Genomic DNA, 144,179 nt, shown 5'->3' with positions numbered 1-144,179 from the left:
CATGAGGTTGACTCCAGAATCCATGTTCTCCATTGTCACATGAAGATGACTTTCCATTATTGACAAATATGCCTGAAACTTTTATTGTTCTCAAGGCCCTTGATTCCAAAGGACAGAAACCTTCAGGTAAAGAAATGAAATATTTGGTGTGCAAGTGACATGTATAGAGGGGCACAACTGCCTTAATCATATCCGATCCCGTCACTCAGGACCCCCACAAGCAAGAATTTAGTGCATGTAACAGCTCTGTCTCATGCAGATTCTTTCAGAGAATTGCAACTAACATTTCGGAAAAAGAATTACTATGGGCCAGAGAATGTGCTGGAATTGCATTTTATCAACAACAGGGTGGGGCAGGCAGGAGTGAGCATTTTTAGAGGTTAGCAAATGGAAGCATCAGGTGGCTACATAATTCATTAAGTCACACAACTCCAAAACAGAGGTCCCAGTTCCATCTGAACCCAGTACTTCGTCTCTTTTTACTACACAAAATTGACTTAAAGGAAGGTCAAAGCTTCTGGTTTTTTGTGTTCTTTATTTTTGGTCCGAGCGTCAGTTTGGCAAATGGCAAAGTAAGAATAGAAGCTTCCATTTCCTCACCCGTGAGTCAGTTACTCCCCCAGATTTTCTCATCTTAGAACAGGCCACCACCCTCACCTCAGGTGCCGGGATCAATAACCCAGGACTTTGGCCTTTTATTTCTTCCTTTTGCCATCTCTGGTTTGCAATTTGCCAATTCCTCTCATTCTGCTTCCAAAATGCGTCATGGGGCTGGGGTTACAGGCACACACCACTGCACCCACCATAATACACATTTTTAAAAGCAGTGTCTAGACCTGTCTGATAGATTTTCCTAAATGGTTTTGGCCCTTTAAGATTTTTTTTTCCTATAAATTAGCAACAAGTACCTAAAATAGTTTGTCCTCCTTTTAATTTTCTAATCTCCTTACTAACAAGATAGGGAATAGCTTCCACAGACGTAAAAAGAAGAAGAGGAAAGATCATTGGGTCCAAAACCTGTGATCTGGATCATTAGATGGTGTCCCTTTAAGATATGCCTTTTCACAGAGAGGCAGGGGACAGCCACAGGTCTCCCACTCCATAGGGTTCAAGGCTGGACTCTTCTTCCACAAAAGGTGCCCTGATGTGTGCACAGAGATACCATCACAGCATCATTGCAATATTTCAAGGACAATGCCAGGGGCCTGGGTCACAACACCCAAAAACAGACATTTGATGGGAATATCATGATGCCATTAAAATAACAGTAGCAAAAAAAAAAAAAAAAATGTTAAAACCCAGGGAAACCAGGATGCTATAAGAGTAAGTGTATACAGACGGCCTCCAATTGACGTGCACTAGAATGTGACACCATATGTGCTGCCCTCTTGAAGCTTACCTTAGTTCAGGAATCATTCCTGATTGAGACAGACGAGAATCCTGGGACCAGACAGGACCTCTTTCTTGATCTATGGCACCATGCTATTGATCCATCCCTAAGCTCTTCTTCCTGATCTAACATCCTTTCTACAGGGTAGAAAGGACAGTGAAGTGAATCAATGAATTGGAAACACACCAAAATATTAATATCGTTTATCATTGCAGGATTTTTTTTTATTCCTCTTTGTTTTGTAAATATTCTAACATTTTTTTTAAATGAATACAGTTATGGCTGGGGATGTAGCTCAGTGACACAGTGCTTGTTTACCATGCCTGAATCCCTGCGTACAGCCCTCAATACTGAAAAGTAAAAAATCCAGAGTTCTTGGGCTGGAGATGTAACTCAGTGGTAGAGCATGTTAGGCCCTGGGTTTGCTCCCCAGCACCACCAAATCAAATAAAATAAATAAAACATAAAAACATAAACCCCACCATTATTCTTTTTTAAAGTTTCCCTGGGAACTTTAAAAAGACAGCGGCTGTGGGCCCACACCTTCCGCCCTGCCCTCGCAAAGGTGTAAATAAAGAACCACTCGGCGGGTGCCTTCCTTTTGTTGCTTGCTCAACTTTCCCTGTGGGACTATGCTCTGACCGGAAGTCTGTGGGTGGGGTGCTGCTCTGTTTTTTGTTGCTGTTGTAGCTTCTTTGGGCTGATAAACTAGCACTTAAATGTTTCCCTTTTCCAAACCCCCAAATGACAAGTGTCTTTGTGGTGAGGCGACAGCCCAACTGTCACTGCCAATACGAACAGTCCTGGGGACACTTATTTTTAGTTTACTGTCTAAGCAAGTCCTGGGCTGGGTAATGAGGACCTCAGGGTCCAAAGCCCCAGGATCCTGTGCAGGGAGCATTTAAGGAAAAGGAAAGGTGGAGTGACCAGAGCTCTTCTCCAGGTAGACCAGAAAGAAAACCAGAGACCAACAATCCTCCTTTTACGTGGCTTAATGTTATTGAACATGCTGTAAACAGAAACATGCTGAGATTATTTGAATAAACGTAAACCCAGGTAGCCTTGGGGAGCTAATTATAGCAACAAGGTTGAGGATAACTCCCAGGGACTGTGGCAGACAGCTGCTACTATGACCTGCTCAGCCACCTGTTTCCCCTTCAGCTAACAGAACCTTGGAATTCGCTGGAGAGCTGCTGATCTCTTGGCCTACATGGGCCTCTGAAGCAAGGCTCTCACCTTCTGCCAGTTAACATTTCCCAGGGAAGGGAATGCCACGCGAAGTGACACAAGAGAGCCTTACCCAGTGAGTGATCCGTTGGTGTCTCCTACCTAGGGGCCCTAAAGTCAGATCCTTTAGCTTTTTGTTTGATTCTGTGAGCTACCTTGTAGCCTTCTAATATGTATGTGTGTGGGGTATGATGTGTGTGTTTGGCGGGGGATGGGGTGTGTGAATTTAATTTAATTATTTATTTGCTTAAATTAGCTAATATTGTTTTCTTTTGCTTGAAACCAGAGAACTGTGCCTAAAATGAGACTCAAAACATACTTCATTACATATACAAATCTCTGACAGCTCTGGACAGAAGTGCTAGCCTCAGATATTTTCAACTAAGAGAAAATGGCATTTTCCTCCTCAAACAGGAACCATGACATGCTCGGTTTGATGAAAGTGGGTGATTTTTTTTTCCTTCCCTTTTCCATGAATGCAAGCTTCATAATATTTCTTAGCCAGAAGCAAATAAATAACTCCTGCCCAAGGGGAACCCCTCAGACAGAAGAGAGAGCCAAGAACTCCCCATCGTCTTAGTGGACAGAGTATGGGTCCTGACTTTTCTCATGGCTCTTGACTTGGAAACCAGGCTCCAGAATGACCCCTCGGACATCGACAACTCCTGACAGAAGAATCTGACTCCATGATGGAAGTATGAGGTGTCATAGAGCAACGTTTGCATTATCCCTGTGTTCTGTGAAATACAGCTCCCTAAGAGCTGGCTCCCACCCCACCCCCAGTCAACATGGCTCCTTATCCCAGTCACACACAGACAGCAGCGGTGTGAATGCGGAGAGGATGGCATTGGCACTACTGCCACCACGACCTTACTGCTGAGACTTAGGCAGTATGGACGCCATGTTTGTGTTCTCCCCAGATTCACATGGAAGAACTCTGTTCCCAAGGCAATGGTCCTAGGAGCCAGGGGGAGGTGATCAGTGCCATTATAAAAAAAAGGCCCCAGCACTGCCCTGTCCCATCTGCCACATGAAGACACAGTGAGAAGGAGCCATCTGTGAGAAGGCTGGCCCTCACCAGACACTGAATCTGTAGACACCTTGATCTGGGACTTTCCAGTCTCTAGGACCCAAGAGAAATACCTTTCTGTTGTTTGTAAGCCATTTGGTCTATGGTATTTGTTACAGCATCCCAAATATATTAAGGCAATGAATAATATCTCATGTGTCCATAATGCAAATTTATTTTTCAAGGACTCTCCTATTCCATTTGATGCATATCATAATCCAGCAATATTAAGGGCCAGTGACATTAGTCCCATTTATTGGTACAGAAACAGTACACTTCAGTATTAGAGTGTTAAGACTTGTAGTGTTATTACTGAAAATAACACTGGTCGTCATAGATTGAAATCATCATCAACAGATGAATGAATAAAGAAAATGTGGTATATATACACAATAGAATGTTACTCATCCTTAAAGAAGATTGAAATTATGGCATTTGCCGGTAAATGGATGGAGCTGGAGAATATCACACTAAGTAAAATAAGCTGATCCCAAAGAACCAAAGGCCCAATGTTTTCTTTGATATGCAGATGCTAATTCACAATAAGGGGGGTGGTGGTTAGGGAAAAATAGATTATCTAAATCTATTTAAAATAGATTATCTAAATACTTTGGATTAGACAGAGGATAGTGAAGAAAGGGGAGGGGGGTTTGGTGGTGGAAAGGACAGTGGAATGAATCAGACATTATTACCCTATGTGTATAAACAATTACATAACTGGTATAATTCTACATCATGTACAACCAGAAGAATGAGAAGTTATATTCCATTTATGTCTGATATCTCCAAATGCATTGTACTGTCATGTATGACTAATTAGGACAAATAAAAAATAAATAAATAAAAATGTGAAAAAAAAAAAGAAATTATCAGACATCTCCCCAAGAATCTCTTCAGAGAACAATAAAAGCAAAATACTTAATATTTATTGCATGTTCCCTTCAAATTATGTGCTTCAAATTTATTGAAGTAGATACAATTGCCCATATTTCAAAATTGAAGAAACTGAAGCTCAGAGATTAGGTACTCTGACCCTAAAGATCGGATACACTGGGCTTGTGAACTTGTCTTTGTTAACCCATTTTGAAGAAAGACTCCATCAGAGTAAGTCGACAAGACCCTTATTCCTTGTTCTGTTCTCACCTAATTCCCTTCTGGTAAATACTTCTTAATCTGAGGGTAACTATCTCTTATCCACTAGAAGTAAAACCAGCTCTTCACTAATATTTTCAGCTCAGAGTGAAAGGGTGGAAGAATTAAAAGAAAAGGGTGTCCAAAGTCCAGCTCATAGGCCCAGATGGTCTAAAGGACCTGGGTAAGCGCTCAGCCCTAAGATACTAACAAAGTGCCCCGACTTGACGGGTGATCTCACCAGGGTGTGCCAGGCCAACGGAAGCAGTAGTCTGGAAAATGTCGAGGGTCTGATAATTCAATTAATGCTAACCTCACACTTGACTTCCTTCTGCAGTGGGTATCTCTGATCTTAGCCTCCACAGCGCTGCAGGTACCCAGTCTAGGCTGCCAACTTATTTTCAAAGGAGGGCTGGGGTCTGGGGAGGGAAGGCAGATTGAAGATTGACATAAGATCAAAGGTTTGACAAAACTTGCCACCATTCAAATGAGACCCACAGACATTTCAAACGTGGTTTGTTCATGGGCAGCGTAAGGTGAAATGATGGATCCAAGGGCCATGGTCAAGGGCAGCCTCCACCTCTTTCAGCATATTCTTCCCTTGGAAAGTTCACTCACCACCCTCAACCATCCATCTCCAGAGCTGAGGCCCTGAAAGTGGCTCCCACAACTGTCTGGCCTGACCAAGTCTCTGGGTTGGCTTCATTTTATTAGAGAAGGTACTTTAAAGTATATTTTCCCCCCTAACTGTTCACTCCTTCTAAGTATTAGTAACTAAACTAAAATCAGTCAATTAATTCACAATTTATATACTATTTAGCAACAATGTCTTAATAACTTAAGACTCTCAGAGGACTTTTGCAATTTGCCCTAACATTTCTAATGGAATTTTTTTGGCCCTCTGGGAGGCTATTGAGTGTTTAATGCTTACTTTTATCCCATTCTCCTCTCCTCTTAGAAAGGTCACATGACTGTGGCCTGGGCATCACCTGCAAACCTTGGCATTTAACTGCCATTGAGTGACCCTCCAGTATGCTCCCCTCTATTTTGACAGGTGGAGTCATTTGTTGAAATGAAAGTGTCATAAGATTAAGAAACCTGGATCCCTGAGGTACCCTGTGAAGGGCAGGTGTCCTAGAGAATCATCCAGACCTACAAAGGGCTTTGGGTGAAATGGTAATAAAGTCCTTTGTGATAATCCACTAATGTGTTTGTGATTTTTTTTTTGTGTGTGTGTGTGTATAGAAACACAATCTGGCATATCTGATAGATACAGCTAGTAACTTTTGAACACCTGAAATCACAACCATAGTTTGATTCCTATCGACTGTTAAGAGAAACATGTGTGGCTTATTAGCTAAGTGACTTTGACCAGGTTGTTATACTCCCTGAGGATGAGTCTCAGTTTCCTCTGTAGGAAAAGGTCGTTGGTCTCCTTTGAGTATAATATCTACATAAGTGTCAATCCAAAATTGTAGGGGACCTACTCCCAAAGGTAACTATTGTATGCCAAGGCAAAGCAATTTGTCTTAAATCCAATGGGGATGTTGAACCTGAGCCACTTTTTACCTACTCATCTGTGAACAGAAACCTCAGTCTACTAAGCACAAGTTTTAGGAGGTTTTTTGTTTTGTTTTTGTTTTTTGATATTGGGGATTGAACCCAGGGGCGCTTAGCCACTGAGCCACATTCCCAGTCTTTTTCTTATATTTTATTTAGAGACAGTGCCTTGCTAAGTTGCTTAGTGCCTCGATAAGTTATTGAGGCTGGCTTTGAACTCCTGATCCTACTGCCTCAGCCTCCTGAGCTGCTGGGATTACAGGCATGGGCCACCACACCCTGCTAGGAGGTTTGAAATTGTACTCAGGACTCATAACATCTCATTATCCTCCAGAATTGGTCATTCAAGCACTTCTCAGTTATCAATATTTATCAAACACAGCTGCTTGATGTGAGAATCAGGCAGATTTTCTGTTATTGTTTGTTTGCTTTCTCTTTGGGAAAATTCCCATTTAACGTATGAAGAAGATAAAGCCACATCATCCAAAACAGTGGCTTGCAGGCCTTTTCACTTGAGAACATCTCTTCAAAGCAAAAACAGCCCCTGGATCTGTGTGTGTCTGGTGTGTGTGTGTGTGTGTGTGTGTGTGTGTGTTTACACTATCAGTGCCCACCGATCTAAAAATTCACCTATAAAAAACTGTTTCAGTGATTGTCATTCATAATATTTAGACATATTATGCATTCGGGTTTCAGGCAACGCTGGGCATGGATGTATATTTGCAGACCTCTTGCAGTAACTCCAAGGTTCCTAGGAGCTACTCATACTCACAGGCTAGAAATGTGAACTGAAGGAATCTAGAAGCACACTGAAACCTCTAATGGGTTCTTGTCCCCCCCACCCCCCACCTTGCTGCCTGGGAAGCAGATGCTTAAACAGAATTAGCAGTACATAAAGTTTGGGGGAAAGAAACACCTGTGGAAAAAAATGGGAGGAAGGAGCAGGACTGTGTATGGGGGAGCTGTGCAATGAGGACACAGTCTTTGATGGCCCAACAGGGTTGCGTGTGGGAGCTGAATGCTCATCAGACAGAGGTGGTAAAGGTCCCTATTCCATGGCCGTGCTCAGTCATTGACTGGGACCATTCTGAGCAGAGTGTGTGGGGTCTGGAATTGTTAACAGGGGTAGACCAACAGCTGAGCAGGGGGTACTTTATTGAAGGGGGATCTGAGCCATGTATCTCATCGGCCACACCCCGCTTTTTCTCTTAATTCTACATGGTAAGCTTTGCCCTTAATGTTATTCGCTGGGATCACATAACCCTGTTAGTGGCAATGTGAAGTGCCCTTGGGAAATAGGCCACCTCTTAACCAGATAGAAAACCATGACCACATGGAAACATAGTTGCAACTGTCTAAGGGGAAAGGTACCCCTAGGGCATGGGTTGCATTTAATTTAAGCAGAGTCTCCTTCTGTAGAGGGAACTAATAGCAAATCTGAAATAAGATTAGAGAAATGGTTGCCACAGGAGTCTGGTTATGATCTGAAATACACACAGTCATGAGCATTGACCATTCTCGGTGGGAAAGCAAACGGTGCTGAAGAAAATGAAGCAGGAGATGACTTCCCCAGGAGGAGGAAGGAGTCTCTTCTAAGTGTCAGGCCTGAGCAGCTACAGCTCCTTCTGGTAGCCTGGGCTGTGAGGCTGTGTTCAGCACATGGCTTGAAGAAGAGGCAGGAGGGACCCAGCTAGTGGGAAACATCTATAAGACCTAATCTAAGAAGGGAGTTTGGTCTGGTTTCAAGCATTGAATCTGTTAATCTCCAAAAAAATGCATCGTTTGGAGCTACCATAGTGGTTTTCAAACAGGAGTTCATACTGACCAAGGGGGGCTGAGCAGAGAAAGGGGGACCTAGAGGGCTGGCCCGTCCCCTACCCCCAGCATCCAGCCCTCCTGCAAAGGAGCAGCCCATCTTCACTTCTTTTCAGGTTAGTATTTAGTGTACAGTTACCCTGAAGAAAAGATTATTTAGTGAAAATAAATTGGTGAGATAACTACAGTTTCTTAGCTCTCCCTTGCAAACCTGCTGGAGGGGGCAGAGACTCTATCCGGACTGTGCACTTCTAAAGAAGCTGCTCAGTGTACCTCCTGAGAGAAGGATGGTTAGAGAAGTGACAGATGTAGTGGAGGGAGGGAGAGGGAAGGACAGACGGGAACAGAGAGAATGGCTAGATAATATACATTTGCCAATATACTAATATGTGATGCATATTGTAACATATATGCAAAGATAGAAAATTTGAAAGGATGAGCCAAAAAATTAAATTGAACAAAGGCTCTAATACTTTCTCTGGTATCCAAAGGATCATCTTGATTTCCCTGTCTGTAGACACTCCTCCATTGCAGAATTCTCATAGTTTTGTTTATGATGAAAGTGTGGAGGATGAGGGAATATCCTACCATTTCTTACAGAAGTAGACCCATCCCACTATTTTTCAGAGGTGTCAGAGCCTCTGAGATAGTTGGTGCTCCCCAATCCTAGCCTAGTTCTTCCTCTCTCCCAGGGCTGGGGGCTAGGATAGAATGGATAGTTATTTCAGTTGATTGCTAAGCTGGGAAGAGAGTTCCTATCTGTTTCCAAGTCAGACAGATTCTTCTCCTTTCCCTTGAAGCACAAATGAAATCCAATTTAAGCACAGGTGAGATTTTTGAAGATGATCCCTAATCAAATAGTTAATGGAAGGCCCTGGACCTCAACTCCACAAGTCCATCATAAAACAAAGTCACTGATATCTGGGAGATTAAATGATAAACGTCCCTTCTGAGAACATTGGACAGAGAAGAGACTTCAAGGTCTGAGCAAGCAAAGGCAAACATCACCAACACCCCCGGGGGATAAGGAGGTATAAGACAGAAACCAGAGATGTTTGTGTCACCTCTGTGACTCAGCTTTTATTTTAGCTACTGACAAATAAAGGACCATTTCCAGGTATGCTATGTTTGGTTAAACCCTAAACTTGGACATTAAGTATAACTCTAAGGTTACCAAAACTGCATTGCTCTAAGCCACAATTATTTCACACATGTTGAATTGAAAAAAAAAATTAAAATTAGAAGCAAAAAAATAAAATAAAATGAACGACTGTGAATTTCCCACACAATCTGCAAATCTCCCTTCTCTATCAATGTGACACGAGAGTTCTGCTTCTGTTTTGACAGCTCTTTTTGCCTTGGAGACCCACTTTCAGAACTGTTTCCCCAATGTGTTTCCCCACCTTTCCTTCATTCACATCTCACCCCCACACACACTCCTTTCTTCTGAATTCCCATCTGCCAATCTGTCTTTCCAACCCCACCCCCAGATGCACGTACAGGCTTTGCCCCGAAGCCTCCCCAGTGAGCAATATCTTTTTCTGGGGATCGTAAGCCCTGACTCATTGCCTCCTTCCTACCACAGTTTCCAAAACACAGTCCTATTTCGCGCCTGTCTCTATGCAGATCTCAGTCTGAGCCACCATGTATGTAAACAGACTCTCAGTGAGGGGATCCCTCCTCATCTTCCCAATGCTCTCTCACTCTCTATCTTCCAATGCCCACCTTCCAAAACTCCTGAAGGAAGCAGAGCATAAGGCATGTGAAACTTCCAGATCTGTTCTTCTCTGCATCTCAAACTTTTGGTCCACAAAGGAAAAAAACACTTCTGCTATTAAAATGAAACTTTAAGACCCGAGGACAAATGGCATTGAAAAAGCAGACAATAGTGCAGTCCATTCTATCTTATCTTCTCCATTCAGGCAGGAAAAAGACATCGTCAAGAGGAGCCAAGACATTCTTTGACTCAGGCAGCTGAGTGAATTCTATCCCTGTCCTCCCAGCCTCCTTAAAAAGCAGTAAGAGAGTTAAATACGGGCACGGAAGGAGTGGAGTAGCTTATAACCTTGAATAGGAAGTACATGAAGACTCAAAATATTATGTTAAATGTAAGTATATTTATTCCCCTACCAGATTTCTGCAAGGCAGCGTCTTTAAACATGGCAAATTAAGAGTCATTAATTGGAGTGTGGTGTGTTACAAACAAGAAAGATGCAGTTCAGCAAATCGATCAGATTGCCATCTGAACTGTCCCTAAATTCCTATCTCTGGTTGCTCTAATCGTATCTTCCGACCTCCAGATACTCTCCTTTCTCTGGATTGATTGTTAGATCCTTCCCCTTCTGGAACATCAGTCTCCTGGTGACTCAGGTGAGCCTGCAGCGCTCCCTCACACCCCTGCCTTTCTGATCAAGACCCGCCTGTTCCATACTGATTCCTAACAATGACCCCAGCATGCTCCCAGCTTTCATCCCTACCAAGATGTGCATGGCCTTTGGACCCAGAGCAGAGGGAAGTACCTGGAGCAGCCTTTGCTCTCACAGAGGTGATGTGTAGGAATGCATCAGCTTTCATGAAGGATTACGTTGAGAAATCCTTTAGTCCATCACATCCTCACTTTCCAGAGGAGGAAATACCTTCCTGTCTTCTGACACTTCACTATATCTTGGCTTAGAATTTAGAGAAAATTTTAGCTACGGAATTTATGAAAGAATTCACATTTATGCCTTTCAGAAGACCACTGAAATAAAATCAACCAAACAAGAGGGTGCCTGAAGCAATGCTGTGAATGGAATGGAGACGTTTCACCTAAAACAATGCTGTGGGTCTACGGTTGGGACAGGGCCCCTGGAGACAGCTTGCTTATCCAAACACCAGGTCTCACAGAAGGACTTGCATTCCACGTGGCTTCCACATGATTTCTAGAAGGTGTTCTGCAGATCATCTAAGGGCCTTTCTCAACATGACCAATCATGTTAGGGCATTAGCTCTGACTCTGGGGAGTACAGAGCCTGTTTCACATAGACCCATATCTATTACCTAAGCTCAGTGTTAGACAACCACAGAGGTCAAATAACAGAGGCAAATCAACCCCTCTTCCAGAACATTGAAGGAAGCAGAGCTTCAAGGGTCAGACCCTGCAGGATTCAATGTCTTTTGCATTTCAAGACAGTTATCACATAAAGAAAGAGTGATTTTGTTAAATAAGATTCTCAGGCTCTTACTTAAGTGGCATCTAGAAAAGACCTAGAGAAATACATGCCATCACTTCCAACATATGTTCTTCACCCTGGCAGGACACTCAAAGATGAGTCAAGTTTTGTCTAAAGAAACATTTCATTCATTTATTCAATTAACATTATTTATGTGTTCACGCAGATCTAAAGAGACAGTCATTGATATTTCCAACTCCTCTCATCTCCTTAGAGAGCATGGATCATAACAAGCACTTTTCCACTTTTCCAACACATTTTTCCCCCAAAAAAGATTACTTAAGTGTACCATTGAGAATTCTAGTGTCCAACTAGCACAACTTTGGAGAGAGTTAATTTACCTCATCTACATGGTATGTCCCAGAGTGTTTAAGCACAAATCACAAAAATCAACTGTAGGTTAACTACAGCAGAAAATAAATTTATTGGAAAATTTTAGGGAGATTCACAGAATAAACACTAAGGCAGAAGAGTGAAGATGAGAAAATGAAAAAACAACAACAACAAAAACAGAACATCTCCAGATATGTGAGGAACAACATGCATGAACAAGATCACTTCTTAAAGCCAGACGGGTGGCGCATGCCTGCAATCCCAGCTGCTCAGGGGGCTGAGGCAGGAGGACTCTGAGTTTGAGGCCAACCTGAGCAAAATAGCCAACTCTTTCTCAAAATAAAATTTAAAAGGGGCAGGAGGAACTGGAGATATCGCTCATAATAGAACACTTGAGGATGAGCAGAGCCCTGGGTTTGATCATCAGAGTCAGGAAAAAAAAAATCATCATTTCTTGGGAAAAACTTGTTTAAGATATGCTATGGAAGCTGCCATTGCTGTAGATATCACCTCCTGCTGCTGTCACCACGATGACTGCTGAATCATTACTACTGCAATGTCCTATTTCTATGTGCACCTCCATCCTTGTGTCACATTCAAGATCCCAACACTCACATGAGAGCATCCAACTGGGTAAGTATAGCATCATCCCATATTTCCATCTTGCCCCCCAAGCCAGCTCTATGCTCCATTCCTTATATAGCTCTAACTCCCTCCCTCTTGTAAAGACATGGACTTGTGCATAAGTGAAACCCTTAGCTTGCGGGACCCAGTTTTGAGCTGTATGGTCCTTACTTCTCACAGTATTTGATCTTCTTTAGAAAATTCGGTCATCGTAAAAATGTGGTTTGCGCTCACATCTCTTTTTACCCAGATAATAGGAACATTTGTCAATTCATTCCAAGAAGGATTTGAAGCAGCTCACAGAATTTAATACACTCTAAAACACTCCAATGCAAAATGAAAGCAGAACAGTTTGGGCCCCTGAGAAACACACTGGAGCTCTATGTGATGGCCCCTCCTCTTAGGATTCCTGGGCTGGGGAGGCAGACCAAGAAGGTGGGTCAACCTAGGTTCTTGGATACTGTCCATGGGCCAAGGGGGTGTTTTGCTGACAGAGGAGTATGTATGTATGTATGTGTTTATTTATTTATTTATATTTTGGTACCAGGGATTGAACCAGGGGCGCTTAATTATTGAACCACATCCTCAGTCCCCTTTTTATATTTTATGTAGAGACAAGGTCTCGCTGAGCTGCTTAGGGCCTTATTAAGCTGCTGAGACTGGCTCTGAACTCGCGATCCTCCTGCTCCAGCCTCCCCAGCTGCTGGGATTACAGGTGTGCACCACCATGCCCGGCGACAGGGGAGATTTTAGGAAATCAGTTGATGGCTTTGCTGGATCTACAGGTGATGAGCATGGCTTGTATGTTTCACGACAGGTAAAAATTGGCCAGTAAAGGGCTCTGGAGTCAAAGTAGGGATTGACCAGGTGGTCTGACTGGTGGATGACCGGTAGTCTGCAAGTCACAGATGACACCAAAGAAACCCAAAGGATAGAAGTGTAAGGGCTGCACTGTGGGCAGAGGAAAAGACTGGGGTTTTATTAGACATCTGAGTGGTGCTGGCTTCTCTGGGAAGGGAAGCAGGAAATGGTCCTTCTAAGGTTTCATAGAACCCAGAATACCAGAATGGCAGTTCTGGATTTTCATCTAAAAATCACTCTTTAATCAGAAAAAAAAAAATCAAACATTATTTTGAAATGAGCCTTCCAGACAATGAGGGATGGTAGAAGGAGGCCCAATTTTTGTTTGAAGCCCTCTGTTCTTTAACTAGCTGTGTGACGACGGGCGAGCCAGCTTCCCAGGGCCTCTCCCTCCTTCCATGAAATGAGAAGATTGGGCCAAGTGTTGCCTGAAGGTTTTGCACTGCAGAAATGACTGGACCATCTCTAGCTCCTCTGTGCATGCGCTAGTCACACATGAAGCAGGATGGACACTGCGAGACTGTTCCAGGGAGAAAGCCACAGAGCGCTGTCCTCGCTGTGCCTCTCCTTTGCCTGAAGCTGGCTCTGGGAGAGGAAAACTTCCTCAAAAGAAAAAAAAAAATACACACACAGCTGTTGAAACGGCCCAAAGAGAGTTATACTTGATTCCTGTTTCTTAACATCCTGAATGTGGAGCCCAGCCGAACTGATAATGGGGGCACTTCCCGCAAATGACAACCACAAACTGAAATGGGGAAAACCAGGCTACCGAAGGGCTTATCCAGTAGTGGGTAACTATGAGCAGAAATAACAGGCCTGCCCTGGGACCAACCTGGTCACAGCTCAAGAAGGCACGGTGGCAGACCAAGGAGGATTTCCTTTTTTTTTTCTTTTTTTCCAAGACAAACCACACTGACTGATGAAACACCCGGTTATGCCCCAATTTCCCTCTTTCTTCATATCGTTCTCCCCCAGACTGCATTCCATCATTGGCTGTTTGTTATTTGTAAATCTTGGAAATTATTCAGCCATTCTAAGTGACGTGCCATCGTCAGCCTCCTCATGGAGCAACTTATTGAGCAGTTAGGCTGAAAGCTGTGTTCCACATGTCAGGGACCCTGCAGTGAGCGAGACAGGCGAGATCATGCCTATCTGGAGATGGATGGGGGTAAAAGGAAGCATATTTGGAGAGCATGATTAGAAAATGTCTCCCCATGAAAGTGGCACTAAAGCTGAGACCTGAAGAATATTAAGGAGCCGGTTTTGTGAAGGGAGGCGGGTGGAACAGGGTGTGTGTGCGCGCGCCTGTGTGCAGAGTGGGACAGGTAAATTTCGTGACAGAGGGAAGAATAAGTTGATGGAAATTCCAGCTGATTTCAGGGATGAAAGAAGTCTCAGCTGAGTGAAGCCAAGGAGAAAATGATATGAGTTGAGTGGTGAATCTGGCAAAGACTGTGAAAATCTGATAATTTTTCCATAAGTTTTTTTCCTAACTCCAATAGGAAAGCATTAAGATATTTTAGACAGAGGAATAGCAGAATCTTTTTTCCATATTCCATCTGTTTTATGTACAATAAAAAAGTAGGAATAAAATCAAAAGCAAGAAGACCAGAGAGTAGACTATGGTTGTGGTTTTAAGGCAAGAAATTCTGAGAGCTGGGGTTTTAAGGGAGTGGTGCTCGATCCCCCAGGGACACTTGACAATGCCTGGAAACAGTTTTGATGGTTACATCTAGTGAATGCTGCTTGCATCCCCTGAGCAGAGGCAAGGGATACTGGTAAGCAACAAAGAATTACCCAGCCCCCAATGTCAGTAGTGCTAAGGTTGAAAAACTTTGGATTCGATGATGGCAGGAGAAATGGAAAGAAGTAATTGAACTCAAGGTGCATTGTGAAGCTGAAATGAACAGGCATTCCAAAGACATTAAATGTGGACAGTGAGGGAAAGAAAAGACCCAAAGATCACTTTCAGATTTCTGTCTGAAGAAATACGCCATGAGCACATGTTGGATGGTATTTGAAATTTCCATCTAGGAGACAGAATCAACTGCAGTTTCAAATTCCACATCTGCCCTTGACCAGTTGTGGTTTCCAAGCCACACAACCATGCTGGGAGTCAGTGTCCCTGTCTACAAAAGGGAGATGACAATGTACCACCATGATGAGGTTCAGTTCCTCAGCCATGTGAAGTGCTTCAGGTTGGCCTGGCATGTGGCGTGTTGGTTACTTTTTGTGGTTTCCTCTTCTTAGTACAGTGGGGTCAAAAGAACTGTCAGGGTTGGACATATAAATCTGGGAGCCATCAGCATTCAGTTGGTACATCAATAGCATCTAGAGCTTGGAGATGAGGGTATAGACAGAGGAGAGAAAATGTGCAGGACTGAATCTTGGGCACTCTACTGTTAGGGTATAGAGGAAATGAGAACCAACCACCAAAGAGACTGAGAAGAACCAGTCAGTGAGGTAAGAGGAAACCGACCAAATGGAAGCATTTTAAGGAGGAGTGCTTAGCTGGGTTGACTTAGAAGAGGATGAAAAGTATCTCCTGAATTCCAAAGTCGTTGGTAACTTTGTCAAAAGCAATGTCAGTTAAGAGATGGAGATGGAAGCCCATCTGGAAGGAGTTGAAGATTAAATGCGAGAAGAGATGGAAACCGAAATGAAAACTTCTTCATTTTGGCTGAGAAGGGCAGAATGGATAGAGGACTGTTAATGAGGCAGAATGGGTAGAGGACTGTTAATTTCTTTTTGTTTTGTGTTTTAAGATAAATATTACATAGTATTTACATATTGATGAGAATATTATGGTAGAAAGAGAAAAAAATAGTTACATAGGAGGGAAGGGAGATGGGTAAATTCCTGTAATCTTTCACAGGAAATGAGGAGAGAGGAGAGACTGGCTGGCCATTGGTTGGAGGAGAGACACTTTGTGCTTTGAAACAGGAAGCAAGAGATGGGGCCTGCTGTGTAGAGAGGTCTGTCGTTTTTGTGTTGGGGAAATGCAAGCAGTGATAAGTCTTTCCTCCTTTATCTTCTTAGTGAAGTAAGCAGGGAGGGACCCTCAGAGGTAAGTACAGGAAGACAGTAGTGTTTTGAGTAGAGACAGTCGCCTTGGAAAGTGGGAAGCAGAGCATGTTAGTCGGATTTTTGTCATTGTGAAAGATACCTGAGGAAAATGATTAAAGGAGGAAAGATTTATTGTGGCTCATAGTTCCAGAGGTTTTAGTCTGTGATCGGCTGTGTTGATTGCTCTGGGCGTGAGGTGAGGCAGAACATCAAGGTGGAGGCTGTAGCAGAGGAAAGCCTCGCGGCTCAGGGGTAGAGCACTCGCCTAGCACATGCGAGGCCCTGGGTTCGATCCTCAGCACCACATATAAAATAATAATAATAATAATAATAAAGGTATTGTATCCAACTACAGTTAAAAAATAAATATTAAAAAAAGAAGGGATCAGGGACAAGATACAGTTCCCAAGGGCACATCCCCCAAGAACCCAGTCATGAGGTCAGAGCCCTCATGACCCAATCACTTCCCAAGAGCCCACCTCTGAACATTGCTGCATTGCAGATCAACACATGTTTTGGGGGAACACTTCATATCCAAACCATGACACATAGATTTCTAGAGAAAAATGGTGGAATTGTTGATCATCTTTTGAGACTTGGAGTCATAAATTTTAAGTGAAACCAGTGAACTTCATTTTTATCTATCTATCTATTTATTTTTTGGTACTGGGGATTGAACTCAAGGGCACTTGGCCACTGAATCATATCCCTAACCCCATTTTGTGTTTTGTTTAGAGAGAGGGTCTCAATGAGTTGCTTAGTGCCTCACTTTTGCTGAGGCTGGCTTTGAACTTGCAATCCTCCTGTCTCAGCCTCCGGAGCTGCTGGGATTATGGGCAAGTGACACCATGCCTGGCTCTATATTTTAATTCACATTTAGTAATTATACATACTTCTAGGGCACAGTAGGACATTTTGATTTGTGTATACAATGTGTAATGAACAGATCTGGGCAACTGGCATTTTCTTCCAATGTCCAGCTATTCAGAGTAGAGGATAGAGACTTCTCATTGGATTCATTGAAGAGCTGGAATTTGGCCATGTCAACAGGACACGGGCTGAGCCAAGGAGGTTGAGGGTATTTGCAAGAGTATGGTAATAACAGTAGGCCATAAAAATCTAAGATGGGATGTAAATAAAGAAGAGCCCATATGTGGGAGAAAAAGGCAGAGAAATCACAGAATTGGTCGTGAGTTAAAGCAGAATGAAAGAGGTGAGTTGGGTGGTAGGGAGCCTGGGTCAAAAAGGGGCATTGTAATCTAGATTTCAAAGGTGGAGTAACGTCCTGAGATGGAATGTCCAGAATATGAACTGAAGTGTGGGTGGCTGTGGAGGTGTGGAGTGGGACGAGTGTCCATGAGGGAACCAGGGGACCAAGGAACTAGGGTGCTAGCCACTGACTGTCCACTTGGAAGTGGAGTCACTGAGCAGGACAGTAGGATCTCGCCTAGAGAGGAAGATAGGCTTAAGTGCTCAGAGAATGAGGTGTGGCCTCGCTAGGGACTGAGGATGGAAAGGAGAGGAAGGTTGGTAAGGGAACAAGCACCCAAAGGGACAGTAGGGGGAGAGATGAAAGACGGTGCTTCCACACCCTGACCCTGAAGTATGTGGACTGTGAGAAAATGAAGAGCATCGGACTGGGAGACCTCTAGGTGAACGGTAGACCTACGGTTACCAGGTCCCTGTTAGGGCAGCAAGGTGCAGTTCTGAGAAAAGGTCACACCATCTCCGACCCCCACTGGCTCAGCAGTCAGTCACACACTGCAAAACGTGAGCCTGTTTGGAACCTCTTTTGCTCCTATTCCCTTGGATCCCTTCACCATCCCTACTTCCAGTGAAAAGCAAGGATTATCCGATGTTTGCAGACTAAAAATAACCACAGGGCAAGCTAATTAAGTGGTTTAAATAAAAGCCCACACTTAGGTCAAAGTGGATTAGGTGGAGGCTGTTTTTAATGTAATCCACATTGTTCTGAGAGCATCCCCCCTGGCATTCAGGTTCAAAACATACAAGCTTTGTTTTAAATACTTTAGACTCAAAAGGTCCTCTATGTATTATTAGAAAAAGCGAAGTTGCCCAATTAATGCAAAGTTCACTATGGCATTTTAAATCCCATCCTCAGCCTTACATAATACAGACACTCCAAAGCTGTTTATGGCAAGAGTCTAAGATCAGGAGCATCCCTGTCATAACAGTTAATATTTATTAAGAGCTGACTGTGTCTCAGACCTTTCTGTAAGCAACATTCCCACATTATTGCATTTAATACTCACGAAGCCCATGTGGGTTTTTATTCCACTTTACAAATTGAAAAAAATAAATCATTGAAGAGTTCAGTGACTTTTCCAAAATCACTAACCACAAGGGGTAGACATCGGATCACCTGAAGAGCTTGCACTTTTATCAGTGGTCATTCTATTGTACATGTAGTATGTGTACCTTTACTCTCCCTTCTTCATCCAGAGCAGACAACACTAGTCTATCACAGAGCAATCCTACCAAGCTTAATCACTAATCCATTGCTCTGGGAGCACCTCCCAGTTGATGAGTGCTGGCACTAGAAGTCACTCTGCCATTCCTACCCAGCCCTCCTCCCTTGCTTGCTTTTAACTTCCCTCAAATCTTGTGTCTGTTCAAATCCAGAGACTGGTTCTACTTTGAGTCTGGCCCTCTGCACATGGCCTAGAGTCTTGACCTCCAAATTTGACCTAGGCTGACTTTGCTCCAGGCCCTCTTGCCCTTGTCCTGGTCTCCTTCTAGTCCATCCATCCCATCTTTATCATGAACCGACTCTGTGTTCAGTGTTGACAAGGACCTCAGGCACAGAGGTAAAGTCATGGCAACGGGCAGGACAGAGAAAGAAGGCTCAGTAGCAATTTCACCCTCAGAGTCCTGAGCTTTGAGCCATCTATAAAAATTTCTGTGTGAACAGCATAGGTAGAGAACTATAGAGGTGATAGCACCTTCTCACACAGTTGGAAACATACCACTGAATGAGGCTGACATCTTTTAAAATGAAAGAAAAGGGGCTAGGGTGGTGGCTCAGCAGTAGAGCACTTGCTTAGCCCATGCGAGGCCCTGGGTTCGATCCTCAGCACCACATAAAAATAAGTAAAAAAAATAAATAAATAAAGGCATTGTGTCCAACTACAAATAAAAATAAGCAAATAAATAAATAACAATAAAATGAAAGAAAAAAGGCACCTCAATTTTAATCAACTGAATCATCATTATAACAATAATCCTGGAGGAATGATTTAGATATTTGCTGTGAAACACAGATGGTAGGTTAGAGATTAAAAAGTGGTGACTTCTGAGTAGCTGTGTAAGTCTGGAGAGTCACTGAGCCACTCTGAGCTGTGGTTGGTGTGTAAAACTTTATCAATTAATCCAGGAGCTCAGGCCCCCGGCAGTCCCAGCATGCTGGGTTGAGGTAACTCACATTTCAGAAGCTGAACCTCTGTCTGATTTCCCATCTGGAAGTCCCCAGGGGTGCCCATGGGCATTCGTGGGGTCTTTTCAGTTTCCACAGGTCATGTAGAAAATTTATATTTTAAGTCATCCTATCTCTTATCTCATCTCTCTGACCCTGCCCCCTGTTTTGCCCACTGCTATTGTTTATGGGGTCCCCTGGAAGCAGGTTCCGTAGGGTCTGATGTCCATCACCCATTGCCACAACCACAGCCAGGGGGCACTAACGTCCTCGAAGTGCCCAAGCTCTTTCAGGATTGTACACTGTGGTGTTGGAACCCAAAGCTGGGCTGCCAAACTCTACTGCTCTCGGCAGAACCTGAGGCCACTTGCTCAGAGGCTTGTTAAGTTGCCATGAAAACTTTCAGAGTATCCACTCAAATTCTCAACGTTAGTCCCTTCTCTATTTCCACAAAGAGCCATGTGAGCTGGCTGAACACCTGAGACCCACAAAATACAGGACTGATCTAATCTGTCCCTGGAAACCATTGAGACAAACCCATTATCTGAGAAGCCAGGACAAGTTATAATTAGAAGCCGATGAGTCACAGCTCATGGGAGTTAGCTTAGAGGTTCTCACTCATAAAGTGAAGCACCAGTTTGACGTCTGCTGAGATTCGTCTGGGCGTCAGGATTCAGCCTTTTACGAGGACAAAGGGAATCTGTTAGGAGGAGGAGCACAGGATGGGCCCAGCCACACCGTGAAGATAGCTCCATCTGACACAGGAAGTCCAGACAAAGCGATAAAATTTTGTACTAGAAAAAAAAAATTCCCTTCACCACAAACAATTTCTCTTTAATTTTTCTTAAGGTGGTGCAATTGCTAATTTAAGCTCTTCATATACTTTCCCAGCAGCGACGCGAATTTATGATTTGACTGCACATCCTCCCAGGCCCGGTGGGTTGAGAAGGAGCATGGGTTTTCACATCTCAGCACCACTACCTACCAACTGTGACCAAGAGCAAGCCTGTCAACCTGTTAAAAGCTGAATTCCTTTATTTATAAACTGGAGGATTCAAAAATAGTAATATATATATACAACGTCCTGGTGCTGGATCCCATACATGACTGGTGAGCAGCACCCATGAGCCTTCCTAGAAGGCATCAGAGGAGACTAACTCCAGGTTTTCTATCAGACACTGAACACACCTTTCAAAGTGCTAAGGCTGTTTCAGCTGGGCAGACACCTCATCTCAGAAAAGCCATTAGAAACCCCCAAAGTACTATATTTTTCTCCTGGTAAGTACAGTAGCTTACCTCCCACAATTTCTCATCACTTTGCATTAAGTGAGCCCAACAAATGAATCATGCAACTTACAGAAGCAAATTTGGGAGCCACACCCAAACAGAGGACCCTTGGTTCCTCCAGAGAAGCTGTCAGTACCACCACAAAAAGAAAAAAAAAAAAGAATGAAAGACTTACAGGACCCAGAGTTTGAGAACCAAGCTCCCAAGCTACCTCCAGAGTCACATGCAAACCAGAGAGGTGACTTCATTTGTTTTTTCAGTGAATTTCTATCCATAGCATTCAATGACAGCCAAGAGTCACTGCTTGGCCGTTTAGAAGGCAAATATTTATTTTTAGAAAATGTCTATTATGGCATTTAAATGATGACTATGATCTTCATGAAAAATTTCAAGAATTTGTCCATTCTATAAAAATAGACATACCTTTCTTTAGATCAGCCCTTTTTTGGCCACAGGCAGAAAGGGAGAAAGTTCTTGGGGTTACAATCATAAGACCAGTATTTACACACTAGTTTTGTCACTTACTTATGGTATGATATAGGGCAAGTTTCTGAGCCTCAGAGTTCTCTATCATACGGACAGAATACTTACTCTACATGACATGTCTATTCTGAAATAATAAAATATATGATAGCATGTGGGAAAGCATAATGCAATATAAAAATGTTGGATCGTTTTAGAAAACAATTATTAATCCTTTACATTTGCCCGATAGTCCAGGTACTAATTCCTGGAATTAATTTTGTTGGTCTATCTCTGCAGCCTTCTAAATCAATGTATGTCTTTAAAAGCTATAGCCTTTCGGAGTAAATGGGGAACTCTATGTTTTAGTCAGATTTTTCACTGCTGCATTGAAAAGACCTGACTGGAACAATTTTAGGGAAAAAAAGTTTCTTTGGGGCTCACAGTTTCAGAGATATCAAAGTCCATTCATAGACAGTGGCTCCATTCCTCAGGGCTCGAGGTGAGGCAGACCGTCATGGCAAAAAAGTGTGGCAGAGGGGAGCAGCTCATATGATGATCAGAAAGCAGAGATCCACTCACCAGATATCAAATATATACACCAAAGACATGGCCCCAATGCCCACCTCCTCCAGCCACACCCCACCTGCCTTCAGTTACTACTCAGTTAATCCCTATTAGGGGATTAAATTACTGATTGGGTTAACTCAATTATTTCATCTCTAAGCCTTCCTGCATTCTCTTACACATGAGCTTTTAGGGAACACCTCCTAGCCTAACCATAACACTCTACATTCAAGATTGAATGAAGATTGTTAAATAGTATTTAATAATTTCATATCTAAAGTTATAAATGGCATGGGATATAAATGTCAATTATAGAAAATTTTAGACATATTAGCCAGCAAAAATAAGAATATATATAAAAATTGCTGGTGGTATTATTGCCCTCCAGAAGTACTTATGATTCACTTTTTGACGTATATTCCTTAGATATATTTCATATGCATGTATATATACATACATAGATATGTATTTTGTTCATACTATGTATACATGTGTGCATTTATATTTTTGTATATGTGATACACACACATACAATAAAATCTGTTCTGCAAAAGAGATCTATTTTCTTTTTTTTCATATTATACATATAAAGCACAATTTTTCATATCTCTGGTTATACATAAATTACAGTCACATCCTTTGTGTCTTTTTACATGTACTTAGGGTAATGATGACCATCGCATTCCACCACCTTTCCTACCCCTATGCACCCTCCCTTCTGCTCCCTCCCCTTTTCCCCTTTGCCCTATCTAGAGTTCATTTAATTCTTCCATCACTTCCCCCCACACAGCATATTATGAATCAGCATCCTTAAATCAGAGAAATCATAAGCATTTGGTTTTTTGGGATTGGCTAATTTCACTTAGCAATATATTCTCCAGCTTCATCCATTTACCTGCGAATGCCATGATTTTATTCTCTTTTAATGCTGAATAATATTCCATTGTTTAGCTATACCATATTTTCTTTATTCATTCATTTACTGAAGGGCATCTAGGTTGGTTCTACAGTTTAGCTATTGTGAATTGTGCTGCTATGAACATTGATGTGGCTGTGTCCCTGTAGTATGCTGTTTTTAGGTCCTTTGGGTATAGACGGGACATAGTGGGACAGTTGGGTCAAATGGTGGCTCCATTACCAGTTTTCCAAGGAATGTCCATACTGCTTTCCAGATTGGTTGCACCAATTTGCAGTCCCACCAGCAGTGTATGAGTGTACCTTTCCCCCCACATCCTCACCAAGACTTATTGTTGTTTGTATTCTTGATAGCTGCCATTCTGACTGGAGTAAGATGAAATCTTAGAGTAGTTTTGATTTGCATTTCTCTAATTGCTAGATGTTTGACATTTTTTCATATATTGTAGATTGATTGTATATCCTCTTCTGAGAAGTGTCTGATGAGTTCCTTGGCCCATTTATTGACTGGGTTATTTGGGAATCAACTTAACAAAAGAGGTGAAAGACCTCTACAATGAAAACTACAGGAACTTAAATAAAAAAATCAAAGAAGACCTTAGAAGATGGAAAGATCTACCTTGTTTTTGGATAGGCAGAATTAATATTGTCAAAATGACTATACTACCAAAAACACTATAAGATTTAATGCAATTCCAATCAACATCCCAATGACATTCCTCATACAAATAGAAAAAGGAATGTCCATACATTATGTCCATACATATTCATCTGGAAAAATAAGAGACCAGAATAGCTAAAGCAATCCTTAGCAAGAAGAGTGAAGCAGGTGGCATCACTATACCAGACCTTAAACTATACTACAGAACAATAGTAACAAAAACAGCATGGTATTGGCACCAAAATAGACTTGTAGACCAATGGTACAGAATAGAAGACACAGAGACAAACTCACATAATTACAATTATATTATATCTGACAAAGGCACCAAAAATGTACATTGGAGAAAAGATAGCCTCTTCAACAAATGGTGCTGGGAAAATTGGAAATCCATATGCAACAAAATGAAATCAAACTCCTATCCCTCACCATGCACAAAACTCAACTCAACGTGGATCAAGGACCTAGGAATTAAACCAGAGATACTGCATCTATTAGAAGAAAAAGTAGGCCCAAATCTTTGTTATGTGGGATTAGGCCCCAACTTCCTCAATAAGACTCCTATGGTGCAAGAATTAATATCAAAAATCAATAAGTGGGATGGATTCAAAATAAAAAGTTTCTTCTCAGCCAAAAAAACAATCAGTGAGGTGAATAGAGAGCCTATTAATTGGGAACCAATTCTTACCACACGTACATCAGATGGAGCACCAATCTCTAGAATATATGAAGAACTCAAGAAATCTATTTTCAAAGTGAAAAAACATCAGATTCTTACCTGTCTGCACTGTCCTTGTCATCCTATTTTTTGTAGTCCCAGTAATGTGATGTTACCTGTATTTATGCTGACATTCCACACAGATGCAAAGATAATATCACCAATGAGAATGGTTATTCAGGGGCAGAGACCAGAGACAGGGGTACTCTGTGGGACACTGTACACAGGAAGCCTGCTTTATCCCCAGAATTTCTCTATGGATATTTTCAAACAGTAACTTTGAAATAACTTCATAATACTCACCACCCACTTCCTGCTATTAAGATTTTATTATGTTTATTTTATCCATACTTCTCTCCATCCAATACACCTTATTTTAAAAATTCATTTCAGAGTAAATTGCAGATGTCAATACATATCACTCTAAACATCCCAGCATGTTTATTGTCAAATTGTGCTAATATTTAAGTTTTTTCTTTCATGATAAGGTTTAGTACAACGAAATACACAAATCTTAAGTGTACATTCATTGAGATTGGACAAATGCATACCACAGTTTAACCCAACCCCCATCAAGCTATAGTACACTGCCATCACTCCAGAAAGTTCCCTGCTACATCCTCCAATCACTCTGCCCAGAGGCAACAACTGTTCCGATTTTTGTGCACCATAGATCAGTTTTGCCTTCTGTAGGATTTCATTTAAATGGAACCATGCTTTCCCTAGCATCCCTCTCATTCATGAGCTTAGGTAGAAGAGTGTAGGGACAATTTACTCCCTTCTGGAATTCTCCTGGTGGAACACCTACTAGATGCTGCTGCCACCTTTGCTGGCCACTTGATGCAGCAGCTAGTTATCTGTGGGTCTTTGACGAAAATGCCAGCTGCCATTGAATACAGTCAGAGGGAAATGGAAATTGGAATCAGATCTTTACAGAATATGACAAAGAAATAGGACAGAGAAACTGATGAGTTCTACTGTACCACATATAGAGAATTGTCTGAATAGTTTTACACATGATTTGTATGGTATAAATTTACAACTATTTGTCTATTTTACTGTTCAACAGCACTCTTATTTTACAACAAATCCTTTAGGCAACAATGAACCAAAACAAATTAACTATATTAAAAGTGTATGTCTAGTGAAAAATTAAATATGAAACTTCAGTATCTCAAAACAACTAAGAATATATATATATATATGTGTTGCCATCCAGTAGCTAAATATGAGAGGTGTTACAGTGGCATCACTGATCACAAAAACTAGAAGGTACAAATTTGCTGCAGAGAAAACCTCCGGATCTATTTAAAACTTGGGGAGTATTTAAAGAAGAATGTGCCCATAGGCAACGACTGCAGATAACGAATGTGCATTTACATGCCACTTTATAAAGCAACACGTTTCATTGAGATCGCTGGAATTTTCTCTTAAGTTAATTTTGCTTGTTTTCAAGTTCAAGTTCATTGCACATATTCAGAAAGGGAAGTGGACCCACCTTACCTCTACTACCCCAAGCCAGAGGTTCTGTGTGCACCCACCATCCGGCAAGATGCTGTGTAAGCAGAGTTGACATGGGCAGGGTGGCCAGGGTCAGGCGTGGGCTGCTGCTTGTGGCGCTGCCCAAACCCGTCAGATTTATTCAAATCAAAACACCGTGATAACACTTTCCAGTAACTCCTCCCAGAGTACCTCAGCTGCCCCAGTCCAGATAAAATCACCACCAAGGCAGGTGGCTGTGCCCTGCGGTCAACAGTTTCCATGAGACTTTATTTCCCTTGTGCATCTCTACTATGAGGCCAAGAAGCATCTCCACTTCCCCACTTTCAAACCCAATTCAAATGGCATCTACAAATCCAGCGAGGTAAGGGAAAAACAGGGCTTCATCAAATCTTCTAATTCCACCCCTTATTTTACCAAAGCAGAAAATGTTGAGAATCCTAAATGTGATTGTTTTGAAGAAGACGTGAATGGTTTGACTGGAAGATGAGTGCCAATATTAAATCCAGAGTTTCCTGTAGAATATCCAATATTAGTTTAGAAATAATTTCCTTAAATGTGGCTTAAGAAATATGGACACTTAAAACTCTACCTTGAAACTAAAATTTACCTCATCTAGAGATAAAGGGTGGGATGTGGAATGGAGATTCAGTTTTCATTTGGTTCATTGAATCTATAAGGTCATAAAACAGTAATCTAAAAGGCTTCTATGATTCTACTTATACATAAATTAGAAGGGATTAGTCCTGCTTCTGCAGTACTAATTTAATGCTAATATACTCTACTCTAGATAACATTTTATATTTTCATTTATCACTGTTCTCTTGGGAACTGGAGTCTCTCTGAGACATTGGATTTGACATTGCATTTGATTTTTTATGTCACAATTGACATGTTCCAGGGCAATGATGGATTGGAATCTATTCCAAATCCAAGAATAATGACTAACTCTTGCTTGTCTACATATAAAGTTCAACAACAGACATTTTCCAGTTCCTATTCCCACTCAACGAGAGTGTTCGATTTATTGAGCTCAACTGATTTTAAAGAGAATTGCATTAACTTTAATTTTAAAATGAAGAGTTTTATTTCTTCGTTTGTTGAATATTTTTTAAAGTTAAAAAAAAAAAACTGCTTTGAAGGCAAAGTTGGTAAATCTTAAAATAAAAAAAGACCAATACAATATATAAAGGAGCCACAACTATAAATCAAGGACTTGAAAAGTGGCCTGGAACCTAACTTGCATTAAATTTACAAAAACCTGTATGCATTTTGTAAATATATTTTTAATAAAAATGTTATAAATCAGAATAACCTTATTTAGAATATTTTGTTAAAAGTCAGTGTTTTTATATAGTCAGAACCTGGTCCCAAGCCTCCTGTGAGCTTGGTTCTGGAAAGTAAATCGTTTACAAATGCCTTGAGACTCAGGAACCTATTAAAAAAAAAAAAAATCAGCTTTCCCTGAAGTCTTTTGCTGGCATGGCCACACATGGATGCTGAGATGTTCAAGTGTCTGATACAGCTGCAGTGGTCCTGATACTCTGAGAAATTTTCCCATCTTTAGAAATCTTTCATAAAACACACTGGTTCAGCACACCTGAAACTCCATGTGTTTAAATGAACACTCCCTGTGCTTCACACCTGAGTGCTGCACATCTATTCCACATGTGTATCATGTTTGTATATGTATGCTCTGATTTATAGTAAATTCTCATGTTATGGAATTGATATTTACTGAAAAAAATTGTAAATAAAAAGTGATAAATAGCTAAGAATTCTAAAAAACAGTGAAAGCAGTAGTTATTAGCCAATTGGCTTTATTACTAAAAGTTACAGTTAAATAAATGCCAGTGTATGTATGTACCACAGCTACTTGGTTCCTAAAATAGAAAATCAGTTTAGTTATTTTCTGAAATTGGATTACTGTATTGCAGTTCTTAGACCCAAGAAAAGCCTCAGGATTTCATCCTATCCTTGACTTTATTCTGAATGCTGTCACACATTCAATTAAAATGTTTAACAATAATGATAAACTTATTTGCATTTGCATTGATAATGTAAATAAATATTTTGGTGAAGCACACATCAAGTAAAAACAATGCTCTTTCTGAGAGAAAATAGCCTATGGAGTATACTCAGAATTGGTTAGGTACACACAAAAGCCATCACATACAAAAACGCTACTATCGTCTCCAGTAAAAATAGAAGCTATAGTTGTCAAATTTTGAGAGAGGAGAGAGAGAGAGAGAGAGAGAGAGAGAGAGAGAGAGAGAGAGAACACCCCCCTAAACTACCAAACATTTTTGAAAAGGCTAATGCTGAATTTTGTAAAATCTTGGCATGGTGATGAGGTTTATATCTTTATTTTCCATAATCAATCCAATATTAAAACATTTTAAACTTTCAAATTGCTTTCAATAAACCTAAGTGTCTTACAATGAATTGAATGTTTACTTATTTACTCATTTAGAGAAAAGTGTTCTATAATTGATGGATTTTAATTTAAAATCAGTTGGAAATCTTTAAGGTAGTTTACAATACATGGCAATCTCTAATGGGCAGCTTCTGAAGCTTTTGGAGAAATGCCACCAGTTAAAAAAAAAAATTAAACAAACAAAAAAAAAGCTTACAAATAAGCAGATGTTGAAGTATATCAAAGCGAAGGTGAACCTAAACAAATAAAGGAATGATAACTCAAACAGTAAACAGTATAGGAGATTTGATCTGGAAACTTGGTAATTGAGCTTGGAGTATCAACATCTAGGAAAGCTGTTTGGATGGGAATTCTATTTGTAATCATTCTTTGCTGGAATGACATATAATTCAGAAGACCTATAATTTTTCAGCGTCTAAATTTGGCAAAGTTAAACAGAATAACAGAAAATATTTCTGGTAAATTTTATTTTTAAAAAACACTTGTCCAAAAGATTTACTCTGAATGGAAGCTGAAAATAGTATTCATGAATTAGTTATTTAATTTAAAAATAGAACTGAAAATATCCTTCATCTAACATAAATTGCTTTGGATTTTACCATTACCACAGTATTGTAAAACAGGATATTTTCTCAGTATTTTTTTTGAGATTTTAAATATTTTAAAATATATATTTTTTTTGTCCAAAGAAAAGTCAATCCATGTCAAGAATTTCACATTAATTAACCATAAATTATAACTTTTTAAAAGTCTTAGGAATTTTATAAAAAGGACACAAAATAATTAAAATACACTGGACAATAATATTCTTCAGAAATATTAGTGCCATAGTATTAGAGTTTAAAATGGCTGAGAATGAACAGGCAGAGCACAGAGAATTTTGAGGCAGTGAAACTGCTTTCTTTGAGTAGATACAAGTCATGGCGGATATGTGTCATTATTCATTCGTCCACACCCATAGAATGCACAACGCCAAGAGAACCCTCGGGTGCATTCTGGACTTGGGTGAAATGACACTCAATGCACATATATCAATTGCAACAAACCCACCACTCTGAGATGGGATGTTGATAATGGAGAAGGCTGTGCAGAGGTCAGAGGCGGGAGCATGTGGGAAAATCTCTGTCCCTGACACTCTATCTTGCTGTGAACCTAAAAATGCACTAAAAAAAAAAAAAAAAAACTACTAAAAATATTAAAGCACAAAAACAAAGTTGTTGAAGGTACAATGACCTAATAAATTTACTTGCAGAAATGCAAGCCAGAAAATTTTTATGATCAGTCAAGATATCACATTAATAAAACATTATCATTTAAAAATAATTTTTTAAGTTGTAGTTGGACACAATACCTTTATTTTATTTATTTATTTTTATGCGGTGCTGAGGATAAATCTGGTGCCTCATCATGTGCTAGGTGAGCGCTCTACCGTTGAGCCCCAGCCCCAGCCGCTCATTTCTTATATAAAATTCTGACACCAAATTAATTTTCTAAGCTTGCTTTGCTACTTTTGTATCACAATTTCACATATTATGTTTTACAAGCAGTGAAATACTTTTAAATGAAGAAAATACTTTTGTATCACAATTTCACATATTATGTTTTACAAGCAATAAAATACTTTCAAATGAAGAAATGCCTAAGAAACTAAAGAACAAGAGAAGTTATTCTGATTGCTATTTTTAATAGTCATACTATCAGTATATAAACATTATAATTTTTTGCACCAATATACAAGGATACGTGTTGAGTTTATTAGAAATAATTTTTAGAAATATTTTAAAAGAATAATAGCTTTTAGTACTCCACCAATATAATAAAACCTTTTTTGGTCAACAGATATTTCAGAAACATATAACAAATTATTTTATCACTCTTTTCTCCTCTCAGAAGTGTGCTGTTAACCTATTTTTTTAAAGAATAGTTAAAAGAATCCCATGTGTCCTGAAAACAGTGTAAAAAAGGGGTCACACCATGTTTTGAGCATGGAAATTTTTTTGTGTTGTGCTGGGGATCAAGCCCAGGGCCTCAGCATGCTAAGCACATGCTCTACCACTAAGCTACACCCTTGACCCCAGTCATGCAATTTCCAAAGGGAGACGCTTGAACAGAGGCATCTCATTTAGAGTACCCAGCATGTGAAAAAGTCAACTCTACTGACCCAGTTCCTTTGTCTGTAAAAGGAAAGTTTGCTCTAAAGTGGATACCACACAGCAGTCTGTGGAAATCACCTGGGAGCTTTTAACACTGAACCCAAATTTCTGAGTGAAACCCAGAGTCCTTATTTTGAAAGGCTCCCCAGAAGATTGATGGGGAACCCATGAGCCTACTGAACCAGGTGACTGCTAAACTCTGTTGGAGACTTTCTGACTCCACAAGCTCAGCTCTCTGGTGTGCTTTAGAGCTGAGGTCCAGCTCTGCCGCAGCACCTTCTCTGTGTGAGACTGCAGGCTGTGCTCCCCTGTGTGGTGAGCAGAGATGGTTTTTGTGGATTTACCTGTAACCTTCTCTCCTTTCCTAATGAAGCTGCCACTCACCCAAGTCTTCCTTGGGGAGGAAAATGTGCCCAGATTCCTCTGCTGTAGAAGGTGGAGAACTGTCTGGGACCTCCTGCCCACCACGGTGACCTCACAGGAAGTCCTGAGTTTCTCATTTGCAAAGTGAGGATCGAAGCGTGAGACATTTCCATCACTAGGGACGGTCTGTTTGTAGCATGCAGATGTGTGTTCATTTTTCCCTCTTTCCCCAACCCTTAAACAGTTCTTGTACTTTTTCTTCCTGTTAAGCGAGGCTATATGGGCTTGATCTAGAAAAGTATGAAAACACAAAAAAGGATAAAAGAAAATTAACTAGAAATTATCTAAAACATCAACTTGAAGAGAAAGGGAAAATTAACAATTGAACACTTTGATATAACTCTTGTTTTTTTTTTTTTCTTAAAACAGAAGTGGAATTATATTGCATATACAGCTTTAATATCTTAAAAATTAATATTGTGAACCTGACCAAGGGGTGTTTCTTAAACTGTTCTATCTAGAACTACTTTTATTGGAGACTAAGATCTCAAAGTTGATTTTTTTTTTTTTTTTTTTTTTTTGGTCCTGATGGTTAAACCCAGGGGTACTTGACCACTAAGCTACAACCCCAGTCATTTTTATTTTTATTTATTTAGTTATTTAGTTTTGGTACCGGGGATTGAACTCAGGGGCACTCGACCACTGAACCATGTCCTCAGCCCTATTTTGTGTTTTATTTAGAGTCAGTGTCTCACTGAGTGGCTTAGTGCCTTAACATTGCTGAGGCTGGCTTTGAACTAGTGATCCTCCTGCTTCAGCCTCCCTAGTTGCTGGGATTACAGATGTGCACCACCATGCCCAGCTTGTTTTTGTTTTATTTTTACAGCAGAGGGAGAATTGAGATGTCTTATTAAAATTTGCTGACTCCCATCATATGCCTTATTTATATAAGCAGCTTCCCTAAAGTCAAGACTCCTTCTAACAGGACACAGACATTTGTGCCCCACAGCACATACATGGTTGAGATAAACATCTCTTTCTTCCTTCTGTGAGGCACACATGTCAAACTCTGGCTGAGATGTGTCAGCTGTCTTGAGGGGAAAGAAGAACAAATGAAGTTTCACTGATACATTTTCATGAACCCAGAATCAAAACAAAGAGCAACCTTCCGTGTCACATTGAACTTGGGAGGAAAGTGTAAATAAGATATACCCTGCTTTGAACAAAAGCTGGTTGGTTCTAGAAGACTCTTCTTGTAGCTAAGGATTGGCTTCAGGGTTCACTCAAAAACTGAATATCGGGTTTCCTAGGTTTGAGCATCTCCACTGCAACAACTCCAGCTCGAGAACACCAATATTATGTTGAAAAACAGTACACCTACAACCGGCATTGCACAAAAAACTAATGTCTTTTTCTAGTAGAGTGCCCTGCTGGCTAATCGAGCTCAGTCATTAAATTGCAAGTGAGACACTGGGGAGAATATTTCCGAGGGCCACATAGCAACAGAGCACAGAGAACTGCGTGACTTAATTATTTCTCACATTTCTTTTTCCTTTGTAGTTAACTAACAAACGTTGCTTTCTTCACCTTATCTCTTTGTTGAGGTCATATCAGCAATTATCTTCCCTCCAGTTTATGTAAAACTACCTGAATTATTCATCACAGGAAAACTTTATCACCTTTCTTCCATATCCTATCACCCAAGAATAATCAGCAATAAATTATTTCAAATACACAGAAAGAGAAGTCAACAAAACCACCCAGAATTCTCAAAGGTTAACCTTCTACCATATGTGCTTAGTTTATTTTTTAATAAAATACTTGAGTCATTACTGTGTATTCTTGTGTGTAGGTGTTTTATATATTTCTCTGAGGTGGTTGCATATCTGTCAGCTGTCTGGTCTTTATTGTTCCAATATGGCCCCCTCCACAGGAGGGCATGAGACCAAGGGCTGATGTGGCTGTAGCATGGCTTTGAAGCCACAGATCTGAGTTCTAATCCCTGCCTACCTCGTGGGAAAATGTGGGCAAGTGTCTGAGTCTAGTTTCTCACTTACAAAGCAGGGATAACAATACCTACCTTGTTGAGAGGCTGTGATCAAGCAGAGTAGACCTATCTCACACCTGGTGAGTGGTTTCTGTCAGAGCACGTGTCTGTCTTACATGCGGAACAGCCCTCATAAAGCTTGGGTCCATTTCCCTGCAAAACTGTATGTGCTGGGAGCCAGTCACTCACCATCCAGAAAATGAATGACTCCTTATTTGTGGATTTACCAGTACATGCCGTTTTTCATCTGTGAGGCCAGATTGAGTGCAGTGAAATGGCAGTCTGCTTTTTTTTTTTTTAAAACATCTGGAGGTGACCTTTCTTCATGTCTCAGATTCCAAAAACACGATAGAATTTTACAGTTTTATAGCACTTTATGTAAAGTCAAATGAACCCATGAGATAAGAGAGCAGCTGGTCTTCACCATGAAGCAAGCCCCTTGATGAACGTGGACATTATTCCGCTGCCTTCTTTTCTGTGAGCATCTTCTCTTCCTATCCTTATGTCCTATATTGTCATTAAAGCAAATTGCTTTTAAAAGATCACATTGCCTCAGAGGTTCTCAACAGAGTTGGGCTTCAAAACTCACCTGGGGTGTTGAACACACACACACACACACACACACGGTCCCATCCAGGACATTCTGAGACTCTCTGGGAGTGATGGAATGCACAGGATGAACGTGGGAGGGGTCGATGGAGAGGAGGTTATGGATCCAGGGTTGAGAAGCCTGCTGGGTGAGCCACTTGGAATGGTGTCTCCCCAAAAGACAGTTGAAGATTTTAGAATTAATCAGGAAGTCACTGGAAAATTTTTTTTTTTTTTTTTTTGCAGGCATGATGCTGCTATTCCAAGTTGTCTGCTGCAAATTATGTCTTCCATAGGAATGAAGCATAGGATGATCGGCTTAAGCACCTAGTAAATCAAAACACATGTCCATAGCTGGAACCACAGCATGAGGACCATCTGACTGGATTCCACTGGAATGAGTCGTGTGACACCATGCTGAAGTAACTGTAAATAATCACTCAAAGAAAGCTACATGAAGGATAGCCAAGAAACAAAAAACCATCGGATTGAACTCAGTTTTCTGAATAATAGTATAATGTGCACACTCCATAGTTTTGTGAACAAACAGCACCAAATGTTAGACACTGGACTCAGAGGACCTCAACACGAAGCCCACGCTTCCCTTGACCAGAGCTTCTGATTCTTTCCTTCCCTTCTTCATCCCCAGTAGCTATTTCCTCTTCAGGTGAGGGGCAGGGAGGAGCATTTTGACTGGTCTTGAAGCCACAATGCATCTAAAGCTGGAGACCTTTCAAAAATCTTGCTCCTCTTTATTTACTAGTTTCCATGGCAAGAGGAAAACAAAAGGCAACTGTGTTTAAAAGTAACAGCCATAAAAGGAGCCACAGAACTCAAAGCTGGGTCAAGTTACACCGCCCTGTGTGGACAATGCTGTGGACCTTTCCCCATCCGCGGGGTGGGGGGACTCTTAGCTCTGGCTCTGCCAAGAGCCAAACTAAGACCAAGAAGCTACTCTTAGAAGGTGCTAAATTTTGCATTTTCTTTTAGACTTATGCTGCCATTAATTAGTTAGTTTCTCTTTCAGTTGGCCTCCAGATATCAGACAGTGAAATCTATGGGGTTTTCTGAGCCACATAATTCAAAGTAATCAGGAACCAATGCAGGTCAGAATGCTGGCTAATGACTTCTTTACCAAACAGGAAACTGGAATTTGGGTCCCTGAGAGATTAAACCAGTTCTATCCCCGAGGACAGAGTCAGCAGACACAATGCCTTAGACCCTCTCTGGTGTCTGTGGCAGGCAACTTTGGAGCTGGGTCCCCCTCCCTCTGAGACATCAGGGACACCACCTTGAACTTCTAACATAGTCATGTACTTCCCCAGGGCAGCCTCGGTCCTTACTCTGCCCACCTGTGACTTACATTCCAGAGTATCTCGGCCCCTGTGGATCTAGCACTTTGCTTTCCTTTTTCTGTAGATGCTCCAAGTACAAAGTGCTCAGTCTCTACAACTGTCAAACCCCAAGACAGTATCTCCGGGATTAACCTCTAATGGCTCTCCTCAGAAGACAGCGAAGAAATGGAGATAGAAAGAAATTTGAAAGCAGTCGTTTCTGATATTTTTTTTTTCCTAAGAGAGGGGAATTCCCTCAGTGGATTTACTTTGAGCAAAAATGGTATCTGTGTTGGACTTGCCTCTGCTGGTATTTTTCATTTAACTTTTTATAGTAGGTAGGTTTCCCCTCTACCTAAAAACCAAGGGGGAAACCCCAGTTCTTTAGTTTGCTCACATCCCACCATGCTACTTTAGGCTTTCCATTTTCATATCAAGCCTCATCTTCAGCTACCACATCCTGGTTTGAAGGAAAGTGGGGACAGGTCGATTAGGAGGTGCCCTGACCTCAAGGCAGGAGAACTCCCAGGTGCCTTGTCCCTACAGCCATAGGCTGTTTGACATGGTGGAAGGAAACACCACTTCTTTCCCAATCTGTCTGGGCTCAGTGAAATATAAACAACAAATTGATTATTTCACAAAATCTGGTAACTCTCTGTACCCGAGAACCCAAGAGATAAGCAGTATGAGGTTATTTTCAACCTTTAGGGGCATGAAGAGACGTTCTTGATGTAACAAAAATAAAGGAATGAGGTTCCTGGTTCCACAAGAAAAGCTCAAACCTTTGGGATGGTTTTGTCCTAAGGATGATGTTTAGTTCTTTTCTTCTTGTCAGGGCAGTTCATATTGTGTCTTGTCCCAGCCTTTGCATTGAGGTTAAATGACACTTCAATGAACTTTGTCATTTAAGGAGGCACCACAACTGGGGAAGGAGGGAAAAAGAGCAAGCAATACACACCTGTAATCCCAGAGACTTGGGAGGCTGAGGCAGGAGGATGGCAAGTTTGAGGCCAGCTTCAGCAATTCTGCAAGGACCTGTCTCAAGACAAAAAAAGATAAAAGGGCTAAAGGATATAACTCAGTGATAAAGTACCCCTGGGTTCAATCTCTAGTACAAAAAAAAAAAAAAAAAAAAGCCATGATGCTTATTTTGGCTAATAAGAACGGTCATGATTTTGGGGAAGGGACGGCGGGAAGGGATTGTACAGATAATATGTGAGACACAACTATAAAATACAGGTATCACTTTATTGCCTGTATGGTGAAACCACCCAACTTCTTTACTCTACTGTCACACTGAATGTATATAAGCCTTTTATTTTATCTTTTTATTTTTACATTTTTTTAAGCTCCAGCTGATAAATCCATGCCCTGCTCCAAATCTCTCTCCCGTTCTTCCTAGGCAGCCTCCTTAAATCACTATCCACCTATCACCTACCACCAGAGTGAAGTTCTATGGCCCTTGAAATATGGGAGCTCTCATTGATTTGCTCTCTAAAATTTTGCCATCTGAGATTCTTCCCTTCTGAATTTATGCACTTAGAATTTGGTAAGATATAAACTACAAAGTCTTCTATTTTATGTCCAGCCAGAAAGCCAAGCAAACCAGACTAGTTAATCTAGAAAAAGGCCAATTTAGTTTGATCATCTCATCGCCCAGAGAACTATGGACCTCTTGGAAAAGTTGCCTCAAATGAGAGGGAGCCCAAGTGCTAGTCTTGCTCGCTTCCTAATAGCCATATGACTTTGAGAAAAGACTCTTTGCTCTGGACTTGAGTTTTCTTCTCTCCTGCATAAAAATATGAGAAGCTGGCTGGCTAGCTCATCAGCACTGTCTCTTCCAGCTACGTGCTCTACGCTGCAAAGTTAAAGATCCGAGAACTTGTACTTGCCAAAGGGGCTTAAAAATATTAGTACCTAACACTTAAGCACTTTATATGTATTAACTCATTTAATCCTCTTAATAACCCTATGAGGTAAAAATTATAATTGTGACCCCTATATTTTAAATGACAAAAAATAAGGCAGAGAGAGAGACCTGTGTCTTAGAGTATTGTGGAACTGAGGTGTGTGCTTTTAATCACCATGTGTATGGGAGGATAAGCAGATCGGAGGATTAAGCTCCCTTGACATTTGCATGCTTAGAAGGTAGAAAGGGAGTGTGAGAATCAGTTCATCTGTCAATCAACAGCATTTCAGAGAAGCAAAACCAGGGCTAGTGTGTGCCCTCTCTGCTTCTTGCTGGACTCTCTTGCATTATTTAGTTCTCAACATTACTTTAGAAAGACACATGAACTTCATGGAAATGGTATAAATTAGGGTGCTTCTGGCACCAAAGCCTAGACTCACTCAAAGACAAAACGATCAGCTTGGGATCTCTTTGCCACCTACTGACCCACCTGCCAATGTATTGAAGTGGGAAATATTAAAATGATATTGGATGAGAGAGTAGAGGCCAGGCAGACAGAGTGACTCTTGAGACAAACTTGGAGACATAGGCTATATTCAGGGGTCTTTAAAATAGCCACTGAGGTTCACTGCCTTATTCTGATCTCCAACATGAGACTCCTGGGAAGCAAGTGCCTTTCACTGAGCCTGACCGTAGCAGAGCAGGAGCTTTGCAGAAGGAAGGACAGCATGCTTAGGCATTTCAAAATGGGTGCACTAAGAACCCTCAAATCAAACAAGACTACTGGGAAAGTTACTCCTCAGTCTACTACTACAGAAAGGCAGAATTAGAACTCGTAGTTCTGTTCTAAGTTCATTGATTCCAAGTTCTCTTCCTGATTTTTACATTCCATAAAAAAGCTTTACAAAATTATTCAGTGTCATTTAGTTCTGTTCCTTTCAGTTTTTTTCCCCCATCAGTAATCCTTTGGGAGCAGGGTGGAGTTGCTGGGTACAATGTCATATAATTGGTCCTCATATGACCCGCATACCTACAAGTGAACACCACCTTTTGGGGGGAAAATCAACAAAATAGTACCTTTTGATAGGGTCTAGGCTGCTAGTGGTCACTGATACATACTACCTGAAACTTGGGAAAAAAATTCTATATATTGATACTCTTCACCAAATTGCTACCTGGCATATATACTATTGTGCTAAATGAAATATGTTTCTTTCCCTTGAGCTGAAAGCACCCCCTATTAAGCTGCAGATTTGTTACTACTGTGCCATTGATTTACCTACTGTACTTTGTAACCAAGGAGAGCTATGAATCATCTTCCCTAACCCTTCAGCTTGAAAAAACAAGATCATTTTTGATACAATCTCTTCTTTATCTAGATTTGTGTGTGCTAAATCCTGATACATTCTGAGGGCATTATTTCTTACTGAAGACAGCCTGCCCTCAGTGTTTGTTTAATGATAATTTTTCTTTTGAGCTCTTCCTGTCTGCTTGCTCCCTTTCAATGCTTTGTATTCATAGCGATCTCTGAGTCACATGCGGTCAGATTTCCAGCCTTCAGAAATCACAGGCAGAGGCATATTTTTCGGCCTTTCTCCTCTTCCATGGGTCACTAAACACTCTTAAAATTGATTTCTTTAAGAGTGGAGCTCAGAGATAATCTTCCCATCTTCTTATTCATTAATTTTCACGTCCAAGTAATGTCACAGATTTCATTCATACATATTTACTGTATGCTGGGGATCCGAGATGAAGAATCATGATGTGTTCTCAGAAGCTTACAGTATGGTGAATGAGATAAGAAAGGTCATGATTAAACAAAGTCGGAAGTGCTCTAAGGAAAAGTAAACAGGGCATTTGCAGACACGCAGAGCAGCGATTGACAGAATCTGGCAGATCCCAGAAAAACCCATTCAAGAGCCAAGAGGAGGTTATGCTTTGAGGTAGCAGTCATGGAGGGGGTGCACCAAAAAAATGGATGGTTGATGTGGATGTAGCAAAGGGGCATCATTAAAGGGGAGGCTGAGAAGGGTGATGGTCAGAGCATGAAGGGCTTTGTCCCTTGAGCAAAGAAATTTGAACTTTCTTAAAGTAGAAAGGTGTTACCAAGGGGAGAGACATCAGAATTGTAATATAGCACAATATAGCAGGACAAAAATCCCTGCTAAATTCATAAAAGTTAGTAAGATTTTGTGTGTTCGCTTCATCTGACATTGCTTCTTGGTCCCAGTGACAGCATTCTAGTACAGTAGCACAGGGAGACCAGTCCAGGCTTAGTGCCAAATCCCAGAGCCAGTCTACCTTTCCTGAAGCTGCAGTGATGACCTTCTTTAAGCTCTTACAGAGTTTCTGGTCTGCAGGAGGTCAGAGGTGAGTGATCAACCTGGAACAGGATCTGTGCACAGGGTCATGACGTGAGGGACCCAGAGAAAGAGAACAGTGCAAATGACCCTTAGGGAAGGTAACATGTGAGGAGGCGACACACAAGTCACATCCAGTAGAGGGAGCAAGGGGGAGGGGTGGGAGAGGAACAAGGGATCAGAAATGCCAGCGGTTCCCTTTGTTCCATGGAAACATTGTTGCACAGAATATTACTGCCATTTCCAAGTTGGAGAAACTAAGGAACAAAGAAACAAATTTAACTGAATAAGGGAGAAAGAGAAGAGGTGGCACATTAATGAAATAAACAACTCCTTTGTTTCCAATCTCTTTTCCATGCCCAAGAGCAGCCAGTCTTATCAAGTCACACATTCCTCCTTTGAAATCAGGCATTCTCTCAAGCAAGGTTTCAAATGGAAATGTCCTAAACCTCAAGTAATGCCCTAATCATCTCCTATTGTCACTGCGAACTGTAACATGGCTCATGTGAACCTAAGTACTTAGGTCTCATCCTAGGACTTGGAACCTGCTCAAGCAAACAATTGCATTCCTAGTGATCCCTGGAAAATTCTTCTTATTTGTTCCTCTGGTCCTTGACCTGTTCATTTTTCATTAGAAATTTGGGGTCAATAAATAAATATACTAGAATTTCCTGACTGCATGGTACCTTTGGTTTATCTGATTTCATGGCACATTTGCTTCCTGGTTTCTCAACAACCTATAATCTTTTCCCTCACAAAAACGTGTATGATGGACTTTTCAGGCAAGTTTAAAACTTTCACTTAAGCTAAGGTGCTTGAGTGACTTTTTATTGGTGACTTCACTGGCCAGGATATATTACAGGGATTACCAAAGCAGTTTCAAAATGACTGGCTCAGTCTTGTGTTGCCCAAGTGACTTTTAGCCCAGCCAAAAAAAGTCTTCATGTTGTTAACTGTCCTGAACACACTCTCATGCTAGTATATAACTCCTCAGTCCTTCCCTTTGGGTCACATTTCCTATTTTATAGTCGAAGCAAGTTGTGGATGCTATACAATTAATATAGATTTAATGTAATATGTACAATTCTGTAAACATGCACTAATGAGGATTTTGTAAGTACCATTTAAAATTATCTGAGGAGGATTTTCAAAGAAACTTTCTATGAATCTGTTTATAATGCAAAAACCCTTTGAAAAAAATAACATCTCTCCCTAAACCATGTGTAATAATATCATGTATTAATTTTACACAATTGTGGAGGTCACCATTCTTTTTTGTTCATTGAGCAAGCTCCACACCAACACAAGAGTCAACCATGCTTTCCCCTTAAGCTTTACTAAATAATATTTGAAAATGTGGGCCACTGAGACAGAAACTTCCCCCATGAGTCAGTAAATAAGCCCAGCAAAAGATCTCATGGTTCCAACTAACTAGACCACAGCCTTTTATATTCAGTTCTGCTTTCTCAGTAGTCTCTGTGTCTAATTTCTAGTTAGGAACTGAGAAATTGGGTTAATTTCTACTTCCGTAGGACTAGCTAAGACATCTCATGCTAACAATGGTAGAAAAGCCGCAGAATCCCAGGACCTGGGTACTCTTTCCCACTTTCTCTCCCCCACCCCCAGACTCCATGAGGTCCTAAGGGAGTAGAGAACAAGACCAGGCAAAGAAAGAGACACTGCTAATGGGATCTTACCTCAAACCCTGATGAAGTGGGCCCTGGTGAGCTGGCCTGGGCCAAAGCACTCCATTTGCTAGAGGAATTGTTCCTAAATCCGGTTGCACATCCCAACCTCCTGGGAGATTTGTGTTTCTTTTTGCACTAGAGTTACAAGTTTTACCCAGATTTATCTGCAGGGGTGGGCCCTGGATTCTGTTTTAAAAACATGGGGTATTAGCATATGTCATGGTGCCCACCAGCTGTCTCCCAGTCTTAGGGAACCTCCAATCTAAGTTAAAAAGTTGTGATTTGCTGCAGCTGAATAGTACCAGCTTGTGGAGCCAATGGTTAAATTTTCAGGAATTTTGCAAGTGAGTTGCTAAACATAGCCATTACTAAATGCTGAATTTTATAAGCTTGCAAATAAAAATTCTATCCAAAACAAATACCCAAAGCTCATCACTTCCTAATCATTTACTATTATCCATGTTCTTGAGATTTTTGTCTTTCGAATCTTAATGGTGGAAATGATATGCAATGATGCACTAATCTGCATCTTTTCCCAATTTCCCATTCAGTGACACCACATGGATGCTTCAAATCAGAACACTTTATAGCATGGAAACGAACCACCGTAACAAATCAGGGCTTGATATTGTGACTGTCTCTAGACTTACAAAACTGATGGAGAAAATATAATAAAATGTAAATAATAAGGATTAAATTTAAAATGTCATGTGTAAAAAAATTAAAAAAAAAACAAGAAGTCATGTCTATTGCTAGTACATTGTAAGCAGAACGAAATCTGAGGAAATATTCTCCTAGTATTTGAAAATTATCTGATTCAGTAAGACAGTACTTTCTTCATTGACAAGCAAGTAAAATTACATTTAAGTCCTTTTTGTTTCTGGTAGAAGAAAACATAACTTTCATGTTGGGAGCTACACTTATCAACTGCAACTCTGACTGAGCTACAGTAAAAGAGTCTGTAAAAATTAGACAGAGCATTCTGTGAGAATTACATACATAAATTTAAAATAAGGAATATTGCATATTCTAGTATTTATCAATTATGTATCTTATTAATTGTGAGTAAAGTTTATAGTAGACTTACATTTGGTTATACATACACATTTCTTCCTTGGAGAGCTGGTTGTTAAACATTTCCAGCACACCACTGACTAAACCAAGAACAGAAACAGTGTGCTTCCTCCTTGGCTTCTATTCTCCAGGTCTACACTCTTCAGTTTACCATTCTGTCAAGAAAAGTACAAAGGAGGGGTTGGGGGTTGTGGCTCAGTGTGAGAGCACTCACTTAGCACGTGTGAGGCACTGGGTTGGATCCTCAGTACCATATAAAAATAAATAAAATAAAGGAATTGTGTCCAATTAAAAAAAAAAGTACAAAGGATTATACAGTTACATCAAAAGGAAAAGAAATTGTCCTTAAGATCCAAAGCAGAGAATTTAATGGTCCTAATCAAGTCCTTGGTAAGACAGCTGCCTGACCATACCTGCCAAGTGGAGAAAAAGAGTGAATCCTAACAAAGGGCACTCTTGGAACCAGAGCCTGATAAGCACCTTCCCCCTTGAGGAGTCCACATCCACATCAGATGCTGGCTTCTAGGGGACAGGAGTTTGAATTTCCTGGCCAAATTTGGCACATAACAAAGAACATTTCTACCTTCCAGCAAATGAAGTACAGGTGAATACCACAGCTTCTTTCGCATTTATTTCAAAATCATCATCACTTGTGATTTGGAAATGTCTTCATAAAGGTGAAGTAAAACACAATTAGCAAAGTACAGGAATTTTCTAAAATCATGTTACCCAATAGTCTTGTTTGGTAACTTTAAGCAAATTACAATAACCAACATTAAGTATTAAATGAGTTTTCTTCAGTGTGGGGGTGGGGATGGGAGCAATGAAACCTGTTTTTTTTGTTTTTTTTTTTTTTAATGGCAAGTCCTGTATTTAATCAAATCAGGTCACTGACTGTCCATGTTATTCTTAAATCCTTGTCCATGTGACTATTCAATTTTTTACATTCAGTAAAAAATATAATTGTTTTTCCACATTTTTCATGACTATTTTTTTCCATTTTGTCTTATTCCACCCATCTTATCTTCTCCTTCATGATTTTTTTCCTTTAAGGTATGGGGGGAGGGAAGCAAAAGTCCACCAAGTATCTCTTGTCATTATCTGACATGAGGCAGAAACCTTTGCTGAAAGCTCACCCTCCAATAAAACGGGAGTGAAATATTTCTTTTATGTAAAAAAACACAACTGTTCCAAGAGACTCTTTACGTAAATTACTATTCACAGTTGCAAAAAGTCAACATGCAGAAAGACTTCTCTGGCCTCCACACTCAAGATGAGTCAATACCAGCACCTTAAAATGTTCACTATTGACCCCAAATAAAAGCGAAACTGGCTTTAGAACATTTTACAAAATGCATGTTATGGGGTAGACTTCAACATTAACAGTGCCTTTACTTAACTGTTTCTGAAAGCTAGGCACAGAACTGCTCCAAGGAGACTCCCTCAGTCCCTCTTAAAAAAAAAATAAAAAAAGGAATGTTTGGTGAAGGTTCAAGTGTCCCCGATGGGGTCCCCTGAGGAGAGAGGAGAAACCCAATCAGCCGGGCACCCTACAAAGTAGAAGCCTCGTGTCAACACTTAACCAACTAATACCTATGGTATGATAATACATCCTGGGAGGAGTGATATACTGGATATGAAAGCATATCCAAGAAACTTAAAATCAACTTGAGAACCTACTAAACTCTGGTATCTACATAGAAGAAACAAGTATTTTTTGTGGTTAAAGACGTTTCGTTTTAAAAAATTGTCAGACATTTCTTTTTCTGTAACTTATTATCCCAGAGGAAAATTTAAAAAACTCTTTGGTCATTACCCACTGGCTCTCTAAGTAAGATGCAGAGGTGGTGTTTTCCCATTTGACCCTTAATTATTAATCCACGTCAGCTTATCCCTTTCAGAAGGCTAAAGAAATACATCACTTATCAATATTAAAATCCAGAAGAAACTAAAATGTCAGATTTCTGTGTTTTCAGCCACAGATTTACTTCTATGATATGTGTAATAACTATAGAAGATGCTACTGGGAAGCTTATCAAGATATTTCCACTATACCAAAACAGCAGTGTGTCCCCAGCTAATGAGTCCTGTTAATGTGCTAAACTCTATAATTTTGTTTGATCTTGGACAAGGTTGTGACAAGGGCTTTTGACTTAATAACACATGCAGAGTATTTGCAACAATGCTTGGAACACAGTAAGCCAGCTATTAGAACTGTATTATTCTATTTTCATGGGTAGCATACGAAGTTTGAAGGTTTGTAGATACTAGTGAGAACTAAGTAATTGGGTAAGTGAAAAAATTATATAGAAGTCCTGTAATTTCCAAATAAAATGACATTTTTGACACTTTTGTTTTTGATGAATCCAAACTTACTTTACCAGTTTTTCCATTTTTAAGACTTTTTTTTTTTAAACAAAGCTATTCCTCTTGATATTTTCCAAAGTTGCAATGGTTCATTCTAGAGAAGAAAAAATATGCAAAACCCCTATACCCTATCCCTATTGAATATTGCACTTCCATTTTGCCCAAAATTCATAAGCTCCTATAGCAAAGAACATTTTCTGAGTAGTAAAATGCAAAGCTCTTTTTGTCCAAGCAACTCCCTATATGAGCACATTTCCTTCTAACTTAAAATTTCTTATTGTAGTGATATGTACATGTACTGAGTCAAGGTCTTGGAAATAAACTGGGAGCCCCAAAATTTGGTTACTGAAATCACAACAACAACAATAACAAAAATAGGATGGGAGTTGGTTTTAATAGCAATTTAAAAACATGGTTAAAAATGTTACCTTCTCTACATCTTGGGAGCAAATTTTTACCCCTTACACATCAGATAGAGCACTAATCTCTAGGGGATATAAAGAATTCAAAAAGCTAAACACTAGAAAAACAAATAATCCAATCAGTAAATGGGCCAAGGACATGAATAGACACTTCTCAAAAGAGGATATACAATCAATCAAGAAATATATGAAAAAATGTTCATCATATCTAGCAATTAGAGAAATGCAAATCAAAACTACTCCAAGATACCATCTCACTCCAGTCAGAATGGCAGCTATTATGAAGACAAACAATAGTGAGTGTTGGTGCGGATGTAGGGAAAAAGGTACAGTCACACATTGCTGGTGGGACTGCAAACTGGTGCAGCCAATATGGAAAGCAGTATAGAGATTCCTTGGAAAACTTGGAATGGAACCACCATTTAACCCAGCTATCCCTCTCCCAGCATACTACAGGGACACAGCCACATCAATGTTTATAGCAGCACAATTCACAATAGCTAAACTGTAGAACCAACCTAGTTGACTTTCAGTAAATGAATGGACAAAGAAACTGTGGTATATATACACAATGGAATATTATTCAGCAATAAAAGAGAATAAAATCATGGCATTTGCAGGTAAATGGATGCAGTTGGAGAAGATAATGCTAAGTGAAGTTAGCCAATCCCCCCAAAAAACAAATGGCATGTTTTCTGATATAAGGTGACTGACTCATAGTGGGGTAAGGAGAGGGAGTATAGGAAGAATAGAGGAACTCTAGATAGGGCATGGAGGGGGAGGAGAAGGGAGGGGCCGGGGGTTAGCAATGATGGTGGAATGTGATGGACATCATTATCCAAAGTACATGTATGAAGACACAAATTGGTGTGAACATACTTTATATACAGAGATATAAAAAATGTGTTCTATATGTGTAATAAGAATTGTGATGCATTCCGCTATCATGTATTTAAAAAATAAAAGGAATTGAAAAATGTCACCTCCTCTGTGAAGTCTATTGTTGAAATGTATTCAGGCACATAAATATCCTTTATCTAGTTTAGGCCAATTGCAGTTAAGGGCTCTTAGCTATGTATAATAGGTGTTCACAATTGTTGAATGAATATCTTTCAATATTTTATTTAAAAATAAATGTCTCTTCCAGCGAATCAGGTAATTTATTTGAAATGGAGTGACAATATTTTCTGAATACCTGTAACTGGACAGATTTCTACCCACAAAAGAGGTCTACCATGGTTTGCTATACAAAATGTCTTAACATTTCTTCTTATTCTAAATAATGAAATGTACACTTTACTTCCCATGTTCTCACAATCTCTTGTGCCAGTTATTAACTTAATTTCTTGAAGATTAAAAAATACCCTTTGAGGCCAGTTCTACTACAATAAAGACCATTTTAAAAAACATTTCTCCTTTACAGCAAGCACACTGTTCAGCTTCCTCAGTGGAAGACACTGATAGTTCTGCTCATGCATAGCTGGTCAGCAGCTGTAGAACACCTAGTGATGATCTGGCCCTACTTTGAGTACAGAATGGCAGCCTCAGTTGGTGTGAGGATCACCTTCCCATGTCCCTAACATAGACACCATGTGTTCCAGACTCCCACCCTCAGTGGCATCCAAATTCCAGTACACCAGCTGAGGGTTCCTTGTGTCCTGGAGACTGGCTCCCTGTTTGCTTGGTGATCATGGACAAATCTGGCCTAGGCAACCCAATGAACTTCTCTGCCATCACCCATTGGTCCTGATTGAGAGGATGCTGACAGTTAATAGAAGCCTGGAATCTCTGAAATAAAAGATAAGTTAACTTTTAGCTTTGAACTTGGACCAGATTCAAAACTATTTACAAAAGATAAAATGTTCTATATATTTATTCTTACAGGCATTATAACACTCATTTTTTTTTTAGCTTCTATTTTTCTAAGCCTTCCATTAAAAGTATAAGGGGCTGGGGTTGTGGCTCAGTGGTAGAGCACTTGCCTAGTATGTGTGAGGCACTGGGTTCGATTCCAGGCACTGCATGTAAAATAAAATAAAGGACCATCGACAACTTAAAAAAAAAATAGAAAAAAAAAGAGTGTGAGTCAAAGCACTTAACTTTAGCATTTCAGATTAATAGTAGTTGTTTATAATGAAAACAACAAAAACCCCTTAGTACTTCTTATATACTTTCATCAGAAAGAGAAAGAAAATATGAAGGTGTGGTCATGTAATAAACATACTAGTGTTATCACTGAAGAACAAGACCTTCAGTAGAACCATCTCACCTGCAGTATCACAGCTCAGAAAGAAACATTTTGCAGCATGGCAATTTGACCTTTTGTACCATAGAACTGAACTCAAACCCCAGTTGTGGAACCTGTGAGCTTTGGCCCATTTGTGTAACCTCCGAGTATGTGTGTGTAATCTCTGACATTCTATGAAGGAGGTGTATCATTGCAAAACAGAATATACTTCCCACATAGAATGGAGGCAATTAAACAGGATAAGCTACCAGTACAATGACTCTTCCTTGTATCTTCATTTTATAGGTCAAAATACAGAAATAAGTTTTTTTGCCAAGAGCACAGCAATTTATAGATAAAGCTGAAATTAAAATCCTCTTGATTTATGAGTATACAAACTTGGGAAGAAAAGAAAATCTTAAGATTTAAGTAAGTAGTTCTATTGGGAATGATGATAATTTATTACTATCCTGTATCTCCTGATACATAGCATTCCTTAGCAGGCTGATGATGAGGCAATGATATCAAGTATAATGTTAAACTTTATATAATCAAAGAAACAAAAAAAGCCGCTACTGAAAGAGGCTAATAGTTATATTTCAAAATGCATCTGTATACTATCTTATAATTTCAATTAAATGGTGTCTTCAATATTGTAATAGTAGACAAATCATACTTTCCCTCTAGCCCTGTTTCCATCTCCCAACACCATTAGACACTAGAAAAAAATTAAAAAACCCCCAACTATTTAAAATGACTTCATTGAAAAAAACGATTGCTTTTTCTAATGACAAAAAGTTTAAATGTCAACTGAAATATCATCTGCTATACGTAACTTATCAGCTTACTCTTTTTGATATTGGCAAATGTGAGCCAAGGGGGGCTGTGCTTTGGACAGGAAAGGACACCACTGCTGCTGTACTGTCTGATCAAATACACCCAGCCCATGTGTTCACAGCACACCACAGCATCCCTCTTTAAAGACACTGACCTATAGCAGATCTTAATCAGTGACTGCTTTCACTAGAGCAAAAACTTCTAGCAGATTCCTGCTGACTGGTGTCCTCTCCCCATTTTTACAAAAATTGCATATTAAGGCTGAATGAATCTTGAAAAATTTTTAACTCTGAATTGTTACTTCCTCCTTCAAAAATCCAAAGCTTCCCATTAAAAACATCGTGTTTAAATTAATGGCTAATTCTTACCCAGAGCACACTTGATTCTTTCATTTTGCTTTACCTGAGACAAAGCCCATCAGGATGCAATGTGTAATGAGGACACATTTTCCTTGGGAACTAAGATTTAAGTGCCATTTTAATTCTTCTTGCATATTCTCACTATAATATACATTAACTCACAGCACCACCTATCTGTCAATGAAATAGTAGAAAACAAGGTTTACTTTCCACATAATGGCCACATAGCTGGTCTATACAATTTATTGTGAAATTAAGTCCAAAGCTTAAAAAAGAAGATAATCTAAAAATAGAAGTTCCATTTGACATTTTATAAAATACCTTCTAATGGTACATACAAATGTCTTGGTCATGTTTTAAGTAAAAGTCTGGTCAGCAGGATTCATATGATTTTAATCTAGCACAAAACAATGAATAAAAAAATATTAACTAGAAATTGCAATTAGGGAGAAGCAGACTTATAAATCCCAATAATCATGGGTATTTTCATGCCTAAGTGTTAGCTGGAATGTGTGTGGCTTTTCCTTAGAAATATCTTAGTCATTTCCTGTTTAACTAGGAAACAAGGAAGACAGTTACAGCATTTCATTTTTCTATCTTTTCTGTGTTTTGCTTTTGTTTTTGCAGTGCCAGGGATTGAACCCAGGGCCTCATGGGTACTAAGCTAATGCTCTACCCCTGGGCTACATTCCCAGCCCTATCCTTGCTGTGTGATACCTATATTAGAACTAAATCAGACCAGCTGTGTTGTCCACAAAGAATTAAAATGTCTTCACCTGACACCACATGTGTGTGCAGTTCACAATAGTTCTACAAGACAGGTTGAGCTGGGCATCACCACCCATCTCAACTACAGGGAAATGATACACGCTGTTTATGGACATTAGTCCATGGAAAACAGAACTCCAAGTCAAAGATTATTTACGGCTGTTTCATGCTCTAATGCTCAAAACAACCAGGAAAAAAAAATAATCCCTCCAAATAATTTCCGCAAAACTGACTCTGGAGCTGGGTGCAGTGGCACATGCCTGTAATTCCATTGACTCAGGAGGCTGAGACAAAATGATTGCAAGGTCAAGGCCAGCCTCAGCAACTTGGCAAGACCTTGTCTCAACAAACAATCAGAAACACAAAAAGAGCTGGGGATGTGGCTCAGTGGTAAAGCACCCATAGGTCATATCCCCAGTACCAACAAAATGCCACACCAAACCAACGATGACAAAAAACTGACCTTGAAAATAATGTAATTTATAAAAGTTATTTTGAAAATTGCATTTGGTTACAAATTTCAGAAAGTTAATATGACAAAAGTTTCAAAGACTATTTTTAAAAATGGCTATTAAAATTGAGTAACTAAATTAGGGATTTTCTTAGCAATTGATACACTGAGGCACTAATTATTTTAGAAGACTCTTCTGTTAGGTCTTAATAGTTCATCATGTCATACCTAATGTAACTTGTACCATACAGTCTTTCTTCTGGTGATTTATGCCAGTAGATACTAGTGGGAGCCTTTCTGTGACTGGTGAATTAAATTACCATTCATTACCATCCAATTTAAATACAGTTATCTCACCAGCATAGCAGAGTTGCCAAACCAGAGAAGCTCTTCTAACATTGATAATGCATCTGTTCTTCTTGAATATTCTCTTCTACTCCTTCCAAAGTTTAACATTCCTTATCAGCTACTTTTCTAATATTATTCTATTTCAATTCCTCCTTTCCTCCTGTAGAGTTCCTTTTAATATGTTCCTGAGAACTTACTAGTCTACTTCAAGGTTTTACTTAGACTTCTGTCCTAATATTCAAAGTAAAATAGAAATTTTTATACTTTCTCACATTTTATTGCACAATACAAACTTGATTAAAATGTACTAAGAAACAATATTTATGTTTAAGTCAATATTAACTTAAAGTGTATGGTAGGAGACAACAATTTATTTAAATATATTTCAACTCAGCATGAAGGTGAGCATTTACTTATGAAAGTTTAAATGAAGAAAGGTCTTTCACTGAATCAACCAACTTTTTTAGTTTCTCTTTCTCCATTTTTGTGCCTTTTATCTTCTTAAAAGTTCACAGTGTTACAGAAGTGAAAAATAAGACTGATAGAAACATATATGGCTAAAACACTTACGGCTTTATATACATCAAAAATTTAATAATGTTGCCACAACCCCTGATACAGTGTGATCCTTATTTATTTACTACTATGCAGAATAAACTTCTGTACATATTAAATTGTTCAAGTATATCTACATCAGTGTTTTGTAAAAAAAGAGGTCCCACTGCTAACTCAGCAGAAATCTCTTTGAAGACTACTTCTAACTCCAACACAACTAAGGCAGAATGTTATTTTCGAATGTACAACATATTGTACATTCTAAAATATCCCAAAATGTTCAAATGAGCCAAACGTAAACTATGATTTTTACCTAGTTTAATACCCCTTCTGTACAGCACCAGAGGTTAAAAATGGATCTGGCTAAGTAATGTTCTTTTTTCTTTATTAGGAACAGTTTATCTCTACTTATTTCTACAACAATAAACCCAAATTGAAAATAAAGACAACTTGGATCAAATGCTTTCCCCTTAAATAAATAACATTTACGTTCTTTCATACTTAAATACTTAATTATTTTCTTGGTAAAAGCTATTCAATTAGCCTCTTGATTTAGAGGATTAGGCAAGCCGGATAGGATTCTCTAGGTTTGCTTTAAAACTTTCTAGAAACTTGGTAGCCAGTTCGTCATCGACCACTCGACTGTCACTTGACATTGTGACTGTTATGAGTTGGTGCTGCTGCAGTTTGGCATTCCCCTCTTCATCTTCAGTGAGCTTGAGGACAGGTCGGAATCTCCCAACAGCCAAAATGCAGGCCTGTGGAGGGTTGATCACTGCAGTGAATTCATCGATGCCGAACATCCCCAGGTTGGAAATACTAGAGAGGGAAAAGGCAACAGAAGGTGGTGCGAATGCAGCCAAAATGTTTTCCTTGAAGCATCTTTTTTTTATTTTACTAAAAAACAGTACCTGTGCTACTGAACCTTCTATCGAGCTATTCAAAGACCTAAAGGATATGTACTGGCATGCATGTGAACATTATATCTATTATCCAACATTTAGCATTGAACTGGAGGTCCTAGGCAGTGAAATATGGCAAGAAAAAGAAAAGGTATAAATACTAGAAAAAAAAAAAAAAAAAGGAATCGCTATAACTTGATTATGTACATGGAAAATTGAAGGTTCTAAAGATAAATTATTATTAAGTGAATTTAAGTCACTAGATAAAAACATAATTATATATGTTACAATGATTAGATCATGAAATTGAAAAAATTGCCATTTATAATGGTATTAAATACCAAATATCAAGAAATACATTTAATGAAATAACATGAGATCTCTACAAAGAAAATTATAAAATATAACTGAAAGGACTCAGAAAACTCAACAAGACTTAATACTTGGAAGATGATAATTTTCCTCCAGTCAGTCAAGAGTTAATGGAATCAAAATACGACCAGGGTGGGGAGTATGTACATGTGTGCTGTATGTATGTATAAAATATGTCAAATTGATTTTAAAATTTATTTGGAATATGAAAAGCTAGAAAAGACAATCTTAAGAGTAAAAACAAAATTGAAAAATTTTCCTGAACATATATCAAAGCTATTATAGTTTAGTTATAACAGAACAAGAGACAGAAAACACAATAATTAAGCATACCAATACATACATGGTCATGTTCTCAATGCTATGGAGGAGAAATTAAATTTCAATATATGTTGGGTTCAATTAATATCCATATGAGGGAGGTAAAGAAAACCCTGACTTCTTCTTCATTATCATGTAAAAATCCAATTTCAGATGACTATGATCTACATGTGAAAAGTAAAAATAGAGTGCTTCACAATGATCACATAGAAGAATTAACTTCATGACTATTGGTCAGGCAAAAAGTTCCCAACAAAATAAATAGTGCCAAACAAATGAACAAACAAAAAACTGATAAGTAGAAATCATTAAAATTCAGAACTTCTGTTCATTAAAAAAAAAAAAAAAATCACCAAGGAAGACAAAAGGCAAGCCACATGGGAAAAGGTATCTGAATTAGTACCTATCCTACAAAGGCCTGTGTATCTGGAAATAACAATAACTCCTACAAATAACTTTCAAATCTGGATGCAAGACTTCAACAGCACTTTATCTGATGAGTTACAAGATACCCAAATGGCTGAAAAATGCAAAAGTACTCAACCTTATTAACTGGCATTTCCCTGACAATAAAGAGCACCACTACACCCTGGAAGAATCATTAAAATTTAAAAGATAACATTAAAATGTTGGCAAGAATGTAGAGCACTGGGAATTCTGAAGTACTGCTGAAGGAAGTATAAATTTGTATAACCATTTTGGAAGATTATTTGGCAGTATCTATTAAAGCTTTTAATTCAAGAATTCTACCTTTGGGTCCATAGTGTCTATAAAGCAAAAATGTCATATAGTTACCATAATACACTAGTAAGAACACCCATTGTATCATTATTTTCAATAGTACCAATCTGGAAACATAATACCTATCAAGAGGAAAATGGACACTAGCACTTTTATACAACAGAATGCTATATTCTACAATAAGGAATAAATGGCTGCTTCACATAACAATCTGGTGAATCTCTCAGACATTAGTGATGAGTGAAAAAAAAAATAACATCAGGCAATAAAGAATACATAGCATTTACATAAAACCCAAAACCAGCACAGTGGTTACCTTTGTGGGGGGGGGGGGATGATAAAAGGAGGCTTCTAGGATATTAGTGATGTTTTCTATCTTTCTTTGGGTGATTACTCAAGTTTCTTTACTTTATAAAATATTCAAGGTATGCTCAGTGCATTTTACTGTATGAGACACTTAAAAATACAGCTGATAATAACTAACACAGAGATCATAAATAGAAAGAAAATAGCTGAGGTTTATAAATGTATTGTATTTATAAATTCATTTAAAATAAAAGTTCATTATTTAAAATAAGATTTTAAGAACCTGAATGTCATTTCGTGCTGGTCACTGTCCATTCAAAAGAATGCTTAGTTCAATGCTAATAGGTTCTTATAACTAATAGGTTCTTATAGCTAATAGGTTCTTATAACATGACTAGTCTAAAAAATATTTTTACATATTCTGTTATCTAAATAAATTATGTAATATTTTGCTTAAATTAAAAAAATTTTTCAGATAAATAAATAAAACAGGTTGACATGGACTTCATAAATTATATCTATTACTTTGATGCTACTGATAATTAAGAATTTAAATCTTACCTAAAAGATCCTCCTTGGTATTCTTCAGGTAACAATTTTCCATCTCTTGCTTTCTTTGATAATGCCTGAGAAAAACAAAAAGTGAAGCATGACAACACAAGAATGTTATATATTTAATCATGTCACTTGAAATATTTGTACAGGCTACACTCTTACCTTTACTCTCACAACTTTACAACTTGTTAGATATATATACTTTTCTTTAATACAATTTTAAGGACAAACAAGTTACAGATAACCCAAGGAGCTAAAGTTCAGCAAGTCCTTAATTTTTTTTCAAATAACCCTGTACATCAATAATATGCATAATGTTTCAGTATCTTCTATATACACAAAAATTTTCCTTGTAAGACAAAAATTCTAATCAATACATCCGCCAAAATTTACTTAATCATTTTCCTAGTGTTGTAATTTGGTTCACTGATTTCTTCTGAACTATTCCAGATAAATTTTCAGAAGTGGAATTATAGTACACCTCAGAGAATGGCTTTTTTTAAGTTCTGGAAACCATAGGTGAAACATTTCCTGAATGAACCAGTCACAAGGAATATAAAAATTACTAGTTTCACATCACACTTTTTATACTGATTTCTAAAAACTGAGGGAAATGCCAGATGACACAGGCATTTAGAAAACTAGTTAAAGTTTCCTCACACTTGCACTTGAAATTAACTGTAGTTCTGTCAACCTTTATTTCTCAATGCTTCAAAAGCAAAGGACAGAGGTTGAGTCATTATACACAAAAATTAATAATTAATTTATGAGGGGAAGGGTAGAAAAAAAAGTAAAGTCAGTCATTTGGGTAGATGAAATAAATTTGGGGCTTACTTAATACTTTGTATTACTTAGCCAACATTACAATTACAGTTGAGAACTATTTAATTTTAAACCATTAACAACTTTTAAGTCCAAAAGTGATCAACACATTATTGTGACTTACTGCTAACTGAAACAATTAGAAATTTGGATAGAGTTACTTATAATTCTACATGAATTTAAAGCGAAAATGAAGATAAGCTTTGACTTGTATAATGCTTGGAACATTAGAACAATTTACAAACATATTATCTTTGGCCTTTAAGCAATATAATTATGCACATGGTTTGAACAAACATGTATCACATGAACTTTGAAAGACTTTTTTTTTTTAAAGGCAGATGATCTCAACAGATTCTAGTGAATTATCAAGCAGGAATAAATAAATTCATTTATTTATTTATTTTTTCACGAGCTCTATTATTATTATTATTTTTTGCATTACAATTCTTAATACACCTTTATACCACAATTTATCATATCTCTGTATACAAGTCTCTGTAGATCATCTATCAGCAGGATATATCTGTCAATGAACTTTAATAAGAGACCAAAATATGTATAAAGTCTGCTGGTTCTGAAACTTTGTAATTCTAACTGGGATCTCCTGGGAATACCTGAAGAATCCAGCTGAAAGGAAAAGAGGCTAGCAAATATTTCTACAATAGTTCATAACCTTTGCTAATTCATTCAAAAAAATTCACTGGGTCCTTATGAGGTAAACTTTGTCTCTGCCTTTCAAAACTTTACAATTAATGAAGAATTAAACTTAGCATGGGATCTAGGGCTTTCTACTATGTTACTTTATTCATGGAATTACACAGTTGAACTTGGCTGGCACCTGCAGTTACTGATGGTCAAAAAGTGCACAGGTAGCACAGGTGTCTTTAATGAGGGATCCACAGATCTACAAACTCTTCAAAAATTATCAACAAAAGTTTTTATTGAAAAAAAAACTTAAATAAGTTCATTGAGAAACACCAAAGCACAGGAGAGTGCAATTATTACTGAAAGAAAAAATGCAGCTATACTTGGATACCCAGGCAGATGCTGTTTTCTGCAGAGCAGGACAGATCCATTATGATCTTGCTTGATTTGCATTGATCCCCAATCTTTATTGGATATGAAGGACACACACACACATACACTCACTCTCTCTCTCTTTTTAGGTTTCTAATATAAACTCTAGTTCATATATTAAAACAGACACATGCATATAGACACACACACACTCTTTCTCTTTCTCTCTCTCTAGGTTTCTAATATAAACTCTAATTCATATATTGAAAGAGACGCATTCACATGCACATGCATATAGTCACAAACATATGCTCAAGGTTTCTAATTGTTGCATAAATGCTTTTTAATGACTGCTATTTCACAGCAGCTAAATGAACATTATCCTTGTGAAAAAGACATTAAACACATAGTTTTGAAGCCATAGTTACAACAATACCACCCCAAACTTATTTATTTTTTAAAAAATCATGTTTATATCTTCTAAACCATTTCAGCAAGAAGCTAATTTTGGAAAAAATCAGGTCTCTCGCTCTGTACACTAAAGAACTGCTATGCTAATATACCAAGCATGGTGCCTGCTTCTCATGAAAAGCCTCAGGGTGTCTCCAAGCCGCCTTATTCCTGATTGGAACCAGGGGTGATTATATGGATAAAGTTTGTTATGCTTTGTTACCATGTGATCCATGGGCCTGGCATGAGACATGACCAGCAAAAGTGCTCCACACAAGAATGTATGGGGTAGACCAATCAAATCCAATTTTTGGCAACTAGGAGCAAGAGAAAGAAAAAGTGGTGCCAAACAAGGAGAATTGGGAAAGTAAATAAATAAAAACAAAGTAAACAGTAAGAAGGAAGAGAGAGGTAGTATGGTGTAGACGTGATTAAGGACGAGTTCTAGGATCAAACTGGCTAGGTTTAAATAAATCCTCACTGCTACCATTACATCACCCTGGGCTAATGGGATTAAATAAAATACTTAGCCCAGTGCCTGGCACATCAGAGGATCAAGGGAGGAATGTTGATCACAGACAGCAGGGTGGGAAAGAAGCAGGTAGAATGGAAAGCACAGAGGAGTACTCAAAGCTTAGCAAGCCTTAGAGGTGCCAAGTACCAGGAAATGCTCAAGGACTACCAGGGACCATTATATTCCAAAGGTTCTGACTGCCTTCCCACTGCAGTCAGGCCCCGCTGGAGGCTGCTCAGAGTGCCTCACTACCTCTAAAACAGGCTTTCAGACTCAAGGAAAGAGAATGCTGATATAACTGTTTTACATATTACAGTTGCTAAACTGCTACATTGCCCAGAAACAAAGAAACCATACACATGGTTCATTTTTAAAATCTAATGAAGGGCTGGGGATGTGGCTCAAGCGGTAGCACACTCGCCTAGCATGAGGGGGTCGCTGGTTTCGATCCTCAGCACCACATAAAAATAAAGATGTTGTGTTCACCGAAAACTAAAAAATAAATATTAAAAAATTCTCTCTCTCTCTCTGTTAAAAAAATAAATAAAATCTAATGAATATAAAAGTAAATCTCTAGGTCTATTGTTAAGGTCGATAACTAACATTTAGAAGTACCTTATACTTCACGTGTAATCAACACTTAATCTCATTTGAACTTCACAACAATACTGAAATGCATGTATTCTCAGTGCTGCTGAGAAACTTTGATGAATAAAAGGCATGTATACAGCCCCTGTATTTGCTGATTCACTTTCCACAGCTTCAGTTAGTTACCCATGGTCAACCTCAGTCTGCAAATATTAAATGGAAAATTTGAGACATAAACAGTAAGTTTTCAACTGTCTGCTGTTCTGAATAGCAGGATAAAATCTTGAACCAACCATCCTGCCCAGGGCATGAATCATCCCTTTGTCTAGTACATGTACACTACATATACGTACCTCCCCACCAGTCACTCAGCTTATCTTGGTACTAGATCAACTGTCCCAGTATCACAGTGCTTATATTCAAATAATTCTTATTTTACTGAAAAATGGAGGCCCTAGGGGCAAGAATAGTGATGCTGGCCATTTTATAATAATATACTATTGTAACTATTCTACTTCATTATTAGTTGTTAATCTCTTACCATGCCTAATTTATAAATTAAACTTTATCATGGGTATGTAGGTATAGGAAAAAAAAACCCCAGCATATTTAGGGTTGTTTCATGCATCCACTGGAATACATTCCCATGTGGGATAAAGGGAAATCACTGTACAATGTCTCAGTAAATCAATCTATTACTTTGACTCTTGACTTGGACAAATTAATATGACCCTTCAATTAAGAAAAAGTTGCATTTTCACCCATGCACACATACTCTGCAAATCTTCAAAAGAGGAAAAAACACCTTAAAATATCAACTACATTGAGTTTACCTTTAATTACATCTAAGTCTAAAATTCAAGTAAGCTCAACATTTAGGGGTATGCATTTAAAACCAAAATAACTTCCATCCACTTATTTATTTTGGTCAAAGAGTCTTACACATTTATACTGTCAGCTCAAATAAGTCTTATCTTCTTTTTATTCATCTTATAACTTGTTCTACCACTAAACATATAATAGGTCCTTACTAGATGGATAAAGAAAATAAATCAGCTACTCAAACGAATCTGAAGATTTCAATATAAACACTTCAAGACCTATGATACTTCAGCCAAGAGATACCCTTGCAAATTACTGAGGCTGGAAAGGCTGACCTACTGCCTGTATTCCTGCTTATTCAACAAGATTTTTAGTGGAATCAGATTCCTCCATATTGAAGCTAAAAAAGAAAACTGCTTTTCGAGATATAGGAAAAACAAAGTACCTTGCTTCTGGAATGCTAAGTACTTTTACTGGTCTCAATTTTAAAGAGGAAATGAATAAAATAAACTTTACGAATGGAATATTGTTAATACTTAGGTCTGGCTATGATTATTTCATAGAAATGTAGTTTCAGCTTTATTTCAACTTTAAATAACCTAATACTATCTTAAGCAGCATCTTTTTTTTTAAAATTTTTTATTGTGGGTTGTTCAAAACATTACAAATTTCTTGACATATCATATTCCACACTTTGATTCAAGTGGGTTATGAACTCCCACCTTCACCCCATACACAGATTGCAGATTCACATCAGTTACACATCCATTGATTTACAAATTGCCATACTAGTGTCTGTTGTGCTCCGCTGCCTTTCCCATCATCCACCCTCCCCCCTCCCCACCTCTCCCCTCCCCTCCCCTCCTCTCTCTCTACCCCCTCCACTGTATAACCCTGAGGGTCTCCTTCCATTACCGTGCAATTTCCCTTCTCTCTCCCTTTCCCTCCCACCTCTCATCCCTGTTAAATGTTAATCATCTTCTCCTGTTAAGCAGCATCTTTAGAATTGAATTCTGGATTCTGTGAAATAAAGCTTGTATCTGGAACTTTTTAATAAAGTAGCCTTCTTATTTATCTGTATTTTACTTCTGAGTTTTTGATTATTAAATTTTCTTAAATTGGGTCATATCTGAATAAAAACTTAAACGTTTATAATTCACAGATGAGAATCATTTGAAATATCCCCTCCCCCACAAATTACGGTGTAACCAGAATGTTAAGACTTTATTGGAAAGGAATTAAGTGAAAGGATCTGCTAACAATTTGAAAGCACAGTATTTGTAAGACATACCTTTACAGAGTCAGCAATTTCCTGTATACCTTTAGCAGCAGCATCTTTTATGATTGGTGTAATCAAACCTTTATCTGTTGCCACAGCCACTGAAATGTCAATAGAGGGCAGTTGCTTCGGGCCCTCTCCATCCCAGCTTACATTTACTCCTGGCATTTGCTGAAGTAGAAAAAAACATGTTATTAAAACTTTAGACTGAGGTGATTACAGAAAAATAATTAATGTTTTATCTATTTTCCAAAGTGAATATAGTTGGATAGAAGAAAATACATAACATGGTTCCAATCTCTATGTTGTTTATTATTTATGTTTAAGAAAAATAATTAAACACATATTTTTTGAAGTAAGCTTGAGGAAATCCTGATGGTGTATGTTCTGATCTTTTTACATCATGGCTAAAAAAGGGTTTCCTTTATTAAAACTAATTGCCAGAAGGCAGTTAATGATCATTATGCTTCCTACCTCATGATACGCAATATGACCTTGAGGAGGAGAGGGGAGCAGAAAGGGTTAGTGATATTCAACTACATTCCTTTGGCATAAAGGAAGCCTGACTTTTTAGCACAGCTCTGGAGTATATATTAGCAAACCCTCAATAAATGACTACCCAATTTAAAGAGGTTTCCTAAGCTTCATAAGATACATACTACATACGAGCACGTACACATTTAACATACAAACAACTATATTGAAAGATGGGGGGAAAAACAGATGGGATGAATATATGCATGGAAACAGTGCATTGTTGTCAAATATCACAAGATGAGAAATGAAAATAGACATAAAAAGCTAATTTCTCATCCCTGAAATTCTTTTTTTTAAATGTATTTTTAGTTGTCAACAGATTTTTATTTTAGTTATTTATATGTGGTGCTGAGAATCAAACCCAGGGCCCCATACATGTCAGTCAAGTGCTGTGCCAGTGAGCCACAACCCCAACACTCATCCCCAAAACTCTTTGCTTTCTACAGAATAAGATCCAAGCTGTTCACTATGTCATTTAAGCACGGCGGTGCACAATTTTGATTCCACTGTACTGATGTCACTTTACTTGTGTTGACTTCCCTAAGATGAATTCTCTCTTGGTCCAACCTCTCACTGCCATGCTGGGCTTGTGCACATTTCAGGATGGCCTTCACATCATTTCTTCATTGCTCTTTACATTTCTCCATCTTTTAAGGCTCAGATTATTCATTGATTCAACAATGAGATAATGTCAAAAGAATAAAAAATGAGGTTCAAACCCCTGTAAGATTTTTAAATTCTGACAACACTAAAGTAAAACTAAAACCCAAGCCAAATCAAAAACCCCTCACAAATGAAGACTATCTGGCAAATAAATTCAATTAGGAAATTATGTAATAAAAAACCATGGGACACGGTCTAAGTTGCAGTCAAAGCAAAATTTATTATAATCTTAAGCCTTGTTAATAAAAATAGAATTAAAATGAATTACACATTCAGTTTTCTAACCAAATATTTCTAACCAAAATGAGGCTAAGAAAATAAAGGAAAAAATGCAAAATAAAATAAACTGAAAACACAAAACATGCAATTATAGAAGCAATACAGAGTTTCAAATAGCTTTGGACAATGAGGACATTTAAATAATTATAAGAAATAAATTTAAATGATGCTAAGCTAATAAGTTTGAGAATATAGATGCAAAAGTTGATTTTTCTGGGAACATACAAGTTTTCGGCGGACACAACAATTTTTTGGTTTTTGGCAGACACAACATGGGAACATACAAGTTTTCATAATTGGTTTAAGATAAAATTAAAAATTAAAGAGATCAATAACTATAGGGGAAAAACATAGAAAAACAGCCAGGATGCCCTCCTCAAAATAGAACTAGGTTCAAAATTTCACTGGTGAGTTCTATAAAACTTTAAGAAATAAAAATCCTTATTGAAATGAGCACACAGAAAACAAATAAAAGAAAGACCTGACAAAGCTAGTATAAAATTTAAATCACAATTACTTATAGTTTCTGATATACAAAAGAAACATTAGCAAACAGCTAATGACCACTAGAGAGTCATTTTTAGGGAATATAAAAATAATTCGTGATTAGAAAAGTCATTACTATAGTTCAAAATATTTGGTTAAGAGAAAAGCCATATGACATTAAAAAAATGTTGAAAAGGCTTGCCTTCAAAGTTCTCCATTATTGTATTTTTTAAGAAATAAAAATGAATCCATTTTAAGTGCAATTCAAATACATTATTAAACAAGTAGCAACTTAGAAAACAGCCTCATTACAGAGAGAAGGCAGGATGGAAAATGGCATTGAGTGGGAAGGCAGGAAGCTGGGATCTAGATTACATCTCCAGCCAGCCACCTCCACTCCACCTGTCTTCCTGCTATCTACACTGCAACACCTATTAGGCTCCTCAAACTTAATACACCCAAAAGCAAACTAGAGACTCCCTACCTCAAACTTGCTTCTCTCCCCGTTTTCCCAGTCTTAGTAATGGAGTAAGTCTACCCCTCCCACTGCTTGAAAAGAACTCCTCATTTTTTCCTCCCATGTCCCATATCAAATCCATTAGTAAGTGCTGTTGCCTCTACTTCTGAAATGTAACCAAAACCTCCCTTCACTGCAGCTCCTGCTACCCCGAGTCGGAGCCACGGTCATCTTCTGCGGCCTCCTCACTGGCTACAGCCACACATGACCAGAGCGGCCCCCCACCTTTAAAAGTAAGTCTGATCACATTAGTCCTTTGCTTAAAACTTCCAAAAGCATCTTTCTCATTCATAATAAAAGCACTCGTCTTCACCACGGCTGAGAAGGCCTCAAGGAGGCCTTTGGTTTCCCTTTGAATCCTTCTTTTTTGCTTCTTTAAAAATCTCTCCACTCTGTCCACTCTTGACACACTACACCCTCAGTACACCCTCAGGGCCGTGACTCTGGATAACACAACCCAGTCCTCGGAGCCTCTGGGTTGCTGCTCCCTTGTCTGGAGTGCTCCTCCACCACATACCTATTTTGCTCACTCCCCCTCTTTTGTTGATTCCTGCCTCTGTTATCTGTAGCCTTGCCAGAGAGGCTTTCCTTAACTCTTAAAAAACAGCACCTAGTATTTTGGCTCTTTACCCTGCTTTCTTTTTCTCCTTAACATTTTCACCACCTGACATGTTTACTAGACCCCCTCTAGACTATCATACCCATGAGAGCAGAAACTACATAGGCTTTTGTTCATTACTCTCTAATGCTTAAATGCTTAAAATATATTTAGCATAAGATAGTGGTTCAATTAGTATTTGTTTTTTGATACTTGGGATTTAACCCAGGACCCTTTAACCACTGAGCCATATTTATTTTATTTTTATTTTGAGATAGGGTATCACTAAGTTTTTTAGGGCCTTGCTAAATTGCTGAGCCTGGCCTCGAACTTGTGATCCTCCTGCCTCAGCCTCCCAAGTAGCTGGGATTATAGGTGTGCACCACCATACCCGGTTCTTCAATTAGTATTTGTTGATTAAATGGTCTTTAAACTGCTAATATTAGTTTGTGAGCCCCTTTGATTTTCAATTTCTTCATCTGTAAAACAAGGGAGTGAGATTAAATTATAGGATATTTCTAGCAATAAAATCATAAAATTTTTATTAAAAATGAGTTTTATTCTTTTTTTTTTTTTATAAAAATCTCAAGACATGAGACTATTTTAGAAGCCAAAATTATTTTGGGGTTTGTCACTTACTTTAAGAGTAACAGCTGCTGCCTTGATGATAAAGTCATTTACTGACACTTTAATGTCATCTGAAAGAAAAATAAACATTAAAATTAGTATTCACATTAAAACTTCTACCACTGACCTTTACAATGTCAAACTTGTAAATTATGAACTGCTCTGACAAACAATGATAAAAAATATCATAGATGTTTATTTTCTGGTTTAGTTAATAAATTTCCCCTAATGAGAAAAACTTATGTTTATATGATTCCTAGATAAAGAATAAATGTAAAAGCTCACTTCTAGGGACTGAGGGTGTATCTTAGAGATAGATCAATATAGGCCTAGCATGCTCAAAACCTTTGATTCAATTCCCAGCACCCCCTCCCCCCAGGCCACACACACATATAACATCATTTCTGGATCTTTATTACAATTTTTAAAAAGTACTTGGATATTATGCACGAGAAGTTTAAGGATATATAACAACTATAATTAGAAAGAAAGGAACCAACTCCCATATCTCTAAAAAGACAAACGTTCTCTCTGTGTTGTTTGTAACCAGGAAGTTTACAAGATGATTCTTTTTTTTTCCTTTCTCTTCAAATGTCCTTATTCTGTGCATGCTTTGTAATATATTAACTATATAGAAGAGCAGTATATGTAAATGCTTTAGATAAACAATTATATGTATTTATAGGGTATGTTGAAAAATTACTTTTTACTAATGGGGGTAAAAAGAATTTAGGATGGCCACAATATTAAACAAGAGCTTCTTTTAAACTCAACACGACAGGATATGGCAAATGCCAAAGATGAAGCAATGTTGGCACAGGTCCTAGTGCAATGAATAAAATGAGGTTCTCTGTCTAGATTTATGGTGAATCCATTTGAATTTATTTCCTCCCAGTATACATAATGATTTTAAGATAAAGCTGGGGTCCCCTCCCTTTCCACAGAACTGATCAGAGCTAAAGTATTTGCTTTATACCTCTGCTTTTGCAATGGTATGAAGGTGTTGGAAAATATAAACCACACCCAATTCTTTCTTGCAAGAGATTCTAGAAAAAAATCTAGTCAATGGTATGTGGCAAGACACACATATCCTCTTAATATAGTATCATGGAATTTTATATGAACAATCGTTCTTTTTGGAAGTATGCTGGAGATTTTAGAAAGAGATTAACTGCCAGGAACTGAAATACTGACAAACTGTCATAGTAAATGTTGGCTCCACGAGAGTATAGCTCATCTAATTCAGATACCCAGAAACATACGAACATTCTGGTTTGTTTGTTTATAACCCCTCTAGGAGTAGAAATATAAATAAATTTTCAGTGTTCAGAGACTTTTAATAGTAACACCACACAAAAGATTTGGCCTGAAAAATTCAAAATACATGCACATGTTTTACGAGTTCATTCCACTTCCTTGCACACCTCTCCCAGTCTCTTTCTCACTTCACCTACTCTCTGTAAGCATAGAGTGAAACTCTATAGCCACCTAGCTGCTGCTGACTCCCAAATCTACTGGCTAAGCCCACAGTTCTCACCTGGAGTTCTGTCCTCACCATATTCCAACACTTACTTGTAAGCATTCTTGAGTTGATCAATTTCTTCACTTTGAAACACTTTCACTTACTACTTCCTGTGTCACCATTCTCTCATGGGTTTCTTCACTGTCTACTCACTCAGTCCCTCCTTTTAATGTTGGCATCACCCAAACAGAAACTTTTGGTTTCATGGTTTTGATACCATTTATATGATGCTGAATCCTCCAAATACTATTTCTATCCTAAGCTATTTGCATCTTCAGACTTGTACATCTAATGTCTCATGTGCTATTTCTACCTACATGGCTAACAGGCATCTGAATTCTAACATGTACAAAGGAGATTCTCCTCAAGTTCTTCTGTTTTTAACTTGTTGTTATTATAGAAATTTTGAACACTAATGACACTTACTGAATAGGAAACAGTTTGTAATGATGTACTAATAATGAAAAACAAATGTTTTCGTTGGCATATTGTTGTTAAAAAAGTAAAACAACGAACAAACTTTACAGATATTATAACCTTATATGAGAAAGAGGAATACAGATAATGTGGGTTCTCTGAAGACTCATGAGAAAATCCTTAATTTATCAAACTATGTAAAGATACTAAGTTAATCCGTACCTCCATTGAAATATTACTGCTTCTTGACTCAGGAAGAAAACAGGAAAATAATTTATGACTAAGAAAGTATGATTGGAGATATGAGGACTGCTTCCATAGTTAATTTTTTTGTTTTGTTTTGTTTTAATTGGTTACACATGACAGTACAATGATCTTGACATATCATACATTTGAATCAGATGGGATATAATTTCTCATTTTTCCAAGTGTACAGGTTGCAGAATTACATTGGTCAGATAGTCACGTATATACCCACAGCTTTTTCAAAAGGTATCCCTTTCTATCGAATGGCCTTCTGTTTGGTTCCTTAACCTTTAAACAGCAGTCAGTCTGTCTTCATATGAAATGCTGAAAGTCTGAATACAAACTGACTTATCTTATCACTCCTGCTTTTAGTCACAGTGTAGAAAGCTGCAAGAAAGTCATTCCCACCCTAACAGGGTGGAGAAAAAAGCAGGATAAATTACAAAACCCTAACTTTTCTGAGCCCTTTTTTTGGTCAACTTTTATAGACTAAACATAGCAGAGAAAAGAATCTGAATTTCAAGTTACATAAATAAAAATTATCCAAACCGAAGCATCTAACATGTTCAGATAATCCAGTCTAACACTATAACTTGAATCTCAAAGAGAAAACACACAAAGTAGAAGATACAGTTAATAATTCTGGAAATTTTCCAAAATTAGGGTTAAAGACAATAAACAAGAAGCCAAGAAAAATCCAAACAGGATAAATATAATCAAGTGGGGGAGAAATCCTAGGTATTTAATAGTCAAATAGCTAATAGAGAAAATCTTAAAGAAAACAAGAAGGGGTAAAAGCATACACCGGGGAACAAAGATTAATAATAGCAGCAGACATTTTGCAAGCCAGAGGACAGTGGATGATATCTTTAAAAGTTTTGAAACAAAAGACCCTTAACTCAAAAGTTTACACCTAGCAAAATTACGTTTCAAAAATTAAGGTGACATATCCACCAGGATATTCTTTTTTAATCTAAAAAATTACAAAATAACAAGCGTTGGTATGGATGGGAAGAAATTAGAACCCTCACACACACTGTTGACAGGAATGCAAAATGGTGAACCATACCTGGGCAACCAGGTTCTTCTGCAATTCTGCTACTGGGGACATTTCCAAAAGATTTAAAAGTAGGAATTCAGAGATATATGTGCATTCATGGCAGCCCCATTCACAACAACAAAAGGTAGAAAAACAATCCATGTATTTACCAACAGATGAGTGGATGAACAAAATATACTGTGTACACACAATGACTTAAAAAGGAAGGAAATTTGGATCTGTGCCAGTTCAAAATGAACCTTGAAAACATTACATTAAGTAAAATGATAAGCCAGTAAAACACCAAGTACTTTATGATTCCACTTCATGTGAGGTGCTTACAGTAATCAAATTCAGAAAGCAGGACCAGGCACAGCCACACCTATAATCTCAGCAGCTCCTGAGGCTGAGGCAGGAGGATTGTGAGTTCAAAAACCAGCCTCAGCAAAAGCGAGGTGCTAAGCGACTCAATGAGACCCTGTCTCTAAATAAAATACAAAATAGGGCTGGGGATATGACTCAGAGGTTAAGCATTACTGGGTCCAATCCTTGGTACCAAAAAAAAAAAAAAATCAGAAAGTACAATGGTGGTTGTCAGGGGTTAGGAGAAGAGAGGAATGGGGAGTTAGTGTTTAATATGAATGTACCTAATACCACTGAAATAACATTTAAACATGAAACAATCTAAAGAAAATTCTTTATAGAGAGGAAGAATGATAGCAGACAGCACTTTAGAGTTACACAAAGAAATGAAGACTGTCAGAAATGGAAAAACTATGCATATACAAAGAGACACCCCCCCCCCATTTTAAAACTCTTTTTTAAAGAGTTGATTTGCTATGGAAAAAAATCAATAAACATGTATCCTATGCTGGCACCACACAAAGAAACAAAGGATGACAATAACAGCACAAAATATAGGACAGAAAAAATGTAAGTAAATGGTTGTAAGGCTCTTATACATAAAATATTGTGATAAAAGTTGAAGGCAGACTGGGATAAGTTAAAGAATTAGATTATAAATTCTAAGGGAGCCATTTCAAAGAGAGGAAATGGGGGCGGGAATAAAATAGAAATAAAATACAATCATAAAAAAAAGGGACTCTAAAAGGAGATAAGAGGTGAAAAAAGGAAGAAGAGATAGAACTAAAAGTCAAAAGAACAAAATGGTAGATTTAAATCCAACCATTACATCAAATGTGAATGGTCTAAACACCTTAATTATAATAGAGATTGCAAAATTGCATAAAAAATGCAAGAACCAACCATATACTATCGCAAGAAACCTATTTAAATATAAGGACACAGATTAAAAGGTTATTCTATAAAAATACAAATCAAAGTATTCTTGAGTGGCTAGTAAAAGTAGAAGTCAATGAAATTAAAATCACAGAAACAACTGAGAAAGTTAATAAAATCAAAGAAAACTGATAAACCTCTATCTGACAAAGGCAAGAGAAGACTCAAATTACTAACATTGAAAACAAGTTATCACTTCAGATTATAGAGGTGTTATAATAAGATGTTATCATGAACAACTTTATGCCAATAAATTTGCTAACTCATATAAATGATAAAAATACAATCCCTAAAACACATATAATATAAAACGCTGAAAACAAAATCTCTGTATCTGGTTTTAAAAATTGAATTTGTAGTTAAAAGCTCTATCCAGAAAAAGATCCCAGGCCTAGACAGCTTCACAGCTTCTGCCCAACAATTAAAAAATACAAATCCTACCAAAACTCTTCCAGAAAATGAAGGAGGAGGAAACATTCCCCAACCTATCTAATAAATCTGATAACCCAGAAAAATAATCGCAAGGAAAGACAACTGCAAGCCAGTATTTCTCATAGGCAAGATTCTCAAGAAAATTTTAGAAAATGAAATCAAACGAATATGAGTAAGTTAATGACTGAATGGTTTCATATGTGGACTATCAATTCATTCCATGTGTGAAGTTCAGTCAACAATAACATCAGGGAAAAAGAAAGATTACATCAAAAGATGCACAGAAAACATCTAACAACATTCAACGTCTCTGGAAACGAGGAATAGGAATTTCCTCAATCTGATAAAAGAGCATCTACAAAACTTACTTTTAATGTTAAAGACTAAATGCTTTCCCCCACATCAAGAATTTCTGCTTTTACTACTTATATTCATTATTGCACCAAAAACCTCAACCACTGCAATAAGAAAACAAAACAAAAGGAAAAAGTTTGGAAAGAGAACTAAAACCATCACGCTAAAAATCATTGTCTCTAGGCAACTTCGTTATTAGTTGATTTTTTGGGAGGAGCATTACGAATTTAATAACCTAAAAAAGCATTTTGAAGAAATATAAAATTAAAATTTGTGAAAAAAGAATGACAGATATATTTACAATCAAAAATATTCTTTAAATCAGTTTTTAATTTTAATTTTAAGCTTGCTAAAAATGTTCTGCTCAGATGTCATTATCAAAAAGTATTCAAAATAAAAACAACCATCTAGCTTAAGCAAGTCATGCATGTGTCCTTACAAAAACATTAACCTATGTGTAAGTGAAAGCGTATTAAAAAATTAAGTCAATTTTTACAAACAAAACAAAACAAAAAACCCAACAACATACCCAACCCACCAAACCATAACACTATTTACAGGGCTAGAATGCGGCACAGAGCTGGACTCAACAACTGCATGCCAAATGAATGCACCTTATTGAAGTATCAAAACAGATTCTGTAATAAGCAACACAGAACAGAAATCCTTATTCTGCACAAAGGTAACACATCCGTGATTTATTCATAATAATGTAATATGTAATAAGCTATGGAAATAATTTATTACACATAAGGAAACATAATCAATTCTTTTCTCTAGTACTAAAATATACCTAGAGTGCAATTAGATTATGAAACTGAATTTAAAAGTTACATAAATGTGAATTTTAAAAATAAAGGATTCCATGATGATTAGGTTAGCACATGTATTTATTGCATTAAGTAAATTCAACTTAACTAACCTTTGACCAGATCTTGTCTAACTTTTAAAACTGCTCCAAGGTCACAATCAGCAGTAGCATATGCATGAGGTACAGTACTTTTAGATTCAGTTAACCTCTTGGCAATAACTCTTCGTATATTGCTAGCAGGAATTTCAGTGAATGTGCCCTGAAAACAAAAACAAATAAACAAAACCACAGGAATTTGTCCATTAAACCATAAGTAGAATAGAAAAATATAAAATGACTTTCCATCTGAAATCCAGTCTGTGACCCAATTAATGATACTGATCAAAGATTAATATAGAACTGGGAATGTAGCTCAGTTGATCGAGTGCCTGCACTGCATGCACAAGGCCATGGGTTCAATCCCCAGCACCACACACACACCCACACACACACACACACAGATAAATATAGGAAAAGTACTATTAATAACTCTTTGTATAAAGGAAAGGGGAATGTAATAAATCTAGAAGTTTTAGGCTTTAGTATACAACTTTAGGAAAAAGTTGTAAAATTCAAGTCTCAGTTGTAAATAGGATATCTTATGTTACTATGTTTAAGATAATTCAAAAACACATATCAAATGATTAATTCCCCACAGGTGCATGTGATGAGTAAATCTATACATATATATCAGATATTATACATGCATACTCTATACACACACACACATACACATACATATAGAAACATGTATGTGGATTGTAAGCAGCTTTTGTTACAAATTTCATTTAATAAAACTCAAAGCAGCCAATAAAACAACAATCCAACTACAGGAAATTCTTATAAAAAATGGCATAGAAAAGAAAAAGATAATCCAATATAATGGATAGTCTCTCAAATTATTTCTGTTTTGATTTGCAATTTGAAACAAAACCATGAGTATCTTATTCCTAGGAATTAAAAATATAAAGTATGAATAAGATAATAAAATCTTTCTATAACTTTACTATAACTTTTCCATTCTGTTCTTGAACCTCACACAAATGAATGATGGACTTCAAATTACATCTAATCCCTTCCTTTTCCCTTCACTCCATTCCAGGACAGAACTACAATCACCTTAGGATAATATAATGCAACCAAAAACACAGCTGATTTCTTTTTTTTATATATCATCTCTTATAAAATTAAACATCTATGTTAGCAAAGCATTTGACCAAGTAGAATAAAAGCTCTCTACATTATGTAAGTATCTGAAAGACTTATCTTTTTCATGTGAACAATCTGCTTTAAAAAAAAAAAAACTGGATTTAACTATGAACAAAGTTTTGCATATGCAGTCATGAATCATCAATGTACATTAAAAAATCTGTCTCATAAACTTGTACTGTTTTCATCTCTTTTCAAAAATTATAATGAAATGTATTTCTCCATAAGTAAGAACAGTACAGGTATTTATTCTTTTTATTTTTTTAAGTGCCTATTCAATTTTTAATCTAATTGTCCTGCATTTCTTTGACAGCAAGAGAAGGAATACAGAAAGGAAAAATCTGAAAACAAAACATATAGCTGTTCAACTGCATGTATCTGAGAAGGCAAGTATGATTAGTTATATGATTCAGTCTGCACAGTTTTTCATAGTGAGTTTATCAATTCTCTAGCCAAGAATTAAAACATATCCATAAAAGGAGCCAGGGTCAGCTACAAATTATTATTACATCCAAGAAAAAAAAAGAAAAGACATAGAGTATCATGATTGTAGAGCATACGTATGGTACTAAGGTTGTGGAACTTACAAATTTAAGCTGAATCATAGTTCTAAAGTTCTACATAGAAGTCGGCACAAATTCAGTTTGTGCTAGGAAATCTGCAAGAAAAGCACTGGGAGCATTTTTTTTTTCTTCATAACTTTAAACTATTACTAAAATGGATTGATAAAAATACTCATAAAACATAGCAATTGTCCTAGTTTTCCCTCCCACTTATCTACAAAATGAAAACCTTACTCAGAGTACATTACCACAGCATTGGGTTGTCCAGGAATTGATACTGCTGGGATCATTGGCCGGGGATAAGATGGTCCAGGTGTGGCTTTTGGGGGCAAAGGTGCTATGGGAGTGGTTGGAGGAGCTGGGGCTGGTCTGGATTCAGTAATCTTGCCCGTCTGTTTCAACTGGACCAGGTTGAGAGCATCTCTGGAGATAAGAAGAAATCAGATAACTGTGATTAGCAACAAGATATATAAGACAGTTTTTATAAAATAGAGGCAATATGTGAAAGGAAGTTACAGAAATATAAAGACTAAAATATAATGCAAATCAATTATTTGAGCTAGAAAAGTAAATTCATTTGCTACATATTCTACAGTTTATTATTATTTGTCCAATGGCTACATGTATATTTTCAAAAACCAAATAATAATTAGAATTTTATCAAAGTATCACCTTTAGATATTAATTTTTAAAAATCGAATTAGTCTTTCATTGGAAGGAATCACTTGGTAGATGACCAATTCACTAATTAAAACATGTCCTCATTCTTTATACTTGTGAAATAATTTTTACATAGTGTTCAGAAAATTTCAAGTTATTATATGTGTGGCTAAAATACTTACTAAATCATTATTATTCTAGTGTAAATAATATTGTTTATGGCCAGGAAATCATATTATTTCAAATTTGTTCAATAAGCACAATCTAGTGTAATAAATGTAACACAGCATCATTTAAAACAAAAAATAACTAGTTACAGATTCTGTTTGTATCACTCTGTAATACAAATTTGTTTTTAAAAGGATATAACTAGACTACTGAAAATGCCAAGACCTCAATTCAGTGTGTTAAGTTATAGCATGTAAAAAGTAATGTACAAAACCAATACCTTGTTTGAAAAATTTAATACCTGAATTAAGAAATATTTTTCCAATTTAAGTAAAACTGTTTTCCTTAATATAAAACAACTTCAGTATGACATGAATCTAAAGATTTGAGGGACACCCCTAACACACACCGGAACATTTGGCAGGAAAGAGGATCGTTCCATGCTTTACGTTAGATCCAGAAAGGGGTTCATAAACTTATCTTTAAGTGCAGCTAACTTCCTTATTTAAAAAAATTAAAGAACTAACTTTTTAAATGAGAGGTCATATTGACAAGGAAATCTAAATTGGTACATCGTCTTGGATTCCTAAAAATGGGGGTAAAAGTGGAAATATGAGTCTATAATGTGGGAGGTAAGTGCTTGTGTTATTAATCTTATACCAGTCTTGTGGAAAGGTGTTATTAATCCTCATTTACAGATGAGTAGACTCAAAAAGGTTAAACCCTATGTCTATGTCAGTATTTCTTAGGTACTTACAGAATTCTGGATGTTAGGGGATGCAATGCTAAGCAAGATACTTCCCATCAAGGAGCTTTATTCTATAGGGGTAGTCATACAATAATCACATAAATTAGAATGACAGTGATGAATCTAACATAAAGAAAACAAAGCTGAGCAATAAGTTAGAGAGTGATGGACAAGAAGAGGGGTTATTTTAAAACAGAATGATCAGGGAAGATCTGAACAGATAATATTTGTGCTGAATGATGCAAAGGACAAAGACTCAAGAGTTGGGAAAATTACATTTCTAGGCAGAAGGAAGAACAAGTATAAAGGCAGAAAAAATGTGCTTCTTTTACTAACAGAGGAGGGTTAGTAGTGAACAAAGGGTTAGTGGTGAACAAAGTAGAGGATTAAAAGATAAAGGATTAAAAGTCAGAGAGGGAGACAGCTAAGAGCTGCCAGGGCTGAGGTCGAACTAAGGTATGGCCAACTCTAAAGCCTACACATCTCCTACCATTTTTTCAGTATCTATGGATATATAGCACAAGTTAAACATAAACTAGGACAGAGTTTTCTCATAAGAATAGAGAAGCAGAGAAGTTAAGTGTATCTAAGTTCAACAGCAATCCTGGGATTGAATAAAGAAATGGAATCTATCTAATCTAAAGCTATAAGTAGGACTTCCAGGTATTTGCTTTCTTAAAGACAGTCACATGTAGAAGCGAAGTAAAGTTTATATGCTTTTATACAACATATATTTAGAGCAATATGTTTGCTTAAATGTTAAATTAAAACTGACACCTATGATCTTCTCCAAAATGCCATGGGCGACAGGCACTTCCTCAGCAGTTGTAACTAACCGTTGTATCCTACTTACACTTGCAGTAGACAAGGTATGGAAGAAAGACATCCTCACCATTTTTAGAAGGTGTGCTAAGATATTTTGAGGCAGCTTATGCCAAAGCCTGCAAGTTTTCAATCATTTACGATGACCTTTCTGTAGATGAAACCAGGCCAAAATTTTTGCCAAAGCTCACCTTAGGATTAAACTTAAAACACAGGTACTTTTAGTAGCATATAACACCAAAAATCCTCAATAATGCATGAAGAATCCATTTTTCTCCTGAAACTTTTTATAAATTTTGTATTTGGACAACCAAAGGTTGACTTCCATTTTTTTAAAAAAAAATATATATGTATATGTATTTTTTTTAGTTGTTGATGGAACTTTATTTTCTATACAGTGTTAAGAATCAAACTTAGTGCCTCATACATGCTAGGCAAGCGCTCTACCACTGAGCTACAACACCAGCCCAATTGACCTCCTTATGGTTAAGGAACAACTTGGGAAGAGAACTGAATAAAAAAACTGGCAAAAATATTAAAAGGATATTTCTTCAATATTGCTTTCTTAGGCTATTCAGAAGATAAAAGCATTTATGCTCCTCTTAGGAAATATGACGATAATGTTATGATTTTCAATGTAGGTTTAAAAAAAAATTTTAGGATATCTATACAAATTATATATATTAAGTATAGCTAGGAGAAAAAAGAAAAGAAGAAAACTTTATTTCTTTACTCCACTACTGTCACACTGCTGACCTGCTTCCCATAAGGTCAGCTAACCACCAAGTTCAAGGACCTTTTCTTAGATTCGACCCTTATTTTCATCTATATCCCAGAGGTCTCCCAATACAAGAATTTAGCCTTTTAAATAATTTAGCTCCTGATGATCTAAATGACAATTACTGCTTTATTATCTACCAAACCTACCTCTCTAATCCCAACCTATCTTCTTTGATATATCTTTATCCCACTGCTCCTAACTGGAAAGCTTCTAAGTGCTGACAATAAGCTTCAAATAATACTTACTTCACCAAGACAAAAGCTTTCCCAAACCCCTTACTTTCATTTCCAGAGCCAACATTTTCATCATCCACACCAGAATACCAAATCCACTCGTGGATTTGTTGCTGTCCTGGGCTGTGCGCCACATTCAGCCTTTCACAAAGGCTTCTGTACTCTACCCTCATGCTGTCTGCATCAGAGTTTCTTTTAATTCCTCTACCCACATGCAAGCACAATATTCATCATCTCTTACCTGGATTACCTATGAGCCAGCAAATCTCAACTTTCTCTTTACCTCATGTCTTTGCCCAAACTCAACTCACACAAACCTGCAGAACCAATCCTTTTAAAGCCATAATTATTTTGCATTTCACTAAATCTTTCAATGATTAATGAATTAAACATAATCTCTTCATCTAATCCCTTAAAATTATAGGCAAAGCAAGTCTATTTTGTTATGAAGATAGTTGTTTTATTCCATTTTTATGGGCAGATCTACTAAGCATAGATCTAAAGTTAAGATATTAATAGTATTTACTGAATGAAGGTTGATATGGGGAGAAAACCAGGCTTAAATGCTATCAGGATTCTTAATTTTAGTGTTTTATGGCTAAGTGAAACCTTCAAGTCCTTTAACTAAAAATTCCACAATCTAGGATGTTGCCATTCAGTAGGTTCTCAGGAAAGCTGATTTCCAACTCAGTGTATGTAATGGACCCATATACACATTTAGATAACATGAATCAGTAAGATCATAATATAGATAAATGAGAACACTTAAGAAATAAAGCCTTTCTATTTTCAATAAAAGAAACACTCAAAAGTAATCCAATATTCTAATGAATAGTAAACTAGTGAAAATAAGTCAAGTCACCTTGTTCAGCATTTATTTTATAACCTTTACTCTATTTCTACTTACAAAAATTTCGCCCAGAATTATTTATTAATATTAAAGATGGAATGAGCATATTGCTTTAAAACACTAACTCAATTTGAAATGTTTAATGTGACTGCCTAGACAAATGTGGCACATATCCACTACAGTGGTTTTACATTATTAGTTTCATAAACCTACTTGTTTATTCTTTGTCTTCTCAGAATGAGTCCCAACAGAAAAGGGGCCATCTATTTAAATAACTCTTGAAAGACTTACAAATTGAAACAAATGGAAAGACACACCAGTTTCTTGAGAAGATTCATCATCATAAAGATGCCAGCTCTTAATAAATTAATTTAGTACAATTACATAAAAATACCATAGCACCCCCACCCCACATGGAGCTAAAAGAGTTGTTTAAAATTCATGGGGGTGGGGTACTGGGATTGTGTCTCATGGTAAAGTGCTTGCCCAGTATGTGTGAAGCACTGGGTTCGATTCTCAGCATGTATATAAATAAATGAATACAACAAAGCCCATCAACAACTAAAAATATATATAAAAAAATTCACTTGGGAGAATAAAACAAGAACATACCAATAAAACCAGTTTATTGAAAAAGAAGACCAATGGAAAAAATATGATTTCTCTATCAGCTTTTAAGGCATAACTATAAAATCCTTTTAATTGTAAGTATGGTGCTAAAAATGTATGGTACCAACTTACGGAAAAACATCAATGGACTAGAAATGAAAATACAAAAGGAAAAATGCTTTGTAACCAATTAATAAATCTGAAATACATAAAAATCAAATTGTTTAAAAAATGTATTTCCACATTTTACAAGTTAATTGTGATTGGGTGACAGTTTAACACAAACTTGAAACAATATAGTTTTACTGTTCTACACTTAATTTTCTGCATTTATCATTACTTCTAAGAATCTGTTTAGTTGCTAAATTAGAACTGTTTTTCAGTTATGTTGCAATTATTCAGAAAACTATCCTTGTTCAGACCACAATTTAGTGACAAAAGCAATTAAAAGCACAAAAGAACAATGTACCTCCTTTTTAATGTTAACTCATTAAAAAGGCTTTTAAATTCTTTCAGAAAAAAAAAAGAAAAGATAAATAATGGACTTGATTATTATAGAAAGCACACACATACTCTTTAGTGAATATCCCCCGAGGGCCAGTAGCTGTACCCTGGCTAGCATTCAGTGCATGTTTCTCCAGAATATTTCGAGCAGCTGGACTTAAACGGAACCTAAGAAGACAATATGAAGATTAATTGAACTAATTAAGACTTATATTGTTTCAAATACATCTAAATGTCAACAGCTTTGCTGATAATTAGAAAAACAAAATCTTATACTAAAACTAAAATGACTCCCGTAGATGGACTTAGTCAGATAAATCTTTATCAATCTAGTTTATTTTATTATCAAACATTCTTGTAAAAATTTAGTTACTATTTCAAACTATTTATTTAATAAGAGTAAATAATCTAGTGAAAAGAGCTTCAATTCTGACTACGTTTCACATGGCTCCTGCCTTTTTTTTTTTTTTACTATAATAAACAATACATAAAACTTACCATCTTAAGCATTAGGTGTAAAGTTGAGTGGCATTAAGTACAATCCCACTGTTGGGGAACCATTATCAATCCCCAGAACTTTCTCAGCTGCCCAAATCAAAATTCTGTATATATTGAACAGTAACTGTTCATCTCTCCCTCCCCTCAAAACCCGACAACCACTGTTCTATTTCTCTCTACCAATCTGACTACTCTGAGCGTTTCTTCATTTAAGTGTAGTCACATAATATCTGTCTTTTAGTGATGGCTTATTTTATTCATCATAATGTCTTCAGAGTTCATCTATGTTGTATTATGTGTCAGAATGTTCTTCCTTTTCAGACTGAATAACATTTCAAGGTATGTACACAGCATTTTAGACACGAGTCATTGCTACCATTTTTCTACTGTGAATAATGATGCATAAACCTGGATATTCAAACACTGAGAGTCTGCTTTAAATTCTTTAGAGCATATACCCAGAAGTAGAACTGCTGAGTGATAAGGTAATCCTCTTTTTTTGAGGAAATGCCACATTGTTTTCTATAAGCAGCTGTGCCATTTTACATGCTCATCCGCATTGCATACAGTTTCAATTTTTTGCACATCCTCACCAACACTTGTTATATTCTGAGGTGGTTTTTTTGTTTGTTTGTTCTTGTTTTTTGGATATCAGCCATACTGATCAATGTGCTGTCTCATTCTGGTGGTTTCATTTTGCACTTCTCTAATGATTAGTGCAGTGAGCAACTTTTCATGTGCCTACTAGCCATTTGTTTATTTAAATTTCTGTGCCATTTTCAATTCTGGTTGTTTCATTGTTACTGAACTATATCCTTAATATAATTTTTAAAGTCCTTAGTATTACCTGAAAATGCTTCTATTTTTACATATACTCCAGAAGAATAAGAGAGGGGAAAAATAACTCATTGATTTCATGAGCTAGTAAGCCCATAGTCATATGACTAGTAAGCACCTACTTTTTAATTAAGGACTTTAAGCAAAGTAGCAAATGTAAATAACTACATAATCTCATGAAGAAAATGAGTAAAACAGGCTGGGTCTGAAAGTTTAAAACTGACAAATGGAGAACATTTTAATGTATTTGCTACTGTAAATACATCTACTTGATATGGGCCTACTGTCATCAAATTTTTAGATTTTTTCCAAGAGAAAGTGAAGTTTTAGATTATTGAATAAGATTAATCAGTAACCAATTAAAAAAAAATTTTTAAATCACTGCATGAACTAATAACACACAAGTTTATAGGCCATTTGGTGTTTAAGAGAATACATAGTGGGACTTCAGATTCATGAGTCTCTAATGAAGTTTGGTATATTGAGTGCCACTCTGGAATTCTAAAACCTAATTCAAATTCAATGTGAAAACAGACTTTTTGTTCTCTATTGGGCAAGCAGAGTCTTCAGAGCACCTGGAACGTAACAGGTATTCAGTATCTATTGCTGAATGAACAATGATGGTAAAATAAAATAACTTCCCTTATTTCTCAGTGTCCTCGAGAAATAAGGGAAGTTCAGTAACTTTCTACATAATGTACAAAGATGCTTTAAATAAGATAATAATTAAAACCATAAGAGGGCCATAACAATTTTTTTTAATTAACATTATCATTCAAATAAACATACTCACTGCGGTGTCCCTGCTGTGTGTTCCTTCTTAACAGGGAGAGAAATCTGTGGTTCTGATGAGGGGTGAGGCACTGATGGTTTTGAAACTGATGGTGGAGGACCTACATCTTTGGGAATTTCAACTTGTTTCCAATCTTGTCCTTCTTCAACCATCAAACCAATTAGTGAACCTAGTCGTATGTTTTTAATTCCCTCTTCAACCTGTATTTTAAAAACAAACAAACAAAAAAAGTAGAGATAGAAAGGCTCATCAATGTCAAGTAGTTTATGCCTTGATGGGTAATCAAGGAAAGATCTCTTAATTTGAACTGAGAGTCTCAACCTCCTACCTTCTTTCCCTTCTGCTTTCCACTCATGCCCTCCTTCACCAGTCTTCCTCTCCCATTTATTAATAATACTTCCTGAGATGAAGGAAAAATCTAGAATCTCTCATTTTCATGGCAGCCTTCAAATATGTGAGTTACCATTGGTTTACTGTTTTTGATGTCAACTAACACAAATCTAAAACAGGAGACTATGGTTACATATCTCAATTATTTTGTCTTTCTCAGACAATTTCTATACATTGTCTTTCTCAATTTTTACACATTTCAAGAGCTCATATGGGCTTAATCCCCCCATTAGTCCTATCTACTAAAATTAATTTAAAATAAAATCTTTTCAGTAAACTTAGTCTCTGTGGGAAGGCCAGGGAAGAATGTTCCATTGTATAGATAGTAATTGAACTACTGAACTATTGTATTGATAGTATTGAACTGGCTAACTATTCTGGTTAATGTTAAGAATATTTAACTTTAGTATTTAATTCTTCCCCTGAATATCTACTTATAGAATCTGAAAAATAAAATAAAATTATGAGTTTTTAAAAGTTTATCAATAACATTAAGGTGTCCTACTTAACCAGTTTTTCAGATAATATTTACCAACTAAAAACCTAAGATCAAAGATGATTTTTTTTAAATTAAGAAAAATAATTTTAAGCATATCAGCAGTATTAACTTATAAATGAAAGGCTGATTCTGATTTACTTATTAAATGAAGTCCCTAGAAAACCTGTAGATAACAATATTTGGAGGCTTAGTATTGGAAGAAAATGTCATTCCTTTAAAATTTTCTATTATTTCCTTTCAATTACTCTAAATAATGCTCATCACAGATGTATCTAATGAATAGCAGAATTATAGGCTGTAGGACATTCATTAATACAATAATTATAAGGAAAAGCATAATACCTAGCATGGGTTTGACATTTCAGAGTTACACTGATTCTGATGTATATTAGTATGTGCATTATTCTTAAAACAATAAAACATAAATTCTGAGAACTAGAAAGCCTTCTAAATTTACTAATTACCGATGGGGAATAAAAGGAACAATACTTTAATGAAGCACATGTATATATACACGTATACATTTATATACAGATAAATGGACATATGAAACTAATTAAGAATAAACAATGAATTATAAGCTGTGGGAAAAGACCAAACAATCCAAGAAAAATTTAGTTGCAAAAGTTTTACTTCTGCAAACTATTCATTTTTCATGTCAAAAGATGAGTTAAGATTATTATTAGGTTAACATTTTCTCCATCTAAAAGTGTTTAATTAGCTGTTTATGAGATGCCTACTAAAAATCACAAAGTAAACGAGTAATTCTTTAAAAACTCATAGAAATAAGAAGCATTAAATGATATGAAGTCCACTTGATAATTCCTTTCAAGACTGAATCAGCCGTAAGATCAGTATCCAAGTACAAAGAATATGATTCAAATGTAAACCATTCCCTTGTAGGGGAAAATTTTGTTTTAAAAATATCAATAGATTTCTGAAATGTGAGTCAGATACTGTACTAAATTTGAAACTGAAATCTCCTTTTCTAATTTACTGTAAATCATATATATGATTCCACATATATCCTACCAACATGACATTAACATTTTCAAAGAGGCAGTAACAAGTTTTTATTATCATTTCACTTTTTACTGTATCTAAATATCAAACAATATTTAAAGTACTCACATTTTTTCCCATGCTAGAGAGAGAGAGAGAGAGAGAGAGAGAGAAAGTGCACGAAACATAAATATTTAAAAGTGGGGTAGACTTAGTACATAGGAGTAAATTATACTTTGCAAAACTGTGTTTAGAAACCAAAGAGGCCTTTGGCACTGTTGTGTCTCCTCTGTCCAAATCAACACCATAAATGCATGCTGTTCTACCAAAGTACTGGAGCTTTAGGACACCTGAAACATACAGGGTACACCTTTGGCTTACTTGATCAAAGCCTTCTATTACTCTTGTGCCATTGACTTCTAAATATGAAATGAAAAAATTTTACACTTTGCCCTATAAACTTATAGCTTATTAATAGTAAAATTTTGAATTAAGTCCGTCATTCAAAGTACTAGCGTTCCTTCCCAGTTTTGTATAGACTTCCTGGGTTTCAATGCTGAAACTCCATTAATTACTAGTTATATGGTCTTAGGTTTGTCTATTTCACCATGCCGATTTCTTTAAAATAAAAACCAGTAACAACAGGTATGTGTGGTTGTTATGAGGAATAAATGAGTTACATGTGAGGCACTTAGAAGAACATGTCACTTACCATAAATATTAAAGATATTACTTTTAAATCAAGAAATACTATCAACAGGATCAAAATTGGAGTGCACCTTGATAAGGGCTGGAAATTCCTGCCTAATGGCCCAGCATGTGGCTGGTAGCACTAGAGGGCAAATAGCAACATATAAAAGGTGGTAAGGCCTGAGATAAATTCTTAATAACACTGATAGGCTAAATTTCATCCCTCTACCTGTACCAGAGATGTTCCCAAGCAGTGACATTAAACATCTGCAACTATACCAAATAGAGCTCACCTATGTTTATCAGTGTACCCAAAAGTATGGAATGCTGAAATCAAGGCACAAAGTAAAATTAAAGTGTGCTAAGTATTATTTTACATTTAAAATATAATTCAGATGCAAAACTAAAAGAGTATTTAGAAAGCCAAACTGTGAAGATAAAATACAAAACCTCTTAAATTTCTAAGAGTAAAATGTACTATGATTTCTAAGCCTTTCAAATATGTGTGCTCAAAATTGACATTAGAGTTGCAGTACTTATTTTCAGTGTTCAGTTTAATTTTATTATCATCCCTTGGCTTTTAATAAGCTCAATTATCCAACTCTTTGATTCCGAAAGCAGAAGTCTCTTAAATGTATTACTCCTGTAAAAATCATGTTATTTTGTTTGGAAAAATGAGAATTATTCCATAGCGAAAAAGATGGGTACAACTCTTGCTGGTGGTGATGGTGGTGAGGGTTGAAGCAGGAGAGAAGACAAAACCAAAAGGCACTAGTGAGCCCACCTTAATTTGTTCCCTCTGTGAAACTGTATAACATTGTGACATGAATATACTTCCACTACCATCGTCCAAAAAGCATGTAGAATAATAATAAAAATACAAAGCCCTAAAACACACAATCTTTTCTTTGGCAGGAATACCCTCCTAAACCTTTCAGAGCATTAGGGACCATATGAATAGGCACTCCTGACCCACTGACATAGTTAGCCATTTGAAATGCATTACTAAGCAGTTAAGTGGAAAATGCTATAAATTCTGAGAGACTTTTTCAGCCAAGCAATTCAGAACTAGGGCCAAAGGCACAGCCTGTCAAAAGCACACCCAATAAAATGCAAACTGGGTTTATTACATATGGCAATTTAAGCAATCTTTCTCTTCCTCAAAATACTACATAAATTAGTCAAATTATTTTTGGTAAGTATATTTTTTTATTTTCTCAGTTATAAAGGTAAACATTTTAATCTTCAATTCAGACTTCCTCTGAGGAAGTTAACTATATTTTAAACAACGTGCTTCAATCATAGACAGATGTTTGATATAATAAGATGTCAGGAATAAAGCAAGTGGTTAGAAAATATACACATAAAAGGCAGTGGCACATGCCTGTAATCCCAGCGGCTTGGGAGGCTGAGGTAGGAGAATCTGTAGTTCAGAGCCAGCCTCAGCAACAGCAAGGCACTAAGCAACTTATTGAGTTGCTAATAAAAAACAAAATAGGGCTGGGGATATGGCTTAGTGGTCGAGTGCCCCCAAGTTCAATTCCTGGTACCACCTCCAAAGGACCTTCTAGTAAGAAACACTAATTTAAAAGTTATAAGATCTATATCTAATTAGAGTATAACATTCCAAGGTATGGCCTTTGGACCAAATAGACAATGGAAGGTGTTATATCCATCCTAAATGCAGAGATGAGCTGGTGGCTCAGAACTAAAAACATATCGACAAGGGACTACCATTAGAGGTATGTCTTACCAGTACAAATCAAACTATAGAGGCATAAATGAATATTTATTGGTCAGTCACAAACAACTGATACAAATGCTTAGACTCATATAGAATGACATGGGAGTCATTTGTATATTTTCTCACTTAAATTTCCCTAATATCCCATGGTTTGTTATAATCTTCTCTACTTTATTATGAAGCAAAGGATAAAGAATTTGCTTCTCATTATGCAGTTATAACTGCAGAAGAAGACTTTAGCTACATGATTCAGGTGGCACTGTGACTCCCAGAAACCACAGTCTTAGCTGCTATTCTATACTATCTGGCAAATGTTCTGGAAATGAAGAAACAACACATTGATTGGCTACATCAGTAGAAAAGTATTTTACCATATGCAAATTTACGCATTTTATTTTACTTTTCTCATGAGTTTTAAAATTCCATCTAAAAATAACATATGCATTATAGAAAATTTAGAAAATACAAAAAACACAATTCGAATTAAAAATGTACTATGTAAAAGATAATACAACAATATAAATAAAGAGGTAACTTTCTTTCAAAAACTTTACATTTAAGAAATCTTCATCCTACCAATTAATGTCACATCATGTACAACCAGAAGAATGTGAATAATATATCAAAATACATTCTACTGTCATGTATTAAAAATAAAAAAAAAGAAATCTTCATCCTATAGAAGATAATCCAAATGAAAACTTACCACTATTTTGGCCAAGATGCCGTCATCACTTGCATCTAAGGTAACCACAGCTTTGTCAGTCTCAATTTCACATAATGCATCTCCAGCACTCACAGCTTCACCTACAAAACAACACTGGGTTTGTTTTGTTTTTTTAAAATATGAATATCTGTAGATGTGTGTAAAACATAATTAACAACAAAATACTCTATAGTTACTTCTGGGTTGTGAAATTATAAACAGTTCTAATCTCACGTGTGTGTGTTTGTGTGTGTGTGTGTATGCTTTGTTGTATTTTCTGAAAGCTTTATTAGGGGTATAATTATATTTGTTGTAATAAAAAGCTATTGCTAAGATTACTGAACAAATATTAAAAGTAAAATCACACTGAGACAATAGCAACAAATGAATATTCTCTCCAGGACAAATCAATTTCAGACCCCGTATCTCTTTTTCTTTTAACAGTGCTAAGGATCACACCCAGGGCCTCATCATGCTAGGAAAAAGCTCTATCCCTGAGTTAAACTCCCAACCCTATCTCCTGCTAATTTGACTATTACTCTATAGAGAGAAGTTTCATAATTAATAGTACTTTTTGGTTTACATCTTAGGGCAAGTTCAGAAATCCTATCTGTACCACACAGCATAAATGAATAAAGCATACACAGCATAAAAAAGAGAAAATCAACATGGCTGATGTCAAATTAAGGACCAGTTCTGTGCAATAGAAAAGATATGAAAACTTAAAAACCCGAGCAGGAACTGACATTACAGACATGCTGGTTTCTGGATCAAAAAGTAGGTTTGTGGTGGGGAGGAGAGAAGAGATAGATTTCCTTTAGGAAGTACAGGGAACTAAAAGTGGCCTTGTGGAGCCAGGGGACTCAAATCAGCTTTACCACTTGAAGCTAGGGCTAAGTCAGGCTGACGAAATGAGCCATCAAAACCTGACTGAGACTAAGGCTTTATTCAGAAACTGTGGGTGTAGGAGATGGGGGACAAAAATACTGCCCCAATATCAGAAACCAAGTCAAACAACCTTCTGGCTCCAGGACTGCATCTGTCAATATTCTCAGTATCCATAGCAAAATACAGGGGCTAAGGGTAAGATAAGGGATGGGCAAGAGGGAAGACATTTGAGAAAAACAGAAAAACCTTCCATTCAAAAGTAAACCATAAAACAAGGTCCTGAAACATTAAGAAACCTAATGCTAAGAAAGCAAGTCACAAAATCAATAACTGGAACAGAAACAGATTTGAGAAGCAATTCTTTAGTGCAATCTGCCAAAGATTTTAAAATAAGTATCTGGAGGATGTTAAAAATATAAGTGAAGATAAAACAGCCATCACAAGGACAATAATTTTTTTTAAAAAATGTACAGAAATGAAACAAAACAGCATCAAGTAGAAAGGAAAAAAGCTAATCAGAAATATTGGAAATAAAAAAATTAAGTCATCAAAATTTAAAAAAAAGGTATATATTCTAGAGTGGACATAGCAGAAGAGTGATATTGAAAGCTAGCACCAAGAAACTATCCAGTAGTTAACACATGCAGATAAAAAAATTTTTTTTTTAAATAGAAAGGAAAAGAAAAGAGGCAGCTAAATGACATAGACTGAGGCTGCAATGTTTGTCTTATGGACTTCCTGGGGAAGACTTGGGGGGCTGGTGGAGAAGCAATACCTGAAGAAATAATTGCCAAAATTTTTTCCAGAACTAGAGATGTATACCTTCATAATATTAAGAGTTTGAAATACCCATTGTTGACTGAGAGGGGGCACAAGAGAGCCTTGTGGCATGTGAGGAATGTCCTAAATCTTGTAGGTAGAGGTACATATAAATATTGAGATTACATTCTATGCAAGTTAAAACGGTGACAAAATTTTAACAGGAAAAAGAGTATTAGAGCATGTAAACATAATCCACATTAGATACACTGTAGAGAAACTGCACACTATCAACAATAAAAAACGTAATTTTAAAAGCTATCAGAGGAAAAAAAAAACATTACCTCAATGGAATGACAGACTGAGAGCACACTTCTCAGCAGCTGCAATAGAGGTCAGAAGACAATGAAGCAATATCTTCAAAAAGCTGAGGAAAAATAACTGTCTAGAATTTTACATGCAGCCAAACCATCAATTAAGAATGACAGAAAGTATTGTTTAGACATATCAAAGCTAGAAAATTTACCATTATTGGCAATCACTTCAAAGAGCTCATACAAGATTGTCATCAAGAAGAAAAGTAGACACAGAAAGGACCCACGAGACACAAGAAAAAAGTTACCACAAAAGCTGCTATAATGCTAACCATTTATCACTTAAAAGGCCATGTTTGAAGGTCAAAAAGTAAAAACTCAAAAACTAAAAATCAATAAGATGAATAAGGGAATGTTTAGGTGATGTGAACCATACTGAACTTTGATACAATTAGGAAAAAATACTGAATAACTACATTTTTTGACAAAATTTAAGAATTTAAAAATAGAAATATAATCTATATCAATTAAAAAATCAGCAAAATGATCACTTAACAGAAAGTATGCCCATGAAAAGAAAAGGAAGAGAATAAAAACAGAAATGCACAAAAAACAGCAAAAATAAATTCAAATGTATAAATAACCACAATAATTGTAAACGGATTAAAACTACATATAAAAGTAGTGGTTATGAAAATACAGAAATAAAATCTTGGTAAAAATAGCTTAGAAGAGACAGACCTAAACCCTAAATAGAAAAATAAAATAAAGGGATAGAAAATATAAGTCATACAAATACACCCCCATCTCTTCACATATACACCCAAATAGCTGAAATAGCAATATTTACAGGTGAATACAATGAGAAAATGTGAAAGAAAATCTAAAATACTAGTAAGTTAATAAGTGTGCTCTGAAAGTTTCCTTAGAATGAATCTCATCTGAGCCTGAGAAGATGAGGAGATAAATAAAGGATAATGATTCAGGCAGAAGGCGGCATACCCAGAGGCCTGGGAGCAAAGAAAACACGCCACTTTGGGGGAACTAGCAAACAGTACATGAGAGAAGCAATGAAAGATTAGGCTGGTGAGATATGCAGGAACAGACCAAAAAGGACCATTGTATGTCATACAGAGAATGTCCCAGTGTCATATTATACATTTTATCTTACGTACTTCTTTATACAGCAGATGTTTTAGTTAAAATAGATCATACTTCAAAAGGAAAAATAAAAAAGCACTATTCTGTTTCTGTAGTAACCATGGGAGAGATCACTGAATTATGCAACCTACCATAAAACCACTTCTTTGATGGCTGGAAAATAAATTCTGGCCTTAAGAAACCAAGTAAAATGAAACTATATCATTGTGCTCATCCAAGTTCAAATTTCAACCACTCTTTAAGAACTATCTATTCTTCTGCTTCAGCTATGTAACTTTCTCTTGGCACTTCAACTGACAAGTTTTTGTTTCTATTCCTGAATTCCTGTAACAGTTATAACTAATTTGAAAAGAACCACAAATTACAATATAAAATGTTATATTGCTATTACTAATTACTTTTTAAAAATTGTATTTTTCTCTACTTACTAGAAAATACTGTGAGCTTTTCCACAATAGAAACAGGGCACATTAGAGATGTTTTATATCACTCCCATTCCTCAGATCTCAGGCCAGTGCCCCATGTGTGATGCACTTCAGATTAAATGCTTTACAAAAAAACTGTAATAACTTAACATATCCTTATTTCCTTATGAGGTACACATCAAACTGTCCTTTGCGTGTCTTTTCATTCTCCCATTTGATTTGTAGAATGTTTCTAATTTTAAATAGACATGTAACCCCGTTTCTTATGTTCTTTAAACAATACCCACATCTTGCCACATAACATAGGCACATATGTCAGCTAAATAAGAATGCTGAGAGAAACAGACAAAAACTACTGTGTATAAAGAGCTTTGTCCATAAACTACAGTAACATTTAAAACATTATACTTTCATATAAAGAAGCATTACCCCTAACTTATTATGAAACTAGATTCTATCTATTGATAATCAAATACAATGTAAATGCCAAAAGAAAATTTTGAGACTAAATGCCACAAAGATGCAAGTCTGATAAGTTTCAGCTTTGATCAACAAGTTAGCACTATATTGAGAAAGACTGCTTGGCAGAGAAGTTAAAAGGAACCTCTCCCAAGTCAGACATGTCAGATATGAGTTTCATTTGAAGGCTGTACACTTAGTAGTGATCTAGTCACTTCATCTTAATCTCTTTGACTCTCAGGAAGAGATTATTAAAAAAAAAAAAATCACAGACTTGGAAGTCACTTCACTTACACCTTTACATAACACTTCACATCTTCAGATAGAACTAAAGACAAAATATTAGGTATAGCTAGTAACAACGATTAAAACTCAAGATCCATTATTCGCTCCTCTTCCAGTCTATTATTTCAAACAGATCATTCAACAAACATTAATGTATAAGACATTGTAGTAAGCACTGAGTACAAAAACAACAAGATATGGTTCTATTTGTAAAGAGTTTATAGTCTAGTGGAAAAGACTGAGCAGCCAGGACAGAGGCTCATGGACGATCTGAGGGACAGAAGGCTTCTCAGTTGTCACGTTGATGGCTGACTGGCTGCAGAAGATGGCAGCCCTGGAGTGTTCCTGAGCCATCTTCTTGAAGTCGGTGTCAGTGGCGTAGGTGGAGCGGGCCCGGAGCGAGAGTGCGGGCCCCAGGAGGGGCCAGACCAGAGGCCCGCCCGGGGGCCGCTCCCCAGCACCGACGCCAGCATCATATCCTGTTCCTTTGTCCAGATGAGCAGCTGTCAGAGCTGAGGATGGAAGTATACAGAGGCTTCCCTCTGTCTTAGTAAATTCTAGGCATGAAATAGTGTCTCAGTCAAACACGGTTTATATTATTAACCAAACACATCCTGTGGTTTTTACAAAATACTTTTGTCCTGCCAAAAATTTAAGACTAAGTATTTCCAAGGTGTATGATGGTAGAGGGCTACTTGTTGTCTGAAAGACCAAGTAAATCAGATCTACATAAACATGAAAGAGAAAAACCTCTTCTTATTGCTATGTTGAGAGATATTAATGTATTTGCTCAGCAAACATCTACAAGTTGCCCCTATATGAATGACACTGTATAAGACACCATGGTTAACAATAATAAGATAGAAATGCTACAAGAAGTTCCTAATCAGAACCAGCTGACAATGCCAATCCCACCCAATTAGTACACAACAGAATGGTAATAGAGAAGAGGGATCCCTAATCACAGTCTGTCAATGCTTATCACTTCATCATAATTAAAAGGATGATATTTGCATGGACCCATGACCTGAGGCAGCCTGGCTGCTAGGCCAGTCAAATCCTGCTGACAGCATGAGTGGTAGTTTGAGAAGGAGACTGTCACATCAGGTTAAATTCCCATACATCCCTCTGGTCTCTTCTTTACCTGATTAGTGGCTACTGTATTGAACAGTTTGGCAAAGTACATTTTTATTGCCACACAGAGTTCCATTGATTAATACTGTAATCTACAATTCATTCACCAATTTTACAATTTTGATCTAATATAAATGTTAGCAATAACTGTAAAAAAGCACAATGATAAAAGCAATTCAGCAACAAAAGTAACGAACTTGCTAATACTTGTTACAACATGGATGATCTCAACTATGCTAAATGAAAACTCTATATTATGATGACTATTTACATGAAATGTCTAGAAAAGGCAAAATTTTAGAGACAGAAACCAGATCAAAGTTGTCTAAAGCCAGGGATGGGAGACGAAAGCAACTGCAATCACGCAGCACAGAACATTTCGGGATGACAGAAGTGTTCTAAAAATGGACTATGGTAAGTTTACTAAAAATAATTGGATTGTGCACATAAAATTGGTGACTGTGTAAATTATATTTCAAAAAAGCTGTTAAAATAGTAGTATACCAAAAAAACACTGAGGCTATTTGTGAAATGTACTTTTCCCAAATTTTCCAGTTTAGCACCACAAACATATTCCCAGAAATAGAAACCAAAGCCTCTTCTACAGTAGAATCCAGAATCTTTGTGTAATTCTCCAATTGTACCTAGTGGTACAGGATAAAGTCCCCATCAGAACAGTTTTACTCTCAAACACTAAGTTTGAGACAGTCCGAATTACACAAAAGCTGTGTGGAATAGTCAAAATTCCCAGTTATACAACATAAGAAAGGCTCACTAAGAATGACAGCCCCTGGATTGAAGAATCACACCTAGAGCAGCAGAGGACATCACTTGCTAAGCACATGTCTGCTCCAGACACCATGTGCTAAGTATGTCACACAATTGTTCTAGTGTGGTTTTGTTTCATAGTGCTTCTTGGCAGAGCGCAAATCTAAAATATTAATCTCAAGGAAAAAAATATTTTTCATATGTGTAAATATTCTCTCATGAAAGGGGAACAAATATTTCTTTTTGTTGTTTTAACAGATTTGACTTTTCAACTGATGAAAAAATAAACTATGGCCACTTTAATAAACAGAAATTACCTGAAGTATACTTTCTTTACCACAACCCCACCCTCCTAAACACCTGTAATAAAGATGGAGAATTACAGTTCAACTTACCTTTCAAGATTATTTTGAAATTGTGTGTTATTTAGCACTTTCAAAATATTTTCTCTACTGTTTTATTTTATTAGCAGTACAGAAGACTGAACCCAGGGCCTTGTGCACACAAGATAAGTGCTCTACTATTAAGCTACATACCTAGGCCTTTTATTTTTATTTTTTGAGCCTAGGTCTTGCTAAATTCCTCAGGCTGGACTCCAACTTGTGATCCTTCTGCTTCAGCCTCTCAAGTAGCTGTGTGATTATAGTGTGCACCACCACACTCAGCTTCTACTAATTTTATGATGCATACTTTTAATTCAATCCTCAGACTAAATAAGCATCCTATTACTTATTATTAAACTAGTGTCCTAAGATTCATTAGCTCAAAAAGATGAAAATAATTTACATGCTATTATTGCACATAACTCAGAATATAAAAACAAATTATGATTGAATTTGAAGCTATGATATACCTCTTTTCTTTGTATTTTGTTTTAGTTGTAGTTGGACACAATATATTTTATTTTTATGGGGTGCTGAGGATTGAACCCAGCGCCCCACACATGCTAGGCAAGCACTCTACCACTAAGCCACAACCCCCAGCCTCTATGATATACCTTTGATTTTATCTAACTTGACTCACTCCAGGTAGTTCTCATGGCAACATAGAAACTCCAAAGGGCAAATCATGATTCTTTTATTGCACCCTTACCTCCCTAGCTTAAAACACGCATTAATAAAAGTAGCTGTGAATTAGAGTCTCAGATTTTCAAGAAACCTTAAAAGTTTATATAACCGAACTGCTATCCACAGGCTATTGGATCATTATCTAGTCTTTGCTTAAAAATAAATTAGATTGATAACTAGATACAACAGCACTCTTTTTCATTAAAAATTTTCAATATTCTTAATGTTTTAAATTCCATTAACCTTACATTAATAAAGATCTCAATATAAAAAAAGCATAGCTAATGAGAAGTATATAAAAAAGGGAATATGTTTTCAATAAATTTATAATCTAATAGTCCCTTTTTGAATGAGCCAAGTGTCACCATCAACATATCAAGCACCAAGCGTACCAAACTGCCGGGTCTGTTCCAATTACTGCATTAACCATAACAGGGACGCATTAACACATTTGGACACATTCCCTGCTATGGAAGAGAATTTAGTAATGCTTCCAATCACACAGGTCAATCCTAACCAGGCACAGTCATCTGGACAGCCTCACTGTGTTACATCTCCTAGGTTACTCCCTTATGGATACCTGCCTAATCCATAGGACCAAGCTTCTGCTCTGAGGCCCATTCTGTTATCTATCTTCTTGTTTTTCCTAGCACTCCAGAATCCCTCAAAGAATGGCAGCCTTGCCCCAAACTCCCAAGCTTATTTGGCAGATATTGTCAAATAAGTACTTGCCGGCCCTCTTCCCAAGCCCCATACGTGTCATCATTGGCAAAAGTTATACCACGAGTGGCTAGACCTCCGAGTGGCTAGACCTCCTGGAATAACAACAGAACTCTGCCACACTCTCAATTCTTACCTGTGACTTAAACTCTCCAGATGCTCTTTTATAATTACTTTCTGGATGACACAAGACCAGAATTTGCCTTAGCAAAATCTGTGCCTACTGAATCACAAATGGAAACCCCGGAAGTCCTTGCCAGGGCTAGCCACTTGCTTGGTTTTCGTTTTTTTGTACCAGGGAATGAACTCAGGGGTGCTTAACTATTGAGCCATATCCCCACCCCTTTTTATTTTTTTTATTTTGAGATAAAGTCTCATCAAGTTGCTCAGGACCTCGCTAAGTTGCTGAGGCTGGCTTTGAACTTGTGATCCTCCTACTGCCTCAGCTTCCTAAGTCACTGGGATTGTAGGAGTGTGCCACTGCACCGAGTACGCATTTATTTTTAATTGGTTCTTTCTAGATATATATGACAGTACAGTGTATTTGACAAATTACACATACATAGAGTATATACTAGTCTAAACAGGATCCCATTCTTGCAGTTCTTTTAAAACACCAACCCCACCATTTTAATTATATAGGCTTAATAATATGTTTCAATAACTAGAAGTCTACTGCCCTTCTCTACTGCTCTTCTTTTGAGGCTTTTCCTTATTATTCTTACTTATTTGCCCTCTTATAATCAACTTCCCTAGCTCCAGGAAAATAGGCAGTCACACAGTCATGATAGAGTTATAAACTAAGGGTTTTGATAAAAGCATGAGGTTGAAAGACTGAAAATTGAAAAAAAAAAAAAAAAAAAACCCTTAAAATATTTTAAAATTCAGTGCGTGTGGAAACACACAGGATGAACCCAGAAAACTTTGCTACATTAACATGGGAAATTTTTATTTAAACAAATCTATATTAGTAGCAAAGAAACACAGGTTACTTCATTTACATTATGTACTGTGTAATACAACTGATTAGAAAAAAGCCAAAATAACCAGGAAGAGTGATCAACAAAGCACAGTAGACACCAGTGATGTTCTTAACTCACCTTCCTTTTTCAGCCATTTGACAATGTTTCCCTCTTCCATTGTAGGTGACAGAGATGGCATTAGAACCTTAATAGGATCAACTGAAAGTGGAAAAAAAGAAAAGATTAGCCTCTCCCAAAAAAGTACTAACAAGGAATTAATATCAATTCAAATAAATTACTATCAAATTCTATGGAGAAAGAGGGTACTCCAAAGACAATTCCCAGATGACAAATAAAGTGTCTAGTAAATACTATGGAAACATAACATTCTCAACTGTGAATATTTTTATAAAACTTTTTTTTAAATACTTGACTACTTTCATAATTAGGTGCTTACAAGTTAAAAAAGAAAAATTGATTTAAGTTTCATCTCCTTTCCCTTTTGTCTCTGCAAAAAATATTTTAGGTACAATGATCACAAGAAAAGATAAGAAAAAATAACATCAAAACAGGATTCTGGGGGCTGGGGTTGGGGCTCACTGGTAGTGCACTTGCCTGGCACGTGTACGGCACTGGGTTTGGTTCTCAGCATCACATATAAATAAATAAAATAAAGGTCTTTCAACAACTAAAGAAAAAAAAAAGTTAACAACAACAAAAAAAACAGGACTCTAATGACCTGGAGCAGATTAATCAAGATCAGACTTTAAGAAATTGGTTGTTGTAATGCACCGCTAAACCTACACTACACAATATTCAAAGGTATAATATTATACTTTTCAATATTCAATATTCAAATAGTATATTATATTACTCAATATTCAACTGTAGGTGACAGAGATAGCATTTCAATTTTTTTAAGACTGAAAGGAAAAGTTTATCTAGTCAAGGTTGATCAGGCAAGAAACTAAGCAGTTGAACTGATCTCAGATTTTGTTCCCTACCACAATTAAACTGGGGATTCAAAAAGGCTGACCTTAAACCTGAGACACCTCTCACTGAAGCAAATTATTTTTTCCTTAGACACCAAAAAAGGAGACAGTATGTATCTGTCCTGCTCTACTTCCCAATAATTACCCACCGTCCAGGACTATATTCAAAGAGCACACAGCTTTTGATTAAAATTTATATAAAGGTTATACTAATAAACTACCGTAACAACAAATTACATTCCCTGAAGTCTTTCACAGAACCATTCTCTTCTCAGATATTCAACACTCAAGACTCAAACAAGCAAAATACTGCAGCACAGCTAACATATTTCAAATGTGGAAGAGGAGAGAACGGAGTTTACTCCCCATTAATGTATTAGGATTAACAGTAAGGAAATTTAGCACTCATGTTAAATGGGGTTAAATAAAATGAGGTTTCCTTAGGGAAATGGAACTAATTTTACAGTGACTTTTGGAGAATTCCGATGGCTTCATGTTAAAGGTACTTCCAAGAATATTAAGAAGAAAGGTTCTATCTGTTCTCTACTTCTTCACTCCTCTGTAAAGGACTGGGAAAAAGCATGTCTACCTGCCTCAGCTTTGTCCTCATTTTCTTTTAAGACCTTCCTGTCTATAGGGAACCTACATTTTCCTCTGAGCTCTTCCATGGCCCTGCATGGCCCTGCATGAATGAACCTGCCTTTGAAAGACAGATCCAGGGCTGGGGATGTGGCTCAAGCAGTAGCACGCTCGCCTGGCATGTGTGTGGCCCGCGTTCGATCCTCAGCACCACATACAAACAAAGATGTTGTGTCCGCTGAAAACTAAAAAATAAATATTAAAAAAAAAAATTCTCTCTCTCTCTAAAAAAAAAAAAAAAAAAAAAAAAAAAAAAAAAGAAAGGAAGACAGATCCATAGCCTCACCTCTCCCTGTTCCCATCATCAGGGCTCATTGGGTGTGAGGCGACAATCCATGTATGTTTGCTTTGTATACACAAACTCTCTCCCTCAAACAAAAAGCCAAACTTTAAATAAGGGGTTGTACTGGAAAGTCCAATTGTGGAAGGCCTCAGCTCTGCATCACATTCTCTAATCCAGCCTATCAGCATTAAGACTCCACCCACCCACTTGATCCTCATACCTGACTCCTTTCCTCTCTTACATCTGGTACAAATTCTAAGACAGCTAGAATTATCACTTCTAAAGGCCCCAAAATGATAGAGTCCAAACTAAATTCAAAGTGAGCATGATCATTTCACCAATATGAAGACCACAGTTCAGATTAAGGGAGCTGTCCGCTTAGCTCTCTCGGCTGTCCTTTATTAGACTGTGTTACTTTTTTCTCATGTTCCTTACAAATACTGATCATCAGTTGATTGCTGATTATTTATAGGGCTGGTGATGTAGCTCAGCTGTAATGCATTCTTAGGTTTAATCCCCAGCACACATACAGTTATTTTGGAAAGGACTGCAGAATACTGGCCATCAAACTCCTGTCACTTATGACTCTCAATAATTATTGTTGCAGGTTGCATTTAATTCCCAAGCTACCTCTAATTGAAAGACAAATTACAGAGTATAGCTTCCTAAATTTTTGCACTTTTTCTAGTAAAATAAGTCCATAAACAGGCACATTCAGACATTACTCAGGTAGAAAACAATGCAAACTACTATGCCCAACCTTAATGCATGGAATCTATAAAACAGTGAAATGCTAAATTTTTGAATGAAGTAAAATCAGGGAAGCACACTTGGGAAAAACACTCACACAGATCAAATCCAAATCACAACAATCCTACACTTGAAAATGAAAGAATTTTCAAGTGCTAAAGCTTAATACATTAAACATATTTGGAAATAATAAACTGAACTTTCTAATCTCCTAGATTATTTTGTCTGCTGCCTTGAGTCTCCTCCCTTTTTCTTTTTTTTTCACATGGCTCGATGGAAAAAACATTTGCCTAAAAAATGTAGAGCCAACTCAACCTTCAGCATTTGTTTTTTTAAGCTGGTAATGACAAACGTGCTTTTTGTTTAAAAAAAAAAAAAGCCAGACCAGTGGCTTTAATCATGCCTGTAATTCCAGTGGCTGAGGAGGAGGATCATGAGTTCAAAGCCAGCCTCAGCAATGGCAAGGTTCTTTTAGCCATTTAGTGAGACCCTGTCTCTAAATAAAATACAAAACACGGCTGGGGATGTGGCTCAGGGGTCTAGCGACCATGAGTTCAATCCCCAGTACTCAAAAAAAGGGCAAAACCCCTTAACTTCTAAACAGCATCATGGAAAGAAGCACAACTTAAAAAAAAAAGAATCCCAATGTGCTGACTCTATCAACAAGTTTAAGCCTGGCATTATGAGACTGAATACTTATATATATATATATATATATATATGAATATATGAATCCATCAAATAAAGTTCCACTTCGAGGCACAAAATAAATGGACCTCAATAATTCCACATTCAGATTCCAATTTATGACAAATACTAAATCAATTCTCTCAAAACAAAGTCTCTCTTCAATATTTTTATACTTTGGTTCAGTTGCCATGATAAAATTCATATTTATTTTATGATTCTATCTCCTATGATAATTTCTCACCTAGAGACCTTCATATTTGCATTATTCCTGACATTAAGGACTATTTTATGAAATGTCTGCATTAAGTATTTTTTCCAAAGCACAACATCAAGCACCTCAAACACTTTCATGTTTTAAAATTTTTTAAAAAAATCATTTTTCAGTCACCCTTCATGGATGAACTGAAATTGCTTCTCTGAATAATGATAATAAAATATAAAAATTCTATAATAGATCACTATCCTTATTCTGCAATGAAGGTGACATAAATGGAAGAAAGATTTTGACATCTCCATTATTCAGTACCATCTCTTGATTGATTATACTGGCTTATTATGGAATAAAAAGTGTAATATATTCTCTGACTACTGTAACCAATCAATCCTATGACTTTAACGGTAGAAAAAACATTTCAAAATAAAAGAATTAATTTATTAGTAAGAGTCCATATTTCATTCTAGTTCCTTCTTTGGACTGAAATATTACATACATTTTCCAAATGTATTTTTCTGATGGGAAAGTAATTATATAATATCAGCTTTGAGTGTCAAGGTTGCACATAATTAATATCTACCCTTTAGGTTGCTGTCAACTGTCTTAAGATAGTGGAGGCTTTTCTAGACTCCCTTGGAATAGAAATACCCTACACATACATTATTTAGTTTTCATTAGAAATTAATGACAGCCCCCTCTTCATTTCAGAAAGCAGTACATTCCACCATTATTCTGTTAAATTGCAGAAGCCTTGAAATGTGCACCCATTATATTTCCTACTAATACCAACTGGCACAACTACAGGTAAGAAAAAAGGAAATGTGATCTTTCTAAACTGGTTATACAGGTTTTTTTAAATTAGAACTTAAAAATACTTGAAAATTAGAATCTAACCCATTTGTAGTAATTTATTGTTCTGTTCCTTTCTACAAAACTATCAAATGATGCCTAATTTTCTTATAAAGTCTGCCATTCTGTAATAGTTATAAAACATTAAAAATTCATAAGATGACTCTGGTAATGTATATTTCCAGCAATTTAAATTCACATATACTGATTTTAAAAGCAAATATCTCACAAATCATTATAACTATCTTTATCTCTTAATGTTTTTTGCCTCAACAGAATGACACAATAAATTAAACAGCTTAGTTTACTGCTGCTTTCCCTGCCATATCAACCACATGATCAATCTATCAATCACTGAATTTTATAGAAGCTTCTCTAAGCAATTTTTGTTTCTTTGAATTTGTTCTTCCAATTTTTCTACAACATATATCTGACTTTGATTTGAAATACTGTACACTGACCTAATTCTAACTTATTAGTTCTTTTACACTAAAAATAAAACTCATATTCCAACAAAATCAATTATACTAAATATCTTAAGCCAATGATATACAAGAATTGTAAAAGGCGTCTGGATTAAAAAAGAATATATGCAAACTCTTAAAATATAAATGCAGAACAAATTGCTTTGTGGTTAATGGGAAGCAGATCTAAGCTCCATTACTTTGACTAAAGTAATTAAGGAAACTCAGCAGTTTACATACGGTACATTTTAGAGTCATGCTCTGGTCCATTTATGGGGCTATAACCTAAGCACACAAAAACTGTGAAATAGATAAGACCAAATGAAGAAGTAAATTACCCAGTAGTTTCTTAGTGTGGTTCCCTGTCCCTAACATTAATTTGCTTCTTCTTTAATAGGCAGAGAGATCACTCATTTAATTACTTCTCATTGCAATGCAAGAACTTACTGAATAAATTGAACCTTTAAAATTGCTGTTAAAATAAAACAATTCTGCCATCTGCAGGCTGAATGAAATAAAGCAGAATGAAGAGCAGGCAATTTAAAAATCAGCACCAGGGCACAGAATATTAAAAGTGGATCTTTGAATAAAGATAGCTGTGGCACTTTTTTTTTTTAATGAGTGCTTATCACTTAAGTTTTCTGTGTTCAACGTTATTTTGATGTGGGTAGTGATCTAAAAATAGACAAAATACCTATAGCACACAACAGAAATTAATGTACAACAGTTTGTGTGAAAATAGCATTTAGAGGTCTTGACTAGCATGCTAACAAACAGATAAAGGTAACCTACCAACTGTATATGAGACATAATCCAATTTCTATCTAGCCAGCTTGCACATACACAAAGATTAAAAGGACATACTCCAAAATGACAGCAGTAGTTACCTCTAGCTAATGGTATTATTTCAGTTATTTATATTTGTTTCTTTTAAACAAAGTTTATACAATTTCACTCCCTCCCCAAAACTTAACTCAATATAAAAGTGTGCTTTTAGTTTTTGTTATTTTTAAACAGAAACCATCAAGGACATGAAGTGAGAACAATGGCACAGAACTTTGAAAATAAAAAAGTAAACAGCTAAGTAGTAACTAACTAAAGGGATCCTAGAAAGCTGAATCCTATGCCAGAGAGGATTGGGTAAACACTGAGAAGCAGTTAGTGCCTCGGTACCTTGGTCCAGTGCTTAGGTAACAACTCTACCCTCATTCAATACAAGACTGGAGGTTGTTCTCTCTGGAAGACTAACAAGAAGACCTTCCTACAGAGGTTTAACCTACATAGCCGCAGACAAATAAAAACTACAAAATTAACTGAAAAATGAGCTGATATGACTAACATAACAGAAAATTCTCTGTAGATACTATTAGGTGGTATAAGATAGTTACACAGAAAACCAAACAATTTTAAAAGGCGATAATTACCACAGATAAAGACAAACCAAAAGCAACAAGCAAAATATGGGACAATATCAGACAATCCTCAGTAGTGCACAATATTTGTTTACTATTAATAATAAATACAAATTTAGCCAAGAATTACAAAATAACTACATGGATAAGGGAAAACAGGAAGGATAGCACTGACCAAACGTCGCCCACAGATAATGTCTGAAACACAGACGTGGGTAAATGCCAGAAGAAATTGAGACAGAGACTAACCATATGGTTATAAACCTTTTAGAATTAGTTCATTACTTAAATTCTATGCATGTATTACTGTGCTAATAAAATATTTAATAAACATTTAACCTTCCCAACCTAAACTTGAAACTGCCTTTTTATTCTCTCCTGTACCCAGCCTTGTCCTTATGGCTGATGTTCACTCACTCTTAATTTCTATTCTAACTGCATTTCATATTTGAAAAGCAAACTATCATTAGAATCACTAGCAAATATTCCACTTTAGATTCAGTTATACTATCCACAACCAGAGCTCAAAGCCAAAGTAAGCATTCGACAAATGTCTACAACATGTCTATTATCTTAGCCTAGACCTAGACATAATCAGTTTCAAAAGGATTATAATTTAGATGGGAAGATAAATACATAAGTACTTGACAGTATAAATAAAAGTGCTATGAGACCATAGAAGAATTAAGAGCTGAGATTCTAGCTTATCAAGAAACAAACAAAACCTGGACTAGTTCTACTTATTAATTATTAGGATGGGTACAGTAACAAAACAAAAACAGAGAATGAATGTTGGTGAGGACATAAAGAAATTAGAACCCTATGCACTGTTGGTGTAAATGTAAAATGGTGTACTCACTGTGGAAAATAATAGAGCAATTTCTCAAAAAAAAATTATACAAAGGATTATTATGTGATGCCGCAATTGTACTTCTAGGTATATACCCGTCCAAATTGAAATCACGGACTGGAACAGATACTTGCATACCCTTGTTCATAACAGTGTTACTCAAAAAGCCAAAAGATTGAAACAACTCTGATGTATACCAGAATAAAAATGTTGGCAATATGATTGACCCATAAAAATGAAATACCTGCCATTATAAAATGTCAGACGTGAAAGTTCAAATATTGTATGACCCCACATACAATATTTCTACAAGGTATGTAGAATAAGCAAACTCAGAGACAGAATAGCTGCTGCCACATACTGGAGAAGGGAACTGGGGATTATGGTTTAATGGACAGAGTTTCAGTACGAAATGATAAAAGAGCTCTGTGATGGCTGCACAATGATATAAACACCAGGGAAACGGTATACTTAAAAATGGTTAAAATGATGTAATTTATATTTTTTACCATGATATAAAATTACCTTTTAAAAAATCTGTGCTAGGTAAACAGAACAAGGGAAGAAGAAGAGCAGACATTCCAGGTAATAGAAGCATTTCTATGCAGAGAATTAGGTGGCAATTGTTGCTTAGCTTTGCTGAGGAATAGAATATAATAAAAATGAACAGTGAGCCATGTAAGGAAGACAAGAATGTTGCGACTACTTTACAGTCATCTGTAGTAAATTCTAACACACATGACCTTAAGGTATTCTATAAACCCAATTATTTTTGGTATTATTTAAATAGAAATGAGAAGCCAGGAAAAATTTTCTTGAGCAAGTTAACAACAAAAACTAGACTTATTTGCAATTCCATATATATGGTTAATATTCCCAAATTATAAACTACAAAAAAATACATATATACAAAAATATGTATATATAAGTGTATATATACATATACATACATATACATATATATATATGTATGTATGTATATATATATATATATACACACACACACACATAAAATTTAAACCCATTAAACCCTGCACATCATTCTGAGATGGTCACAATTATAAATCCTGCAGAGAAACTAAATTAACAAGCCTTCAGATTTTAAGTAAAAAATAAAGATACCCACAGATGTGCTGCCTGTTTTCACTCATGCAGGTCATTTGACCTGAGACTAAAAAGGCATGCATGTAGGGTCCACATATTAAGGTCTAACACATTTTGCCCCATCACCTCATAAATGGAACACCCATAAAATCTTAAACTGAGCAACAAAATATGCCACTTATGGTAACTCCAAAACAACTATTCTGCTTTCAAATGTCTTTTATGAAACTAGGTGAATAATTAGTATTTGAAAATATTTTTAAAATGTATTCTGAAAAAGTTGGAGTAGTGTTCTTTGAAGATGGTGAGAAGGGCCAAGATTCAAGCAATGCAGTTGGCTTCTGGAAGCTAGAAATGGCAAGGAAATATTCTCTCCCACAGAGCCTCTAAAAGGAATATTTCCCTACCAGGGTCTTAATTTTAGGTCTTCTGACCTCCACTACCATCAAAATATTAAACCTATGTTGTTTTCAGTCACTCAATTTGTAGTGCTTTATCACAGCTTCAACAGGAAAGTAATATACATGTCTTATGAAAAAATTATATTGCATTTTATCAGTTACCTATGATTAAAGCTGTAAGATAACTCAAAAAGCAATGTGTGTTATAGACTCTGTCCTCCTTGAAGCCTTATTGCCCAGTGTGACTGTATTTAAAAATGGGTTTTCTAAGGAATTGATTTTAAATGAGATCACATGAGGCCTGATGCAACAGGATTAATGTCCTTGTCAGAGTAGACAGTAGGCCACTCATGTTTATGCTCATGTGCACAGTGTTTCTCCTCTTCTCCCCTTCGCATAAAAGCACTGAGGAAAGGTCACGGGAGGACACAGAAGATGGCCATCTCTAAGCCAGGAGGATAGCCTTCACTGGAAATGAAATCAGCCAGAACTTTGGTCTTGGACTTAAAGCCTCCAGAACTGTGAATAAATAAATTTAGTTTAAACCAAAAAAAAAGATTATTGTGAAAATGGCAAACTTTGCTGTGAAAGTTATTTCTACTATATGTTCAACTGAACTATATGTTCAACTGAACAAAATAGTACATGTATGACTGACATGTAATATAAAAATGCATAAACAATTTTCTACAACTAGGAAGTCATTTTAAGAGAATGCACTGTAATTCAAATTACCGGTGGCGGAAAAGAGCTATTTATAGGATAACCTGTATTTTCATTCTTAACAATAATAAAGGATATATAAGTTCTAGATTATAATTTACAACTTATTTTAAAGTACCTGTAACAATTTTGTTGATCTATTCTCAGAACTGAAAACTTGGGACTAATGAGTTAAAGCCAGAAAGTAGCATCCTCTGATATACATTCTGGAAGATTATTTCATGACACAGGAGTAGAGTGGAGTAAAAAGGCTAATGATGAGATCTGCTTTTTCATTTATTCATTTATTTATTTAGCAAATATTTCTAATTAGCCAGAAGCTAATTAGGTATTCTTCTAGTGTTAAATACATCAAAGTGAATAGAAACAGACAAAAATCCCTATTTTCATGAAGCTTTCATTCTGAAGTAGAGGGAGAAGAAATAAAACTTCTGAATAGTGATATAAACTAAAAAATTAAATAATGGCATAGAGACAACACGACAGGGGAGGAACAATTTTGTTAGTTGATCATAGAAGTTCTCTTCAAAAGGGTGTGTTAGCTTCTCATCCTTATGACCAAAATACCTAAAAAGATCAACTTAGAGAAGTTTATTTTGGGCTCACAGTTTTCAGAGGTTCAGCCCATTATGGCAGAAGGGTATATAGCAGAGGAAAGTTGCTCAGTTCATGGCAGCCAGGAAGCAGAGAGTGAGGGAGCAAGCAAGGAGCCAGGGAAAAGACAGTCCAAGGCCACGTGCCCAGGGACCTACTTCCTCCAGTTACCACGTAGTCCATTCCAATTATTACAATCAAATGAATTCATCTACTTACAGCTCTCATAATTCAATCTCTTCACCTGTGAACATTACTACATTGCCTAATACACAAAATCTTTAGGGAATATTTTTAGATCCAAACCTTAAGGGTAAGCTGAGCTGGATGGGGGAAGCCATGCATATATCTAATGAAAAATCCTCTGAACGTGGATAACAGCAAGCACAAAGAATGAGGAGAAAGTGCTTGTCATGTCCAAAACATCCCAAGCAAGTCAGTCAGTCAGTTGCTGGAGTGGGAGTGAGTGAGGAGGGGCGAGGGAAAAGGTGAGATGGGGGGGGGGGGGCGCGGGGCGGGATTCAATTCCCTGGCCTTGTAAATCATGGTAAGGAATTCCAATTTTCTTCTGAGGAAAATGGGAAGCTCTTGGAAGGTATTCAGCAGAAAACTGACAAGATCTGACTTCCAATTTAATAGCAGCACTATGAAAGCTGTGTAGCTTGTGGGGAAGACCTCCCTGGGGAAGAATCTGTGTGCCCTGCAGTGAAGTATGCAGCCAGCCCCAGGTGACCCCACAGGAGGGAAAGAGTCCAGGAAGAAAGTCCTGACCAAATTCCTGTCTCCCTTCATTCTCCTTCCTGTGCTGCCCACTGACAGAACCCAAGTGAAAGCCATTTGAAAGAAAGCCAGGTGATATAGGCCACAAGGTAGTGTGGGGAAGGGCAAATGAAAACATCCATCCCTACCTGAATCATCCCCATCAGTCATGACACTTTGTTTCCACCTCAGTTTGAGCACTTAAACTGTCAGGCATTGTATTGTGTGTCTTTGTGGTAGACTATACTGGGGCAAAAATGGTAGTGAGGACACATACTGGACCGCTGCTTGCAATCTAGATTGGTGATGGCGACTGCATGGATCAATGGCTGATAGGAGCAGTATAGTTGGGAATGTTCAGATTACATTTAAAAGGTAAAACCAACGGAATTAATGATAGACCAGATGTGGAATATGAAAGTAAGGAGTAAAAAATGACTCTTGTTAGGAGCACAAGTGAAAAGAACAAAATGCAAAGTTAGATGTCATGGCTCCAAATGAAAAATATTTCTTCCTATAAAAATTGCCCAAAAAGCCTTGTAAACTACAAACTTACTTCTTATTCAACTATATAAATGAAAAACAAAACAAAACAAAAAATCATTAAAAGTCAGTCTAAAAGATTCTGAGGTAGAGTACCAAACTGGCACCCATCAGTCTCCAGCACCACAAAAAACCAAAGTAAAATAAAATAATAAAATATATCGTGCAAGTCACTAGCCTACAGGCACAATCCAGAGAAATGACTTGATTTTTCCAAATGTAGAAATTATACTTGATCTCTTCCCTTCTCTTAGCATGAGAACTACCTCCACACACTCACACACCCACACTACAGTGCTTGACAGTTTAAGTGCTCAAACTGAGGTAGAAACAAAGTATCTCGACTGATGGGAATGAGTCAGCTGGGGGTGGGTGGCTTCCATTTGCCCTTCCCCTCACTACTCTTGGGGGGTGGGTGGCTTCCATTTGCCCTTCCCCTCACTACTCTATCTCCTGGCTTCCTAGCATTCTGCTTTCAACTTGTGTTGCCAATGGGCATGGCAGGCAGAAGGAAGGGAGAGAGGAGTCTGGTTAGAGCACTTCTTCCCTGGCTCCCTTTCTCCTGTGGGGTCACTGGAGATGGCTGCAACCTCCATTGCAGGACACATAGCTTGCCTCCCCTTGGAGGGCCTCCTAGCAGGGTCACTCCTTTCCAGTTCTGGTGACTGTCCCCTTCCCATGTCCCTTGAAGTCTCCTGGTAGTGAAGATTGTACCTTCTTCCAAATAGACCCATAGTATAAGCACTGTCTTTACACCCTGCATTCACAAAACTGGTCACTTATTAAATTCTCCACAAATTAACATTTCGAGACTTTTTCCTGCCTAGACTCCCTGGATTTCATGGAAAGAATTGGGAGGGTGGCTGCTAAATGAGAAAGATGTCAAACCATAAGGAGGGTCAGTCCATTTAAAGGAACAGTACAAGCGTAAGAAAGAACAAAGAAGCACAGATGTTTTGGGAAAGGTGAATGGTCCTGATAAAGCCTAAATGCACAAGCAAAATTAACCCACATCCAGATCTGAAGAAAGAGTTCCATATTGCTGGTTTTGTTGTAGTCACATTTTACATGTATCCACTACTTATGTTGAAACCTCTATATTAAAACACAACTTCCTTGTTCTCAAATACATTAAATATTCTTGTAAAGTAGCACAACTAATGCCAGAATGTTTATGGATATAGGCTGGAAATGAGGTAGTATATTATGGCTAATTTATATGGGGGATATGAGTCCCTTGGAATCACATAAAAATCTGCATGTAAGCATTTTTCTGAGGAAGTGGTATAAGTTTTTGAAATCGGTTTTCAAGTAGATTTGTGCCTCTCTAAAAACCAGTGCTAGCAAACTGTCCTGAATGATACATCTGTCAATCCCAATTCTTCCCTAGAAATATTTCATATAATAAGAAAGGTCTTTATACAGTTAAAGAAATGTACCAAGTAGATCACTACCTACAGTAAATATACTGCCTACAAAAAAAAAAAAAAGAGAAAAAAAATGACCATACACATATTTTGTTAGAGACTGTTGAGATTATATATATATATATATACACACACATATATGTGTGTGTGTGTGTGTGTGTGTGTGTGTATATATATATATATATATATTTGTACATTTTCATGTTGTATTCACTGGCACATTTAAAAGGGGACTGACTGGAATTATTGCCAGTATATCACTAGTATGTATTTCCTCTGAGTGAAGAGGTTTCAGTTTGCAGAACAGGTCTTCTTGGTTCTAAACCATATTAAAATTACACATGAATTCCTGTTTATTTTGCAATTCTAGAACAAAGGCAAAAAGAAAGTATCACTCCATTTAATCTAGGAAAGATCTATGCAAATGTGATAATTGGGGGCATTGACACATTATAAAAAAATAAAGAAAGCTCATGATAATAAAAAGGCACATTAAGAGTATACCATCTTAGAAACTAAGACAGCAAGAAGTTACATATTTTTTTCTCTTACATAGTCCTGCTACCTTATACAGTCTAGAATTTTAGTACTTTAAATTGTGTTAAAACAAGAGCAGCATGACAACCATTACTGAAATACTATTTCACAATGTGGTTATTATTAAAAATACATCTCACTTCATAAAACAAAAAAGCAGAAATGTTCACTTGTAAAATATATATAGTCAATAAAACTCCAGCATGCTGACGCTGTTCTGCTGGCATCTATAACAAGTCACTTGATACTACAGCTGACTGTGTTTTAGGTAACAGGCTTTGGTGTCCAGCAGATGTGGTTGAAGCTGGAACTCTACCCCCAGAGCACAGCATTAGCTGTGAACAGAAAATGAGTTAATTCATGTAAAGTGCTTTGAGGGGTGCATGGTACAAAGTAAGTTCTCAAAACACACTATTTATTATTCCAAAACCCACTCCCTTCAACTTCTTTCTTGCTGCCAGAGGCCCACTTTTACTCAGCTATCTGTTTTTCTTGTGACCAAGTGCTCAAGGTTAGTGACTCCATCACCCAACTCCTACATTAACCAAAGCCAATCCATTTGTCCCATCAGTAAAGTCAAGTTAGCAATTGGCTTAGGAAAGAGAACATGATCTAATTCTAGTCTATACAATAAGGGAATTCTGTTGCCTTACCACATAAAGATACTTCCTAGTTTTGCAAAAGAGGGATCCAAGAAGAAAGACTCTATTCACTTCTACTAGGCATCATCAAGCACACAATTCCAAAGTAACCATCCATTTACATTCTATTTTTAGTCGAATTATTAAAACCTCTTTGAATCTCTACATACCACTACAATTTGATTAACCCTTTTAGTGTTCTTATGATTACAAGTAATGTAAATAAATGAAGCCTGACAAATAGTGAGTATCCTGTTTGTGACAGCTACTACTAATGCCCCACTTTCACAAACAATGAAATGTTCTAAAGCAAACACGAAGAAAGTATACTTAAGAATCCAGACCTTAGTTTCCCATGTTGCTACTTCTACTCATTTAACCTCCTTTACTCTTTGCCTACTTTCCTTGGAAGCCCATATATCACAACCACTGAGTGGCCTATAACTACTTTGTTTGGATGATTTTACTTGGTAGTAACTCAGCCTAAAATAAACAACTACTACATGGTGGTCTTGTTTTCATCAGACTGCAATAGCAGAGATGCCAGTCATTGATTCACAACTCATATTTCCTTCTTAAGATAGTGTCCAAACTTCAGCCTTTGAAAGAAAGCTCTTGAGTGTTCCATGCCACAACAAACCTATACTAGGTTGATCAGCCTCTTTTTTCAAAAAAAAAAAAAAAAAAAAAAAAATTGGAATCAGATCACAAAACTGAAAGAGCATGGAAAAAAAAGGACTGACTCAGCATTAAGGCAAGGTAAGATGACATCATAAAGGAAGAAAACTGAATAAGTAGACTGGCAAGACTGCAGAGAAAAGCAAAGTACCCAAGAGAAACAAACAAACAGTAGGAGCCCTAGAAGACATAGATGAAACTGTAATGGTTCCCCCCATGTGGTCTGCATCATTTCATATTTGTGGTGTTGTATCCCTTCAATAAATCCCACTTTCACTTCAGCTGTTCTGTTTTTGTTTCCACAGTTAAATGAAAATTTGAGAAAGACTATCAATCTCATCAGTATTAGTCCTAAAAGAGCATCCATGTTCTGGCAGAAATACCACACCAGCAACTTTGTTATCAAAGAAAAGATGTTGTCTCCTTGTTATAGAAGCTGCTGTCAAAAACAGGTGCCTAGAGTAAACAGGTAGGTGAGAGAAGGAGGCTGGCACCTTTAGGTTCTCTTCTTCTTCTTTAGACACGTTTATTTTCATATTAACTGGATAAAATTTTTCCTTCTTCAAAAACACATTCATTTGCTCTCTCCCATTTTTCTTGGATTACCTTTTATTTTCTGCGTTCCACAAAGATGAGAGTATGTCTTAGTCCATTTCTCTTACTATATCACAATACCTGAGACTTAGTAATTTATAAAGAACAGAGATTTATTTAGCTCAAGGTTTGGAGACTGGGAGTCCAAAAGCATAGTGCCAGTATCTGGTAAGTGCCTTCCTGTTCATTTATAACCCCCAAACAAAGCATTAAAACTTTGAATTACAAGCATCACATGGCAAGGCAGAATAAATATGCTGCATAAGCTTGGATTTATCTTTCTCTTCTTATAAAGCCACTAAGGCCATCATGGGTACCCCACCCTCACAACTTCACCTAATCCTCATTACCTCCCAAAGGCTCCACCCCTATTATATCATTAAATATGAATTTGGGGATTAAGTTTCCAAAACAAATCTGGAAGGGCATATTCAAATCATAGCAGGATACATGAAAAGAAAGACTAGAGGTGATGGTACATATCAAGGGACATTCAGCCTTGCTGACTAAGAGGTTATAGAGGAGGGTGGTAATGGTAAAGTAGGAAGACATTTTCTACAAAAACAAAACAAAACAAAAAAATCATTACTGAGTCTCCGGCAACTATCACCATTATATGGTCTAACCTGAAATTTACAAGAGAAGACAACAATCTAGATTTTTATGTAAAGTCTCCTAGTTGTAAAATGTTAATAAATTAATTTTCTTCTACAATAAAGTGGGTCAGTTCACTGGCTGTTGAATTACAATTCTATTGTAGACTTTAGCATCATTTAAAACTTCCTATATTTCTAGCTTCCCTAAAGTATGTTTAACATCTATAATATGAAAAGCCTTCGACTATGTATTAGGCAAATCACTATCAAAGTTGAACCTCATGTATTTTTCTAGGCACATGATTTAAAATTGAATGTTGTTCCTCAGCAACAACTTAAAACAAGTCTTAATTAACATTAAATGCCAAATCACACTACCTACTCTAACAGGACAGCAACACAAACTCTTCATAGTTCACTACCTAGAGTAGGTTGAAAAACCACTTGCATATGCTGTCAGTTCCTTAAATATCACACTGCGCCCTTCTTCCACAATATACAACTTCCTTATCATCCTGAACTTAACCCTCAGAACTCACTGCACACTACTGAAATCATGTCTTTATTGTTTTTCTCTCCAAGCAGACTATAAATACCTTAAGGATAAGGTCTAAATCCTTGGGACTGTATATCTGGAGCTAAATATAAAAAAAAAATGGACCATGTGGTAGAACACTGAAAGTATTGTTTAGTAGACCACCTTTGATCCAAGGAGGCTACCATGTACCAGGCACCTAACAGATGCTCATTCCTTTACTCAAATAATATTAGTGAAGTGGTGAATAACATAGATTCATCCTTCTCAATAAACATTTCAGTTAAAAGAATGAAATAAATGAGGGGGGATTTGCTAGACATAAATAAATGTACATATGTCCTCTAGTTCACTAACATTAAAGATGTACAGCTTAATGCAATTAATTTAGTATTTTTATCCAACCAAATAAGGACAATACCAAATTTACTAGGTTGTTGTGAAAAGTGAATAAAAGGCAGTCATAATTCATAAAAATGCTGCCAAAAAAAACATCTTTTAGGGAAACCAAAACTCTAAAAATACTTCCAAATGACAAATTTTTAAATCTCAGATGTGCGAAAGAGGAAACAGTTCAATAATTATTGCTTAATTTATACAGTTTACAGTTATCCAAATAGTTGTTTAGCTTTATAAATCATAGGGTTTTGTTTTGTTTTTAATCAAACTCTAAAAAACCCTGTCTATATATAAAGAAAAACACCATTGGAAATTCATGTTTGCTATGCAAGTATTCATCACAGCAAAACAAAAACTTGTAAATGTTAATATATTAGGAGATATATTTGGGCTCAGTGTTTGGAAAAAAAAAAAAAGTGTGCAAATTTTCCAAATAACAGACCAATCTAACAACACAACTTCAAATGTAGAATAAAACTCCCCTCCTCAGAATTAAGGTTGCTAATCAACTGACTTGAAAATGAAGAGATTATGGTGGCTTATCCAGGTAGGCCCTGGAAGAAGGAAAGCAGGAGGGAGTGGCAAGAGAGATGTAATGTGAAAAATAATGGACCAGCCATTGGTGACTTTGAAGATGGAGGAGAGCCATGAGTCAAAGAATCTGAAAGGCCTTAAGAAGCTGAAAAAAATCAAGGAAACAATTCTCTCCCAGAGCCTCCAGAAAAGAATAGACTCTGCCTGATGTTAGGCTTACTGAGATCCATTTTGCATTCTGACCTCCCAAACTATAAGATAATGATTTGTCTGTGGCAGTAGCAACAACAGGAAATTAATTCAGTTTGCCTTGGAATGTAGTACTCTTTCCCTTACAGATGATGTTAGACAACTCTGGTGTTGTTCATGGTGCACCTCTGTTGGGTGGGGGTAGGGGTAGGGGTAGGAGAGTGGTGAGTAGGTAAAACAGTGAAGATACATCAGATAAACACTGCCTAAGTGAAATTGTGAAAGCAGAAGGAATTAAATTGGTTCTAAGGAAAACGTCTAAAACTGCATGCACATTCATGTAAGTTCTTTTCTTTGTAGTCTGGAGCATTCAAAGATTTTAAAAAGGATTTTTTATAAGCAAGAGTAAGCACCTTTCTAGATTATTTCCAACAGGTGGCTTTTAACATTCCATGATTTTCTAAGGCAGTAAGTCTCAATCTGTAGACCATCTAACCCCCAAACAAAGCATTAAAACTCACTTAAGGTTGTTAGTAAAATGCAGAGTCCCAAACTCCACCTGAAACAGAATCTGAGAGCTGTAGGAAAGCTCAATTCTTTTAACAAACTGAGAGATGGGGGACAGAATAATATACACAATAAAAGAACCACTGCTCTAAGGAATGTTGTACAAAACATTAGAGATTGAAATAGATTGTTTCCATCACCCAATCTTTAAGAACCTCAGTCATTTTGCTGATTATTGTAAGTCGTTATTTTTTCTGAACCTCAGGCAGCCGAGGTAGACAATTCCACCTAATTTTTTAGATGAAAATTCATTCTGTAGAGTGCCAAGAACGATGACTAGTAGGTAATACTATCAAACTAAAAAAACGTTAAGTTTTATCTTCCAATACTTCACTCCAAACCCCTATTCCAGACTCCTGGTTTAAGAAAGAATAATGCCTGGCATGCATTTTACATACTGTCCTGCTAAATACTGGAAGAATTATGTTTTTGTGCCAATATCATTACTAGTCAATTTTCTATAATCCACTTAGTTTCCCGTCCTAAATTTTCATTTTTCAAGCGAATGTTTTACTTGAAACATTCTCCTAATCATCCCAAGTTAAATCTTATAAATTACGTATCATCAGGTGGGGCTGTAAGACAGGCAGCCAAGACCTCAAATCTCCTAAAAGGGACAGGCCCTGAGAATGAATAAGAACAGCTAGTAGCGGCCTTAAAATCTAAGCAACCTTACGCAGTTTTTCTCGGTCAGAGATTCTTGACAACAGTAAAGGTATCTGAGATGTGAATAGGAAGGGGTCCTAGAGAAGGACGTTTAAAGCAAACCTCTCTCGGTGCCTCACAAACAGACCAAATTCCAAAGCAAGGTCATAGAGAAACCATGCCAGCCAGGATGCGGGAGTCCAGCTCTCTCAGCTCCCAAGACATCCCTTTGCGGCACGCATTAGACCCAGCCAGCAGACCCCTCTCAGAAGGGGATAAGGCACCTTCATACCCAGACCGAGGCCTTGAAGCAAGAATGCGTTCAGGCCCATTGCTCAGCTCCAGAGAAAATGAGCGAGCCTCGGCCACTCACCCCGCAGCCAGTGACTGCTGTGAAACCATCTCCAGCTAGCTCCACGGCCGACAGACCACCCGGCAGCGGCCCCGGCCATCCCCATGCTTCGACGGCAGCCGAGGCCAAGAAGGTAACGAAGAAGCGGAGGGTCACAGCCCAGCTTCCAGGAGGCCGCCATCTTCCCGGCTTTCCCCCCGGCTGCCCGCAGCACAGCCTGATCGCCAGCCTCAGGGCCCTCCCAGGCCCCGCCTTCTCCCGCTGGTCACGCCCCCTCGACGCCCGCCTAGCGAGTGGATCTCGCTGGCTAGCCCTCTTAGCCCCGCCTCCAGCCTCGTTGGCCACGCCTCCCGGCCGGGCAGCAACACTAAAGCCTCTCCCAACCCGCGAGGCCCTCCCAGATTCCGCCTCCCTACTTGTACGCTCCGCCCCCGAGATGCCCCTGTCGCCGCCTGATTGCACTGTGGCCTGGCCGCGGTAGACCGGGCGGAGCGCTGGGTGCAGAACCGTGTGGAGGCTGGAAATCGTGGGTGCCCCTCGTCCGGACCATGTCTGGCTGCCACGGTCCGGAGGGAGACTGCTGCTCACGGCAATGCGTCGCGCAGGTAGGGGCGGGGCCGCCGGCGCCGCTCTTCCTAGGCGGCAGGGCGCTGGCGCGGGGTCGCGAGCCGCAGGGTCGTGGGCGGGGCTTCCGCGGGTGCGAGCGCGGCCCTGCGGCCTGGCTGCGCTCTTGACTGCGGGAGCTGGGCCGCAGACTGAAAAAGGAAGAGTGACAGTGAGGAACGCATTTGGGCCACTGTCGCATGCATATCGGGATGACAGACCTAAGGAGTCTTGAGGCACTGGAGTGGAACTGGAGCGAAAGCGGAGCTCCTCGAGCTTCTTTTCTGCGCCTGGCGACCAGCTCCACGATGCTGAACTGCAGCTGGGCCTCCGGAGCCTGCACCCTTTAGTAGAGTTGCTCCTTACTCACTGTTTAGATGAATAACGGGGTGATTCTGCCTAACGATTCTTCCTTGAGCAGAAGTCAGGCTGCAGGTTTATCATTCACTTATACACAACCAACAATCTTACTGGAAGCCTTAATGAACGCCTCTGAGTGTCCAGAGAGTGGTGAACATGACAGATGGCCCGGAGTCTAGAGGAGAACTAGACCAATTAACAAATTCAGTATAATGCATAAGAGGCAGGAAAAGCCCCCTAAGCTTAGTTCTCTGATCAAAGGGCTGAAGGTCTCACTGGGAAGATTTTATTACTAAGCATTTGTAAACCGTTATGTTGTTTTGAGTAAGTGACTTCTCCCAAATTAGCAAACACGACAGGTTAGAATGCTGGATAGACATGATTGTATGAGGAAGATGATGATCTTGGATACAGGACAGATCACTGGAGATCATTTTGAGACAGATGGGTTTGGAGAATAAGGAAAGTGAAAGCAGTCCATTAGAAGAAACATTGCTAAGACATTTTAGCACATGTGTACATGCCCCCAGTAATTAGATCTTTGGCAGTGTCTAAGAGAGCAGCATGTCTAAGCTTCAAAGAGCCTAAAACAAGAAAACTAAGAATAAACTAAGATTCTTAAACCAAAAATGGCCACAGGACAACATGTAGAACAGGCATCTTTTATTTGCTTCAGTCAGTGGTCATGAAAAATGTGAGCTACTTTTTCAGAGTCCAGAACAATCTTGGCTTCTATTGAAATTTAAGAGCATTTGGTGTGACTGGACCCTTATTTCTTCATGGGGTCTGGATTGAACTGACAAATAGTTACTTATTTAACCCAAGGCATGTGCTTCCACTCCTCAAACTAGATTTGCATGTACATTTAAATACATTAACCCCACTAAACATTTTTGTTTACCTTGTGTTACAAAAATAAATGAGAACAGCAATAAGAAAAGCTTTGAGGCATAAAATTTCAATGCAGTTTTAGAGGGTGCAACCGAAAGAGTTTATCCTTAAGGAAGAGGAGTGTTCAATTGTGATTGTTTCAGCAAATATTGAAGAGGGCCTACTATGTGCCAGACACTGTGAATTTAACATAATGCAAGTTACTTCTAATTTCTTCCCCCATAGAGAGTGCTGTGTAGTGGGAGAAACAGTAAAGAGACAGTATGACAATATAATAGCACCACTATGGGAAAGTTCGGGGTGCAGTAGGGTTTGAAAATGCCTCTGGAGGAAATAAAGGAATCAACTGAAGCCTAAAGGATCAGGAAGACCACAGTAAGAAATGAAGCTGAGTTTTCTAATTTCAGGCTTACCCTGGAGATATTTCAGGTTACATCACAATAAAGTCACACAAAAGCTGTAGTTTCCTAGTGCATATAAAAGTTATGTTTACACTATAGTCTATTAAGTGTACAATAGCATTATGTCTAGAAAATAAACACAATTTTAAAATATTTATTGCTAAAAAATGGTTATGATGATCTGAACTATTGGAAATAATGATACTACTGATAGGTTTACAAAGCTCAGGGTTGCCACAAACCCTCAATTCATAAAAAATGCAGTATCCAAAGTACAATGACATAAAGCACAGTAAAGGTAAGCCTGTAGAAAGAGTAGCATGCACAGAGTCTTAGAAAAAAGGGCATTGTGTGTTCTCATATCAAAAGAATCTTGGTGTTATGGGAACAAAGTAGGGGACAGGGACTTGGGAAAATGATGAAGCTAAAAAGATGAATACTAGGACCCAAACTAGAGGGCTCTTTAAGCCATCTTAGGAATACAGATTTTTATTTTAAGGGCAATGAGATAATAAGAAAGATGGCTGAAGGAAGCGTATGGGGTGACAGGCTGTGGTTGTAGCTCAGTGGTTGAGCGCTTGCCTCGCATGGGTAAGGCACTGGGTTTGATCCTCAGCACCACATAAAAAAAAAATAAATAAAACAAAGATATTTTTAAAAAAAGAAAGAAAGAAAATGTATGGGGTGCTGACTGGATTGGAATCTGGAGGCTTAGATACAAACCAGGAAGCTGTAGCAGTAACCCAGGCAAGAAATGCCAGTGCCCTCAGTGAGGGATTTAGGTGGTAAAGTCTAGAGGACGTGATGTTGATTCGATGGGGATGGTGAAAAAAGGTGCCAGGAATGACTTAGGTTTCTGAGGGAGTGATTGGGACCTGGTGAACTCTCAGAAAGAACACGGGAGGAAGAAACAGTTGATGATAAGCCCATCATAGACATAACAAATATGAGGTCCCTGGTTGGAGTGAGATATTAAAAGCTGGGTATTTGTGGCTCTCAAGCTCAAGAAAGAGAGCTGGATTAGAGATGAAGTTTTGGAAAACTTGGTCACCAAAGCCTTCCCTCTTGAATTAATTGATCTTTATTTGATGGACACCCTCTCCCTAAACCCCTATTAGATTAATTGCCTTCCTCTGTAGGCTTTTCAATAATATTATTTTATCATGCTTGCCTGTAACTTTTAAGTTGTTTGTTTCATGGACTAGTATTGCAAAGATTTCTCAGGCACTGAGTATATTATTTTCAGGATAGATTCAGCTTATTATACAAGTAATGTCTAGGCTGATTTTACAGTCCAAAAATTCAATCCCAAATGACCTCTGATACTTGGACTAAATTTTTCTAGTATCAAAAAGTCAAGGGGGTTGGGCTGGGGTTGTAGCTCAGTGGTAGAGTGTTTGTTTGCCTGTGTTAGATCCTCAGCACTACATAAAAATAAATTTAAAAAAATGTTGTGTCCATCTACGACTAAAAAATAAAAATTAAAAAAAAAAGTCAAGGGGTATTTCCCTACGAGAGAAAGTGTTTACTTAGAAACTGTGTATTAACAAAGTCCAGATTCTAAAAGTACTAACATGAATAAATCACTATTCTCTGTTCTTGGGAAATTAAGGCAGTTATAAATGCATACCAGTAACTAATATACTATATAACAGAATTGGGCAGTGGAAGGAAGAGGAGAAGACTAAATTCTTAAGGAATTTTTGCAAATGCAGAAAGAGGAAAGATAATTGGAAACAGCAATTCATGTAAGGCTTTATGGAGAATTTTGGATGGGCTCATGGTTCTAGAGGGACACGAAAAAGAAGTTCCTTAGGGTGACCATATGCCCTATTTTAAGAGTTCACAATACATAACTCTGACTTTTTTTTTGCTGGGGGAAAAAAATCTGTTGTTTTTTTGTTTTTGTTTTTTTTTAGGGAAACCAGAAACTGGGATTTTGTATGAAATCAATAATTTTCAAAATTTTAAAATGTCAACTCAGATTCTAAGCATTATACAGACCAAATTAATTACTTCCTGGAAGTCTGATGAAATCCACAAGTCAATTTGTGACTTCTATAATATATTCTTGAATGTAAGATATATGATCTTAATTCATCCAGTATTTATTAAGCCAAGCACTGCGGTAGGAGTAACTTAGAAAGAGCATGTTGCCTACCCTTTAGTGAGCTGGGCACAGTTGGGGAGAAAAAACAGGTAGGCACTGTTTTTACTTTTTTTGGAGGGGAGTTACCAGGGATTGAACTCAGGGGCACTTGACCACTGAGCTACATCACCAGCCCTATTTTGTATTTTATTTAGAGACAGGGTCTCACTAAGTTGCTTAGCAGCCTCACTTTTGCTGAGACTGGCTTTGAACTCACGATCCTCCTGTCTCAGCCTCCCCAGCTGCTGGGATTGCAGTCGTGCGTCACTCTGGTTTGTTTCTACTTTTTTTGTTGTTATTTGTTTATGTGTCATAGTGTTTCTGAACAAATATTTGTTCTTTGATATTTCTACAAAACAAGGCTATTTGTTTTCCTTGACCTCAACAGTTCCGTGGAAGCAACCCAGTCTCATGATCATAAACTCCCTGCCCAACTACTACCCCTTCACCACACAGATATTTGGGGTGAAGGAATTTTTCGTTCTGTGGTCCCTTCTGTGTGCCCTGTATCAGAGGATCCTCCACATTCTATCATAAATAGGTACCTTTATGGAAGGCCCCCCCCCACTAGGTCTGCTGAGAATGTTCCCAGGGAAGGGATGGAATCACTCACTGTACGAGATGATGTCTCTACAAATATCACGGGGTCTTACCACAGCTAGCCCACCTTCTTTGTTCCTTCACTAGCCCCTGAACATTCCTGAGGAATATTCCTCAACTGTGCTGTGTGGACTCACTTCAGACTCATGGTTTCAACCTCATACTTCCAGCAATGCTCCTGTGTCCTACAGTAGTGCCCACTCCCTAGTACCCTCTCCCCAGAGGACTGTTTTATACCTTTATTCTCTTGTTATGCCTCTCAGACCATCCCCACACTCTCAGCTGATGACTGCATTGATACTTAAGAAAACAAAAGTCACTAGATGTGAACTTCCTCACCTTCCCACCATAAAACCTACAGATATGCCTGAAAATGAACCCAGCTTCCTTTCATTTCATAAAATGGAAGCAGCCCAGTTCTTCCACCAGTCTCAGGTCTCCAGGCCTTTCACCTTCTGAAGTTATTTCTCTCCCTCTCCCTGTCTTACCATCAATCATTTCCTCCCTGGGAGGACTGTGCTCATCAGCAGGGCTTTCAGATCCCTACATGATCTGGTCCCTGCGGTCATTTTCCACCACTTTCAGCACTTTATCACCCTGCCCTAGCCAGCTGGTCTTCCTCGTGCCAAGGGTTTTCTCACTCCGGACCTTCACATCTGTCCTTTCCTCTGCCTGGAGTCACCTGCCTCTCCCCAGCACAAAACTACCTGTGCACACACACGAGTTTTTCACACACCAGTTTAAGATTAAGTGCCACTGTTTAAGCCTTACCAACCTGATTAAAGTTGATCCCTGCTATTTTTCTCCAAGTCCCTATTTGTTTCTTACCACTTATTACAATTTATTTATCCTTTCATTTTACTCTTTTAAAACTCTAGCCTGGGGTGTAAATTCTTTTAGGGAAAGACTTTGTCTTGTTTGTGGATGAATTTCCAGGGTCTAGAGAAGTGCTGTGCACATAGTAAGCCCTTAGTAAATGTTTATGGCTGACATCCCAGAGAACGGTATTCCTCCCCACCCAGCTGCTCTGCCAGCCAGAATGTGGAAGTGTTCTTCCCTTCAGTTTTCTCACCCAGAATTCTTTCTTTCTGTTTAACTTTCCAAATCCACTTCTGCCCTCACTACCTCACCAATTCATTTCCAAATCTCAGCAGTCTCTTAATGCTCTGGTCTTTATCTTAACCACCCTTCAGCCTCTTCTGTTCACTGACACGATAGAACATTTCACGGACAAAATCTGATCATCTTAGATTTAAACTCCTCAGTGGTTTTGAGTTTTCTATAAAATAAATCCCAAACTTCTGTGCACACCACGAAAGATCCTTTATATGCTGCTTCCCTCCCACCTCCACCCCACCAAACCACCAATTTGTAACCACTTCCAGCCACTGGGAGTTCTCTCCAATTTAAGTGTCCTTTCTCTTTAAATGACCAGTGTCCTCCACTGTGCTTCAAGACTGACTTTAGTCACAGTTCATTTGTGAAACGTTTCCCAGTTCCTGTTCCCTTCTATCAGTACCTTCTGATCCCATAGTGCCCTAGACTATCTTGCTGAGGAGCTCAACCTAGTAAAGAAATTGTTTTCATTTTATAGCAATTTCTTTACTAGGTTGAGCTCCTCAGTGGTAAGGATTTTTATCTTATATTTGTTTCTTCAGGGCTTGTCACAGAACCTAGCACTCAGTAAGGGTGCATTGAATGTGAGTATGTGATAAACACACAAGAAAAGTGAAGAGAACAAATGTCAAGGCACAGTATTGGAGGAAGAGTGACCACTTCCCACTGGGAGATGAGTGAAGGCATCATAAGTGAGCAGGGAGCCTGGTGTAAAGACTCTTAAGGAGGAGTTTGATGGAGTCATAGGAATTAGAGATTCAGCCTGAGCAGTTTAAGAGCCCAAAGAAAATTTAAAAATATGTATCCTTGGCTGGTAAGAAATCATGTCTTAGTTATTTATTGCTGCATAGCAGATGACCTTGTAGCTTGGTAACTGAAATCACAAAACAGTGATTGTGGCCCATAATTTGCAAGGATTAGGAACCCAAGAGCAGCTGTGCTCACATTCTGGCTCAGCATCTCATGAGATGGCGATTGGGCTGTCGGTGGGTTGACAGTCAACTCAGGGCTTGATTACAGCCGTAGGATCTGCTTCTAAGATCACTCAAGCGAGTTTGGCAGGCCTTAGTTTCTCATTGGCCATTGGCCTTGAACCTCAGTTCCTTGCCAAATGGCCATCTTCCTGGGCTTTCTGATTACTCTTATGCTTCAGCAGCTGTCTTTCCCACAAAGCCAATGATCTGCAGAGAGAAAGATCAATCAAGATAGAAGCTACACTCTTCCATGACCTAATCTCAGAACTGACATACTGTTGCCTCTGCCATAGTTTCTTGGTCACACAGATCAACTTGGGTAAAATGGAATGGGGTCATCAGGAGGAACGAGCGTGACTAGAACTGAGAGATTTGTATAAATACAGAAAGAACCTAGCAGACCAAGGAGCATTTGAGCATTAGATGATTTGAAGAATGGAGTTCGTGATCAGTATAGTATTAGTTTATGATTCATATTAGAGGATAAGCTGGAATAGAAGGAGGAATTGTAGCAAGGAGACCAAATAAAAGATTACCTCCATACTCCCAAATGTCAGTCCCTAAGAGAGTTTTTACTACAACTATATATAGCAAAGTAATAAAAATGAAGACAGTGAAACATGAATTTCACTAAATTTAATTGAATGCAATTTAAAAGACTAGTTTTTATTCTGAGGTTATCCTCCTATTCTTTTTATGTTAAAAATGTGCTTCTTTTTTGAAGAAGGTGATAGTGGATAGTTAAATGTAATTCATGTCATAACCTGACAATCTTAGGTCATTTCCTAAAATCAAAAGGAAAAAAATAGAAAAGTAAAACTGCTGTTGAAATTCACAAGTCTGGAAATCACTGATCCAGATTATTAATATGAGGAAACTGATACCAGAAAGTGTCACTGACTTGCCTTAGGGCACACAGCTAGTGGTGTCAAAGCTGAAACCAGATTCTTTGTCTTTAATTTCTATTCAACACTTAACTGAAATGCAGAGGAAAGAGAAGAATTTTTAGTGTGGCAAGAGGAAGAAGAGAGGGCTTCTGAGTGAAGGTGATATTGGAAAGCAAAGCAACATGCACAGAGAGGAGAATAGAATAAATGTGTAGAAAGACACAAAGACCAAGCACAGAGAGAAAATCTTGACAACTACTGCACAAATATATCAGTCCCTTCCTGAAGACAGTGTCAGAAAAAATTGTGAAAACTTTGAAATGAGTAAAATAAAATTACTAGGTGTTTTGGGATTATCTTTTAGCTATTTTATAAGTATGTAAATTACAGAATACTGACAGTAATGCACATGACTTGTTTATGACAATAAACTGTGTTCAATAGACATTCGATTTATAGTTACCCTATGGATATTGTCCAATTGTGCCTTCTTTGTGAATTCAGGATTCTTGATTACTTTTTTTTGGAGAGGTATATTTGGGATAAACCTGGGGGTGCTTTACCACTGAACTTCATCCCCAGTAGTTTTTTGTGTTGGTTTTTTTTTTTTTTTGGTATATTTTGTTTTATTTTATTGTATTTTTTTAATTTTGAGAGTGAGTTTCCCAAAGGAGGACCTGATCCTCCTGCCTCAGCCTCCTGAGCCACTGGGATTATAGGCATGTGCCACTGCCCAGTTAAGATTCCTGATTACTCCTATACAAGTATACTGAATTCTCCTTTGAATGGTTCTAACATCTTACGGTTTCCTTATTAATTAATGAGCTAAGTGTTATTTTTTATGTTATCATCATCATCATCATTTTTGGTGCTGAAGATTGAACCCAAGGCCTTGCACATGCTAGACATGCACTGTGCCACTGAACTATACCTCCATCCTGACAAATCTAAAATAATTTGTCTGAGTCTCCCAGGAAAATTATCTTTGAATAACAAGTGCCTGGATTTAATTTTTTTCTTATACCATGAATTGAACCTAGAGGCACTCAACCACTGAACCACATCCTCAGCCCTTTCTTATATATATTTTTTTTACAGATGGGATCTCACTAAATTGCTTAGGGTCTCGCTAAGTTGCTGAGGCTGACTTTGAACTTGAGATCCTCCTGCCTCAGCCTCCTGAGCTGCTGGGATAAGAGGTGTGTGCCACTGCACCAAACTGGAGCCTGGATTTTCTTAAATTGAAAGAAAATAATAAGTTGTTAAAAATTTTTTAAAAAGGAGAAATCGTTGGGAATTAGAGCCATTATTGGCTATGAATAGGTATCTCAGTAACAAGTCTGATTTCCTTAAAATAACTAGATTAATAATTTGAAAAAATAAAATACTGAATCAAAAAACATTCTAGGCTTTAGTATTTTTCATATATACTAAATACTGTTAAATGTGTTTCTGTCTCAAAATAGAACCTCTATTTTATTTTTTTCTTATTTTTATTGTTTTTTTAAATAAATGACAGCAGAATACATTACAATTTTTATTACACATAGAGAGCACAGTTTTTCATATCTCTGGTTGTATATAAAGTATGTTCACACCAATTTGTGTCTTCATACATGTACTTTGGATAATGATGTCCATCACATTCCACCATCATTGCTAACCCCCTGCCCCCTCACTTTCCCTCCCACCCCTCTGCTCTATCTAGAGTTCGTCTATTCCTCCCATGCTCCCCCTCCCTACCCCACTATGAGTCAGTCACCTTATATCAGAGAAACATTTGGCATTTGTTTTCTTTTGGGGATTGGCTAACTTCACTTAGCATTATATTCTCCAACTCCATCCATTTATCTGCAAATGCCATGATTTTATTTTCTTTTATTGCTGAGTAATATTCCATTGTGTATATATGCCACATTTTTTTTATCATTCATCTACTGAAGGGCATTTAGTTGGTTCCACAGCTTAGCTATTGTGAATTGTACTGCTGTATACATTGATGTGGCTGTGTCTCTGTAGTATGCTGTTTTTAAGTCCTTTGGGTATAGACCGAGGAGAGGGACAGCTGGGTCAAATGGTGGTTCCAGTCCCAATTTTCCAAGGAATCTCCATACTGCTTTCCATATTATTGGCTGCACCAATTTGCAGTCCCACCAGCAATATATGAGTGTGCCTTTTTTCCCACATCCTCACCAACACTTATTGTTGTATTCTTAATAGCTGCCATTCTGATTGGAGTGAGATGATATCTTAGAGTAGTTTTGATTTGCATTTCTCTAATTGCTAGAGATGATGAACATTTTAAATAGTTGATTATAATGAATATTTAGATACATATTTTAAATTTAATAATTGAATTGAAATCCAGATCTAACAACAGGAAAGTAATACTATTGACATTCAAAAGAGAACTAGATACTAACTAAACCTTTCTTTCTTGTTAATTCTTTTTAAAATATATATTCTGATTTTTAGTATCTTATCTGGACAGTTTTCTAGGACTGCATTTTTCACCAAATGTATCTCTGTCGGTGACTATTAACTGATCATGTTGCTTTAATTGAAATTTTACATGTCTGAATGACTGTATGAAAATGCACTAACAGCATCTGCCTGATTCTTATTCCTGTAAGCATGAAGCTTACTAATTGCTGTAATACCTAAGTATTGGAAAAGACAAAGAGAAGAGGGAGACCCATAATAACAGACCATTTTCAATAATGTTTGCAATTTGTTCTGCCAGTTTGCTTTTAAGGATTGGAAAACTGCAGGAGTCTTCCTGTTAACTCTACTTTAATATGTAATTAAAATATCATTTATGTTCCTAAAAAAGGAAATAGTGACTTATACAGGGCATGGATAATTTTGGCTAGATTTCTTAAGAACAGACAAGAAATATCTTTTATTTTAAGTAATAGTGAAATTAATTTTAATTCAAGAATTTTTAACTGTTTTAAAACAGGATTTAAATCACACATTGTGCCGGGTGCTTCATATGCGTTGCATCTCTCACAGCATGCTCATTCTGTGAATGAGTAAACTGAACCACAAAGTCACGTAAGCAGTGAGTGATGTAATGTGGATTTGACTTAATGCCTGCTAACTCATGAGCCCGTTGCATCAAAACTTTAAAAAAGTTTCTAGTTTCCCATATTCCTGATATTATATTTTGAAAGCTACTCCATCAGTATCATTCATAATACTTTCCTAAAATGAAATGTGTATATAAAACATTAGCAGGAAATTGGGGGAAACACCATAATTGCAGGTATCCAATTAAGTAGCTGAGACTTTAGACCATTATGTAATGGTTCTTCTTTTGACTCAAAGGTGTTTTTCTCCTTTACACAGGACCAAGATCAGTAAAGGCAAGCTTGCTTGCCTGTGCTCTTCTGCATAGTACGTCTGTTTCTTGTTTGCCCTTTCCTGAAGGGTACAGCCCCTTAGGTTCTCAAGCTTATATGGGGGATTTTAAGCAAGCCTTAGGTTGTACGTCATATTTCTAATGGTTTATATAGCCATCTGAATTGAAGCTCAGTGTCATCAGGTTTTTTCAAATACCTTCAGGAAAAATTCTGGCTTTAGGCTCCCAGGTTTCTAACCCAGATAGTCTCACTCTCATTTCTCTATGGCCCCTCTGAATCCTTACTTTCTTGACAGTGTGGCAACTTATTTTGAAATATTTGTAAAAATAATTTACTTAGCATTTTAGCTTGATTTCAAGGTAAGGATTGTATATCATACTTCATACTGCCAAAAATGAAATTCATTGTATTTCTATTTATTTTTGTTTTTAATAAATTGTTAAAAATTTTTAAAAAGGAGAAATCATTGGTATGTTTTTTTCTAAAGAAGTCATTATTGGACTTATAGGTAAGGTTTGATATTTATTTCAGCATTTATGCATATACTCATATAAACACCTATCTTCATAAAAATGGGTTTAGCAGGTTTTGTAATTGTTTCTGAGTGTTTTTAATACTCTTTGCTTGATTTAATTTTCCATAATGAGTATATATTACTTTATAATAATAATAAGAGAAACATTAAAATTATTTTGGAAAAAAAGAGGATAATTTTTAAGTAAAAACAAAACTGAACAGTCTGTGTTGAACATGTAGCTATCATGATATCTCATATATATCCTGCCTTAATTGAACAAGGTTTTTTTGTAATAATGTGTTTATAAATAAATGTTCTTGGCAGACAGAAGCATGTTCCTTTAAGCACCAGATTTTATTTCTTTCAGTCATTTCATTGGACCTTGTAATACATACTGGGCATCCTACCTTGTTCCTAAAGCCTGTTAGTGATGAACTGTACGGCCCCATACCGAATACTCCCAGATTGCCAAATAATATAGTAAATCTACTTCATGAACAAAATATGTTTGTAATAGTTTTCTTCCTCTCTGTCCTGTCTCTGTAGTAGATTTTCTTAAGTTTCCTTAAATGAGCTTCATATTAGAAATACCAGCTGGAATAGTTATTTGATAAAATAATGCCTACTTTAAAAATTATTATTTTCTTTTTAAGGACAATGAACATCCAAGATACCTGATTCCAGAACTTTGCAAGCAGTTTTACCATTTGGGTTGGGTCACTGGAACTGGAGGAGGAATTAGCTTGAAGCATGGGTAAGTTTCTGGCTGGCTCATCTCTGGGAATTTTCCATATGAGTAGAACACAGGGAGCCTAATGTGGTATGTCCAAAGAACAGCTAATGATAAGTTCTATGTGATAGTGAAGGTATTTCATTTCTAAATTATCAAATGGCTATTTGCATAACTAAATGGAGCTGGTGTGCAGAAATAGTTATAATAAATACCTAAGGATTTATGAACTGCAGTTTCTAATCAATTTTTTGTCCTCAATCCTTGGAGTACCAAAATTAGATTATGTTTTGCAAGTATGTTCATATGTCTGGAATTATAAAAAATACTTTCTAGGTAGACAAGATTTGTTTCATATGTTCAGATACTTATTTTTAAATCACTTAAATACAGATTATTAACCATTAAAATTCTAAAGGTTATGCTTTATTGAGTCAAAAGAAAGACCACATGCTAGTCTATGTATCATTATTAATGGAACATAGCACTTGCTGGTCTTTATTCCTCAAGAAGTATTGGACTTATCAAATATTGGGCAAAATAAGAGGTATTAGACTTACCAAAACAGAAAGAATAAATAGTTCATTAGATTGTTCATTAGATTTATTCAGTGTCTTTCCTCCAGAAAGATGAAGAATAAATACCTTACTAACAATGAAAATAAAGATTGTGGCACCTAATTTCTTTCACAGGTTTCTAAAATAGGATTAATATTTTCCTCTGAAATATTACTATCTGGAGACAAAATGCTAAGCTGAGTAATTTTTTATCCTAATTCACTTTCTTTAACAAAATTGGATTGTTAAAACATTGCTATGCTATTGAGTGAAGATAGATAGATGGATAGATAGATAGATAGATAGAAAGAAAGAAAGAAAGAAAGGAAGAAAAAGAAAGAAATGCCCCCCCCCCCCAAGGAGGCTGCATGGCATAATAAGAAACAAGATATAAAATAAATCAGAACATTTTGGACAAAAAGGATTTTATAGCATACCACAAGATGATGCCATTATAATTTCATCTTCTTCAAATTACCAAGTATAAAATATTAATATTAGTAATATCAATAGTATTAATTATTAATAATAATAATATTCAGAATGCACTCTTTTAGAGTCCAGTAAAACCATGTTCCACGTGGTAGCTCTGTATATCCATCTGTGCTGCCCTGTCACTATCACCCCAGTTGCTAATGTGTCAATTCAGCATTGTGCAAGATTTCAGATTATTTTGCCAAACTTTTAAGTTGTTCTGTTACAGCAGACTCAATGCTAACAACAATTTTTTCATCTCACTTATCCATTTAGAAGCTTAGTCACAGTAATTTGGTCTTCCCATCATACTATGTATAATAAATCATATTCTAAATGTTGCCTTTAATTAACTACTGTTTGCATGTGTGAAAAGTTTTTGTACACACAAAACAAAGCTGTCTCTCAAAATGAACTGAAATAACCATTTCTAATTGCCTCTTAAAAAATAGTAGAGCTAAAAATGAGGAGAATACAGAACTCAAGAGGGATTTATTTATTTTTTAAAATATTTATTTTTTGTGCGAGGCGAGTGCTCTATTGCTGAGCCACAACCGCAAGGCTAAGAGGGATTTATTTTAACCACGTCATAAAGACTTTTCTTTCTAGCAGAATTTTACTAATCCATGTAACTGTGGCTGTATGTGGCCACCATAAAACACTTATTGGCACATCTTTTAAAATTAAATAGCTTTCATAGCACTACAATCAATTTATAGGAAAGTTGCATCATGTGTAGAATACTTTTTCTGTAGATTCTTACTGGGTGAGGAGCTCCTCCTGGAGGTCACAGATAGAAAGAGCCACATCTTATGGCACTGTTTGGAACTGTAATACATTTCAGCCTTACAGACTGAAATAGGTATTTTGTGGTAAAAAGTTGAATTTTGCTTCTGATATTTAAACGACTTCATGAGCCCACATCACTTATTTTGTCAAGAATATCATTCTCATGTTGTCAGTGATAGTTGGTTTTCTTTTTCTGGCTCTTAGGGCAAATAAATTTGGAATGTGTTTTTAGAATAATACTGGCAATAAGCTCTTTGGGAATACAGAATTGTTGACTGATTATAAGGTTTGGCTAATGTTATTCCAGCTTACACCAATGGTGTGTGATATGAAAAGATGTATATAAGAGGTAGCCTAGGACAGACACAAGAGTTAAATGAGAAGGAAAAAATGGAGGACTAAGAAAACAACAGTAATGTGGGTAATCACAGGATACTCTTCCACTGTTGTGTTTAGATTGAGTCCTCACCATTCAAATTTAACATTTCCTATTTTCACAGTATAGTATTGATTGGTGTAAGACATACTAATCCTGTTGCTCACTAGTAGGATTGCAATTTATAAATCCACATCAGAGATGAGATCATTGAGTCATAGTAATATCTTAATGATTTTTTGTGAACAGAGAATAAATAAAAATAGAAGTAAGTGAGCATGATCTATTATGAATTCTTGGAGTTTGTTTCTCTGTTTATCATACAGTGAAAAATCAGGGAGTAGAGAGAAGTAAATTCCAAAACTTAATAACTTAAAATTCAAGATGCTTTTCATGTGTGGCTTATAGTACCAAGTAAACACTCACTGACTGTTTTGCGTGCTTCTCTTCTAAAATAAAAGTTCTGTCACCTTTGTATTTATCCAAATATCTCTTTCTTTGTAGATGTTAATATGTTTTTGTCTAAAACCTGTTTAGCTAATTGCCCAAAGTTGATCAAAGTCTATAAATTGATTTCCATTTTACAAAGGCAGTAGTAAAGACAGACTTAGCTTGACAAATCACTTAAATAAACAGAATAAATGCCCTGGGTTTTCCTATGTCATTGATGGATTTTGTTTACTAGCAGGCCATATTGTACTTTATTTTGGTCTGTTCCCAGGACTGCATAAAATTCTTCCTGCACCAAAGATCTATGAATCCACTTACCTGTGGACTCATCTCCTTACCTGTGCAAGGGAGTAGATGGCATATTACCCATGATTCTAGATTTCTTTTGTGTTACACAAAGACAAAGGTTTTAGATAACTGTTATTTGTAAAAGGCCCCTTTTAACAGTGATTCCGGAAGAGTGCCCTCTGTGTCATCCTGAGCAGCAGAGCTCTAGAACAGTAGCTGCTTCATGAAAGCTAATGCATATGTGCAGCTTACTGTGCATAGGACTTCACTCAGATTATCAGGCATTGATTTTCTAGACTTAAATTTACCAGTGGAGCCCTAATTTCACCGTACATTTTCGTTAGTTTCAAATCAACAGGTCATCATAGACCCTCATCCTCACTATGAAGCATTTAATATTCATTGAGTGTCCATATGTCTGTTCCTTAGTAGCAGAAGCATCAGGTGCTGGCATTTCTTTGGTTTGCATTTATGTGGCAGCTCATTAACACTCTCCAGCAGCAATTGAAACTGGCAAGTGAGCCAAAGAACTATTGTATAGTGTGGAAGGAATGTAAAGAAGATTTTGAAATTAATTTGCAAATCAAATTTGAGAGTTTCTTGTGGACATTCTCAAAGTCTAAATTGATTTCCATGCATGTGTGCAGCTTACTGCTACACTATCTATCCTTACCACCGCATCCTGTAGTAGAGATCTCTGCATGAAGCCATTCTTATATTTTTAACCTTTTGCATTTGTTTTAGCTTCATTACCAATTATTTTCCAAGATGCATGTGCTTTTCAAATAGAATACGGTTCTATCCAAGAAACTGTTATACTGTAATTTAATAACCTGCCCAGCAGAGGTCTCTGAACTTCATGGTTTGTAATAAGCATTTCAAGCAATAATATTAAACTTGCTTCTTTGCATGCAGAAATCTCCTGTTGAGTGTATTTTCCTCTGATTGTATTTTAAAATGACTGTATTTCACATATGATAGTATGAACTCTACTGACACCTTAAGATGTTGAAAACTTATATGTTCAGATTATTTCTTCCAACTAGATAAAAGCCTGGTCAACATTGATTTTACATCATAAAAAGAAATAAATGTATATGACAAAAAGCAAGTACTAGTCTTGGGTTAAGCTACCAGCATTACCAAGGCATTAAAGTAATTTGGTTATTCTTTCTATGCATCCTAAATCTTTAATTAAGCCAAGAAACTATAAAACTTAATTTATAAATAACATTAATGATTGTACTGCAAAGATATTTTTTGTACATAAAATTAAATAAATACCCAATTTCTATATTTCGTGTTCCCAGCAATGAAATCTACATTGCTCCTTCAGGAGTGCAAAAGGAACGAATTCAGGTATGGTAAATGGATCCTTCTTTAACCCAAATGTCTTATCTTTCATTCTTGACTATTGTTTTATGAAACGATTATGTTAGTTTTGAAGGGTAGTTATACTGTGATAATTTAAATAACAAATCAACAAACATTTGATGAGTAATAAATATTTATTGAATAATTTAATTTTTTTCAGGTGGTAAGTATCTTCCATGCAACCAATGTATGAATCTTATTAAGTAGGTAGAGGGAAAAAGTGAATAGTGCTACTGTAAATCATAATAAAAGTAGTTATAATTTTGTAGCCTTATCATGCTATCTCTATCAAGTTAGTTGGGGTAATCAGATTAATGGTCTCAGATGGCCCAAATGGATTCATATTTCATATTAGCGAAACTATTTCAATTTAAAGTTATTAAACTTTATTTTGAATTTTTGAGTTTTATTTTATATTAATACTAGAATAAAATCCAAAATCTAGTTAAGACAAACATGTAATACTTCAAAGGCAAAGGGAAAAAAAAGCTGCTTTATTAACAAAACATTTTTATTGTGGTTTATAAGCCCTGAGATACAAAAGTTACAGATCAGAAATACACATGCATTACTAAGAAAAGCCTGCAGATCTATATGCTTCCTTAAAACTTGAAGTACAAGCCAAGTATGGTGGCACACCCCATAATCTCAGCTGCTCAGGAGGCTGAAACAGGAGGATCCCAAGGCCAGCCTGGTCAACATAGCAAGATCTTGTCTCAAAATATTTTAAAAAGGGAACTGGAGTTGTAGCTCATGGTAGAGTGCTTGCCTAGCACACTGGAGGCCCTGGATTTGGTCTCCAATATTAAAAAACAAACAAAAAAACCCACACACTTTAAAAAATAATATTCCTTATTGAAATCAACCTTTCTGAATGCCAATTAAATTTCTCAGGAGATAGAGAATTTTTACTATAAAATTGTCCTCTGTGTGGGGAAAAAGCTACACTCATACATTGCTGGTGGGACTGCAAATTGGTGCAACCACTCTGGAAAGCAGAAAACTTGAAATGGAACAAAAATTTGACCCAGTTATCCCACTCCTCAGTATATACCCAAAGGACTTAAAATCAGCATAATAGTGACATAGCCACATCAATGTTTATAGCAGCTCAATTCACAATAGCTAAGCTATGGAACTAACCTAGGTGCTATTCAACAGATGAATGGATAAAGAAAATGTGGTATATATACATGATGGAATATTACTCAAGAATGACTTTATGACATTTGCCGGTAAATGGATGGAACTAGAGATTATCATACTAAGTGAAATAAGCCAATCCCCCAAATCAAAGATCATATATTCTCTCTGATATTTAAATGCTGACTCACAATAGGCAGGGGTGGGTTCACCAGATTGGACAGGATGAAGTAGGGAGAGGGAATGGGAATAGAAAATACAGTAGAATGATTCAGACATAACTTTTCTATGTTCATATAGGAATACAAGACCAGTATAACTCCACACCATGTATAACCACAAAAATGGGAAGATATATAAATATAATATGTCTAAATACATTTTACTGCCATGTATAATTAAAAAGAATAAATAAAAAATTTAAAATAAAAAGAAATAAAATTATCCTCTAAAATTTTCTTCTTATTTTATGAAATGTTAAAAAAAAAAATGGTAACACCTGTCTGGGAATGTTGTTTTCTTTATTTAGTCTTCCCAAAATATAGTTGTGAAATTACAGGGCCAAGTTAAGCTAAATGAATGAAATGATATCAGCATCATTACGTATGTCAATTTTCTTCTTCACATTCTATTTTTAAACTCTCAAGAATATTTTTTTAGTAGAGAACTTTTTTATATCTCAGTGGCATTTCTAATTGATATTTTGTAAGTCATCTTTTTTTCTTTCTTTCCTTCTCTAAGTAGCCAGAAGATATGTTTGTTTGTGATATAAATGAGCAGGATATAAGTGGACCTCCAGCATCTAAGAAGCTAAAAAAAAGCCAGTGCACTCCCCTTTTCATGAATGCGTACACAATGAGAGGTATGCTGGAAATGCCTTTGACACCAGGGATATTTGCAGAGCGCGCTCCCCTAAGTAATAATAGTTATTATTTTAGTTAACATTTCTTGCATATCTGTCATGCACAAGAATATTAATTCATTTGGTTCTCACATCAGGCTTTGAAGAATGTCCATTATTACCCCACTTACCCTCCTACCTATTTCATGTCAGAAAAAATAAGTCCATAGTTTGTCTGTGTGTGTGTGTGTGTGTGTGTGTGTGTGTGTGTGTGAAGCTATAATTTATCTTCACCAAGCATGAGACTTTATTCTTCCTCCTTCAGGAGCAGGCGCAGTGATTCATACCCACTCTAAAGCTGCTGTCATGGCTACTCTCCTCTTTCCAGGACGAGAATTTAAAATCACACATCAAGAGATGATCAAAGGAATAAGGAAATGTACCTCAGGAGGCTATTTTAGGTATTATTGCTGTCGTGTTTTTTTTTTCTTAAATAATTTGAAAGTATTTTTCCTTCTTTGATAAATAGGATACTGATCTTTTATGCGTATAATGAAATGCTGTGGGATCTATGCTGAATAACACCCCACTTAATCTTGCCCTTCCAGATCTATTCGCAATGACACAAATCCTCCTCCACTCTTCCTCAGCCAGGTCTTGGTAAAGCACTAGCAACATGAATAATGAAATGTTCATTAGAGTGAAATGAAAAAAAAAAATCTTGGCTGTGATTTCTATGGAGGTAGAAAAATTCTGTCCCTACATTGAAGCACCCAAACAGCAAGATCTACCCACCTTCACTTTGTGTGCAGGAGGCCTAAATCGCCACTAGAGTCTAGAATTCATGTTGATCCAGTTTAGTATTTCTAGAATATTGTCATTTTTTAAAAAAACGTTTTCTAATCATTTTAATTAAGAAGGACTCTATATTTTAGAATTTTTCAGTGTGGAAGCTGGCCTGGACTGTAAGTATAGAACAGTGACCTTCTAGATAGGTTTAAGTAAATCCTCCAGCCCACAAAAATGTCGTCATTATTCATAAATCTAGAATATTATGGCATGAAGAAGCATGTTCTTGGTGCCCAGGCACCAGCCACACCTTGCCTTTAAATTTAGTGGCATCTTCCTGGGATGTCACCCTTCTTAATTCCCTAAGGGCTTGATAGCTGTTTGTTTGGAGGAAGCAGTGCCAGTTTTACTGAAGTGTTCTTCCAGCAGTATCTTCTGTTACCGTGTGTAGTAGAAGGTACACTATTAAACTGGTGAATTGAGAACTTAATTTGATTTCAGTTAATATTTATTGTGTGCCTAAAGCATTCCTCAGCACCCTGAAAAACCTATTTACAAAAGTTAAATATTTAAATTATGAAAAGGGGACATATTGGAGAAAGGATAGCCTGTGTTGCCTTTTTTGTCTCTGGGGCTTAAAGGAGAAGCCATATGGGTGCTATCAGTTTCATATGCATTTGATTACTTTGTTGAACAAATAAAGTTAAGACAGAACAATGTGGGGAACTGTGAGTTAGAATCAAAGCATAATAGAGAGCCTTTCGAATTTTGTGGAGAAAAGAATGATATCAATGAAAAGATGCTATTTGTTATGTATAACATATATTTATATATATTTACAGTGTGTCAGAATTTAAAGAATAAAAATATGTGTGTGTGTGTGTGTATGTGTGTGTGTGTATTTGTTGCTAGGGGATTGAACCCAGGGCCTTGCATTGAGTTATACCCCCAGCCTAAAACTGTTTTAAGATGTAATTCTATTTTGGCTTTGTTGGGAAATGAGGTAGTGATATTTTATCTGAATTTAGGGAGAATCCTAAGCTGGGAGGAAGAGGAAAGAAAGAAGTTTTGACATTCTCTAGTCTTATTTTTATTGGAAGTCACCCTTAAAAAAAAAAAGGAACAGATTTAAAATACTTAGTTTTTACCAGAGGTAGTTAACATGTGTCAGTATAATTGTCCTCCCTGTTGGAAGCAACATGGCTGGTAAAGTGAAAAGAACACCTTGGTCAAAGGACTACCCAGCTGTCTCCTGTTTAACCTGTCTGTGAAATGGGGGGACTAGCTTGAATTAGCTTTCAAGTCTTATTTTGCTGTGAAATTATTTTGCACCTGGAAATATTTCTGATCAGTGTATACTAGAAGAAAATATAAGTTTGTGGTTCTCCTAGCCAGTGTTAGGAAAGATTTTGAACTAGCTACTCGTTCCTTCCATGTTACTTCTGTCTTCACTAATGTTAAACAACATTGGGCAACTCCAAATTATTAATGATAATTGTTCATCACGCAATTAATCACATGACAGGTACTTAATCTATACCTACCCTAAAGCAGTAATTTCTGGTACCAGTTTAGGTAGAACTTTTTTTGTTGATAAGTTACACACTACAGAGATGGGAAAAGGCAGATATTATATTAACAACATAACAGAAATTCATGTGAAAAGGAAAACTAGTCTGAGCTTTGTTTGTTTCTAAGTGACCTCAAAAATAGACTTAATTGAATTAGTAACTATATATTTTTTTTTTTTGGTTGAACATTGATCTCATCACATGTATTTACTGAGAATAAAGTGGAAATAAAAGAAGTTACAGATTTGAGAATATTCTGGAAGCATCATCATACCTTTAGTAGTTATCTCTAGAAAGTTCTTGCTTTCCTACCGCCACAAACCATACCTATATTTATCGATTTATCTGTCCAAGACATTTTGCAGTCCTACAGAGATAAAACACAATGATCTTAGATTATTGGGAAATTCCTACTTAATTCACTTTTTAATCCTATCAACACTTTTGATTCTAAGATTTCCCGTCTCTTATTAAAAATATTATGATTGTCTCTGCTTCAAGGAAATACTTGTGTGATCTTGATGATTTCTTTGTTAGATTTTGGGATACTATACAAATTTCTGCCACATATACTTAGGATTGTCTGCCAAATTCCCAAGGTGTCTTTTGATACAGATATTTATGCAAGATACACAGAGTAACATGCAACATCTTGTTCATAATTTGGAGTGGTTTGCAAATAAAAAGAGAATATTTAACTGGTTATTTGTCAAAATTACTATATATGTTTGTTTTAATAGAAAAAATGGCTCATTTTGTCTTTATAGATATGATGATATGTTAGTGGTACCTATTATTGAGAACACACCTGAAGAAAAAGACCTCAAAGAACGAATGGCCCGTGCAATGAATGAGTACCCTGACTCCTGTGCAGTCCTGGTCAGGCGCCATGGAGTGTACGTGTGGGGAGAAACATGGGAGAAGGCTAAAACCATGTAAGTGTAAAAACATTTGGGATAAGTCATCACACCCTGAATGTGAAAATGAACAAAAAATGTCTCATCAATTTAAAATGAAGGATGATTGTCATGTTTCATTAGTCAAATAGGCTTAAATTTAAAGGGTTTATCATTATATCCAGATATTTGATTTTTACTATGTATTGATTCATTGAGAACTCTTTATTGGATGAGCCATTATTTGGGAAGGCTCTGTGGACAGAAGAGGAAGGAGTCGCAGATCCTAAATATATTTTATTTCAAAAAATAGCACACAGTATAAATTTGTGTAAGTAGTATGTTTAAAAATCTCTTTTATTTCCTGAGAACTATATGACATGGTTGCCTGATTCAATATGATTCCTTTACATGTTTTTAAATTGTTGTTTTAAAATAGTTTTTTAAATGTTCTTATTTTGCCCTCAAACTGATAGGGAAAATATGCAGGTACTAGGAAGAAAGCAGAGTTAACTGGACAGAAAGGAGAGATGTGGTTATTTAGGTTTGGAGAACTCCATTTCAAGTAAACACCTTCATTTTTTCTTTTTTCTTTTTCTCTTACAGGTGTGAATGTTATGACTATTTATTTGATATTGCTGTATCAATGAAGAAAGTAGGACTTGATCCCACACAGCTCCCAGTTGGAGAAAATGGAATTGTATAAGCCAAACAAAAGTTTAATTATACAGAGATTAAACTAAACTTAATAATTATTTAAGTGAAACAATTATTTTTTAAATAAATTGAAATTTTCCAAAAACACCATTGATTTATCACTAAATGCTACAGATGATCGCATTTAATCTCTTCTGACATTGAATGATATTTGCTCATATTCTTGTAATTTAAATGACAGGACAGTGGAATAAAAAATTTTTACTCAGTATTTTTTATGTTTAAAATTTGTGACAGCAAAATATTTGTCTATAAATTAATGCCTTTTATATGCATTCAGAGAATTCCTTTTAATATTTAAAGCTGCTGGTGATATCAGAATTCATAGTAAATTTCCATTTAATTATGAAATGAGCATTTTCTTGATTTAATGTTGGTATATAAAATTTATGTGAAACATTAAGACCTAATATATCCCCCATATTTGATGTCAAGACAGTTTTATAGATCTCACCCATAAACTTGAGCATTTTACTATACAGGCTCAGCAGCCATAATCAGAAAATCCAAAATCCAAAACTTTTTGAGCACAGACATTTACCAGAGGTGAGAAGTTCTATAACTGATCTCCTGTGACTGGTCATGGTCTAAACACAGGTGCACTAAAAATACTAAAAACACTGTATAAAATTGCCTTCAGGACAAATTGTATATGAAACATAAATCAATTGTGTGTTTAAACTTGGGTCCCATCCCCAAGACATCTCATTATGTATATGCAAATATTCTAAAGTCCAAAATACTTCTGGTCCCAAGCATTTCAATTAAGGATAGTCAGCCTGTAATAGAATATAGGACACCCTTTTATATTAAGAACAATTATGAAATTCAAGTCAGATGACATTAAGTCCAGTTTTTTACCAAACAAACCCTGACAAAACCACAGATGCAATTAATCAGAAAATGCCCCCCCTTTTTTAATGGTGCCAGAAGGAATATTAACTTGATTATAAAGGTCTTATTTGGTTAATACTTTTTACATTTAAGGGAGAAATGTCGTATTCTCACTGCTCCCCATGATTATCTCCCACCCCTCAAAGATTGTTTACCCAGATCTTCCTAGCCAGCCGTTCTCTAACCTCACAGATGCCCAGTCCTTGCTTTTACCGTTTTTCATTACCCTTTACTCTTTTCATGTCCTTGCTTCCTTCCTTGTGAGGCACCCAGTATTCACACCACTTCACTGAGGACACTCCAAGCCCCTTGTATCCTGCTTCCTCAATCATATTCACCTGGAGAAGACCTCAGTCTTTGTTAAGCCACTTATTTAGCACCTGTACCCATGTAGCAAGGCCCGATGGGGGAAATTACATAACCATGATAACTGATTTCACATCAGATTCAAGACCACAGAGGGGGGCACTGGATACCATAAACTGTTGAGAGCCACAGGCGAAGGGGCCCCAGCAAACATCCAGCTGCCGGCTGATGATTGGCTCACAGCGGCCCCAGCAACATCTAGGTGATTGGCTCCTCTGTGGTGATGCTCATTGGGCTGTTTCCCTGCCCTTTCAGACCACGGAGCTGCTCACTGGGGGACTTTTTGGCTCCGCCCATGTGACCCAGCCAATCGGCCTCAAGAGCAGGAGGATTGGGGGAGGTGGAAAGAGGCTTGTGTTGGAGAGAGAGGCTTGTGGAAAGCCGGTGGTGGCAGTTGGGGCTCTGAGGGTTTTTCCTGAGAGGCTGTTTTGTTTGGCGTGTGTGGTTCTAAAAATAAAGTTAGTTTCTTTTGACAAGTGGCTCCTGATTGTGCCCAGCCAGACTGCGGCATTTGGTGGCTCGCACGGGGAGCGACTGAGGGTAAGTGATAAGGTAAACTGCTCGCCCCTGAGGGCAGGGCGAGAGGATGGGTAGCCATTTTAAGATTCCTCTTTTGTTTTGCTTCACTTTTGTTTTAAGTTGCCTGTCCCTGGAGATGTGTAAGACGGAAGAAAAACCGCTCACATCTGAGGAAAAACTATTTGCGTCTGAGGAACAGATAGGGAGAAAGGTTATAATGATTTTTTGTTGTTCCATTTTTATTTCATTCTGTCTCGGTTTTGTTTGGTGTTATCTTGTTGGGTTGTATTATAGTAGAAATATGGGATCAGAAATTAGTAAAAAACAAACCGAAAGAGTGTTAAGTAAATTGTTAGAGGAAGGAGGCATCCCAGTAAAATCAAGAGCAGTCAGGGCATATGTTGATACAATACAAAAATGTAGCCCATGGCTTTTTAAGGAGGAGTTGTTAAATATATCACAATGGAACCATCATGGTGAAGATTTAAAAAGAATAGAAAAGAAAAGCCCAGGGACTCTGCCAGTTGGCACATTGCCATTGTGGACGTTCGTATCTTGTTTGCTTAGTCCAAAGCCTTCAGTTCAGACAATGGTAGAGGAAGGAGAAGACATATTGATTCAAGTAAAAGAGAAGGTCTCTCAAGTTAGAGGAAAAGATTCAAGTAAAAGAGAAGGTCTCTCAAGTTAGAGGAAAAGATTCAAGTAAAAGAGAAGGTCTCTCGAGCTAGTCAGACAGAGGAAAAAATTCAAGTAAAAGAGAAGGCCTCTCAAGCTAGTCAGACAGAGAAAGAGTGTAAAAGAGAAAAAGCCATCAGGGGGAAAGTTACAACAGGAGACTGCTACTAACACCTTTCTATCACCAGAGGGTGTAAGTGTCCAACCAACAGCACCACCTCTACAGGAGACTGCTACTAACACCTTTCTATCACCAGAGGACGTAAGTGTCCAACTAACAAGGCCACCTCCATATGCTGGGAGGCCCCCAACCCCCACAGTTGATAGTTGGGATCCTGAGACAAGGTCTCAAATATTAACATGCCCTGTATTTGAGGCAGGAGGGCAGCGAGTTTACCATGTTTTAAATATCAAAACAGTGAAGCAGCTAAAAGAGGCTGTAACAACCTATGGTCCTCAAGCACCCTTCACTGTAAGCATGGTCGAATCCATTAACAACTTAAACATGACGCCAGCAGATTGGGCTAATATGTGTAAAGCTGTGCTAAATGGAGGACAATACCTGTTATGGAAGGTTGCCAATGAGGAATTTTGCAAGGAGACGGATAGGCGAAATGCAGCAGCTGGTTATCCTCAGAGAAATCTAGATATGTTGTTAGGAAAGGGACCTTATGAGGATCAGCAGCAACAAATTGCATATGATCCTGGTGTATATGCACAAATTGCTGTAGATGCAATTAAGGCATGGAAGACTTTACAAGGACATGGAGGTTTACAAGGTCAATTATCTAAGGTAATACAAGGAGCTAATGAACCTTATGCTGAATTTGTAGATAGGCTTATTCAAACAGCTACCAGAGTTTTGGGGAATACAGAACAAGCAATGCCATTACTAAAACAACTGGCTTATGAGCAAGCGAATCGTTGGTGCAGAGATATCATTAGACCATGGAAACATGAAGATTTAAACACATATATTAAATTATGTAGAGACATTAATGAACAAGAGCAAGTCGTGGCAGCTGCAGTAAAACAGGCTTTAGATGCCAGAGACATTAATGAACAAGGGCAAATTGTGGCAGCTGCAGTAAAACAGGCTTTAGATGCCAGGCCAAGAACATGCTACAATTGTGAACAAATAGGACATTTTAAAAGGAATTGCCCCATTGGAGGAGGGTTTAACAAAACTAGGTATCAAAGGAGTAGAATACCAGGTATTTGCCCACGATGCCGTAGAGGGAGACATTGGGCTAATGAATGCCGTTCTCAAACCACCATAGAGGGTACTCCATTATCAAAAAATGAACAAGGACCAGGTGTTTATCCACGATATCGTGGAGAAAGGCATCAGGCTCCATTGCCAAAAAATGGACAGGGGGGCCCAATGCTCCGGGGCCCAAAACCACAAATATACGGAGCACTGGAGGAACCCAGCAACTCCATCAGGGTAGTGCCCAGGACACATTGTCCATCAGATCCCTCATCAGACAAACCAGAGGGAGCGCAGGGTTGGACATCTGCGCCTCCGCCAGAGCAGTACTAACTCCAGAGATGGGAGTTCAAATCATTCCCACAGGGGTGAAAGGACCTCTTCCCAAAGGAACAGTAGGCTTATTATTGGGACGCAGCTCTTCTACTCTAAAAGGACTTATGATAAGTCCTGGGGTAATTGATCCCGATTATGAAGGTGAAATAAAAATTATAGCCAGTTCTCCAAAGGGTATATCAGTAATTTCACCAGGAGATAGAATAGCACAGTTACTATTAATACCCAGCCTACATGATAAATTTTCCAGTCGTACTGTAGAAAGAGGTTCCAAGGGATTAGGCTCCACAGGTGTAGATTGGGCTATGCTTTCTTTAAATTTAGATTCTCGCCCCATGCTAAAACTAAATATTCAAGGACATGAATTTAATGGGCTACTGGATACAGGTGCAGACCTTAGCATCATCTCTCGTCAAGAATGGCCAAAACATTGGCCATTACAACAAGCCACTCAAACGCTTCGAGGCCTAGGAGTGGCGACTAATCCCCATAGAAGTGCAATGGTATTAGATTGGAAGGATCCTGAAGGATGTGAAGGAACTATACAGCCATATGTATTGGATCATCTTCCCGTAAATTTACGGGGACGAGATGTCCTAGATCAATTAGGTTTGACATTAACAAATAACATCAACCAAAATGCACCCACTATTATGACTAGACAAGGTTTTAGGAAAGGAAAAAGATTAGAAAAACAAGAACAAGGTATAGCAGCACCAATACAAATAGATCAAGGAACAGACAGACATGGGTTGGATTTTCAGAAAGGGCCACTGAGACAATAAAAATTACTTGGAAACCAGAAAGACCAGTATGGGTTCCTCAGTGGCCCCTGACTAAAGAAAAGATACAAGCAGCCCATGACCTGGTCAAACAACAATTAGCAGAAGGACATATACAACCTTCTGTATCTCCCCATAATACTCCCATTTTTGTCATCAAAAAGAAATCTGGTAAATGGAGATTATTGCAAGATTTAAGAGCCATTTATAATGAGATGGTTATTATAGGACCTGCTCAATCGGGGATTCCTCAGTTGTCTGCTTTGCCAAAAACCTGGTATGCTTTAGTTATAGATATTAAAGATTGTTTTTTTTTTCAATTCCAATTCATCCTGAGGATAGTCCACGTTTTGCATTTACTATCCCTGCACTGAATCATGAAGGTCCTGATCAGAGATATGAATGGAAAGTACTCCCTCAAGGGATGGCTAACAGCCCAACTATGTGTCAAATTTATGTTAACAAAGTAATCCAGCCACTTAGAAATCAAAATCCTGAACTACAAATATTTCACTATATGGATGATGTATTATTAGCACACAAAGCTAAAAACACATTGCTAGAATGTTATGCCACACTTACAAACTTATTAAAAAATTATAATCTAGAGATAGCAATAGATAAAATACAATTAAATTTTCCAATTAATTATTTAGGAGTTCTATTATCCTCAACCATGGTCCGTCCACCAAAAATTCAAATACGAGTAGATCAACTCAAATCACTTAACGACTTTCAAAAGTTATTAGGAGACATAAATTGGATAAGGCCTTATCTAGGTATACCAACAGGAGAGTTGGGACCTTTATTTGATATCCTAAAAGGTCCATCAGATCCAAATTCACCCCGCATGTTAACGCCTGATGCAAGAAAGGCATTAAAAACCATTGAAACATATATGGAAAATATGCATTTGGATAGAATTGATATAAGTTTGCCTTTATTATTTATTGTACTACCAACAAAAAATATTCCTACAGGAGTATTTTGGCAAGAAGGTCCATTATTATGGATACATTTATCTTATTCTCCTAACACTATTCTTACTAGGTATCCTGAGGCTGTAGGACAATTAATACTCAAAGGAATAAAAGCAGCAAAGGGAGTGTTTGGAATTTCTCCCAATAAAATTATTACTCCATATACTATGAATCAAATTGATGAGTTAGCTAATGAGTTAAATACTTGGGCAATAATCATGTGCAAATCTAATGTTTCATTTGATAACCACTTACCATCTAATCCTTTATTGTCTTTTTGGTCATCGCATCCTGTAATTTTTCCAAAAATGACAAGAAAAACACCTATCATGAATGCTCCAAATATATTCACTGATGGATCAAATAATGGTACAGCAGCAGTAGTTACACCTGATCAAACTTTTACATTTTTAGTACCCAAACAATCAGCTCAAAAGGTAGAGCTTAATGCAGTATTACAAGCTTTTGTGATGTTTAAAGATTCTGTATTTAATTTATTTTCCGATAGTCAGTATATAGTTAATGCTATAGTATCCCTTGAAGATGCTGGTAGGATTTCCCCTTCCTCTACTGTTTTCTCTTTGTTTTCCACTATACAAAGTCTAATCTGGGACAGAAAAGAACCTCACCCCCCCGCTGGTACAAAGACCGCTCCACAGGTGTGGCTGTATACTGGACCGGTAGTCAGTGACGGGTAAGATCCAATTGCAATGGTACCAACCTAACGGGTAAGGACCATATGTATTATTGGACAACCTAAGGCAGGCACGGTCCCTAAGCCACATGCTTGTTGTTTAAACAGAGAGGGGGAGATGTTGAGAGCCACAGCCGAAGGGGCCCCAGCAAACTTCCAGCTGCCAGCAAACTTCCAGCTGCCAGCAAACTTCCAGCTGCAGGCTGATGATTGGCTCACAGCGGCCCCAGCAACATCTAGCTGATTGGCTCCTCTGCGGTGATGCTCATTAGGCTGTTTCCCTGCCCTTTCAGACCATGGAGCTGCTCATTGGGGGACTTTTTTGGCTCCGCCCATGTGACCCAGCCAATCGGCCTCAAGAGCAGGAGGATTGGGGGAGGTGGAAAGAGGCTTGTGTTGGAGAGAGAGGCTTGTGGAAAGCCGGTGGTGGCAGTTGGGGCTCTGAGGGTTTTTCCTGAGAGGCTGTTTTGTTTGGCGTGTGTGGTTCTAAAAATAAAGTTAGTTTCTTTTGACAAGTGGCTCCTGATTGTGCCCAGCCAGACTGCGGCAATAAACAAATCTACCACAATTCCCTACTGAATTCATTTGCCCAGTCTGTTGACTATTTGTCTTTACCTTTCCTTTTCTTTAGTCCAGTCTCCCAACATTCTCTCACACCAACTCTTAGGTGACAACTTCACCTTATATTTGAAGAGGTGAAATAGGTTCATTCCGAGGGAACTAACTCATTGCCCCACTTCACAGTTCTGCCACCCTTCCTGCCTGCAGCCACCATTGCCAATTTCCTTCCACAGGTTTGGTTCTAAGGTTCATTCTTCCACTTATGCCTTGGTCCCTTTGTCTTTAGATTTTTTTCAAGGGATTTGCTTCAGTCAAGATCTCTACATTTATCTCTATCTCTACATTATTCTCTTTTGTATTGTCAGGTATTTTCCCCCAACTGTGTCTTTTTTCAGTTTACATAAAAACTTGCTCTTAATGTCTTCCACTTTAAAATACATCCAAGTTTTGCCTTCTACCCCAGCAATTTTATTTTACAACAAAGTTTTTAAAAATAATGTTCCCTCCTACAAATTTGTTTGCCCCTACTTGGTCCTTGATCTTCTCCAAATAGGCCTCTAATCTCCACTGAAACAGCTCTTACGAAGAGAAACCAAATCTCCCACATTCTCATGTTTCCCCTAAAGACAGTTTCCCTTGAGGATGAAGTGGCTGTTTCCACTTCTTCCTTTACCACTGGGCCTGGGGCTGAGATGAATGAATTCTTTGAGTGCTAAATGTCTCCTTTCCCTTGTTCCACTGTACTCCACAAAACTCTCATTCATAGTTCCAGCTGTTTTCTGACTCCACACTTGGACATATGTATCTTGATGTATTGGCTGGGGGGAAAAAAACCTATGTTAATGTCAAGCGGATCTTAAATGCTGCCAGGGAATTTTACCTTACTGCCCTTGTCTAGTCTCATTCTCCATTTTTTTTTTAGGCAACTGTTTCTCGATTTTCAACTTGAAATACCTCCCTGCATACTCAATCTGGGCTGATGATCTTGACTGCTGTTTCACTTTCAAAAAAAAAAAGTCATCAGATGAGAACTTCTACAGGCTTCCCACCTCTGCATGTGCCATGCAGCACAGGTGAGCTGTCCTCGCTGCCCACTGAGGCCAGACTCCCCCTCTCCTGTTCAAAGACATCATTGCGGCAATTTCTTCCTCCTCACGTATCATCAGTTCTGTTCTCTCGATCTTGTTTTTCCTTTAGTGTATTAAGTATGTTGTCCTCCAAAGTCTCAAACCCACTTTCTAGATATGGCCTCATTTCTCTGCTTTTGTCTCCATAGTTTCTTGAAGGAGTCACTATAATATTGTGTCCTATTCTTCTATCCTACTCTTGAATTCACTCCAGTCAGACTTTTGCCTGAACCACTCTACTGTGACTGTCATCACGGCCTCTGACAATGATTACATTGCCTGATCCAGTGACAAGTTCTGTCCTCTACTTAACCTATCGGCATTTGGCCTTACCAAATCACGACACTGGTTTTCTACACAGTGCTAGTGCTACAAAGTCAAGGGTGTCTCATGCTTTAGCCATTGTGTAACTTTTCTCCATCCTCACTTGATGATCTCATCTAGTTTCATGGACCTAAACACAATCTGTGCTCTGGCAACTCTTAGTGAATGTATCTTTAGCCAATAGTTTTCCCAATCTCCAAAGTAGCTTTTTTTTTTTAATGTCATCAGAGGAATGTTCAATAGACATCTTAATACATATATAAAACCAGTTCCCATTTCCTGAAGCCTTTCCTTGGCTCAGTTAATGGTAACCATCTTTATAATCACTCATGGTTAACAATCTTGGTGTAATGCTTAATGTTTTTTCACACACTATAGCCAGCTATTCAGCATACTCTTTCAGTTTTACATTCAAAATACATTTGATCGATAAAGTTTTTAGTGCATTCACTGTTACTACTTGGGCCAAAACCCTCCGTTTTTCACTTAAATTATGCCAGTTGTCTCCTAATCAATTTCTATGCTTCAGCCCTTGTCCCACCACCCCTGCTCCCAGTAGTCCGTCATCAACACCAATCTACATGATCCTGTTACCATGGAGGTCAGCCAGTGTCACTTCTCCGCTCCAAACCCTGGCTTCCTGTCTCTGAGCAAAGACTCAACCGTCTTCCCCCCTCTCCTATTGCTTCATTCAGTTACCTTCCTCATTTACTCTACCCTGAGTACTCTGAAAGCCTGAATCTTCACACTTTCCAGGCATTTTTTGCACATTTCCTTCCATTTTTTAAATGCTCTTCATCCAAACACCCATGTAGCTCCCTCCCTACTCATTCATATCTTCAAATGCACTCGACTGCCATATTTGAAATCACAACTCCTGCCCACACAAAACTCTCCTTCCCTGCTTTTGTTTTCCATAGCCAACTAACATACTATTATTTGTGTCTTTTCCCTTTCAATAGAAAGGGAAATGCTAATCCCATGAAGGTAGGACTCTTGTGTTTGTTCAGTGTGTATCCATCCCTACTCCCTCAGGTAGTGTTTGGATGGAGGTCAGCCAGTGTCACTTTGTTGGAACTCAACAAATATTTGTTGAATGAAAGACCACATTTTTGTCCAAGAACAGGAGTCAGTTCTCTATATTCTGCTCAATTTTTCAGCTGTATTACTAGTGATTACTCTTTCCTGCAAATGTTTCTCTCCATGTTTCCATGACTCCAAACTCCAATTTTCTACTTACATTACTGGTCACTTCTGTGAGTTTTTCCTTGACTGTTTCTCTTTTATCAGACCTTGAAATGTAGAGGTCCTCAGGATCTGTCCTTGACCATGTTCACTATACTTTTTTTTCCTAGTGCTTTTAAATACCACCTCTGTGTTGGTGATTCATGTATCTCTGACCTACATGCCTTCTCCACATTCCAGTTATTCCCAGCTCTTACTCTGCATTTTTCTTTGGATATCTAATATCTACCATCTTAAACTTACCATGGTCAAAACAGCACAATTGATTTTTCTTCCCTATAAGCCATTACTTCACCCCACCTCCAAACACTTTCTAGATGATTATGCCAAAAATTTCTCTGAGACAGACTTCATCTTGTTCACTACAACCAACAAAAATGCCTGCCACCATTGTAACAACTCAATAAAAATGTTTATTTTCTGGATACTTAGTGGAAGTTCCTCTACTAGGGAAAAATAATTTGGATTATTCCTGTTTTGACTTCATTTTCCTTATTTTTAAAGCTAAGAATGAGATAAAATATGTGAAAAGACAAACCATAATATTTGGGTCATGGTAGGTGTTCAATAAATCTTAGTTAACTTCCTTTCTATAAATTCCATTCAATCTTCATGATCATTCTTAAGATTAGATTAAGAGGAACTTCACATAATTATCTTGTGGGATCATTAGAGTCTTTTGATGTAGGTATTATTATCATTTTTTAAGATGAGGAAATTGAA

General features: G+C 37.2%; 2 protein-coding genes across 3 annotated transcripts; one reads left to right on the top strand and one right to left on the bottom strand.

Moving 5' to 3' along the window:
- Nucleotides 1-44,526: 44,526 nt before the first annotated feature.
- Pdhx (pyruvate dehydrogenase complex component X) lies at nt 44,527-111,430 on the bottom strand. 2 transcript variants are annotated; one of them, XM_058583215.1, is made up of 11 exons: nt 111,302-111,430; nt 92,063-92,143; nt 82,983-83,083; nt 77,952-78,151; nt 75,893-75,991; nt 70,697-70,871; nt 68,749-68,896; nt 62,530-62,588; nt 58,823-58,981; nt 53,322-53,386; nt 44,527-50,937 (listed from the first exon to the last, which is right to left on the bottom strand). In XM_058583215.1, the coding sequence occupies exons 2-11, from the start codon at nt 92,121-92,123 to the stop codon at nt 50,679-50,681; spliced, it is 1,326 nt and encodes a 441-aa protein (XP_058439198.1). In that variant the 5' UTR covers nt 92,124-92,143; nt 111,302-111,430; the 3' UTR covers nt 44,527-50,678. The 2 variants fall into 2 exon arrangements, with proteins under 2 accessions (XP_058439198.1, XP_046311910.1); XM_046455954.2 differs by lacking the exon at nt 111,302-111,430 and adding an exon at nt 110,907-111,111.
- On the top strand, nt 111,359-133,954 carry Apip (APAF1 interacting protein). Its single transcript, XM_046455947.2, has 7 exons — nt 111,359-111,490; nt 123,402-123,502; nt 127,723-127,771; nt 129,674-129,791; nt 130,096-130,231; nt 132,898-133,065; nt 133,633-133,954. Exons 1-7 carry the CDS (start codon nt 111,434-111,436, stop codon nt 133,730-133,732), a joined length of 729 nt encoding a protein of 242 aa, XP_046311903.1. The 5' UTR covers nt 111,359-111,433; the 3' UTR covers nt 133,733-133,954.
- Nucleotides 133,955-144,179: the final 10,225 nt, after the last annotated feature.

The sequence above is a fragment of the Marmota monax genome, unplaced genomic scaffold (genome assembly GCF_021218885.2).
Source record: "Marmota monax isolate L192 unplaced genomic scaffold, Marmota_monax_Labrador192_F-V1.1 WCK01_AAM20220418_F8-fsc00047, whole genome shotgun sequence".
Lineage (NCBI taxonomy): Eukaryota > Metazoa > Chordata > Mammalia > Rodentia > Sciuridae > Marmota > Marmota monax.
This window is presented reverse-complemented; position numbering and strand designations above follow the sequence as displayed.

Coding starts and splice junctions, on each gene's coding strand:
- Pdhx (XM_046455954.2), bottom strand. CDS start 111,066: ATGGCGGCCTCCTGGAAGCTGGGCTGTGACCCTCCGCTTCTTCGTTAC. Junction 75,992..77,951: donor CACACAGCAGGGACACCGCA/GTGAGTATGTTT, acceptor TTGTCTTCTTAG/GTTCCGTTTAAGTCCAGCTG. Junction 62,589..68,748: donor TAGACAAGATCTGGTCAAAG/GTTAGTTAAGTT, acceptor TTTTTCTTTCAG/ATGACATTAAAGTGTCAGTA.
- Apip (XM_046455947.2), top strand. CDS start 111,434: ATGTCTGGCTGCCACGGTCCGGAGGGAGACTGCTGCTCACGGCAATGC. Junction 129,792..130,095: donor GAATGCGTACACAATGAGAG/GTATGCTGGAAA, acceptor TTCCTCCTTCAG/GAGCAGGCGCAGTGATTCAT. Junction 133,066..133,632: donor TGGGAGAAGGCTAAAACCAT/GTAAGTGTAAAA, acceptor TTTCTCTTACAG/GTGTGAATGTTATGACTATT.